The following is a 121,218-nucleotide window of genomic DNA, read 5'->3' on the forward strand; positions in this document are numbered from 1 at the left end:
TGTGCTGAAACACCTGTCCCATCAATTACCTAGTTTAACACAGGTGGCTGCAATCATACATTAGGTGGGAAGTCAGGAGCAAGGGCCGTAGCTAGGGTAGTGCGGCCAGTGCCATCCCACAGGTCAGGGGGCGCTGTTTGGGCCTGTCATATTTCAGTTTATTATCATTCGTGCTTGTAGCTTCCTCTTATTTCATCCTCAGCATCTCCTGGCCTCTCCTATCTCTTCCCTGGCCCTTCTCCATGAAGCCATGGTCCTTTTTTGGGTGCATTATGTCCCTTTGAAAAATGAGGAGGGCATCAATGCTCTTTCTGGCACAGGGCACCACAAAGTCTAGTTACAGCTCTGCCAGGAGTAGTGTTTTGTACCTAATGGAACGGGTCATGTTGGAGGGTAGGTACATAGTATAGGGTTGCAGCTAGGTTACACCAAGACCTATTGTTTTTTACGTGAGTGGGACAGTAGGAACAATCAAAATCACAATGTTCAGATGGATTGGCCAAAACATAACTAATTTGTTACGGGCAAGAAAAAACTTGTTCACTTGTTGACCCTAATAAAGAGCACCTGACCTTCCTCCTTTGCACATCAAGCTTGGACATATAAAAATCTTTTGTAAAGTAATGGACAAAACGCAAACTAGATTCAAATACTCGAGAAATAATTACTCCGGTTCAGTGTTGCCGAGATTAAAGAAGGTATTTTTGTAGCAGATGGAGATGGGTCTGAGTGCTGGGAGCCGGTCTAAATTCCCACACTCCCTACTCTCCCCTCACTACACTATGCTTCAGTGTCCATTAATACTCTTACCTGTGTTCTCTTGCTGCTGCTGACTGAGCTCCAATCTCTATTAGCTCTCTTTCTGTGCAACTTACTGCCCGTGGTGTGGGCCCACCCCCAGCTATGCAAGCAGTGTCTGACTATACAGAAGCGAGGCTGAGCTGTTCTCTGCAGTCCCAGGGAGTTCCACAAAAAGCTGGTGTTAACTATAAAAATGATTACAATAAGCAAAGAAGATGTTTATAAGTTCTAAATATCTTTGTATTATTCTAATCATTTTTATAGCAAATCTCAGGCGTATGATAGGGGAGGCTCTGTCTCCCCTGCCTACCCCATACTTGCCAAGCCAACTCTCCTTGATTGACAGGGAGACTCCCTGGAATAGTAGCAATCTCCCTGACTCCCTGGCGAGTCTAGCAATCTCCCTGATTGCACCTTTCCTCCATTATGAAGTTGTTATATAAAAAAAACATATATACTGACTCAAGCTGCGTGTCAGTCTTGTTTCTTTGATACAAGTTCCCTGAGTGCCGTCCAGCCTGCCTTATATATTGATACTGTCATTGAGGAAAGGCACGGGACAAATACGTGTAGCTGCATGAGTGCCGAGCACTTCAGACTCATTATATATATATATATAATTATATTACACACACACACACACACCTCCATAGGCCGGCACTCACTTATACTCCAAAATAAAGGTGGTAACTTGCCTTGGTGCCCTCCCCGAGTGCCTGTCGACTCCCCGATATATCAGACAATGAAGTGGAAATGGTGGCACTCAAAGGACTCAGAATGACTGGAGTAACCAGTCAGTCTTTGTACATTTATTCTGAGTCCTTTAAGTGCCGCCATTTCCACTTCATTGTCTATATATACATATACATACATACATACATACATATACATACATATCAAATCTTTGGTAAAATCATTCAAATCGTTCATCTGACAAATCTGACCGTGTGTATGCTCCATTCCACAGTGCCTTACAAAGTACATAAACAAATAGGTTGACCAGTGACTTACAGTACAATACAATACAGGACATAGATAATATACATTGCTACATTCGCAACCATAACACCCAGACAAGCAACAGAGCAAAGCAACCAAGTGTTAGGTGCCCTAGTGGGGAGTAAGAAGTAGATGAAAGTAGAGAATGGAGAAGCACAAAAGGGTAGAGGGCCCTGCTTGTAAGAGCTTACATTCTAAAGGGGAGGGGCAGACAAACAGGTGTGACACAAATGGGGTAAGCTAACTGCTTTGGGACTCATTTACATTTGGGTGTAAATCCAATTTATGACACTACACCCAGATGTAGCAGTACACGCCCACTTTACCGCCGCGCTCATAGGTGTTGCTTTCACAATCTCCCTGAAACGCTCTTTCAAAAGTAGGCAAGTATGGCCTACCCTGACCCTGTTTTGTAGGCCCTCAGGCCAGAGAATTTTTAAGAAATGGGGATTTGAATGAAGCTGAGAAAGCTACGCAGCAGTTTCAAAAGTGTCTGCACAAACTTTTGAGGAAAACTATCCTGAAATTGTGGGGGACCTTATGTCTTACAAAGGAGTGGGTTGCAATATGTCACAATAATTACCTACTCTCCTGGAAGTTGCAGGAGGTTCCCGAATGTTCCGGGAGTCCCCCGCACCCCCAGAAGAGTATCCGGATCTCCTGCATCCCAACCACTTCCTAGTCAAGTGGGGTGGATAGGGAGATAATTGCCGGAAATATTGGCACCGTGTGGAGGGGGCGGGGCTAAGTGGCGCTAAGCATGTAAACATGTATGTTTATACAGGAGAGCTGCATGAGCAGGCAGACAGGACAGGGAGTGGAGTTAGAATAAGTAAAACAAAGAAACTGCGCTAGTTTAAATGTACATAAAAGGATGTACTGTAATTACGGGTTGCTGCTATGGGAATAAAGGTGCCCACACATATACCGATGTGCTCACGATACGATTTTATGGCAAATTTCCTCATGAACTTTCACGGAAGCTCCCTTGCCGTCATGATCACGATTTTGGAAAAAAGACACCCAATCTGTCTTATGATCTCACGATCTATCGGATCGTACGTATCGTGAGATTTGCCATAACAAATCGTGAGTTGAAAAAAAAACAAAAAACAGACTCTTGACTATTGGAGGGAAATTTAAATAGCCATAACAATGGGAGGGGCTAGCTAGGGAGTATAAAAAGCAGGCACCCTTTAAACTCTGTGTACATTCTGCTCTGCTACTAGATGAGGCTAGGTGTATTCCTGCTGAATCCTGTACATTGCTACTGTGCTCTTTGTATTTGGCTTGCCTTATACAAAGTTTATTCTACCTGCAAGTGTGTGCTACCTACCTGCATTCTATCCTGTTCCTGAATTCTGTACTGATGCGTCCCTATCAGTATAGAGTGTTGGTCGCTGAAGCCGGGGTCCGGGAGATTAGGAAGAGGGCCCAGCGAAGAAGGACGAGAGCATGCTGGACCAAGGAGTGGCTGCTACAAAGGGATACCCGCTCTCACATGTCCCTGCTGATGGAGATCAAGGAGAACAACCCGGACGACTATCGGAACTACCTGAGCATGGATGACGCCAGCTTCCAAGAATTGCTGCATCTGGTGACCCCCCACATCAAGAGACAGGACACAAGGTGGCGGAGGGCAATCCCTGCTGAAGACAGACTGGTGGCTACCCTAAGGTACCTGGCTACAGGAAGGTCACTCGAAGACCTGAAGTTTGGGACACTCATCTCACCTCAGTCCTTGGGCGTCATCATTCCGGAGACCTGCAAAGCCATCGCAAAAGTGCTACAGTACCATTATTGCAAGGTAAGTTAAAAAAAAAAAGTAAAGAAAATTTAAATTTTTTATTTTTTCTAAAACAAAGAAAAAAATATCCTTCATTTAGTACAATGTGCACTGACCTGCAGGCAACTGAAAGTGTGCACTAAACTGTGTGCAAAATACTTTGGTTATAACAACTTTACAAAAGAACATTATCACCAAATTTTATGAATCCCAATAGGTAGCCGGCTGTATGTGATAGGGTGGGTCAGACGCCAGTTTGAACAGGCCAAAACACATATGGCACAAGTACACATTGTGGCCCCGGCTTCCAGCAATGTGTACTTGTGCCATGTGCGTAGTGACCTTGTCCAAATGGCGTCATCACCACCCTATCTCATGCAGCAAGCACCGATTGGAATTCATAAAATTTGGTGACATTAAAATACGTGTATCAATTCGTTAAAAACCGTATCTGAAGTGCAAACACCTAGTACCGGTATACAAAACATATGAAATGACCACATGACAACATACAGTATATCATGTTAACATAAAAAATGCCACATTGGTGGTACAACATATAAAATCCAGAACGTATGGATAACCCCACTTGTAATAATGTCTTTCAGGGGATAATGTCCTTATGTATAAATATCAAAATATCTGGTGGTGATACGCGTTTTGCTCACCCTAGTAAAAGTGTCTTAATGATTTGCTCCCAATGGTAGTTATTAGAGGAAAGGGACACAGGGCCTGATTCAGAGGCGCTCACAAAAAGCGAGTGCTCGCTCTGAATCAGGGCGGGTGCTGTTTTTTTAGGAGCAGCCTCCAGGCCACTCGCATAGCTCTGGGTAACCACCCACAGCTATAGCGAGCGGCCATGATGATGGTCGCGATGATCAAGACCATCGCGACCATCGGGCTTGCGACGAGACCCTTGTGGTAGGGTCTCATTCATCGCAAGCCCCAGAGAGCTTTCGGCTCTAACAGAGCCGGAAGCCCTCCACTGACATCACTCGTGATGTCAGTGGGGCCGCCCCCAAATGGCAAGCATTCCCTTGGGAACGCCTCCGTTTGGGCAGCCACCCCCCCCGGCCCGCCCACCAAACGGGGTGAGCTGTCACTTAACATCGACAGCTCGCCCCCTTTGATGTGAGACCCGGAGCGACGGATTGCCCGTCGCTAGCCGGTTCTCGCGCATGCGCATGACGGAGCCGGCTCCGTTGTGTGCATGCGCTGTGGGCCACCATCGACCCGGTTGTGAGCGCTCAGCGCTTGCGACCGGATGTGAATTAGGCCCACTGTGTGGTCAGGTGCTCAATATCATGTCTCTGACGGCTGGTCAGCCTTAGTTCCCTTGATTTCCATGTTCCATCTGGATACTAATGTACAGGCGCTGCGGTAACGCAGGTGTATTCAGTAAGCCGGGTATGCATGTTTCGCTATGGTGGTATGTGGAAGAGTCTGCCGGCAGACTTACCCATGTATCCGCATAAAAGTTAATATGGCGGTAGAATCGATACGTTCCACTTGCTTCAACGTTTCACCTGATCACAGGCTTCGTCAGGAATGTAGAGCTGATCGTCCCTTCCCTCCTGTAACGTCCAAATATAGCGGTCAGCAGCTATGAGTCCTTGCAGCGTCATTTCTGCCCTTATGGTGCTGGTGTGGGGATTTATCCACCCTGAAAGAATGTAGGAACATTACATACACAAATTATGGTAATGATGAAAGAATCAAGTGGTAGAAATGGTACTAATAATACTTGGGGATATTGAGAGTTAAGAGTGTACAAAAAGTATGAGGAACCTATAACTCATTCATGTATTTGGCTTGTGTATTGAGATTAAAACAACCATGTGGTGTTCCATGTGTAAGTATTTGTGTATCTAAAAATAGGGATATCCGATGTCATAATAGAAGGATGTGGTTTAGTAAGTCAGTTGACCCAGGTTTACTCAAAAGTCGGGAATATAATGTCTATGGGACTGGTGCGGAAGTGCTAGGTGTGGAGGGGTAACCGTGGCTAAATTACTTGTTTATTAATGTATAATGGCTTGACCCACATAAGGTTTAGAATTTGGTTGGGAATAGTAAAGGAGTATCACAATTATATAAGACCATATTTAGATATATAAATATCTAAAAAGGTACAGACATTATTTAAAAAGGTACAGACATAGTTTAAAAAATAGATACTATTAAAAGGAACTAGTGTATGTAGGTGTGATCCACCTGGTCGTATAAGACATCATATCATAGGAAAAAGATGGTCTCGAAGTGTCAGGTTTTTATGCTGTTACACATTATCCAATGAACTGATGCCAATGTTACTATCAATCATCAAGGAAGGGGGTTACTTCTAAATCGATATTTAGTCCTTTCGGTTGACTTGTTCCTAGTGTGTAGATCATCTCTGTTTCTTTTCTTGCAAGAGCTTTTTCCATGTTGTTTTCTCTCCAATTTGTTGCGACTTTCTTTAGACCTATAAATTGGAGGTCTGAGGGATCGCTGTTATGGTTCTTGTAGAAGTGGACTGGAATGCTGTGGTTGTCTCTTTCATTTTTGTATATTGCATAACTGCTCTTGGATTCTCATGTGTAACTTTCTTTTGGTCATCCCTATATACTGCAGTCCACAAGGGCAAGTCAAAAGGTAAATGACACCTTTTGTATTGCAAGTAATGCATTCTTTTATTTTCTATTTTCTTTTATTGGAAAAAATATATTATGTATTTCACAGGTTTCTGGGATCTCTTCTTCTTTGTTTTCTTACATGCTGCACACATTTCACATCTGTAGAAACCCTTTACTTCTGGGTTGAGCCAAGTTCTTTCAATTTCTTTGTTTTTATTTTGGTAGTGGCTTTTGACTAGGGTTGATCTTATGGTTGGTGCTTTAATGTACACTACACTAGGGCGGTTATGTAGAATGTCTTTCAGGTAGTCATCTGCTTGCAGGATTTGCCAATGCTTCTGCAGGCTTTTCTCCAGCAGTTTGCGCTGGGCTGAGAACGTTGAGACAAAAAGGAGTTATTTTTGCTTTCTTAAAGGATATTTTTTGTAAGTTAGAAGATCTTTATGGTTCATGGACTCTGCTTTTTTTGCATGCTTTTTCTAAATCTTCCTTTTGGTAATTTTTTTCCATGAAATGAGTTGCCAGGTTTTTGGATTGTTCTATTTAGTCTTTATTTTTGGAACAGTTTCTTCTTATCATCTGAACTGTCCTCCTGGGATGTTTGATAACCAATTGTGATGATGATTGCTCTTCGCGTCCAGATGACCGTTACAGTCGGTGGGTTTTGTGAAGGATTTTGTTTCCAGTTTATTTTCTTCTGTGTCAATTGTTAGGTCCAGAAAATTGATACTTGTCTTGCTAATTTCGTTAGTGAATTCCAGATTTAGGGCCTGATTCAGACCCGCTCGCAAGCGCATAGCGCTCACAAGCGGGTCGATGGCCAGGCAGTGCACCTGTGCGGCATGCACACTGCGCGTACGCGAGCCCCGCAGTGAGTGAGAAATTCACTTGCTCTGGGGCTCACTACAAATGGGGCGGATGTCGATGTTGATCAACAGCTCACCCCGTTTTGTAGGCGGGGAGGGGGGGGGGGTGGCTGGACAAACAGAGGTGTTCCTGAAGGAATGCCTGCCATTTGTGGGCGGCCCTACTGACATCATGAGTGATGTCAGTAGTGAGCTTCCTGCTCTATTTGAGCAGGAAGCTCACTGGGGCTTCCAGCAGATGAGACCCTACCACCTTGCCACTCACAAAAGCTGTGGATCCCCCCCAAAAAACACCCATCAGACCTGTGAGTTGCCTTCGGCAGTGAGCGGGTCTGAATCAGGGCCTTGGTGTATTGTCATTTAGAGTATCTATGAAAGCCTTCAGTTCTTCATTTGTGCCTTTCCAGATGATGATGATGTCATCTATATACCTCGCCCATAGATTTAAGTTGTGTTTGTATTTCCCATTCTCCCATATGTTCTCTCGTTCCCATTGTGACAAAAACAGGTTGGCATAGAATGGCGCAAATTTGGTGCCCATGACTGTACCTTTTTCTTGCAAGTAGATTCCATCATTAAATTAAAAATAGTTATGTTTCAGGATAAAATCAATTGCCTCCATAATGTAGTCTATTTGTAATGTCTGTAGGTCTGAATCTGGAAGGGAGTGGGTGTGCTTGGGCAGATGCACAGACACTGCCCCCACACGGGGGAGCACTGAGTGGCTGAGATCTCCATCACCACGCTGCAGCCATCCCAGAGCATGGATACAATCAGCAGGGAAAAACACAGGGGTGTTCCCATATTTATATATATATATATATATATATATATATATTAGGGCCGGAATCAGTATGTAATGCTGGTGGCTGTTTATCTGCTGGATCAAATACCGACAGTGGGAGCCCGACGGGTTGGAATCCTGACATGAGGTAGGTAGTCTAACCCTAACCTCACCCCCCCTAACCCTAACCCTCCTTTAGGGGTGCCTAACCCTAACCTCCACCTTAGTGCCTAACCAGAACCTCACCCCATAAGTGCCTAAACCTAACCTCCCCCTAGTGGTGCCTAACCCTAACCCACTCTTTACATACCCTAACCCTCCAGGGGGGGTTCCTATCCCTAAGTCCCCCCGGGGGTCCCTAATGCTTACCCTCCCCCCCGAAGCTGCATGCTAAGACAACCGGCTTACCTTCATTTGGTAAGACGGGTGTCGGGATTTAGTAGTGGGGCTAATGATAGGTGTCGGGCGTCAGCGGCGGCGGTGGAGCGGACGACAGCGGTGGAGCGGGTAGCGGCGGCATCTGTGCGGGCTACTGTGGTGGTGGTAATGGTGCAGTCTGCGGGATCTGGCAGCAGAGGATGGCGGGACCTGACAGCGGGACCTGGCAGTGTCAGCAGCGGGTGTCGGCAGCAGGCCTGGATCCGAGAGTATCCAGTCCCTGCCACCCATTCTGCCGAGTATGGCAGTGGTGCCCATTTCAAAAATGGTGCCTAGCCACCATTTCTGAAATTCAAAGATGGCCACTGCATGCCTTGCGGCGTCAAGATGCCAAATGCCCTGGCAGGATGGCGCCTGCCAGTGAAGATGCCAATGCCCTGGTGGGTTGGCGCCTGACAGGCAAAGACACCGGAAGTTCTAGTGGACGGCAGCTATGAAAAAGCTGACAGGCTGCCGCCCATTAGGTGAAGATGTCGAAGCCCTGAGCAGGTTGGAGCCCACCAGGCAGAGACGCAAAAGCCCTGGCGGGTTGGCACCCGCCAGGCAAAGATGCCAGAAGTTCTAGTGGGTGAAGGCCATGCAAAAGATACCATGGCGGGTTGGTGCCCACCAGGCGAAGATTCCGAAGCCCTGACGGGTTGGCGTCTGCCAGGCAAAGATGCCAGAAATCCAAGTGGGCGGCGGCTATGCAAAAGAGTTGACACAGGCTGCCGCCCACTAGGCAAAGACACCGAAGCCCTGGCGGGTTGGTGGCCAGCAGGCGAAGACGCCAAAGTCCTGGGGTGGTGGCGGCCATGAAAAAGAGCTTAAAGGCCATCGCCCCCCAGGTGAAGGTGCAGATGAAATAAAAAATCAGTGTCTTTTTATTTTAATATTTCTTTTACAGGTGTACTACTAGGTACCAGTGGGCCCAAAATGCCCTGCTTGCTGGTACTTGTGGTTTTCCAAGTACCAGCATGCGGGGGAGGCTTGCTTAGACATATAGTTCACCTACAAAAGAAAATATTCTTTAAAATGCACCACATTTCACAATCAACCCGGCACTGACCACCCAGGGGTGCCGTGGATATCCCCGGGCTATCACCCTAAGCCTTGGGTGCCCTGCAGAGGGAGGCCCCTTTTTTGGGGGGGTTGCCAGCTCCCCAGAAATCCCCGGCCTGGGCTGACTAGCGGCCAGGGGTGATGCTTCAGCTGGGGGCCTGGTGAAAGGGCTTCCCTGGCTGTGGCATCACCTCCCCACTAGAAAGGGTCCTGTGCTAGTTCTGGTAAATGTGGGGGGACTCTACGCATATTTCCCCCTGTATTTCCAGAACCTGGACTGGCTCAGAGCCCAGTGCTGGTTGCGCTGAATATGGGGGACCCCTATGTCATTTGTCCCCCATATTTTGGCAACAAGGACTGGTTCTGAAAGGCCTGGTGCTGGTTGCGCTGAATACGGGGGACCCCTATGCCATTTGTCCCTCATATTTTGGCAGCCAGGACTGGTTCTGAAAGGCCTGGTGCTGGTTGTGCTTATTACAGGGATCCCTAAGTCATTTGTCCCCTGTATTTAGCACAACCAATACTGGGTCTTCAAAGCCCGGTGCTGGTTGCTTTTTTGGGGGCAGGACAAACCTTTTTTTTCTTCATATTTACAGGTACTCCATTGGATAATCTACTGAAGAGGACATATTGGCTATATGGATATATAGGTGAGTATGTAAGATAGTGTGTGCATGTGTGAGTACACGTTTATGTGTGTGCATATATGTTTTAATAAAATTTTACTTTTTTAATATTGCTTTTGCTGTGGAACTACAGGTACCCGCATGCTGATACTTGTGGTTCTCCAAGTACCAGCGTGCGGGGGAGGCTTGATGGGAACTGTAGCTCCACAGCAAAAGACAATGGCCCTCATTCAGACCCAGTCGCAAGCGCTGAGCGCTCGCAATCGGGTCGATGTTTAGGTCCTGCGCACGGGCTATCAGTCTGGGCCTGGGGAGCCCTGGAGAGGCTCCCCAGGGATCCCTGGCGTGGGCTGACTAGTGGTCAGGTGTGATGCTTCAGCTGGGGGGCCCAGTTAAAGGGCTCCCCTGACTGTGGCATCACCCCCCCCTGCTAGAAAGGGTCTGGTGCTGGTTCTGGTAAATACAGGGGTCACTACGCATTTTTCCCCCCTGTATTTATAGAACCAGGACCAGCTCAGAGCCCAGTGCTGGTTGCGCTGTGTCGTTTGTGTCGGTCTGGTTCTGAAAAGCCTGGTGCTGGTTGTGCTTAATACAGGGAACCCCCTACGTCGTTTTTCCCCTGTATTTAGCAGAACCAGTACTGGGTCTCCAAAGCCCGGCTCTGGTTGTCCTTTGGGGGAGTGATGCCACGCCATTTTTTTTTTTACACAGGGTTTTTTTTTTAAACACAAAAGCATAGACAGTCTCACTGATCCCATCCGTGCTTCTGTTTATTTATACACAGATGCAGGTATCACAGATCTTTCAGATCCGAGCCTGCATCTGTCTGTTGCTACTTCCCCCGGGTCCTTCTGCCTGCACCAACGCCGCCCACAGGTTCTGGACACAGCTAACGCCTGCTGCCCCCCCGGGTTCCAGCCGTAACTTACGGCTGCTTCCTTCCCCCGAGCCCACCACCGCTACCACCCGCACTGACCTGCCATCTTGGTGCACCCAAATGAAGCTACAGTAAGTACACCTGATGGACGCTCCTATTGAGGCTGGGCATCAAGTTGAAACTTCCGATCAGTATAATGGTGAATTTGTGAGGTAATAGTTTAAAAACTGTAACTTTCTCAATTACCTATACCCCAAAAGCACCTACCGTTGAACAATAGCTACCTAATAAAACAAACCCCAAGTCTAAATTCGCCCCCTACCCTGAGTTATGCTTTCCCAAAAATCCCCCATAGAGAACAGCAGAAAAGTTGTCCTAATTGAATGTCAGAAAAAACTGACAGTTAGAAATTTAGATTTCTCTCAAGTCCTAATTTTTTATGTATTTGCCCTAAAATTTGGCATGCAGCACCGAGCAATAGTTCTACCAGCCCATGCCAAATTTCAGCTTCGTACCTCCAATAGCTTTTGAGGTGTAGCTCCCTCAACACTATGGAGCTCATTCAGACCCGCTCGCTAGATGTGTTCGCTCGCACCCAGCGTATGCAAATCTGGCACACACCCAGCAAGGCAGGCGATCGCATAAGCACACCCACTATGTCTTGGTGTGCGATCACTTTGTGTATGCAGACGCCCACCAGCCTGTCTTAAGACGCCCACATGCACACGTCATCTCCAGGAGGTACATGAAACCATTGGTACATCGAGCATCATTGGATGAGGTCGCAGCGCTTGTGGTAGACCATACCCTTCCGCAAGCACTGCGAGTACTTCAGTGTGAAATACAACCAGATGACGTGTACAATAATGCTGCTTGTTAATTATGCATGCCTCTTAAACATTGAGGCTCTCATTCAGAGGCGGTCGGAGGATGCAAGCGGTCACTCAGAAACTGTGCGGTCGCTTGCATCCTGACCGGCCGCCTCTGTTTCGGTCATTAGGCTGTGGGTTTACACCCACAGCTCTAATGACCGCTAGGGTGATGGTCGCGATGGTCATAGACCATCGCGACCATCGGGGCTTACGACGAGACCCTAGGGTAGGGTCTCACTTGTCGTAAGCCCCGGAGAGCTTCTGGCTCTGTCAGAGCCGGAAGCTCTCCACTGACATCACTAGTGATGTCAGTGGGGCCTCCCCCAAACGGCAGGCGTTCCCATGGGAACGCCTCCGTTGGGGCTGCCACCCCCCCGGCCCGCCTTCCAAACGAGGCGAGCTGTCAATCAACATCGACAGCTCACCCCCTTTGGAAAGAGACCCGCTACGACCGGCGCTGTCGGTCGTAGCGGGTCTCACGCATGCGCACGATGGAGCCGGCTCCCTCGTGCGCATGCGCACTGGACAAACATCGAGGCGGCTGTGCGGTCGTAGACAGTACGGCCGCCTCTGAATAAAGCCCTGAGACACTCAGGCACGCCTGCATTTGCACCGCCACTCCCCCGTTTCTAGTGGGCAGCCTGTCACCACTCACAAACTGCTTCTCCTGTCACTCACTCTGCTGGGCTGTCTATGCACAGCGAGCGAAAGCTTCCCTATCTCTCGCACTGGTTTGCACACGCACAATGCGATGCGTACGCATGCGCAGAAAGCGACAATCGGCCAGCTACGGGTGAGCACTTCCTAGCAAGCGTGTCTGAATCAGCTCCTATGCCCCCCCTCTGGATTTCTCTTTGTTAAATTTACATTTTTTGTCGAGGGGACCCCTATGTTATTTGTCCCCTGTATTTTGGCAACCAGGACTGGCTCTGATTAGACTGGTGCTGGTTGTGCTTTATACAGGGAACCCCTACATCGTTTATCCCCTGTGTTTAGCACAACCAGTACTGGGGCGCCAAAGCCTGATGCTGGTTGTGCTGTGGGGGCATGTAATTTTTTTATTAGATTACACTTTCATTTTTAAAACAGTGCAGATCTCACTGATACGTCCATGCATCTGTGTCATATTGATTTGATTTTCTCAGGTGCATGCCCAGCACCAGTGAGTCCCTCTGTTGCCCACTGATGCTTCTGTGCACGGCTCTGTTGATGCCACTGCTCCGCACCCTGCTGCTGCCACTGCCCCACACACCTGCAGCCTGCCCTCACAGCCGTCTCTCCCTCTGCACCCTTAAAACACCTCCTGTGTGCTGTCTGCTCCTCCACCTGAGTTAGTGTACCTATTTGTTGTCCCTGCAGGTGGCCTGGGTTGTCCCTCCAAACCCTAATAGTTAATACATTTTAAAAAAGCAATGAAATTCCATAGATAAAAAACCTTACGGTTTCACATGTCCCATTAAGGCTGCTTAGATATGATCTGAAATATCACAAAACCTGTTGAATTTGTGCCACTCAAACTAAAAAAAGCAATGAAATTACGATCATTAAGGCTGACGCCTTATTGGACGTGTTCCTTGCGCAATACAGATATGGTATGCCATCCAATCCTGTGGTTAACTGCAAATTCAGCACTCTCACAGAGTGCGATAACTGTCACTCACAAAATGGTGGAGCTGCTAATTCACAGACTTGTGTGCTCATTGGAATACACACATGCAGTCTATGCAACTGAGGTCTGAGCAGTTATGTGGCACACATATCCCACTGAGTGCCCACAATCTTCCCATTTATTCACCACAACAATCCCACTGGGCTCCAACATCCTTTTCACTCCATACATCCATTTAATTCAGAATACACATTCAGCTCCCTAATTGCTAAAACTCTCATACTCTGTCTATGCATGTACACCATCTGTGCATGCATAGACAGAGCCTAAATGGGACATGTGAAACTGTAAGGTTTTTTGTCTATGGAATATAAATATATATTATATATTTGCCTACTTTTGAAAATCACTTTGAGGGAGATTGCAGATAGCTGTAGAATGTGCCGTGCCATTTTGGGGGCGAGGTCTGCTCCACCCAAAAGGCCTAGCTAGCTACACCTATGGGCATATATATTCCTAGAAACCGACACCCTATCCCCTACTGACAATATATTTTTGCCCTGCCACATTGACATTAATAGATCCCCACACACACAGATTTACATGAATAGATTCCCCCCCCCCACACACACACATTCACATTAACAGATTCCCACTAGAGATGTGCGCCGACCCCCGTGTTTTGGTTTTGGATCTGTATCTCCTCTTTTCTATTGGATCTGGATTGGTTTTGCCAAAACCGCCTTTGCGTGTTTTGGTTTTTGGATCTGTATTTTTTTTTTTAAAATGATAAAAAACAGCTAAAATCACTGTTTTTGTTCCTACAGTATTATTAACCTCAATAACATTTATTTCAAGTCGTTTCCAATCAATTTTGACCACCTCACAATATTGATTTTTTTAATCTAGTTATCGGCCAAAAGGTTGCATTCAGCTAGCTGGCTGACTAAGCTAATCGACACAGTGGGCGGCACTAACATGTGGCAGTTCAGCTTCCAAGTTCCAACACGGATACAGTGTGTTATACAGTGTGGGTTGGATACACCCATAGTGCACTTACTGTGACAGCAGTTTCGGCAGTGCGGGGTGCTGCCGGTGGCCTCAATGCGAGAGTGCCAGTAGTGTCCTCAATGCGGAATGTCAATGCATAGGTGCTTGTAAAGGGTGGGTTTACACTGAACCACAGAGAAAAAAAGAGATTCCCTCCAGCACACTGCAGCAATATCAACAAAAATACTTGAATCCTACATGATAATAGAAATTCAGAAGTATTAGTTACATACATTTGCAAATATATGAATAAGCACCAGGCCAGCGTCAAGGCTCCTCTATACTGGCGCCCCTAACATTAAGGGGTTCACGTCCGAGGCGCAAGGTACCCCAAAAAATTCCAGCCATGGACCATCCCCAGGGCATCACACGGAAAGGGGAAAGAAGGTGATAGTGAAGTGTAAAGTATAGATTTGTAAAGATAATTAACAAGTGTTAATAAAATAAGGAAGAATTAAAATTACATAAATAATAAACAAACAAATAGAGAGTTGATAAAAAAAATATCTATGTGAATTAAGTGGTGATGCCCTGAAAAAGACCCAGCCAGAGCAACTCCGGGGGCCCCACACCCAAATGCTCACCCCAAAATAATTATTGCTACCTAATAGTATCACCCACTCTGGGTCATATAATTACAAATTAATGTACTGTATAATAACAGCACATGTATAAGCTGAGAGCAGACTCACCTAGGAGGTACCCCAGAAACCTCCACATGGCACTATATGGACCAGCACATCCTCCCAATGCTGGCTCCCTTCCTGCCTCTCAAAACTGCAAACAAAAAGTATGATGGTCGCTCACATCAGCTTAATGACATTGCACAGGTGCTTGTAAAGGGCAGGGTTTACACTGAACCACAGAGAAAAAAAAGATTTCCTCCAGCACACTGCAATAATATCAACACAAATACTTGAATCCTACATGATAATAGAAATTCAGAGGTATTAGTTACATACATTTGCAAATATATGACTGTATAATTTATTTGCGCTAATTGTAATTTAGATCACAGTGTGTAACTGTCTGTTTTTATTGTGAATAATAACTTTTGTGCTTTGGAACCACAATCAAAGTCTGAAAGAAATTATTTCTTGTGCGACTAATAACGCTACATAGCCACAATATTTGGAGTGTATTGTTAGGTAGGAATCGATAGTCGGGGGCTCACAGTGTAAAATCACGCTACCAGTCACAAGGTAACATGCGGTCAGCGATCTCTCAGCAAAAGGGTGGAGGCGCCATAAGCAGGAAAGAATGCATTGTGCCTTCGAATACCTGCTACCACTTTGTTGCTGAGAGCCCGCTACCCATTATTGTGTGAGTTCAAGGAGCGCTAATTAGAATCCAGAGACAAGGGAGGAAAAGGTTTGTTTTCCTTCGTTGATACAATTCCATGTTAAAAGGGGAAGTCGCACAATAGCGTAAGGCAAAGCCGTTGAGATTGCATTGTGATATTGATAGAGTTATAGCATTGTTGTAAATATCTTAGTCGGTGTTGCCAAAATCTGGGAGAACGTTTATTTTTCTGAGCAGGAAAGGAGTGTGTAACAGTGAATGTGTGTTGGTAGGGGTAACATGTTCCCTAGTTAAGGGTGCTGTAGGACCCTTAAGTGCTAGACACCTGATGTCGGCCTAGTGGCTCGGTAGTAGATACCGCAGTCTATACACATAAGCAGGTGTAGTTGTCTTGTTGTAGGTATCGGCTCTCAGTGTGATTGCAGCATTCAGTGATCAGTTAGGGTTATTGGGCATTGTAATTGAACCGCACAGTTGTGGCAAATTGTGATTGTGAACTGAGCAGAGGGTGGATGAAATCACTGAAAAGGGTAGGTGTTATTGGAATACCTACATGCTAGCAGTGAAAAGTAGTCGAAAAGGGATTAGGTGCGTGGAAGCAGCCTGGTTATTCTTCCATAGGTGTGTGGGCGCATCCTGTTAATATCGTACATAGGTAAGTGAAAGAAGCCTTGACATTCTTTCACCGATCTAAATCTCTATTGAAAAGTTTAGCATTATTTTCCCAAAGATAGGAGCCAAACAAACGGTAGAGATGTTAGATGATGATGTGCTGCTGTTGGAAGCGCCGCTTGGGTCGGCACTAGGGGTGAGCGGGTTCGGATTTCTGAAATCCGAACCCCCCCGAGCCCCCCCGATCCGAATCAGGCTCGACTTTTCCCGCCTGACTCGGATCTGAAATCGAGGCAAAACGTCATCATCCCGCCTTCCGAGTCTCGCGGGTTTTGGATCCTATATAAGGTACCCGCGTCGGTGCCATTTTCTCACTCGGCTGTGGACAGTGAAGAGGGAGGGTGGGAGTTAGGGCTGTGTAGTGTAGTGCTGCTGTTGTCCACTACTTCAAAGTCCATAGGGGCTGGCTGTGTTGTGCTGTGCTGCTGTTGTTAATAGGGGCTGTGTCCACTACTTCAAAGTCCATAGGGGCTGGCTGGACTGTGTTGTGCAGTCAGTTCTCCATAGGGGCTGTGTCCACTCCAAAGTCCTGTGCAGTGTCCCAGTCCTAAAGGGGTGCTGTAGTGTTGTCCAGGGGGTGCTCTGTCCATCAGGGGTGCTCCCCCCAAGTGCTAAAAAAATAATATATTTTCGGTGTTTGTGAATTGTGTGCGCAGTAGCCGCACGTGCATCAACAAAGTAGTGCCAAGCGTGCGCCTGTGTCATAAGTAAAGGGCCGGCTGGCTTGACCGTTAAAGGGTGCTGTAACCCCCGAAAGTACACTCCAATCCAAACCAAAAAAAAATTATTTTCTGTGTTTGTGAATTGTGTGCGCAGTAGCCGCACGTGCATCAACAAAGTAGTGCCAAGCGTGCGCCTGTGTCATAAGTAAAGGGCCGGCTGGCTTGACCGTTAAGGGTGCTGTAACCCCCGAAAGTACACTCCAGTCCAAACCAAAAAAAAAATTATTTTCTGTGTTTGTGAATTGTGTGCGCAGTAGCCGCACGTGCATCAACAAAGTAGTGCCAAGCGTGCGCCTGTGTCATAAGTAAAGGGCCGGCTGGCTTGACCGTTAAAGGGTGCTGTAACCCCCAAAGTACACTCCAGTCCAAACCAAAAAAAAAATTATTTTCTGTGTTTGTGAATTGTGTGCGCAGTAGCCGCACGTGCATCAACAAAGTAGTGCCAAGCGTGCGCCTGTGTCATAAGTAAAGGGCCGGCTGGCTTGACCGTTAAAGGGTGCTGTAACCCCCGAAAGTACACTCTAATCCAAACCAAAAAAAAATTATTTTCTGTGTTTGTGAATTGTGTGCGCAGTAGCCGCACGTGCATCAACAAAGTAGTGCCAAGCGTGCGCCTGTGTCATAAGTAAAGGGCCGGCTGGCTTGACCCTTAAGGGTGCTGTAACCCCCGAAAGTACACTCCAGTCCAAACCAAAAAAAAAATTATTTTCTGTGTTTGTGAATTGTGTGCGCAGTAGCCGCACGTGCATCAACAAAGTAATGCCAAGCGTGCGCCTGTGTCATAAGTAAAGGGCCGGCTGGCTTGACCGTTAAAGGGTGCTGTAACCCCCAAAGTACACTCCAGTCCAAACCAAAAAAAAAATTATTTTCTGTGTTTGTGAATTGTGTGCGCAGTAGCCGCACGTGCATCAACAAAGTAATGCCAAGCGTGCGCCTGTGTCATAAGTAAAGGGCCGGCTGGCTTGACCGTTAAAGGGTGCTGTAACCCCCGAAAGTACACTCCAGTCCAAACCAAAAAAAAAATTATTTTCTGTGTTTAGCCGCACGTATATATCAAATCGATATAACATAAATGGAGGACCAAACTTTCTCCGATAAAAATAAAATAGAGAAAGATCAAGAACCACTTCCTCCTAGTGCTGAAGCTGCTGCCACTAGTCATGACATAGACGATAACATGCCATCAACGTCGTCTGCCAAGGCCGATGCCCAATGTCATAGTAGAGGGCACATACAATCCCAAATGGAAAAGTTCAGGAAAATGACCTTGAAAAAGACATTTAAATCAGCTGAAGAGAAACGTAAACTTGCCAATATGCCATTTACGACACGGAGTGGCAAGGAACGGCTAAGGTCGATCCCTAGTATGTTCATGACTAGTGGTTCAGCTTCACATGACGATGGAAGCCCTTCTCCCACTAAAAAAATCAAAAGAGTTAAGCTGGCAAAAGCACAGCGAAGAACTGTGCTTTCTAAGAAGATATCACAAATCCCCAAGGAGAGCCCAAGTGTGGTGGCTGTTGCAATGCCTGACTTTCCCAGCACTGGACGGGAAGAGGTGGCTCTTTCCACCATTTGCACGCCCTCTGCAAGTGCTGAAAGGAGTACCCACAGTCCACTTGCTGATATGCAAATTGAAGATGTCACTGTTGAAGTACAACAGGATGAGGATACTGGTGTAGCTGGCGCTGAGGAGGAAGTTGGCGAGGAGGATTCTGATGGTGATGTGGTTTGTTTAAATCAGGCTCCGGGGGAGACAGTTGTTGTCCGTGGGATGAAAAAGCCCATCACGGTCATGCCTGGGCAGAAGACCAAACATTCCACCTCTTTGGTCTGGTAATATTTCTATCCAAATCCGGACAACAACTGTCTTGCCATATGTACCATATGTAAAGGTGAAATAAGTAGGGGTAGGGACATCAACCACCTAGGAACATCCTCCCTTATACGGCACCTGCAGCGCGTTCATAAAAAGTTACTGTCAAGTTCAGAAACTTTGGCTAAGACCGTAAGCAGTCCAGGGACACCTAAATCCCGTTGTCCTGTTGTATCCAAGCGCCTGCAAACCACACCGTCAACTCCCTCCTCGTCAATTTCCTCCTTAGTCAAGATCGGAAGTAGTCCTGCAGGCCATGTCACTGGCATGACTGACTCTCCTATCCGGGATTCCTCTGGAGGATCCTGCATTGCTACGCCTACTGCTGCCGCTGCTGCTGGGAGTCGTTCATCATCCCAGAGAGGAAGTAGGAACACCACTACTTTTACTAAACAATTGACCCTCCAACAGTCCTTAGCGAGGAGGATGAAGTACGAAAGCAGTCATCCTGAAGCAAAACGTATAACTGAGGCCTTGACTGCTATGTTGGTGTTAGACGTGCGTCCAGTATCCGCCATTAGTGCAGTGGGATTTAGACAATTGATGGAGGTAGTGTGTCCCCGGTTCCAAATCCCGTCTAGATTCCACTTCACTAGGCAGGCGATACCGAGACTGTACAGAAACGTCAGAAAAAGTGTCCTCAGTGTCCTGAAAAATGCCGTTGTACACAATGTCCACTTAACCACGGACATGTGGACAAGTGGACCAGGCCAGACTAAGGACTATATGACTGTGACAGCCCACTGGGTAGATGTATCACCTTACGCAGCAACAGCAGCAGCGTCACCAGTAGCAGCATCTCAGAAACGCCAGCTCGTTACAAGGCAGGCTACGCTGTGTATCACCGGTTTCAGTAAGAGGCACACCGCCGACAACCTCTTAGAGAAACTGAGGGAAATCATCGCCCAGTGGCTTACCCCACTTAGACTCTCCTGGGGATTTGTGATATCTGACAACGCCACCAATATTGTGCGGGCATTACATCTGGGCAAATTCCAGCACGTCCCATGTTTTGCTCACACAATAAACTTGGTGGTGCAGAATTTTCTGAAAAGCGACAGGGGCGTGCAGGAGACGCTTTGGGTGGCCCGAAAAATTTCTGGCCACTTTCGCCATTCAGCGACTGCGTGCCGAAGACTGGAGCGCCAGCAAACACTCATGAACCTGCCCCGCCATCACCTGAAGCAAGAGGTTGTGACGCGGTGGAACTCAACCCTCTATATGCTTCAGAGGATGGAGGAGCAGCAAAAGGCCATACAAGCCTATACATCCACCTATGACATAGGCAAAGGAGGGGGTATGCACCTGACTCAAGCGCAGTGGAGAATGATTTCCGTGTTGTGCAAGGTTCTCCAGCCCTTCGAACTTGCCACACATGAAGTCAGTTCAGACACAGCCAGCTTGAGTCAGGTCATTCCCCTCATCAGGCTTTTGCAGAAGCAGCTGGAGAAAGTGAAGGAGGAGCTAAGACGGAGCGATTCCGCTCGGCATGTGGGACTTGTGGATGAAGCCCTTCATTCGCTTTGCCAGGATTCCAGGGTGGTCAATCTGTTGAAATCAGACCACTACATTTTGGCCACCGTGCTTGATCCTAGGTTTAAAGCCTATGTGGTGTCTCTCTTTCCGGCCGACACAAGCCTGCAGAGGTGCAAAGACCTGCTGGTGAACACACTGTCAGCTGAAGCGGAACGTGACACGTCAACGGCTCCTTCTTCATTTTCTCCCGCAACTGGGGCTGCCAGGAAAAAACTTAGGTATCCTAAGCAACCCGCTGGCGGTGATGCAGGGCAGGCAGGACCAAGTTTGGACATCTGGTCCGGACTGAAGGACCTGGCAACAATTTCTGACATGTCTACTGTCACTGCATATGATACTGTCACCATTGACAGAATGGTGGAGGATTACATCGGTGACAGCATCCAAGTAGGCATGTCAGACAGTCCATACCTGTACTGGCAGGAAAAAGAGGCAATTTGGAGGCCCCTGTACAAGCTGGCTCTATTTTACCTGAGTTGCCCCCCCTCCAGTGTGTACTCCGAAAGAGTGTTTAGTGCAGCCGGGAACCTTGTCAGCGAAAGGCGTAGGAGGTTGCTTCCACAGAATGTGGAGATGATGTTCATCAAAATGAATTATCAGCTCTTCCAGGGAGACCAGCCTCCAGAAGGTACAGAGGGACCTGTGGTGGTGGATTCAAGTGGGGACGAGTTAATACTTTGTGAGGATGAGGATGTACACACTGAAGAGGGTGAGGAATCGGTGGATGAGGAGGATGAGGATGACATCTTGCCTCCGTAGAGCCAGTTTGTGCAGGGACACATTAATTGCCAGCTTGTTTTGTGGGGGCCCAAACGAACCAATCATTTCAGCCACAGTTGTGTGGCAGACCCTGGCGCTGAAATGATTGATTTGTTAAAGTGTGCATGTCCTGTTTATACAACATAAGGGTGGGTGGGAGGGCCCAAGGACAATTCCATCTTGCATTTCTTTTTTTTCTTTGCATTATGTACAGTTTGGGGCCTAGTTTTTCTAACTGCCATCCTGTCTGCCACTGCAGTGTCACTCCTAGATGGGTCACGTGTTTGTGCCGCCCACTCGTGTCGCTTAGCATAGTCATCCAGCTACCTCGGTGCAACCTTTTGGACATAAAAACACTATTGTGAGGTGTGAGGTGTTCAGAATAGACTGGAAATGAGTGGAAATTAAGGTTATTGAGGTTAATAATAGCATAGGAGCAGAGAAACCAACAAATTCTGTGATTTTAGCAGTTTTTATGCTTTTTTAAAAAAAAAATACAGATCCAAAACACAAAACCCAGAACCCAAAACACGGAAGGGTGGTTTTGGCAAAACCAATCCAGATCCAAAACACGAAGAAAGATCCAGATCCAAAACCAAAACACGAAAAGTGGCCGGTGCACACCCCTAGTCGGCACGGCATATTATGCATACTAGGTACGGTGCTTATGCAACTAGGTACTGTGATGTATGGTTTAAAATGACGAGGAAGAGTGTGAAACTGTTTCCCAGAATTGGCAGCATTGATAAGGAGGTATTGAACAATGTCCGAGATAGCATCTGTATGGTGCGCTCTCGAATGAAAAAGATAAAGTATAACGATTGTTTAAAACTATGGCAGCATGAAGGAGATACATGGCTCAGGGGTGTGCATGCGACGCAAACCAGCATCACGTGCACGATGCAGGGGAGTGCGCACGCAGCGCTAAACAGCAGTGCGTGCCAGTCGCGAAATAGCGCGCATGCACAGCAAGGTAGCGGTAGGTACTGTCAGTAGTTCACGCGCACCACCACCACCCTATGCGGATGGGGGTGGAGGTACAGTCGATGTAAAAACTCATAAAAATGCTGGCTCCGTCGTGTGTGTGCGCAAGACCTGGATAGCGACGGGCAAACCGTCGCTCCGGGTCTCGTACCAAAGGGGGCATGCTGTCAATGTTGAGTGACAGCACGCCCCCTTTGGTGGGCATGCCAGGGGCGTGGCTGCCCAGACGGAGGCGTTCCCATGGCTGGCCCAGCTGACATCACAAGTGATGACAGTGGGAGTGCTTTTGGCTCTGTCAGAGCCAAAAGCACTCTTGGGCTTGCGGCAACGAGACCCTACCACAAGGGTCTCGTCGCAAGCCCGATGGTCGCGATGGTCTTGACCATAGTGACCATCTTCCTGGCCACTCACTATAGCTGTGGGTGGTCACCCACAGCTATGTTAGCGACCAGGAGGCCGCTCTAAAAAAAGAGAAGGGCGGCCCTGATTCAGAGCGAGCGCTCTGTCAGAGCATCTGGCTCTGAATCAGGGCCTAAATCCCCAGCCAGGTAACAAGGTCAAAGGTAGCAGTGTGTCTGGTATCCATCCCATCTGGACAATAACTGTTCCCAATGGGAATCCGGATGCGAATGGTGTAGTGCCCACAAGGGAGGTAGCAATGCATTGTCCTTGGACAAGAGCGGAGCTAAATTCCATAATGAATGACTTCCCTGACCCTAAAAAAGAATTAGCAAAATGCCAAAGATTTTTGAAAATTTGGGTAATGCTCACAAGCCAACCAATAAAGATTGGCGAGTGGTGTTAAGGGCGTGTCTTCCACACAATACCAACGTGAAAAAGTTTATCACGGATTGCGTATTGGAGGGAGATGGTCCTTTAACAGACGAGGGTAACCAAGGTAACATTACCCGCATAATAACTCAATTGGGTGTATATTTTTTTGCAGTAGTAGTTAACTGGGGTAAAATTTTCACCATAAAACAAAAAGAGAATGAATCTGCAGAGGAGTACTGTACCTGAGCTCTGCAGGCTATCACCCAGTACACTGGGATAGAAGATATTAAAGATAGCACTCACCATAGGGAAATGGTCATCACGGTACTTATGGATGGTCTTAAAGACAATCTAAAGACCCGGGTCCAGACCTCTCTACCTGGCTGGAGAGGAGTTACCGTAGACACACTCAGGGTGTCTGCTATTGAGCATGATAAAAACATCCTCAAGAAGAGAGAGACCCAGAGCGAGAAGCTAATGGCTGTTAGTATTCAAGCTCTAGAAGGAATGAATGTAACATCACAGCCACTAGACACACATGCACCTGCACAGCTACACGCCCTCACCAATCCTGCATGGCCACAAACACAGCCCTACCCCACTTATCACACACAGCCACAAAACCCATACTATCCACAGCCACCATATTACCCTCAAAATCCTTATCCACACCCACAATCTTTCTCTACGGCTCAACCCACACAGCAACCTTTCCACCCACACCACTCACGAAGGTGCTTTAACTGCAACCAAGTGGGACATGTAAGTAGGAACTGTAAGGTGAAGAAGATAGGACCCCCTATCCAGGGAGTACCTGGATATCCACATAAGGGATATACACAGAGTGCAGGAAATTTCCAACAGTCACTAGCTCCAATTGTGGCCTTAAATGCTGTATTGGAGAATAAGAGTCAACGCTAGGGGTCAGGTCATACCTGTAGTCTACATATAGTCAGGTTAACGGGAAGTACTAGGGAAGAACCGGTGATGATGGTTGATGTTGCTGGTACCAAACATCCTTTTCTTGTAGACACAGGGGCGACCAGATCAGTGATGAAATCTCCAGCTAATTTTCAGGTGACCAGCGAGACAGTACCAGCAATGGGTGTAACGGGTACATTTGGTTATCCTGTGGATTTCGTTATCCTTTAACCAAATCCACAGAGGTTACTATCGGGCCATTGCATACCAGGCATTCTTTTCTCCTGGCAGCAGCGGATCATACTAACCTACTGGGAAGGGATTTGCTATGTAAGATGGGATGAGTCATAAATTGTACCCCCGATGGTATATTCTTAGATATCCCAGAGAGAGTGGCACATGAGGTGAGGGATATGTTGGACACTCCCCAAAGGTTAATGTATCACTCTACCGGTTCAGGTAAAAATCCATCTCAGGCAGATCAAATGTTATCCCAAATACCAGATTCACTTTGGACCAAGGATAGACAGGACACTGGATTAATGGCAAATGTAGCTCCCGTAATGGTAAATCTAAAAAGTGGTAGGCAAGCTCCAAAAATTCCCCAGTACCCATTAAAACAGGAGATAGAGATAGGGGTTAATCCCATAATTGAGCGATTATTACAACAGGGAATTTTAGTACGTACAGCAAGTGTAGCCAACAGTCCCATCTTTCCTGTGAAAAAGAGTGGTGGGAGGGGTTATAGGCTTGTACAAGACCTTAGAGGGGTTAATAAGGTAGTAGAGAGCCAATTTCCCGTAGTGCCAAATCCAGCTGTCATTCTTATGCAGATCCCACCAAAGGCGATGCATTTCACAGTCATTGACCTCTGCTCTGCTTTCTTCTCTGTACCTCTTCATCCTGACTGTCAGTACCTATTCGCTTTTACATACAGGGGTGTACAATACACATGGACACGATTGCCCCAGGGCTTCATAGACGGCCTCAGCATCTTCTCCCAGGCCTTACACGACTGTTTACAATCTTTTCAACCTGCCAATGGATCTGTTCTAATACAATATGTGGACGATTTATTGTTATGTTCTGATTCGTTTATGTCATGTTTAAATGATAAACTTTTGTTGCTCCATCTCTCGCAAACAGGACACAAGGTTGCTAAGGACAAACTACAGCCATGCCAGTCCAGGGTTAAATACTTGGGACATTGCCTATTCCAGGGGTTACAACATCTGACAAATGACAGAATCCAAGCTATACAAACCATGACACTGCTGCAGAACCAACAGCAAATTCGTACCTTCTTGGGAATGTGTGGATACTGCAGAATGTGGTCCCAGGTTTTTCTAGTCTCTTCCTCAAAGCCCGATTGTGTCATACACACAGAGGAATCAGAGCAGGCTTTCCTTAATCTTAAGGATAGTCTGACAAGAGCACCTGCATTGGGAATATCTGATTATGAAAAACCTTTTGAATTGTATTGTACGAAAGCTAATGGTTGTGCAGCAGGTGTCCTCACACAAAAACATGGTGATGCTGTAGGCCCGTAGCATACTACAGTGCACAATTGGACACTGTGGCAAGATCACTCCCAACGTGTTTAAGAAGTGTAGCAGCAACGGCTCTATTGGTCAGTAAGAGTGAGGATGTGGTATTAGGCCATGATATGATTGTCTATACTCCCCTTCTGTATCTGCTTTACTAAACTCTGCCCAAACAAGATATGTCTCCTCAGCTAGGTTCACAAAATGGGAACTAGCCGTAATAGAACCTGCAAACATCACCATCAAACGGTGCAGTACGTTAAATCCAGCAACGTATTTACCATATGTGCAACAGGATGCACAAAGGGTGGAGAGAGGTGAGTCACTGGCAGAAGGTGAGTTCTGCAGGTATATTGATTCACATGATTGTATGGAATATCGGAATCAGACCTTTACTGCAAGACCTGACATACGGGATACACCTTTAGAAAATGTAGATGTGACATTTTACATGGATGGGAGTTGTCATAGACAAACTGACACTGGAGAGTTATGTACAGGTTATGCTGTGGTAAATGATGAAGAAATAATAGAGGCCGAACCTTTAGGTCCACCTCATTCGGCCCAAGTGGCGGAGCTGGTAGCATAGAGGAGAGCGTGTGAGTTAGCAGAAGGTAAATCTGCTAATATCTACACTGACTCTAGGTATGCCTTCGGAGTGGTACATGATTTTGGTGCTCTATGGCATCTGAGAAATTTTATGACAGCAGCAGGCACACCAATTGCACATTCCAGACATATAAAAGGACTACTGACAGCAATCCAATTGCCTAAGACAGTGGCGGTAATTAAGTGTAAAGCCCATACATTTGAGGATGATCCAGTGTCACTGGGCAACAACAGGGCAGACGAAGCTGCCAAATGGGCAGAAGGGTTAAAAGTAAATGTGCCAATTAACCAAATGATATTTCAAATAATTGATATGCTGAAATTGAGATGCAAAATTTGTGTTCCATCCAGGAAAAGGCAGTCTGAAAGTCCAAGGGATGTGGGCAAGAGTCCTCTGGACTCTGGAGAGATGGACAAGGTAAGCCAGTGGCGGCTCCCAAGGCGTACTACCCAAGCCTGGCTGAGGCAGCGCACGGTCTGACTCATGTGCAAATTGGTGAGAGCATACTGGTGTGCACCGGGTTTTTCTTCTCAAGCAGAAAAGAGAGCAATGTCCTGTCTGACCTGCTTGAGGAAAAACATTGGGAAAACGATCCCTACCGAACCATCCCACATTCCTCCGACCGACGGACCTTTTCAGGTAATACAAATTGATTTAATCCAATTACCACCCTGCAGGAATCTCAAGTATGTATTAGTGTGCACTGATGTATTTTCTAATTGGGTTGAGGCATACCCAGCTGCCACTAATGCTGCTGCGTTTACTGCCAAGAAAATTGTTCAGGAGTTTGTATGCAGATACGGTATCCCTAGAATTATTTTAAGTAATAGGGGTACTCATTACACAGGTGATGTCTTCCAAAACATGTGTAAGTTGATGGGTATTAATACTAGACTTCACACCCCCTACCGACCGCAAGCCAGTGCCAAGGTGGAGAGGATGAACGGTACTATTAAGAATAAATTAAGTAAAATCATGGTGGAAACTGGACTGGGTTGTTCACAGTATCAGGACAACTCCTAGACCCCCTCTCAATCTGTCCCCTTTTGAAATACTCTTTGGTAGACAACCTCATTTGATTATAAGTCCGCATGAAGATTTGAAAAGTAACAACGAGGTTATTATAAGGTATCTTATAACAATGAGTAAACAGTTAAAACAGCAACAGCAGAAACTGAAATTGTTGTCACATGATATGCCTGAAACAAACTGTCATGATGTTGAACCTGGAGAATTTGTTATGATCAGAAATTTCTTGCGTTCAGGTTGTTTGACAGATCGGTGGGAAGGTCCGTATCAGGTGTTGCTGATGAGTACAACTTCATTGAAGGTGGCGGAGAGATACCTGGGTCATTTCCACTCACTGTAAGAGGGTCAACCAACCGGTGGAGAGACAAGACGGAATTGAGGCAGATAACGTAGACCTGTCAATTGCAAGCCTGTTTCGGGAGGTTTAAAGGATACAGTTGAGATACCTGAGCTAAAGAAATTTGTAGATCCTTGTTTTCAGCAATGGATTGGTCTGCTGTGGTTATCTTTATGTTTACTATTCCCAATGTTCTCCCCAATGATGTATATTTTATATGTGGAAGGAAAGCGTATAAGTGGCTCTCTCCGAGTTCCGAAGGTTTGTGTTATCTGGGAAGAGTAGTTCCAGAGGTTATGACCCTTACACATGGTGAAATGCTTGGTATTCATAAAAACACACCATCACCATATCTTCACACACAGTACAATCATAGAGACAAAAGAAATATGATACCTGGTGATGTACATAAAGCCACACAGTTAATTAGTGAAACAACTGGCTTTCAAGTTTTGGAAGCATTGGATCCCACCAGGATTGGTCAGGGTACACTAAATTAATAGATAATATCACCGAGATGTATGATGACACATTTAGATATACAGGTAGGGAGTTGCAATCTTACAAGAAAGAACTCGTGCAGCATAGACTAGTGTTAAATTATTTAACAGCTGTCACTGGAGGGTATTGCGTAACTTTGGCCACCCAATTTGGTGTAAAGTGTTGGACATACATTACAAATAACACTAGTGACCCCAAGGATGTGATAGGCTGGAAGATGGACGAAATTCTACAGCTGAAATGGGAATTCCGGAAGAACCATAATGCTTCAGTGGCTGAAGTAGAGGAGAAGGTAGAGGAATGGGATTCATGCTTGAACCCAGTGAAACGGTTCCCCGGTCTAGGAGAGTGGGTCCAGGAAATGGTTGCTAGTATAGTTAAATTCCTGATCCTCATATTGGTTGTCATCATAGTAATTGGCTTATGTGTCAGGTGTGTTCCTACTGTGTGGAAATATGGAAAATGTAGAAATAAGGTAAACCGAAAGAATGAAATTTTGATGGTGATCAGAAGTAACTATATGAATACTGAGGTAAATGTAGGACTGCATTACAACATTGAACTAGAAGGTACCATCAGATGATGTATAAGATTTAGACATGCATGAAATGTATTATGAAATGTTAGTTTAAAACATCTTAAATAATGTAAGTCCCTATTCCCCTTCAAGACTTCCTTTATAGGATTGGTGCATCCCCACATCTTTCCCATGATCTCCCAAGATCCGCGGTGTGCATATAAGGGTAGTTTTATGTCCCTCCTAGAGACACATTATTGATGGTTTAAGAACCACCTTGTGCCATCCCATAATATAACATTAAATAATATGTCATAGTGTAAAGCTAAACTAAATTTTTAAAATCAGAGTGTGATAGCATGTTGTTTGCTATCAAAGGGTGAACTGTCGAAGCTGGATAATTGGCTGAGACAGAATCTGTTTAAAATTAAATCTGCACGACGCCATTTTGCGAATGGCAACAAGACGCCATTTTGCGACTGGCCGCCCAGTGCCATTTTAGCGAATCTCACACATTATAAGCACATACGGCGATGCTATTATTTAGCGTTGTGCGATTCCCATGCAATAGAAAGATGTTAAAAGTCCTCATTATATAAATACAGTTACTAAAACATATAATATGATCAACCCTGCAAAACACGTACCACGGTGTACTCCACAAACACGTAGTCGCACAACGCTAACTAGCGTCTTTTCTTAATACCCCAATACTTACACACTGCACACTTACATAAAAAGGTTCCCTAGCATTAAGGTTAATATTTAAGGTTTCATTCATTATCAGTAATGTTGTGAAATACATGTTATTTGATATCTAAGGTTTAGTGCATGATAAGCAGACCGTGTTTGGTGTCATTCTAAACCACTGTGTCTTTGCAGATTTCTGGTTCCATCGGTGAAGAAATCCCAACATGTGTCTGCAAATTATGGATCATAGAGAGTTAGGCATTAAAATGTATCCTTTAATGTAGCCAGTTTTAGATTTGTTATGCAGCGGGAAAATGGACCCAAAGAGCTGTTGGAGGCTGGATTGTGTCCATACGAACTGATCTATGAACTATACTGTAACAGAAGAACCAGGAAGAAGAACCAATGGAATCATGCCAACCTGATCTATTGTATTGCCTATCTCTGTAGGGGTATATATGCAGGCTCTCTGAAACTAGAGCTCAGTCATCTTGCTTTGCTGTTGACGGAGGTTTCATCTTTGATACCGGGATCTGAATCCAGAGCACGTGCGTATGTAACGTCTGTACCTTGTGACTGTATAATTTGTTTGTGCTAATTGTAATTTAGATCACAGCATGCACCTATCTGTTTTTATTGTGAATAATAACTTTTGTGCTTTGGAACTACAATCAAAGTCTGAAAGCAATTATTTCTTGTGCGACTCATAACGCTACATAGCGACAATTTTTAGGGTGTATAGATAGGTAGGAATCGATAAATACAAGATTATCGCCTTTTGAACGACTATGTGTGTATACTGTCGGACGTAAAGGCAACATTTCTGTCCTGCTTTCACCCCAACTCCACCCCATCCAGGACCCCCAAACTAGCTTGGGAGTCTGGTCTATAAGAATCTATTGATGACGAGGGATGGACAACCATTAGATCTAGAACTGCAAAAGCTTCCAATAAGGTCACCATTCGGGAAACTTACTTTAAGGTGTACATGATACCATCCAAGCTCCATGCCAAATTCCCATCGATGTCCAGCTTCTGCTGGAGACTGTGGGGCCGTGGGAATATTCATTCATATGTGATGGACATGCCCCATCATTAGTACATACTAGGACCATGTGTGAAACCTGATTTCCTGCATTACTGTCAGTTCCGTGTGCTGATTCAGTGGTGCTCCTGAATGCCACTGTCCCAGAAAACATCAAGACAAACTGATAATCCATGTATTAAATAGCAACTAAGTAACTAATTGCTAAATACTGGAAGAGCCAGGCAGCTCCATCATTAGCAGCTCTTCAAGCACACATTACTTTCAAGGCTTCAAGTTATATGTAATGCGTTATGAGCTTACCAAATAATACAGTGGCTTCGATCAACATAATTTGGTCTCCGTGGTATCAATCTCAATCCCTACCAACTCCCGGTCTCTGCTAAACTAAACTATTCTGATCTCATTGTAATGGCATCCCTCTGGTTATTTTTATTTTAATTTGTCCATTGCTATACCCCGCTATAGTGGTTTCCCTCACCCTCCCCTCATTCTCCATAGTTATTAGCCCCTATTTGTATAAATCTTTTCTTATGTTTGTTGTTTTACAGATGGCACCATTTTGTTTTGGCACAGTTTTTGGCTTTACTACTCTTCTTAGTACCTTTTGTTTAATGTACATACATGTTGTAATTATGTGTATTGGTACTGCCTTTATCTGTATTGGATTTTCTTGCTCTCTATACTGTACATCTTCAATCAAATTAAAAAAACATTTCTTTCAAAATACACAAGTCAATTATTTAAGTTACACTACTGGTTCATTAATATGGGTCATGTGACCCACAACTGCAAATGTAAAACAATAGTACTGACCCATCTTAAAAGGGTTAATAAGAACGCACAGAAAATAAAGCATATGTTTTCCTATTTATTGAAAATAAGGTGAGGAAAATACCTACAATTCTAATTTTATTTATGTTAAGCATTATTCATGAGAATATGGAAGCGGACTCTGCTACAAACACCATATTGACTATGTAAAGCTCAAGAAGATTCCTCATCATTAATAGAAGAAAAATAATAAAATGTATACAGGTTTTACACCAATCAACCTCTGTCTATTTTACTCCTTTGTTTTAGTAATTTACATGACTCAAGCTGAAACAGAAGAACAGTTGAAATTGTTAGAATAGCTGTCAGAGATCTTTTCAGGAGGCTGCTATCTCATATTGTATGCACAAGCTATTCTAGAAAGCTTTCACTAGACTCATCACTCCATAACAGCTTAAAATACATCTGGAATAATTTATCCAAAGTTTGAGTAAACAGTACAGAACATCCCACCACAAAACACATCTGCAATCTAACCATTTAAAATGAGAAAAATACACTGAAGTGCCAAAAGTCATGGGATAGCAGTATGTAAAGGTAATGGTAGGTGGTGTAACCGTACTATGACATCTTGGAAATGCCCAGACCTGCATCAGTTGTAATCTACCATCTCGTGAGTCAGTTTGAACACCGAATAGCTGCTTATGGCAAGGCAACTAAAGTAATCAGGGTTCGAACATGGCATGATAGTGGGTGCGCGATGGATGTGACATTCCGTTTCCGAAGTTGTGGGGACATTAAAGATTCCTCGATCTATGGTGTCACATGTGTACTGGGAATACCTCATGGAAGGCATTACCAGCCACCATAGACAGTGAGTAATCGTGACCAGCGACGTCTGGCCAGTATTGTCCGTGACAGGCAAGCGACACTGGCTCAGATCACATCCACACGCTGCCCCAACCAAATAACCCCCCCCTCTTCCCGCAGCTAAAAGCTAAGGGCGCCCCTGACTTACCTCATTCAGGCTGGCGTCCTTCTGGATTCCGTTGTTGCAATTAAGATAGGCGTAGGTATTTCGATGCCCATCTTAAATCCCATGTCGGACTTTCAGCGTTGGGATTCAGACTGCCGGCATGCCGTCCGCCGGTCTGATAACTACATTCAGTCACAAGAAATGGACAGAAACCGTAATGAAAGCAAATTGTTATTTATGCACTTAGATTTGAATTTCAGCGATAGCAAACAGATTACAGTCCAGGGAGCCCTGTTGTCATCAGACACCTGTGTCAATAGTCAGCTGAAGCTAGATACCATGACTCTGCCTTTGTTCCAGATGAGGCTACTGTGTATCTATGTTAACCAACGTTTATACACCCAATGGGCGGTTGTTCCCTGGTTATTTATACAAAATATGGCTACAAAGAATAATACACAAACTCCTTATCTTGCTGCACAACCACAAACACCGGAACACAAAAGCTGTTTATGCACAATAACTTTCTGAGTATGTCAACGAGTGATCAGTGAATGCTCAGCAATTACATATTAGCATAGTCAGCAAAATTAGTAGATGAAATGTTATGCGACCCTTACAGTTGTTTCTGGTCAAGGACTTCTCAGCAAAACAGTTCCTTACCAAGGACATGCAGAAATTACTCTATTAACCCGATCCCGACAACCACCCACATGCACATTGTGCCCACTATTACCTATATACAAAGTTCTATACATACACTGCATTACACAAATACATATTTATGGCGATTTGGGGAAATCTGGAACACATTTTATTGTTTGAGGTTGGGGGGGGCATGTACAGTCACTGAACAACTTGTAGACTCTATGGGCCTGATTCAGCAAGAATCGCAACTGCTATTATGCACACAATCGGCCAATTGTTGCGATCTGCTCATGTGTATGCATTGCAGTGTGCGTGCACGAACTGGCCACTGCAATCGGAACTGTGAAACATAGGCATGCCAATGCGTTTGAATGCCATTGCAGGGGCGTACATAAATTATCCACTGCGATGGCATACGCAGCTTGAGCTCTCACTGCGTGCGACAAGGTTAGCAATTTCTGGGTAAGGTCTGACCTTGTGCAATTGTGCGTGAGGCTCTGACGTTACTTGATGGTACCGATGGTTTCGCAGTCTTGCAAAGTATTATGGATGTGTGTAAGGGGAAGTGGGCGTCCTTATGTTGGGCTGCAACGGCAGAGCGATTGCAGACATTAGCATATTTTCACAGCGGGACTGCATGCGTAATCTCAGTTGCGATCGCAATAGCGAGCCGTAATGAATTGGGCCAAATGTTCTCCCCTTTATAACCTTTTCTGAGCACCAGAAAGGATAATCACACCAAAGCAGCAATAGGACACATAGCTGCCAAGCAGCCATCGTTGGGTAACGGTGTGAGATTACCTAATGCTGGATACCATCTGAAAATTGTGAGCATTACATGACACTTCTCTTATACCTGTTAAAAACAGAGGGCCTGATTCAGAGCCGGACGCTCTGACCAGAGCGCTTGCTCTGAATCAGGGCCCTCCTACATGAAAATGGAGCGGCCTCTTGGACGCTCACATAGCTGTGGGTGACCACTCAATCAACATCGACAGCACGCCCCCTTTGGTGCGAGACCCGGAGCGACAGCTATCCCGTCGCTAGCCGGGTCTCGCGCATGCGCACGACGGAGCTCCCTCCGTCGTGCGCATGCGCAGTAGGGCACCATCGACCCGCTTGCGAGCGTCCTGCGCTCGCGAGCGGGTCTGAATGACCCCCAGTGTACACTATATCTCACCTGGGGCAGATGTACTAAGCCTTGGAGAGAGATAGAGTACCAACCAATTAGCTCCTAACTGTCATTTTTCAAAGACAGTCTGTAACGTGACAGTTAGGAGTTGAGTGGCTGGTACTTTCTCTCTCTCCAAGGCTTAGTACATCTTCCTTATCGCTTTTCGGTACACTGTCTGTGCAACCAATCAAGTCACATACATTAGAAGATTGGAGAAGCCCTGGAACCACTTTTCTTCCTCACATTTCACTCCTGTCAGGACCACATTGGTCAGTTTGGTAGTCTGCCAAACCTTTGGTGTACCCTCTCTGGCACAGCCTACACCATCTCCTACAATACTTATCTTGTTTAGCCTCGTCAAACTAATCCCTGACCCAACCATTTTATCCTGGAAGCTCCGCCCATTTATTTACAATCAGCCTAAAAGGCTCAGCCGGGCAGTGCGGCTGCCTGCAGGGCTGTAACTTGGGTAAGACGGCTGGCCCACCAGTGATCACCCCCTCTCATCTGCAATGTATAATAGTAGCGGTGTGCCCGGCTCCTTCTCAGCCGGGCGCACCGCTACTAATACACGACAGTGGGCAGCGCGGGAAGGAAGCAATGAGTCGACAGTGACGCACGCCGCAGTGTACTGTGCACTCCAGCAGCAGCATGGGGAAGGGTTCCTCCTCCTCCAGAGAGTCGTGTCAAGGCTGTCATACCTATTGTTCTGCTGCTCGGAGATCTGCTGCTACTCTATTTTGGGGAAAAAATGCCATGGAGGTTAGCCAGCTGCCCCTGCGAAGGGTTAGGATGATACCACCATCCAAGCCTGGGAGCTCCTGGGGTGCAGAAGGGGCACAGATTAAGCATCATGGGCAGTCAAAGAGACTGCAGTGTCAGGGTGGCACTGAGGTACGTAGCACTGACATGCTAATATTGTGTGCTGCCTATGGGGATTTACCAAATGTTTGTCATTTTATGCCAAATGTAATAGCAAAACCTTTTCTTGTGTTACTGAGATGAGTAGTAGTAACCTGTGTGTTGTATAGTGTAGCAGTTATCCTTGACCCATAATCAGTAACTTTACTGATCTAACTATAGTTTGCTTCAGTCTATGTACAAGGGTTTAGGTCATGTTATAGGTATGTCATTTTATCATGTATTCCACAAAATGGCATTAATGGCAATGCAATGCTATGGATAGGTGATAGTGTGTGTCTGCTTTGGGCAGGGCTACAGTGCCTGTAACATGGATGTCAGCATCTTTCCAATGACACTGTATTGTGAAGCTCCGTACACACGGAGCAACTTAACGATCAGACGATCATTGTCTGATCGTCCTGCAACCCTCCAACTACTATAACGACCCGCGATCAACGATTGCAGGTCCCTATAGTTAACAGGCTAACATGGTCGATATCGACCATGTTGGCCTGCATGCACAGGCGATGGTCAATATCTATATCAACCATTCGTGCCCGCGCATCAACCATCGTTTGGTCATTTGAGGGGACCAGAAACAGGACGATATGAACCATAACGATATCGTTCATATCGTCCTGTTTAATCGTACCGTGTGTATGCAGCATTAGGGTTCTGTGAGATATAACTGAGTCTGCTGTTGCATATTGCTTCTTTCATGTGTCTGCATTGCATGTTAATCACATGACAAGTGCCTGTCACATGGGGTTCTGTATCAGACAATCTACCATGTGTTTTCCTATGAAAGATAATGCAATAATCTAGATCAGTGGTTCTCAAACTCGGTCCTCGGGACCCCACACAGTTCACATTTTGCAGGTCACCCAGCAGGTGCACAGGTGCAATCATTACTCACTGACACATTTTAAAAGGTCCACAGGTGGAGCTAATTATTTCACTTGATTCACTGTGGAGACATGGAAAACATGTACTGTTTGGGGTCCTGAGGACAGAGTTTGAGGACCCGTGGTCTAGATCATGGGAGTGTTTTACTAGTAAAGTGCTGTGTATGTACACTGTAACACACTGAGTGATGTGACAAAGCACAGATAGTGTCAGGGCCGTAACTAGGGTGGTGTGACATGTGCCATGGCTGAGGGCATCGCAGGGCAGGGAGCGCTGTTTAATTTAGATTGGGGCTGTCAAATTTCTGTTTATTATCATTCTCACTTGTAGCTTCCTCTTCTTTTATCCCCAGCATCTCCAGGCCTCTATTATCTCTTCCCTGGCCCTTCCCCATGAGGCCATGGCCCTTTTTAGTGTGCACATTTTATGTCCCTATTTAAAATAGGGGGGGAGGGGGACAATGCCCTTACTGGCAAAGGGCACCAAAAAGTCCAGTTACGGCTCTGGCTGCTCTGGAAGGGGGGTGTTGGTGCACATGTGAGTCAGTATTATTCTTAAACTGCCCCCACCCCCTAAAAGTAAAGTCTAGTTCCGCCACTGAACAGACCGGCCGCACCCTTCGCAGCACTACTCGACCCTGAATTTGCTAAACTTTGCTCGCTGCCCTATGGGGCTGCAAGCAAAATTTGGCGAATCAGGGCTGCGGTAAAGTGCGGCCACTGCTGCGATGACTCGCATCGGCGAGATCATCGCGGCTAATAGGATTGACCCCATAGACGTAAGCCTGTATCTGTTTATAACAAGTAGTGAAAAGATACAGTATTTCAACATTTTTAAGCTAAAATAAAGAGAACAAGTAAAGTTTTGCATGAATAAATAAACATTTTCATTCAAAGATTTTATTAATTTTAGTTTTCCGAATAAAAAAAAAAACATCCATTCAAAACCACATTCATTTGGAAAAATATATCCACTAAAATCAGTGCGTTTTATTAAATAAATTGCTTTGATAACACAAATATTTGAGCATACGATTGCAGGGTCCCACAGGCTCTTCACTTACAGCACAGTGTAGAATTGCTGAAGGAATTTTTTAAAACATTCACAACAGCATTTTGGACGTGCCCAAAGCATTCAATAAAGTGGCTCCGTTATTAAAGTGCATTATGTCTGAGCAAACCCAGTCACACAGGGGGTTTATGTGCTCATTAGAAGATGAGATTACAAACTGCTGCACTTTTTCTGATTCAGTAATAATGCTATAAAATTAGGCATCAGCGCTATAGGATCTGGAAGGACACCTCTGTGAGAGATCCCTTGTCAGTGTTTGAAGATCTATCAGCTTAAATTTACATTTAATACTATATCCTATCAATGATAGTCATTTGTCCTAGAAACACATACTTTGCTTTATTACCCATTTCAGTTTTCTAAGTACAGTAAACTTAATTTACTACCTGCAGAAGTTATTGTGCGCATAACAAATATAAGGCTCACTGCATACCTTCATTTTGGAGTTTAGAACAGTTTTTATGAAAATACTCCCTGTGACCCTCTGCAAATGAATATTGTGGATAGAGTGAAAGAGGTCACTAGATTACATACCAAATTACATATGTTTAGGCTAGGTACCACCACCACCACCACCTTGTACTTGTAAAGGAAGTGTAGAAATGATGTCCTTTTTTGGGGAGAAAAAATTCCAATGGTTCATTAAGCACAGAAAACTCTAAGGTACTAAGCCTTGGAGAGATAAAGTGGATGGAGATAAAGTACCAACCAATCAGCTCCTCACTATCACTTTACAGGCTGTGTTTGAAAAAAAGAGGAGTTATGGTAAAAACTTACCTTTGTTAACTCTCTTTCTTCGAAGTCCATAGGGTCCACAGGGAGACAATGGAGTGTAGGTGGTACCTTGGAGGACCAGACACCAACAGCAAAGCTTTTCATCCCTGGATGCTCCAGTCCTTCCCCCTATACCCCACCCACAGCCTGAGGGCAACTCAGTTTTGTCAATAAGCCAAAAGCAGGAGAAGAGAGAGGGAAAACTGGTACACTGACGAATCACACTCTCACACAGAGAAGGAAACCAGTGACCAAGAGAAGAAACCCATAGTAGCCAAGTGCTTCAGGGCGGGCCTATGGACCTCGAAGAAAGAGTTAACAAGGCTAAGTTTTACCACAACTCTCCTTTTCTTCTTCAGGGTCCACAGGGGAGACAATGGGGATGTCCCAAAGCTGTTGTTCAAAGGCTGGAACGCTCCAGAGCTGATAGGAGAACCCTACACCAGAAGAAAGCATCCTGAGAGGCAAATGTATAAAAGGCATAAAATCTAAGAAAGGTGTGGACAGACGACCAGGTGGCCGCCCGGCTGAGGAAATCTGCTTCCCAATTGAGCCACAAGAATAATAAAACAACACCGCATGATACAGTGCAGTGAACACCCTGCAGTATGTGTATTATGGCACAGTGTAGTGTGCAACCGCGCTATATAGTATGTGATAGCCCTCACAAATATATAGGAGATGTGAGGTACAATGAACCCCCAATACCTTAGTATGTCAGGTTATATTAGAATAAAGGGAAAGGTATAAGCTGACAGTATAGAAAGTAGAGATCAGCGCTAGCACAAGTCACATACAAACGCAGAGAAAAACATTATATATCTGCAATTGGCACTACAAATCCACTACACAGAACGCAGTGGCTGGCAGGATATAGCGCTGTATAACCTGGCCCATGGGAGAGGTATATAAGGAGATTGGCCCATGGGAGAGGTATATAAGGAGATTGGACCCAGCACTCCCGGAGACCTGTGAAGCAGAAAATGGCTGCCGTGCATCTCTGAGAAGGGGGGGGGGGGGGACGGAGAGGGTGAGGGAGGAGCAGGGAGGGAGGAGGGCTAGACCGTAGTGGAATGGTGCATTGAGCTGGGAGAGGGACTGCAGGGAGAGCGCCTTCTCCCCGTGCAGACATTAACCACCGGGCCCACTGGCATGTAAATATGCCTCTGTGCCCCGGTGCGTGGTCGCACCAGTGTCCACATTAGCGCCACAGGTCCGTCTTTTGAGACCGGAGGCTAGACTGCGTAAAGACACGGGCCCCCATAAGCGGGGGTCTGCCTTACCTGTCCCCTGGATTCCGGGCTGCAGTCTGGGATCCGGGGGAGCCTGCTAGCTAGTCCCCCTCAAAGCCCTCCCGGGAGTACCTAAGTGGGGCTTGGTGTCATGGTGCCGCGGAGGGGTGATGGAGCAGCAGCACAGACGTCCAAGGGAAGCAGCCCCACTGTTAAAAATGGTGACCAGTGGCGGATTTTGCCTAGGGTCTGCGAGGCTGCACCCCCCCAGCAAAATCCACCACCTCAGTGTAGTCAGTGCAGTCCGTGACTGCACTGGCTACACTGTGACTTGCAGTGGCTTCCTATTGGAAGCACTACAGCCAGTCACATATACAACAGGCAGTCCCAGGGGGAGGTGTCTCCTCTCCCTCGGACTGCCAGTCCGGACTGCTATTAGCAGAGAGCGGCTTCCAGGAGGAAGCCGCTACCCTGCCTTTCTGCCAGCCCTAATCGGCTCCTTGGGGCTGCAGGCATTGCAGCCCTTTGGAAGCCGATGGTGACATGCGCATGTGCCGGTCCCGGCGCCTAACAGATTGATTGCGCAGGCTAAGGGACCCAGCCAGGAAGAGGCAGGAGCCAGTGAGTGATGCTGTCGTTTTCAGCGGCAACAGCCCCCCTCATCAAAGAGGGTAGGAGCCGCCACTGATGGTGACCCAGCTCCTGCCGGACACCAATGAAACGGAGTTGCCCTCAGGCTGTGGGCGGGGTATAGGGGGAAGGACTGGAGCATCCTGGGATTGAAAAGCTTTGCTGTTGGTGTCCGGTCCTCCAAGGTCCCAACTACACCCCATTGTCTCCCTGTGGAGTCCTATGGACCCTGAAAGAGAAATGTCAGTTAGGAGATGATTGGTTTAATCTTTATCTGATTTAGGAATGCTTTATCTCCAATCTTTCATTATCAATTCAAGTGGAATTCGTTGTATCCCTGGGGTATTTCTAGATCCGAGAAGACTATACAACAAACGTGGGTACACACCTGACCGATATATCTGCAGATGATGGTTGTTCATACACACTGAACGACCATCATCTGCATGCTGCAGCAGCTCGGGCCGGCTGAGGGCGTGGCCTAATCGCGGGAGGTGTGGTCACACCCCCTTCGGGAAAAAAAAAACCATCTGCAGAGGGGGGCGCTGTGTGTCCCGCAGCCGGCAAACAGCCAAAGGGGGGCGCGATCAGCGTGATCGCTCCCCCCTTTGGCATAGGAGACTGCTGGTTGTGCAGTGAGCGGGTGCTGGGCTGCTGTGGATGAGGAGCTGTGCCGGACCCGGGTAAGTATTACCCGCTCGCGGCTCCCCTCTCTGCACCCGTGTAAGGGCGATCGGCTGAACGCCCGCACACACTTGACGATGGACAGATATGTCTGCAGACATATCTGTTCATTGGCTGTGCAGCACAGCCAATGCAATATGTCTGAACAACGTTGTTCACAGACATATTGTCTGTACACACTGGCCGACGGAAGCACGATATATTGGCCGATCAATTGATCGGCCAATATATCGGCCAGTGTGTACCCAGCATAATTTTTATTTCTCATCAGTGGTGGATGGAAATTCCCCCTAGCTGCTTAGTAATGCACATTATCAGATAAATCTTTTTTGCTTCCTGTGCTGTTGACAAAGCCTTGGATACAAGTTATCTTCCAGGCAGGTTTGTTTCTATTTATTTATTGTCCAAAGTCACAACAATAGGTACACTAAAATCTATGAAAACAATTTGATTACAGCAGATTTGTTGTTGAATCTCAGGTCAACAAAGACATTAGGGCCCATTTATCCTTGTATATTTGCAGCTTAATCCCCATAAACACTAATTTTCGGGGGTTAACCGCAAATATTAAGTTTCCCCCAGATGTATCACAGAGGGACCGCAGCAGATATCTCCGATATCTGCTGCGATCCATCCATTCCCGCTTATAGCCATATCCCCCATAGGTTTCTATGGGGGATGCGATGCTGCCATATTTACCAATTTCCATAATGCAAAGCATTCCAGAGATTGGCTCCCGCAGCTAATGTCATCTAAAGATGATGGTAGCCTATGGGATAAACATTGCGGATTCAGCCGGTAGAGTTCCCCTGGAAATGGGGCCTATGCATGTACTGTCCGTACACGCATGCACTGTAGCCCCTTCAGCACTCAGAGTACATCGCAGGGATGGGCTCTTTTTGGAGCTCCTGTCCCTGCGGGTGCTCTAGAATACATCCAGACAATGTCATCGCATTCTGCAAAGCGATCATGGGTGCTAATATTGTGCCTAGATCGCATTTAATGATAAATGGGACCAATGGTGCTGTGCTCTAGATAATCATGCCCCACAATACTACTGCTTGCTTTTGCAGTACCAGGCGTCATACACCTATCCCACACTCAGCAAGGAACACTTTCTACTTTTTATCCCATAGTCAATTACACAAAAAAGTATTTTTAAGTTAAGTTTACAACTGTCTTTTTGGTAAATGCTTTGCAAATCCAAGTGATAAGTATTTGTATTATTATTATCAGTCATGTTATGCAGTATCCTAAAGGATCATTCAGACAGAGGTCTCATTATTGCAGCGCATAAATCACATTTGCACTGTTTTAATTGTAGAATATTTTAGTAGTCACACTGGCAATAACAGTATGCTTGTTAGGAGGGAATCGGTATGAATTACTGCCGGATGCAAGTCCGGCGGTTCAAATCCCGACAGCGGCTGGCCGACATGGCTGAAAATCCCGATTGTCCCAAGGTATTTACTAACCTAACCTCCCCCCCCTAACCCTCCTTAGGGGTGCCTAACCCTAACCTTCCCCCCAGTGCCTAACCCTAACCCCCCCTCTAAGTGCCTAAACCTAACCCGCCCTTCCTCGCCGCCTAAAATTAAGTCCCCCGGGGGGGGAATGCCTAACTCTCCCTTCCCCTAGCCTAACCCTGAACCCAAAACCTCCCCCCCCCCCCCCGCAGCTATCCGCGCCCGGCATCCCTTCGATCGCGATGCCGGGCACTTGTCTCCCAGCGTCGGTAAAATGACAGGCGTCTAGATTTAGACGCCTGTCATTTAACCCTCGCGGGGATAAAGCAGTTGGAAAGCCGGCTGTCGGGATTACGTCCTCCGGCTTCCCGACTGCATAACGTTAGGAGCCATTTTACCTCAACTAGATGTTTTTAGTCGAGAGTTACGTAATTGTGAGGATTACATCTGCTCAAAAAACATTCAAGACATCCTTAATCTGTGTTTGGAAGATGTAAAGTATGAACAGCTAACGTTCAGTGCTAGACTACTGACAGCACCTTTGTTTCTTCTCCACTATAGCTCATGAGTGGCAAGATGAGCTACAGGAACTTTATCAGAATCTGCATTTTGGATCAGCTGGTAGTAAAACTGTACAACATGTTCTAAGCTGTCAACTGAAATCCGCTCATTCAGTCCATGAATCCTGAAAAATGACAAACAGCACATGGTCATACGAAACTACTTAACTACAATTACTAAGACATAGCACTTACATATTAAATAAAATAAATCATAAAATAACACAAATTTCTCCTTACAGAGGTCGTGCTGCTAAGTGACATGAATATCAAAAATCACCTACAGTGCATCCGGAAAGTATTCACAACGCTTCACTTTTCCACATTTTATGTTACGTTACAGCCTTATTCCAAAATGGAATAAATTCATTTTTGTCCTCAAAATGCTACACACAATTACCCCATAATGACAACGTGTAAAAAGTTTTTGAGATTTTTGCAAATTTAATAATAAAAAAAAAAAAAACATTAAGAAATCACATGCACATAAGTATTCACAGCCTTTGCCATGAAGCTCAAAATTGAGCTCAGGTGCATCCTGTTTCCACTGATCATCCTTTTATTTTGCAATTAAATTTTCAAAAATAAAAAAAAAAAAAACTTTTTACACGTTGTCATTATGGGGTATTGTGTGTAGAATTTTTGAGGACAAAAATTTATTTATTCCATTTTGGAATAAGGCTGTAACATAACAAAATGTGGAAAAAGTGAAGCGTTGTGAATACTTTCCGGATGCACTATAAGTATAGTGCTATGTTTTATGCATGGAACATCTTTGGTCTGACATATCCAAATATACATTGTTGTGCACATCCTTACATGGGCGTGCGAACGTTACTCATTATCTCTACTGCATCACTCTGCCGCTTACACAGCGGGTGCTGCAACAATATTCCTAAACAGGTTTATGGAGGGGGGTGGGAATGCGGGTGACAGGTCTCGGATAGTGATGGCTTACTGGGGAGGGAGCAATAGCTTGTAATAGTTTTTAAAAAATACACTCAAATAAGCCTTAATTGACAACTTGAAAGAAGTACTGTATTCTCAGTTGATAGGGAGGGTCAGTACCCACACAGTTCCCCCGCCACAAGCCAGCACATCACATCGTGGCCAGTGTGGTAAATCCCTTGTGACTGGTTAGGATTCACTTCAATAAATTTTAAGATTAAAAAACCTATACAGTACACAGGAAAATGCTAGAAACATATGCAGCCCTGCACCATGTTAATACATCAAGCATGTGTGCGAGTGGTTATTAAAATGAATCACTCTAATGACAGATACACCCAACACTACCAAAACAGACTAGAGCGTGATTGCTCTACTACAGTAGTGACGAAGCAGCAGCCGATCAGATATGTATTAATGACAATAGTACTATACAAAAGTCACCATTTCACCCAGATGACGTCCAATTTCTGGTGTTTGGTGGCATAAACAGAGCATGCCACTGTCCCTATGAACTACACTGTATAAATCCAAGAAGCAGTAGATTGCAAAATCAAAACCTGCTCATTCAGATTTGTTAATTTGTTAAAATAGGGCAGACAGACAATCAGGATAACACATTGAAAGAAGCAGACGTTTCTGGGTTCAAAACCCCTTCTTCAAGTGCAGTTCACTTAATAAGCATGTTTTTATAATCCACTGGCATGTGGCCTTACTACTTTTTGGATTTACACTGCCAAAACCGCCCCTCCTGTAGGAATGTTACCACTGATCATCAATATGTGTCCCTGCACATTTTCTAATACGTTCCATAGAACAATTATTAATAGGGTGGCATTTTAAAAGTTTTTTTAAATATATGTCTTGATTTTAATATCAAATATATTCTGTGCATAAGCTGTAACATCAATTATTAGTGAACATATTGGGGGAAATGTAATAGCCTGCGACTTGCAGGTATCGGCTAGATCCTGGTGAGTCTGTCTGATGTTTCAAAGTTTTGTTTTTTAAAATTAAAATAATTGCCACTTTAAAACATTGGACAGATTCGCAGAAATATCACCAATGCCGGCAAGTCGTCATCTTTCTGCAGAGTAATCCGGACCAAGCTGAATGGTCAGCAGTTATATTGAATAGCTAACCATACATTTGTGGGGACAGGGCACACCCTGTATTAGCTCTTCTGGATTCCAAAGCTGTATTAGCTCTTCTGGATTCCGGAGCGGCAGAGAACTTTGTCACTACTGACTTTGTCCAGAAACATCAAATCCCCATAGAAGCGTTGCCTCGAGTCATCACTTTAACCGCCAACGATGGTAGTCGCATTACTAGTGGAACCATCACCCATCGTACAACACCACTTAAACTTACCATTGGGGTGCTCCATTCCGAACAACTATCCTTCCTAGTGATTCCCAAAGCCTCTCATTCTTTAGTCCTCGGATTACCCTGGCTACAGAGACATTCACCACAAATCGATTGGACCACCATGCAAATATCCTCCTGGGGTTCCAATTGCTTCAAAGGCTGCCTTCAGCGGGTAATACCTGTCCGATCTTCCGTCGTACGGGATTCTACAGACCTGCCCAAAGCCTACGATGGGTTTCAGGACGTCTTTAGCAAACAGAGCGCAGATCTGTTACCTCCCCATCGTGATTGGGACTGTCCCATAGATCTGATTCCCGGGAAGAATCCTCCTAGAGGCCGAACCTACCCTCTATCTCTCCCTGAGACTCAGGCCATGTCGGAGTACATTAAGGAAAACGTAAGTAAAGGCTTCATTCGACCTTCCACGTCTCCAGCCGGGGCTGGATTTTTCTTCGGAAAAAAGAAAGATGGTGGCTTATGCCCGTGTATTGACTACCGGGGTCTTAATGAAATAACTATTAAGAATCGCTACCCTCTTCCTCTCATAATAGAGTTATTTGATAGAGTCAAGGGAACCACAGTTTTTACCAAACTCGACCTAAGAGGAGCCTATAATTTAATTTGTGTCCGTCCAGGCGATGAATGGAAAACGGCCTTCAACACCAGGGATGGGCACTACGAATATCTCGTCATGCCCTTCGGCCTCTGTAATGCTCCGGCCGTCTTCCAGTTTTTCGTCAATGAAATCTTCCGGGATCTTTTGTACAAGTGTGTGGTCGTTTACTTGGACGACATTTAGATTTTTTCTCAAGACCTCCAAACTCATCGAGACCAGGTGAAACAAGTCCTTCTGAGGTTGCGGTCCAATCAACTTTTTTGCAAATTAGAGAAGTGTCTGTTTGAGGTCTCAAGTGTACCATTCCTGGGGTACATCATCTCCGGAACAGGCCTTCAAATGGATTCTTCAAAACTACAAGCCATTCTTGATTGGTCTCTTCCTTCTTCCTTAAAATCCATACAAAGATTCCTAGGATTTGCCAACAATTATCGCAAGTTTGTAAAAGGTTTCTCGACTCTGGTAGCTCCGATTACAGCCCTCACCCGCAAGGGAGCAGATCCAACTAAATGGCCCGTCGAAGCTACCTCTGCATTTCAACTTCTTAAGCAAGCCTTCATCTCCGCTCCCATCTTAAAGCAACCAGACTCCACCCGGCCATTTATCCTGGAGGTGGACGCATCCTCCGAAGGTGTCGGTGCAGTGCTCTCCCAGCGATTTGAAGATAAAAAACTTCATCCTTGTGGGTTTCTTTTCCCGGAAGTTTTTGCCTGCAGAAAAGAACTACACCATCGGAGATCAAGAGTTACTCGCCATGAAACTAGCCCTCGAAGAATGGCGATATCTTCTAGAAGGAGCTCATTACCCCATTACCATTTTTACAGACCATAAGAACCTGCTTTATCTTAAATCTGCAAATTGCTTGAACCCTCGTCAAGCCCGGTGGGCAATGTTTTTCTCCAGATTTAACTTCAAAGTCTCCTATTGTCCAGGTTCACAAAACCTCAAAGCCGACGCACTCTCACGTTCCATGACGAGCGACCCTGATCAACCCAATCTTGAATTCAGCTTTCTTCGCCTCTACCAAATTATCTACTATACCCCCGGTTGGGAAGACTTTTGTCGCTCCGGAACTCCGCAAGAGGTTACTGCATTGGGCCCATGCTTCCCGGTTCTCTGGTCACTTGGGTATGGATAAAACCCTAGAATTCATCCAGCGGTCCTATTGGTGGCCTTCGATGAAAAAGGAAAGGGTCAATCAAGACCTGGAACAGTTCCTGCGCTCTTTTGTCTCATCCTCCCAAGATGACTGGATTGAACTTCTTCCTTGGGCCGAATTTGCTCACAATAATCATTATCACACGTCCACCAGCTCAACTCCTTTTTTTACAGTTTTTGGTCATCATCCTTGAGTGCCAGATTTCCCTCTTCTTCCAACATTAGATGTGCCTGCGGCCAAGATGTCCCTTCAACGGTTCTCCAACATCTGGGAAAAGGTTCGTTCCTCTGTGACTAAAACGTCAGCCCGGTACAAGAGATTTGCTGACCGAAGATCAGCGGTTCCAAATTTCCAGCCTCGGGATATGGTCTGGCTCTCTACCCGAAACCTAAGACTCCGAGTACCCTCAATGAAATTTGCCCCGCGATTCATTGGTCCATTCCCAATCATCAAAGTCTTGAATCCTGTGGCTTACAAGCTAAAGCTTCCTCCATTTCTTCGCATTCCAAGTTCTTTAAATATTTCTCTTTTAAAACCACTGGTCTTAAACTGATTTCAGAAGGTCCTTCCTAAAGCTTCTAGTGTTCAAACACAGCAGGGAGAGGAGTTCGAAGTTGACAGAATCTTAGATTCCCGTTGTCGATACAACAGTCTTCAATACCTCATCGACTGGAAGAATTATGGTTCGGAGGAACGAATCTGGATAAATGCCTCTGATGTCCATGCACCCCGTCTGGTCAAAGCGTTCCATATGAAATTTCCTCATAAACCAAGGAAGTGTCCGATGGCCACTCTTGAAGAAGGGGGTACTGTCACACGCCGGCCTGGAGACCCCAGAATCAGACCCCGCCGCTTACCTGTGCGGGCACTGACCCGCGCTGTCTTCTGGCTCCCGCGCTGTACGCTCCTTCCTCATCTCTCAGGGCAGTCTCCGCTGTTGTCCTCTGGAGGGTCCCGCTGCTGTGCTGCTCTCACGCCAGCTCCTGCTGATCGCTGGTCCCCACTGACTACCTCCAAGAAGCGCTGTCCCCTAGTCCATGGGCGCGGCCATCTTGGATTGCCCATGTGACTCCACTACCACCAATGAGGAGTCTTCTCCTTCTCTCTCAGCCTGTCAGCTCCCAGTGTCCACTATAAAAGGATCCCCAATGCTCACACAAGTTGCAAGTGCAACTAGTTTCTTAGTTTAACTAAGTGAGCCTTCCCACTGCGCTCCAGCCGCTCCACATAGCTACCCAGCGTCTACCCACGGCTATCCAGCCACTCCACGTAGCTTCCCAGCTACCAGCATCTACCCAAGTCTATCCATGCCGCTCCACATAGCTACCCAGCTACCAGCATCTACCCACAGCTATCCAGCCGCTCCAAGTAGCCACCCAGCTACCAGTGTCTACCCACGGCTATCCAGCCGCTCCACGTAGCTTCCCAGCTACCAACGTCTACCCACGGTTATCCAGCCGCTCCACGTAGCCACTCAGCTACCAACGTCTACCCATGGCTATCCAGCCGCTCCCAGTAGCCACCCAGCTACCAGTGTCTACCCACGGCTATCCCGCCGCTCCACGTAGCTTCCCAGCTACCAACGTTTACCCACGGTTATCCAGCCGCTCCACGTAGCCACTCAGCTACCAACGTCTACCCACGGCTATCCAGCCACTCCACGTAGCTTCCCAGCTACCAGCATCTACCCAAGGCTATCCATGCCGCTCCACATAGCTACCCAGCTACCAGCATCTACCCACGGCTATCCAGCCGCTCCAAGTAGCCACCCAGCTACCAGTGTCTACCCACGGCTATCCAGCCGCTCCACGTAGCTTCCCAGCTACCAACGTCTACCCACGGTTATCCAGCCGCTCCACGTAGCCACTCAGCTACCAACGTCTACCCATGGCTATCCAGCCGCTCCAAGTAGCCACCCAGCTACCAGTGTCTACCCACGGCTATCCCGCCGCTCCACGTAGCTTCCCAGCTACCAACGTCTACCCACGGTTATCCAGCCGCTCCACGTAGCCACTCAGCTACCAACGTCTACCCACGGCTATCCAGCCACTCCACGTAGCTTCCCAGCTACCAGCATCTACCCAAGGCTATCCATGCCGCTCCACATAGCTACCCAGCTACCAGCATCTACCCACGGCTATCCAGCCGCTCCAAGTAGCCACCCAGCTACCAGTGTCTACCCACGGCTATCCAGCCGCTCCACGTAGCTTCCCAGCTACCAACGTCTACCCACGGTTATCCAGCCGCTCCACGTAGCCACTCAGCTACCAACGTCTACCCACGGCTATCCAGCCGCTCCACGTAGCCACTCAGCTACCGTCTACCCACGGCTATCCAGCCGCTCCACGTAGCCACCCAGCTACCAACGTCTACCCACGGCACTCCAGCCGCTCCACGTAGCCACTCAGCTACCAACGTCTACACACGGCTATCCAGCCGCTCCACGTAGCCACCCAGCTACCAACGTCTACCCACGGCTATCCAGCCGCTCCACATAGCCACCCAGCTACCAACGTCTACCCACGGCTATCCAGCCGCTCCACGTAGCCACTCAGCTACCAACGTCTACCCACGGCTACCCAGCCGCTCCACGTAGCTTCCTAGCTACCACGCTACTTCCGCATTCCTCAAGCTCCTGTCAGTTCGCTGCACCCTCTCATGCGGAGAAACTTCATTAAGCCAAGTCTCCTCCAGCAAGCATCTGCACCAAGTAATACAGATTCAAGGCCCAGTCCGGGAACACAGCTCCTAAATCCCACGTTTGTGACAATGTATAGGCAGGATTGCAAGATATTACGGATGTGCGAAAGTGGTAGTGGGCGTCTCTATGCTGGCTTTGGGGGTCTCTATAATAGCTTTGCGATTGCAGTCACTACCATATTTTCGCAACAGACCTGCATGCGTAATCGCAGTTGCGATCGCAATAGCGATCCGTAATGAATGAGGTCCATAGACATCATTAAGTCTATACTCTACTCCCCATCCCTTGCAATCACTGTCTCAGGAGAAAAAAAGAATGTCTTAATTACAATACTGCGATAAATTGTACACCTTATTGCTGATGCAGAGGTGGACGTAAGTCAGTATGTGAGCGTATCCTGTGTGTTTTTGCAGTGGTCATGTCCTAGAACTACACCTCACATGGTGACTGAAGACACATAGCTGGCCGTTCTCACATTCAGACACAGAGTGTTCTTGGAACTGTGAGCCATGCAGAGCTTTCCATGTGTGTGAATACACCAGTTTTCAGACTCGCCTTTTGTGCCAAGGATAGGGCTGGTACAACTGTGCACTGATAATGATGATGGGAAAGAAACCAAGCATATGGATAGGGGTGGTCCCAACCAATGAGATACGTACAACTCTGTATACAGGCTAATAATATGCATTTATTTCCATGCACGTAATGCAAGAGCAATTACGGCTAACTTATGTTCAACTCTGCATCACCCCGCTTGTCTCTAAAATGATTTATTGCAGCGTATGTGTATATTGTCTTTATTAATATTATTTTCTTCCTAAAATCAGAACAATGTGTTCCTGATGATATGGCCTGAGGTACAGTATTACAGTGGTCATGGTTGCCATGATGAACTGTACTGTAATTTACCCTCAAATATGGGTATATGATTTGCTGGCTGACACACATGGGTGCATCATTCCCCCTATGATAAGGCTACATATACTTTTCAAATATGACCATAAAATATGCTATTATTTGTTAGTATAATGGGGAGGAGTCCAAGTTGGGTGGCAGAGAAGGCTACTGGCTTCAGTGGGGTGGCAGAGCTGTGACTCCAGGACCGATTTTTACCCTGGTTTCCAGAACAGATGGGTGCCGTGAGGTGTGCCAGCACTTGTTAGCCCAGGATTGGAAGCGGGCGTATGTGTATTTTTTTTTTTATGTCCCCACTAAACGTGACTGTTTCAATGACATCTAGTGGCAAAATAAAGGCACTGCATGTTAAAAAAGTATAGTTGATACTTTGGCAACATGAATGAGTTGGGAGCAAAGCATAAAGGTGCCCATCCACTAGACGATTAAGTTGAGCGATTGAACGATAACGATCATTCAATCGTTCATAAATAGTTAGCAAAAATGTCTAAAACGACCAGCAATGCGCGTGCCCGCTGGTCGTTTAGACATCTATCATCGTGCAAACATGCTGGTCAACCTGACGATAACGTCAGGTTGAGCATGTTTGCAGATGATTGATTAGCCTGCATTGAACGACTGCACGTTCAGTGCAGGCTTTACACAGACTGACAAACGACTGCACGATTACAATGTCGTAATCGTGCAGTAGTTTTCAAGTCTGATAGTGGATGGGCACCTTAACAAGCAAGTAACTTTACACCTTGTTAAATCCAAGTTGCACAGCAGGTGGTGCAGATTTAAAATATGCAGAGATTTAAATTTGAGAGGGGCTTGTTCAAACTCAAATCTAAATGCAGTGCAAAAGTAACACTGTCCAGAATATGTGGGATACATGCCAAAGCCTGCCAGTATTTGCCCTGCATGCAAAACAACATATTTACACCTCTCACATTGTAACATGGTTTGTTCCAAGTGCAAAGAAGCTTGCTTTTATTTTGCTTTGCATCCAACTCAGAATCAGCCCTATAAAGCTTCATGATGTGTTAAATTGACAATGGATGCATCACAATGTCATTACTTCAACACTTGATACATCTATACGCGTTACAATTAACTGGTCGACAATCAAAATGTCGACAAGCTACAGTATACTGTATGTAGACTCCAGAACTTAAACACCATTATGTCGACTGCTGTAAAATGCTACATAAAGCATTTTACGAGCAGCAGCAATACATCTGTGAACATTATCGTAAATAATCATGTTTACAGTTGTACTGTCGCTGCTCGTACAATGCTTTAAGGAGCATTTTACAGCAATTGACATAATGATGCCTAAGGTCCAAGGTGTATATTTAGCATGTCGACATTTTGATTGATGAGAAGCTAACTACATCCCATCTCTACTTGATCAACAACACTATGGTAGATGGAAATTTCTGCCTGTCTTCTCCCACCTGCTCAAATCTTCAGATGTCAGCTTGAAAGGACTGAAACGATAGATGCTGTCAGTTAAATTGACAAAATGACGACTGTCCGTATTTCCAATGCAGACACCTAAAAAAGAAACACAAGGTGAAAGTTATAGCTACTCTGTTATGCATTACAAATGCTCAGATTGCCTCCTACCTACAAGCTCATGAAAATAAGCAAATTAAATTCTTACCTTACTGTGTTTCTTTAAAGAACTTAATGGCTGCCTTAACTAAAGTGTTACATTCTCTTCCACAAAAGAAAAAGTTCACAAGTTAGAAGGTATATCACTGGTCTCCCTAACTTTCTTGTCTTAAGTGACTTTGCAAGTTTGTTATAAAAATATATACATGTACAAGGGAGTGATATATTGAGCTGCCATGGGGTTCTTTAAAGAAATAAAATTAGCAGGTAATAACACAATTTGCTCATTTCCTTTTCAGACTCCATGGCAGCCTTGACTAATGAGAGAAATGGGAAGCACTTAAGTTTGGAAACAAATCTGCATTCAACACCATTTATTGCTCCATAACTTGCTTGAGCATAGGCGAGTTCAAGAGAGTATTTGGCGAATGTGTGTAAGGAAGAACAAACTGCAGTCCTCTGTACATGCCTGTAGTCAATGAGCCAGAAGTTAACACGGCACTAATTGAATGTGCCCTCAATACTGCTCAGACCAGTGGCGAATTTCCCACTTGGCACGTGCCTAAGGGTGACATCTGCTGAGGACATCATGGCAGGCCACCCCCCCCCACACAGATAAATCAGTTTTTAAATGCTGCCTGGGCTGCTGCAGTGATTAGCAGGGTGCAGGCATGTAGAGACACCACCGTGGCAATATATAATTTAATTGCGGCCAGGCGAGCGTGACATTATTAAGTCACACTGCGCCGAACTGTGGGCTGAAAGGCAGAGGTGCCCTGGTGTGAAGAGGAGCAGCAGCCAGAGAAGCTACACAACATGGTAAGTGACTGGGGCTGGACCCGGGGGATGCAGGGTCCGGAGCTGGATAGACACTGGGGGCTGGAAAGACAGAAGGTGGTTTGAGATGGAGATACACTGGGGTGCTGGAGAGACACAGTAGGGTGGAGCTGTAGAGACAGACAGGGTCACTGAGAGGGGAAAGGGAGTGGGTGCTAAGTATCCAGGCCCAGCCTTGTTGGAGGGGCCCTTTATGGGTATCACCACTGCTGATGGGGAGGCATGAAAACTATGTTTAAATGTTTAGCCACCCCAGCTTTGGCCATACCCCCCCTCCCTCATTACCCAGTGGCAGCTCTCTGTGGCCTTGGACACAGGGGGGCTGGAGTAGCAGAGACACGGGAGAATGAGGCTGAAGAGACACAAAGGGGGAATGAAGCTGAAGAGAACTGGGGGATAATACTGTAGCTGAAGATTATCCACAACTCGCAGGATAAGAAGGAAAAGGGTTGTGAGACAGTAATCTTCATTAAAGCACCAATTCTAAAGAAACAGTAGTGAAATTAGCAAACCCAGTTTAATAATTAAAACTTATTGATCAGGGAAATTCACATTTTGAAATGCATTAAAAGTTCTGCTACTATGTATTATCTGGTAAGATGCTGACATTGGTTATATTTCTACGCAATCAGGTGTCTTCCGGACCATGTGATCTATTATGTAAATAGAAAATACCGACTGAAGGCACCATCTGCCCTGGGAGGAACAATTTCTTCAGAGGTTCCCCATTGCAAAGAAACTACATATAGGTAAGGAAGATTCTCAAGTGACTGGCTGTACCTGCTGGGAAGCCGGGGGGAGGGGCTAAAAACACGTGTGTATCGGGTCTCATGATTTCGGTTACTGACCCTGCCTACATCCAGGGCCGGATTAAGATCTGTGGGGCTCCTGGGCAACAAATGTGTTGGGGCCCCCATATTTTTGGGAGATATAACTCCGTTCAAAAGTGCATACTAGAAGAACCAACATTTGAATAATGCACCTTGACAAAGGGGCTCTGAGACTCCGAAACATTGGTTCTTCTGGTATGCACTTTTGAAATATATTCAGAGTTATATCCCCCAAAATCCCGGAGTGCCGCTGATTCTTTCGTCCTTCTGTATTGATTTTCCACTGGGGGAACCCGGGTACCATTATCTACCACAGCGAGGGAGAGCGCTGGATTGTTCCTAAAACATTTTATAATCTATTATATATATATATATGATTATCCTTTATTTATATGGCATCACAAGGGTTCCGCAGCGCCTAACAAGTACAAAAACATTACATAAATAGTTGAACAGAACAAGAAAACAATGACATACTGTATAAGGCATTGCAGGACAAGTACATGGTATATAAACATTGCTGCAACAGTAGCAGGATGGCAAAAGTCAAGGGTTAGGTGCGGTTATAAGGAGTGTGTATATATATATATATATATATATATAAAAAAACAACACACACACATACAACGGGCTGCCTGTCTGATGTGTGTGTATATATATATATATATATATTACACACACATAAATATTGCTTACTTCAGAGGCAGCAGCAGAAAGGGGCGGGGTCAAATCCCAAGAGGGGGCGGGGCTTAATCGCGGGCCGCGACAGGCGGCTCAGATAAAAGAATAACAAAAAAAGTTTATCTTGGGGAATGTGCAGGCTGACTGGGGACAGGAGGAGGGGGCCCCTATGTGTGGGGCCCCGAGACGACCGCCCCTGTCGCCCTCCCTATAATCCGGCCCTGCAATCAGAGCAGCTGCTGATTTTTTTTTTTTTTTCATGTAGCAGCACCAGTGAGGAGATGCAAGAGGCAATTAATGTGTGAGAGGTTTGGGGCTATCTGTTGAGTTCCGTAGGCTTCACCTTGTGGTCATCATGAAGAGGGCAGAGCCAGGGAAGGCTGTGTTTATGCAGAGCTGCTCTTCTCAGCTGCTGGGCGGCTCTGCAGCTATGCTTAACCCCCGCCCCCACTGCATCAGAGCAGCTACTAATCTTTTTTTATAGCAATAGCAGCACCAGCGGGGAGATGGGGGCAAACAATAATGTTGTGTGTAGGGGCAGCCTGACCCTTAAATCCACCACTGTCTTTCGTCTCATATGCCTGAGCATTTACATCTCTTATCCACCTTGGGAAGGTATTTTTGTAGGAGCGTGAGTGCTTCATGGATCATCTGGAATAATGAAGACATTAACTATTTTCTAAATTTGTTTATTTTTCAGGACATATGGAAATTGTGTGTACTGAATCTAGAGACTTTGTAGCCTTCCTCTTGTGGGTTTGTAGGCTGAGAACACAAAGCTGGCAAGACAATTTCCCGATTCAGATGGAATTTATTAATGACTGCAGCAAGGAACTTACCTTGACCTCAGCATCCCTCTTTATACATAGATGTTTAAATATGGCTCTTTGCGCCATAACAGCTGGATTTATTGTATTCTTCTTGCAGATGCTATACCATAAATGCTTCAAGAGGAGGGCTCAAAAGCTTCAGCACCTCTAGCACCACAGTATCTCAACCTGGTGCTAGAGGTGCTGAAGACACTGTACAACAAATTAATACTTTTAATTTGTTTCCTTTGTAAAAATAGTCATACATTACTACTTTGAGGCCAAGAAAAACTAAAATGATTTCAGAATGTTTTTACTAGCTCTATTTTTTAATCTACACTACTTGCACTATACTGTATGTACATTAGTAATATAGTCATAGTGAAAAGCTATTTTTAAATAATCTAATACAGGTTGAGTCTCCGATATCAAAAATGCTTGGGACCAGGGGTATTTTGGATAGCGGAATATTCTGTATTTTGGAATATTTGCATATCATAATGACATATCTTGGGACTGGGACCAGAATATACACACAGAATGCATTTGTGTGTTAAATACACCTTATACACACAGCCTGCAGGTAGCTTTATACAATATTTTCAATAATTTTGTGGCTCAAACAAAGTTTGTGTACATACATGAAATTCATTTATGTTTCATATACACCTTATACACAGAGCCTGAAAGTAATTTTATACAATATTTTTAATAATTTGTGCCTTAGACAAAGTTTGTGTACATTGAACCATCAAAAATCAAAGGTTTTATTATCTTAGTCATGCCCAAAAAATTCCATATTTCGGAATATTTGGATATGGGAGACTCAACCTGTATTTTCTTGATAGAAAAGAAATAATAATATGAGATATGGTAAGAACTTACCCTTGTTATCTCTATTTCTACGAAGTCCATTGGGTTCCACAGGATACCTTGGGGGTATAGGTGTGACGTCAGTCATCGGGCACCATAGAGTTAAGCTTTTCAGCCTCCCAGGATGCACTAGGTCCCCCTCCTATACCCCGCCCCCGAGCCAAGGCACCTCAGTTAGTTACCAAGCCATAGGCAGGAGGAGGAGAAGGAAGAGAGAGAAAAAAGATCTGGACACACACACAAGAATCACATTCTCACCAGAGGGAGACGGAAAAACCGGTGACCAGAGCAAAGCCCATCTGCAGCACAGGTGCGACGGGGCGGGAGTCCAGTGGAACCCTATGGACTTCGTAGAAATAGAGATAACAAGGGTAAGTTCTTACCATATCTCATATTTTCTACTTCAGGGTCCATAGGGTATCCACAGGATACCTTGGGGATGTCCCAAAGCAGTATCCTTTAAGGGAGGGGACGCTCCTGTGCAGAAAGGAGAATCCGCCGCCGAAGGAAGCATCCTGAGAGGCGAAGGTGACAAACCTGTAATACCTCACGAAGGTATGGACAGAGGACCACGTAGCAGCCTTGCAGATCTGAACTGCAGAGGCACCACGTCGAGCTGCCCACGAAGGACCCACAGACCTAGTGGAATGAGCCTTCAGAGCAGGAGGAACCGGTAGGCCTTCATGAAGATAAGCTTCAGAAATAGCCATACGGATCCAGGCTGCCAAACTTTGCTTTGAGGCAGGCCAACCCTTTTTACGGAAGCCATAGAGGACAAACAAAGCGTCTGACTTCCTAAACGAAGAAGTGCGGTCAACATAAGTCCTTAAGGCCCGCACAACATCCAAAAGAGGCCTCACCCACGGAAAGACCTGGTGAGTTAAAGGCCGGAACAACGATTTCCTCGTTAACATGAAACTGGGAAACAACTTTGGGAAGAAACTCGGGCCGAGTGCGGAGCACTGCCCTGTTCCCATGAAAAACCAAGAAAGGGGTCTACAAGAAAGAGCCCCTAACTCAGAAACACGTCTGGCCGAAGCAATAGCCAGAAGAAAAACAGTCTTAGCTGTTAACCATTTAAGATCCACTGAGCCCAGTGGTTCAAACGGCGGTCCTTGGAGAGCCCTCAGGACCACAGCCAAATCCCAAGGCGCCACAGGTGGAACAAAGGGCGGCTGAATGCGGAGAACACCTTGCATAAAAGGTGCGCACATCCGGGATTGTAGCAATCCTACGGTGAAACCAGACAGACAGGGCCGAAACCTGTACCTTCAAAGAAGCAAGGCGAAGCCCATGATCTAGTCCCGCTTGTAGGAAGGTGAGAATCCGAGACAGACGAAACTCCCGCGGTGCATAACCTCTCGGTCGACACCACTGGAAGAACGTATGCCACACGCGATGGTATATCCTCGCGGAAGACGGTTTCCGAGCTCGCAACATGGTACGCACCACAGAGCTGGAAAACCCCCGGGACCTCAGCATGGCCGTCTCAACAGCCACGCCGTCAAAGACAGCCGAGTCAGGTCCGGGTGAAGACAAGGACCCTGAGACAAAAGGTCCGGATCGTAGCGGCAACCGCAGAGGACTGTCCACGGACAGACCCTGAAGGTCTGAGAACCAGTGCCGTCTGGGCCACGCGGGAGCTATCAACAGGAGCGTCCCTCCTTCCTGTTTGAATTTCCGGATTACCCGTGGAAGAAGGGAGACCGGAGGGAACAGGTATGCGAACCGGAACGTCCACCGGACGGACAGAGCATCCACCAGAGACGCCCCTTCGTCTCTTGTGCGAGACCCGTAAACCGGCAACTTGTTGTTGTGCCGTGACGCCATGAGGTCGATCTCTGGAAGACCCCATCTGTCCACCAGCAGTTGAAAAACGTCCGGGTGCAGGGACCATTCCCCCGGATGAACGCCCTGGCGACTTAGAAAGTCCGCCTCCCAATTTAGCACTCCCGGGATGAAGACCGCTGATATGGCCGGAAGATTGCGCTCCGCCCATACCAGGATCCGAGAGACCTCTACGAGAGCCGCCCGACTTCCTCCTTGCCTGTTTATGTAGGCCACGGTGGTAGCGTTGTCCGACTGGACCTGTACCGGACGACCCTGGAGAACCCGATGTGCCTGCTGGAGAGCATTGAAGACCGCACGGAGTTCCAAGATATTGATTGGAAGCTCCGCTTCTGTCGGCGTCCACCTGCCCTGGAACAAGTGTGGACCCGAAACTGCTCCCCAGCCCCGAAGACTGGCGTCCGTTGTCAACAGGACCCAATTTGGAACCCAGAACGGACGTCCGCCGCTGAGATGGGTCGTCTGTAACCACCAGGCAAGAGACAGGCGAAATTCCGGGGTGAGCACAATCGTCTGGGACTTCAGAGACTGAGGCAGCCCGTTCCACTTGGACAGAATCAGGTGCTGCAGGAGGTCTGGAGTGAAACTGGGCATATTCCACCATGTCGAACACCGACACCATGGAGCCCAGTAACCTCATCGCCGAGTGTAGAGACACCCGGCGGCTGAGCAGACAACTGCGCACCCTCGACTGTAAAGCAGAGATCTTTTCCTCCGTCACGAAGATCCTCTGCTGTTCCGAGTCCAATAAGGCTCCGAGGTGCAGAATCCTCCGAGACGGGATTAGAGAGGACTTCTGCCAGTTGATTATACAGCCGTGCCGTTGCAGTAGCGCAATGGTCAGGTCCAAGTGGCGTAGAAGGAGCTCTGGAGATCCTGTCACTAATAAAAGGTCGTCCAAGTACGGCAACATGCGGACTTCCTGCAGCCGCAGAGAAGCCGCCATGACCGCCATCACCTTGGTGAAAACACGTGGTGCTGTCGCCAGGCCAAAAGGTAACGCCCGAAACTGGAAGTGGTCGCTGCGGATTGCAAACCTGAGGAACTGTTGATGGCGCAAAAGAATAGGGACATGCAGGTAAGCGTCCTGTATGTCCAATGACACCATGTAGTCCCCAGGTTCCAGCGCCAGAATGATGGACCGTAGGGTCTCCATCCGAAACTTCGGAACCCGCAAAAGACCTGTTGAGAGCTTTGAGGTTGAGAATCGGACGATATGACCCATTGGGTTTCTGTACCAAAAAAAGATTTGAATAGAAACCCTGGCCCCTCTGGGAGAATGGAACAGGCACTATAACTCCAGCCTGGAGCATAGTGTGCAATACCTTCCGCAGCTCCGTAGCCTTGTTCCGGTCTGATGGTAGACCCGTGGTGAAGAATCGAGCCGGAAGGAGAGGGCATAACCGTGGGAGACCACCTCGAGAACCCAAGTGTCTGTCGTAGTGACCGACCAACACTGGGCGAACTGCAGCAGGCGGCCTCCCACTTTGGGATTCCCCAAAGGGAGGCCCGGACCGTCAGGCCGCAGGCTTGTCATCTGGCTTAGGGGCCGGACGTCTGGTACTCCATGCCTGCTTCCGGGGCTTGGCCGATTTCTTAGGGCCAGCCTGTCGAGGAAACGACTGTGGTTTGGGCCTGCCCTGGGCCCTAGATGACCGAAAGGACGATGGTCCAGAACCAGAAGGAGCAGCGGCCGACGGGAGACAAGCCGATTTGGCTGCCGCCAGCGTGGCCACAATCTTATCCAGATCCGGACCGAAGAGAACTTCTCCAGTAAATGGCAACGCCTCCAGACCCTTTTTGGAATCTGCGTCCGCCTTCCAGGATCGCAGCCACAAGGTGCCACAATTCTAGACACCAGAGTACTAATGTCTAAGGCCGCCTCGTTGATATAAGTGGTCGAATCACGGAGATTACCTATCAACTCCGCCTGTTCGGCCGGACAGTCGGAATCAAAAGATGCCTCTAATGAATCCGCCCAGTGCTCCATCGCTCTGGCAACCCAGCAAATGGCCATAGCCGGCCGTGCTGCCCACCCCCGCCAGGGAATAAGCGGACTTTAGGCAGATCTCCACCTTGCGGTCCGTAGCATCCTTAAGGGAGGACATGGATGGCATCGGCAATGTGGCACTACGGACAAGACGGGTCACGTGAGAATCCACCTGTGGAGGGGATTCCCACTTTGCAAAATAATTATCCGCGAACGGATAAGCCACCGCCAGGCGCCTCTGCGGCTGGCATCTTTTGCCAGGCTGTTTCCACGCCTCCTCTAAATGGTCCACTAACTGACCCGAAAGAGGAAAAACTGTGGCATCGCCCTTCACATCCTTGAAAAAGGCATACTTAGATTTAGCCGCTGGGGGAACTTCGTCCTCAATCACCAAGGCTGTGCGGACCGCCCGAATAAGTCCAGGAATATATACTTTGGACTTAGCATCAGCGTCCTTAGTATGGAGAGGTTCCTGATCATAAGGATCCAGAATCTCCCCATCATCCGACGTCCCCTCGTCATCCTCATAAGGAGCTGACAGAGACGCCACCGGCCGTTTATGTGGCCGCATCACAGACTCCCCTTGTAACACATCCGACAAGTGCTGTACAGAACTCGTCAGGGAGTTAACCCACGCTGGCTCCTGAGAAACCGGGAGCGGGGAAATAGGGAGACTGTGGGGTACCACCAATTGTCGTGGGAAACCCTGCATGGGTGACGACACCACTGACTGCTGGGAAAAACCCATCGGTGTAAACGCGGGCTGCGGAGCTAACTGGCCCACTAAGGCTGTAAGCGCCTGAGCGAAACAAGCCCAGGGCGGCTCCTGTACCGGTGCTGTAACCGTAAGAGGCCGCGCCATGGACAAACACTGCCGGCAGAGGCTCTCCGCGCTACCCTCCCCCTCCGCTAACGGTACTTTACACGTAGTACACTGTAGCCAGAGGGGAAAATCACTTTCAGACATGATGGCACCACGTATGTGACCCCTCTCACCAATTATATATTAAATAGGCGAGAGACCACCCTGCAGCACCGCACCGCAAGGGCTTAGCAGAAAGAACAGGGACAGTAATAAAGCTGACAGTTAGAAGAAAAGTTACAGGCAGCAGCGCTAGCACAGTCACATACAATGCAAAGAAATATAAATTCCTGCACTAACAGCGCTGATCACTCAACTACACAGACACAGGGCCTGGTAGGACACAGCGCAGCATACACAGACCTGACCCAAATCGGAGGAGAGGTATGCAGGGGGACCCAGACCACGATGCTTCCGTCCAGGCTTCCAGCAGCGTTCACCATGCGCTTCAGTGAAGATGGCCGCCGTGGAGCAGAGAGGAGGCTGGCCTGGGGGAGGAGCGCTGCCACAGGACCAGTCGGCAGCGTGCAGGGAGGGCTGTGTGCAGCGGGGGAGGCGCCGGCTGTGAGACAGGGAAGGCGCGCTCCACCTGGCATGCATTTAACCCCTGGGACGCCGCAGCGCTACCGCTCTGCTGCGGTCCACAGTCCCAGGGGGTAGTGGAAGCGCAGGTTGGTCGCCTGGCTCCACGCTGCAGCCAGTCCCCAGGGAGCCCCCTGCCTGGGGACTTAGGACCATGTGACCAGCGGGGACCCACCGCGGGACCCCGCTGCTTACCTTTGTCCCCCTTGAATCCGGCCATGGTCCGGAACATCTGGGGTCACCGCTAGCTGTGACCCCAGATGCTCACCAGCATCCCCGGATCGGTACCGGCGTTCTGGTACCGGTGGGGGTGTAGGGAAGACAGCATGGACGTCAGGACTGACTGTCCATGCTGTACATCCAGATGTGCAGCCACAGCTGCATTGAAGAAAGCTTCAGGGGCTATTCTAGCCCCCACTCCGACAGGTGCACCCGACTCCGGCCGGGCACCAAACTAAACTGAGGTGCCTTGGCTCGGGGGCGGGGTATAGGAGGGGGACCTAGTGCATCCTGGGAGGCTGAAAAGCTTAACTCTATGGTGCCCGATGACTGACGTCACACCTATACCCCCAAGGTATCCTGTGGATACCCTATGGACCCTGAAGTAGAAAGATGTTTTAATTCAATCAATCACAAATAAGAGCACAAAACGAAACAAACATACAGCATACAAAAGTACTATCTAATGTAGTGGCCTATTCATGGGGGTGCTTTCTCTTTGCTTGTCGCTTGTACTCTTCTTCTGGGGCATCTCTTGTCACTGTCCAACAGTAGTGATTCACCTACCCTGATATCTTTGTTCTATTGCTGAAATGTCTTGGTGGAATCGCTCACTATGCTTGTCACTCAGTGCACCACAGTTATCTTGTGTGGGTAATCCCGTGAATCGCATATATTTGAATAGGGGAGGGGACAAATAACCAATTCATTTAATTGGGTCATTAGGCCCCGCCCCCTCTGCGCGGAACGCAGATTGCTGATAAGATTCTCTCCATTCTGCCCACTTCACTTGGAATCTACTACATCGTCATAAATGGGCTATATCTTCGAATCTTTAAATGTCATATTCATTCTTTGCATGCTGAAATCAATTAGAAGTAATTATTTTCACATCGGAAACATTTTCATTGTTGTGCAGTGAGATCAGGCATGGATGAATTATTTTAGCTGCTTGGAAAAAAAAAATGTCCTAATTAATTTATCAGAAAATGATTTAATTTCCATAAAGATACACTTAAGAGGGACTTCCGGTTGACGGACCTCAGCAATGGCCGCTTTTATTTGAGCTCCTCCGTCCCGTCCGCTCGATATATAGGACACAGCTGTTGAACCGCGGGAAAAAAAATCATTACCCTCGCGGGTGGAAAGCCACAGGATAAGCCCGGACAAGGGACCACTGCCGGTCGGCTCCCTGTAGACAAATACCGCCGAAAGATAGAGAACGCTGGTTCTTCCAGCACACGTGGCGGCCATTACTAGGTGACGTGGCTGCATAGCACGGGGGTTCAAGAGCACAGTAAACCACACGCTGCCTCACTCAGTTACTGTGGCACCCAGCGAAGACCCTCACAGCTACAAGTAACTTGTTCTCCTCCAACACACGCAGCGAACATTACCCAGCCGGCACGACTGTAGCCACTCACCAGATGGCACACAGACGGTAGCAGAGGATTTATCCCCATACTACTGAAAACGCGGGGAAAACAAGGTACAGCAGGGTAGACTTTGGGGTCCCAAACGCATTTCCTAAAACCCTTTGCTGCTGCAAAAAAACATTGTGCTTCATCTCGCATAATAAAAATCCTATACTGCTGAATCTGACTGAGGTGTGTAGATTTGGAGAACGACCCCTGCACAGATACTTCCTCCCTGTGATTAGAAAACGCTCAGGATTGCTAACAGGGAACTGTTGGTGAGAATATCCACTTAATATTCACTTTGACAAATTCCATTGTTCATAACCACATTGGGACGCACTCAGACTTATACTTGGCTGTCTGCATGGAAAAATACATGGATAAAAACAGCAATGTGGCTTGAGATTCGCCCTATTATACCCGGCTAAACTGCGCATTCTACACAACAGCAAAACCTTCTCTTAACTCCCCGAAGGCCGCATCTAATTTTCTTAGCTCGGCTTTACAGGCATCTTCTCCTGCAACTACAAGTGGCGAAAGATCACCACGCAACAATCAGTTATCGACTCTTGAGATGCATATATCCTTTATTACAGCTTAAATGTTGGGATTTGCATTGTACTAGGGTTTGAATTTGAAATTAACAATATATTGTTTATGCTTTCTTCAGTTGGGCTACCTGCCTATGTTTTGTAGGTATAGGAATTTATGCAAATGAAGACATGTCACCTGTACATTTTTTTTGATCAATTATGCTATATTTGTTGATAGTGGGACCATACTGGTTCCTAATTTGGGTTCTTGAAATGACACACATTGACACCATTAGATACATTAGGTATTTGCGAACCTATTTATGGTGTATGGTTGTTACTCTGAAACTGAGTCGTTCATTGTTCCAGTTTTGCTCATGACATGATGGCTGGGACATGCCATGGCATGACAAAACATTCATCTCTATACAGTTTTGGGTCAAAACAGGGAATGGCTATATGTCACAACCAATAGATACAACTTTAGACTCAGTCAGGATGAAACATTCAGTTAAATTTGTGTCTTGGAATGTGGAGGGACTAAACACTACGATAAAAAGGAAGAAAATAGTGCAACAGTTACAAACATTTAAACCAGACATTGAGTTACTTCAAGAGTCACATAGGAAAAACACAGATAATAATGTAATCCGAGGTAATTGGATTAAGAATTTCACTGCGGCATCATACTCCACAAAAACGAGAGGTGTAATCGTTTTGTTTAGTAAATCTATACAGTATGAGATCATTGACACTCATAGATACACAAGGGCGTTACATAGAGTGCCTTGCAAAAGTGTTCACCCCCCTTGGCTTTTTACCTTTTTTTTTGTTACATTGCAACCTGTAATTTATTTATTTTTTTAATGTGAATTTTATGTGATGGATCTGCACAAAATAGTCTAATTAGGTGAAGTGAAATGAGAAAAAAAAATAAAAAAAATATATTAATATATATAAAAGAATCTTTATAAATAAAATTCTGAAAATTGGCATGTGCATATGTGATCACCCCCTTTGCTATGAAGCCCCTCAAAAGTTCTGGTGTAACCAATTACCTTCAGAAGTCACATAATTAGTGAAATGAAGTCCACCTGTGTGAAATCTAAGTGTCACATAATCTATAAGTATAAACACACCTTTTCTGATGGCCCCAGAGACTGCAACACCACTAAGCAAGAGGCATCACACCATGAAGACCAATGAGCTCTCCATACAAGTCAGGGACAAAGTTGTTGAGAAGTACAATTCTAGGTTGGGTTATTTAAAAAAAAATCCAAATCTTTGATAATCCCCTGGAGCACCATCAAATCCATCATCATCAAATGGAAAGAGCATGGTACCACATGGTGTCAAGAGAGGGCCACCCACCAAAACTCACAGACCAGGCAAGGAGGGCATTAATCAGAGAGGCAGCACATATACCAAAGGTAACCCCGAAGGACCTGCAGAGTTCCAAAGCAGAGACTGTTGTATCTGTGCATGTGACCACAATAAGCCGTACACTCCATAGAACTGGGCTTTATTGAAGAGTGGCCAGAAAAAAGCCATTACTGATAAAAATAAGACGACAAGATTTGAGTTTGCCAAAAGGCATGTGGATGACTCCCCAAATATATGGAGGAAGGTGCTCTGGTCAGATGAGACTAAAATTTTACTTTTCGGCCACCAAGGAAAACGCTATGTTTGGCTGCAAACTCAACACATCCCATCACCCCAAGAACACCTTCCCCACAGTCATGCTGTGGGGATGTTTTTCAGCAGCAGGGACTGGGAAACTGATTCGAGTCGAGGGAAAGATGGATGGTGCTAAATACAGGGATATTCTGGAGCAAAACCTGTTTCAGTCTGCCTGTGATTTGATACTGGGACGGAGGTTCACCTTCCAGCAGGACAATGACCCGAAGCATACTGCTAAAGCAACACTGGAGTGGTTTAAGGGGAAACATTTAAATGTGTTGGAATGGCCTAGTCAAAGCCCAGATCTCAATCCAATTGAGAATCTGTGGTCAGACTTGAAGATTGCTGTTCACAAGTGGAAACCATTCAACATGAAGGAGCTAGAGCAGTTTTGCCTTGAGGAATGGGCAAAAACCCCAGGGGCAAGATGTGGCAAGCTCATAGAGACTTATCCAAAGCGACTTGCAGCCGTAATTGCCACAAAAGGTGGCTCGACAAAGTACTGACTTTAGGGGGATGAATAGTTAAGCACGCTGAAAATTTCTGTTGTCTTATGTTGTCCTAAACGTCGTTTGATTCACAATATAAAAAACAACACAACTTCACAGTTGTAGGCATGTTCTGTGAATGAAATGATGCACTTTCAAACAATCCACTTTAATTCCAGGTTGTGTGGCAACAAAACATGAAAAATGCAAAGGGGGTGAATACTATTGCAAGGCACTGTATTTATGAAATTACACATTGATGGAGAAAACAAAAATCACATTTGCCAACATTTATGGTCCAAACAGCTCACAAATTCTTTTTTTTTCAGAAATGTTCACTATTTTACAGGGCTGGATGGAAGGTCCGTTAATCCTCAGAGGCAATTTCAATACAGTGTTGCAATTTCAATACAGTGTTGTCCTCATCCCTGGACAGGTCTGGAGGTTCGGGTGGTTCAGAGGGGAGCACACCGTTTTCTTTGTTATATATAGAGTCACTACAGTTAACAGACCCTTGGAGATATCAGCACCCAACTGCCAGGGAATATACCTTTTATTCCCATCCTCATGACACACTCTCCAGAATAGACTTTTGGTTATTATCCGTTTGCTTACCCCATAGAGTGATAGACTCTGGCACATACAACATTATGATTTCAGACCAGTCCCCTATTTAGTTCGTTCTTAAATTAAAACACACCATTCTCCAGCTCTTACAATTGGAGATTCCCCGCATATCTTAATAATTCAGAAGATTTAAAAAAATTGTTAGAACATAATTTGCAAAATTATGCACAGATAACTCACAACATATTCCAGACATTAACCTATTCTGGAATGCCTCGAAGCCTGTGATGAGAGGCCATATTATTGGCTATGTAACTCATCGCCGTAGAACTCTTTCAAAAATTAAGGGAACTTAGTCAGACACCATCAGCGACATACTCTTATTTCATACAATGCCCCACGGAAGATAACAAAAATAAATATAAAAGAGGCTGGGGGGAGTGGCCTGGACAGCTGGATGTAGGAGCTAACTTCCCTGCCCTCCCACTGATAATCCTGCCAATCATCCTGAAGAAGTGTTGCCCTAAACTTAATTTTGCCCAGTCTGGTGGCTAAAGGTCCTCTGCCCCTCCTGGACCTGGAATCGGGATTCTCCTCTAGCATTCTGAGGTACTGCAGGCATCTGGAACTGCCTTGCTTCTTCTCCTGTGTCCTGCATCCTCCGGCGTTTCTCTACAGCAGCTTTTGTAAACTGGGTTGCTTGGCTGCGTGTGCCTTCACTGAGGGGATGTTTCTTACCCTTACATGCTGCAGTGTGCAGTGGCCTGGCTCCTGTGTCTGCCTCCCTCTTCACACTAGGCTCCGGTGATTGTCCCCAGCAGTGCACATTGATGGCGGCCATCTTGGATTCGGCTCTGCATAGCTTGAAGCTGTTTGGTGGCTGGTGAGAGACTTTGTGTCCTGTATTTAATTTCCATCGCCAAATATCTTGTCTCCCTGCTGCTTGGGCTCTCTAGAGAGGTGCCTATGGTTCCAGTGGACGGATTTATTATACTCAGTTACTCCTTGGAGCTGGTTGTCTGGGACTTGTAGTTCTTCCTCTAACCACAGTCTTCAATCGTGATCCTGCTTTTCTGATTGCCTATATTGCTTCATAACTGAATTGCTGGGTGGCCTCCTATTATCTCCTGATCCCTTGCTGTGGGTAAATTTTTCCTAAACATGGTTACCTCTATGCAACAAATCCTTCAGGCTGTTAATGCCTCTACTCAAAGGCTTCTTAAAGTGTTTGATAATATTCAGGCAGATCTTCCTTTTCAGACTTGTGCTCCTGAGAAGTGCCGTGAAGAGAATGAGCAAGTTATACAGCAGATTCCTGCATCCGCAGCTCTCACAGCTTCTGTGACTGATTGCTACCAGTCTTTACCCTTTCCGTTGGATATACCTAAACCTGAGCTTAATTGCACTGCCATTCCTGGGTGTTCCCATGGCGTTATTGTGCCCCTGCAGATTTGGTCTTTATCCTTTTTATGTGTGCCAAGATTTAGAGATTTGCTGTTACAGTATGCTGGATGTGCTCCTGTCTGTTCACGACGAAGCTGGAATGGGACTTTCACTCTAACGCCATTGTTTCAGGGGATTGAGACCTGGCCAGATTAGGGTCTTGAAACATGTTAGTTACTCTGTATAGTTACTGCTAATTGTTTACTGCTTATCCTGTACTGTATGTTATATTCACTTCATACTATTTGTTATATTGTTATTTGCAGGCCTATAATATTGTCATTATTCTACGGATTGTACTCCATTTTCAGACGTTGCGGGAGAGCTGGGGTTAGTCTAACATAGTTTAGGGTCATTTAGTCTATAACCCTTGTCATTTATTTTGTGTTATTATCCTTTATATGGGTATTGGGGGGGCTAGGCACTTAGATAGTTAAGTTTAGTTAGAGGGGGTTGGGGGTTAGGGGCTCCAAGTATACCTAGGTTGGGGTTGGGTTATACAGGGTGGGGGATTATGGGGGTTTGCTTTGGGGTGTGCATTTTTTTGTTGTTGTTTTTGTGTGTGGGGGGGCTTATATTTTAATTTTGCTTAGATTTTCTATGTTGGCTGATACAATTTATTTATTTTATTTTTTTGTTATTTTATATTTCACTTTATCCTGTTTTGTGATATTTTCTGCGGGTTATATAATGTCGAGATATTTTGTCTGCTGCTCATTCTTGGGCATCAGTTATATACGAGCTGTTTTCACTTAGCTCTATATTGCGCGGCCCCAAATGGCGCCTTTGGGGACGCGTTATAATATTCGTAGGGTTGTCTACATATATTAAACAATTAAGGCCAGCCTTGACCATTACTTTAGATCAAGATATGGGGCTCATGGTTGGTGACTTTTCCAGCATGTAGATATTTGGCAGCAGAGATTAGCAAGTTTTGCTTTGTCATACTTTACTTGCATGAACAAATTATTGAATAAGGTTTTCAACACTGACCATAATCTGTTTTAATTTCAAGAATATGCTTCCTTGAGCTGTTGGCTTTTATTTGCAATTCCAGACAATCATCTATTCAAATATTTATTTATTTATCTAACATCTATCTGGCCTTTGCGTGGTACTATTTTCTGCTGTCCTCTAAATTATATGATGGACTAGAAACTATGTATTTCATGTGCCTGGTATGTCTGCAACACTGGCAAATGCTGTGTATGATAATCTCATGAGTTGCAAGTTTCCAATTTCTGGTGTCTACAAAGCGCTTTTGTCATGCTAAAGCACATTTTTGCCAACTGCTTTACTACAGGAATGGATTATTGCTTTTTTAGTCACAAATAGCCTACGCAGTGGTATTCCAGTATGAGTACTCCTGTTCAGCGCCTTATCACTTGGCCCTTGCTGAGCATTTCCCATAGGCAGCGTGAAATTGTTATGGACAGTCTATTGAAAAGATATTGTTCTGGTTTTTTTTTTGCTATACATATGATTTCTATTTTATCTATTTTTTATTTTTTTGTTATTGTTTAATTTTTATATTGCATTAAGTTACATTTTATATCTGCCGATTTTATTATTATATTGTACTTTTTTATTTTGTTTGGATGTATTTCAAAATTTCAATAAAAAAATACTCAATTAAAAAAAAAAATATATAAAAAAAAAAAAGATGCCAAGATACTTTATGACAAAGCCTGTACAGAGCAAGCTTTACTAGATGTTACATTTCAAAAACAAAAAAAGGTATTTTAAGTGGGGTAATAGGTCTGGCAAATTATTAGCTTCCATGCTTAAACAGCGCACAACCCCTAAACATATCACTAAAATTAAATCTGCCACCTCAGAGGTTCTTATGGACCCCAACAAAATAGCGGAGGAATTCCTCCAATACTACCAACAACTTTATGAAATCCCTACTACCGGTGAAAACCTAGGGATTGAGGGTCTCATTCAGACCCGCTCGCGAGCGCAGGACGCTCGCTAGCGGGTCGATGGTACCCAAATGCGCACGACGGAGACCAAGCCGTCGTTATGGGTCTCGCACTAAAGGGGGCGTGCTGTCGATGGTGACTGACAGCACGCCCCCTTTGGTGGTTGCCAGACGGAGGCGTTCCCATGGGAACGCCTACCGTCTGGGTCCGGCCCCACTGACATCACTAGTGATGTCAGTGGGAGTGATTTTGGCTCTGACAGAGCCAAAATCACTCCAGGGCTTGCGGCAGCGAGACCCTACCGCAGGGTCTCGTCGCAAGCCCGATGGTCGCGATGGTCTTGACCATCGCGACCATCATCATGGACGCTCGCATAAGCTGTGGGTGGTAACCCACAGCTATGCGAGCGTCCAAGAGGCCGCTCCATTTTCAGGTAGGAGGGCCCTGATTCAGAGCGAGCGCTCTGGTCAGAGCGTCCGGCTCTGAATCAGGCCCTTAATTCCCATGTCAGGCAGGACTACCTAAACTTAATGAGGAGGAAACACTCTAGTTTAGGTGACCAATAGCCGAGGAGGAAATTAAATATATTATTAAATCCTTACCGGGAGGAAAACCTCCAGGCCCTGATTGACTGAGTGCAGAACAAGATGCTGCAACCTCAAATCACCACCTATCTTAAAGATATGTTCAATTCTATTTTGAACGGTAACATGGCCCCACCACAATTTAATGTGGCTCGTATTATAGTTCTCCCTAAGCCTAATCCAGTCCCTACCTTGACTTCGCCTTACCGTCTCATCTCTTTGTTAAATCAAGACTTGAAAATATTTTCCAAACTAATAGCACAGAGATTACAAACTATCCTTTCTAGAATTATATATCCATCCCAAACGGGCCTTATAAAGGGGAGACACTCCGTACACAACATAAGAACCCTTATAGCGGCAATGACACATACCCATCAGGCCACAGAATCATCCAACATCATTGTCAGCTGCGATACCGATAAGGCATTTGACAAGGTTTACTGGTCTCACCTGATCCGAATTTTTCAGATACAGCATTTTGGCCCACACTTTATTTACATTTTTGAGACGTTGTACAGCTCCCCATCTGCCTTCTTGACGATAAATAATCTGAATACTAGACATTTTTCCTTACACAGAGGGACACGTCAAGGCTGCCCGTTAAACTCCCTTGCTGTTTAATTTAGCGATTGACCCATTAATAAGACACTTTATGCACCAGAAGGGATGGAAAGGGATAACTATAGCTAACCAAGAACTCAGTCTCAGCCTTTGCCGATGACCTGCTCTTGTACTTCCAGAATCCCAGACAGGCAATTCCACTACTTCAAAATACACTTAGTATATTTGAGTCCATAGCGGGATTTCGGGTTAATGCAGTCAAAAACGGAGGCATTAGCTTTGTACCCGGAAGCACGCAGAAACTGGGGTGACAACTTCCTCTTTAAGTGGGCTTCCTCGCAGATACGCTACTTAGGCATCAACATACCGCACACCCCTCTCAACTATACGCTAACCATGGTGGGGTTCTTGCTCAAATGATGAGAATTTAAGATATGGTCTCACCTACCCTTATCTTACATTGGGCGCTGTCATGTTATTAAAATGTTGAGTTTTCCTCGCATTTTATACATTAATCAGATGTTGTCTTTGCTAATCAAGAAAAATCTCAGACTCTAGAACAAATAGATACAGAAATTTATCTGGGCAGAAAAGAGACCTAGAATCTCTTTAAACTTCAACAAACTAATGATTTAGGTTGGGTGAACTTAATACCTACTCTTTAGCGGCCAATTACCGGTTCGCTATGGACTGGATAGGTGGTCACAGTCACTTTAGTAATTATAGGGGGCGATTCATTTCAATGTCAATTGAATAGCGCCGGGAGCGAGCTCCATTCAATTCAGTGGCACTTTGGTCGGATTTCTCTTCGCATCCCCAGTTGGGTGCGAAAAGAAAACATTAGCATGCCCAAACTGCGCAGTATATTGAATAGCTTTGGGAGTCCCTCCCGTCGCTATTTAATAGCGCATTGAATTCCCCCCATAGTGTTGAGCAAGTGTTTAGCCCTAGGACACATCTGGTAGCATTATTACACATGCACCCGACTTCTCTCCCGGCAGACATTAAAGAGAATATACTCTTGTCCATAAACTCGCTCAACATTAAAGCTATCTTGGTCCCACACTTACTTTCTTCCATTGTCAGACAATCCCCTCTTCCCTGGCGGTTGGAAATCCCCCCACACAAAGACTTGGTCCCTCCATGGCCTGAAACATTTAGAACACTTGATAGATACTGATACTCAGCAGCTATAATGACATGGTCAGCTTCAACAACGATTTCCTAATCTACTTATTCCTATATTTCCTTACTTGAAAGTGTCTAGCTACTTACAGAGAACAGTAAGATTGTTAAAAGAGACGGATAGGCAATTTATGTTTGATGATGTGCTCCGCCTCAGACTCAAGGATCCCTTTTCTTCCTCTTGTATATATTCACATATAAGACCCATATTGGACTTATCTAAAATCACAGGAGGACTTGCTAAATGGAGGAATAACTTTCCTGATTTGGATTTATCCTTCTTAGCCCAAGCCACCAGACGACTAAATAAAGACTTGATTTCCATTTCTTATGCAAAGGGCGTACTATACCACTCAACTACAATACTTATCAGGGAAATCTACAAATGCTCTCAGCTTTAAATGCAAATCACCAGACGTAGATATTTACCACTGTTTATGGTCATGCTCATATGTTCAACAATTTTGGGAACAGGTATATTTATATATTAAAAACATGTTACACAGATTTTTTTGATGACTCCAGAGTGGGCCTTCTAGAGCAGATACGAATCTTCCTCAATACACACTTTGAGCAAATCAGAGAAACTTCTCTTAACAAAAATAGCAGCTACAGCCAAAAAAGTAGAGACATGGCAATAACTTATACTCCTTATCTATTTTTCTACAAGGTCCATAGGGTCTACAGGAAACCTTGGGGTATAGGTGATGACGAAGACATCCGGGCACCATGCAGTAAAATTATTTCTCCCAGGATGCAACGGGACCTCCCTCTATACCCCACCCCCGGGCTGGAGGCTCTTCAGTTACGTAACAAGCCAAAGGTGTATAAAAGAGAAGAAAGTCTGGAACACACTAGAATCACATTCTCACACCGAAGGAGACGGAAAACCGGTGACCACAGCGAAGCTCATCTGAAGCACGGGCGTGTCAGGGCGGACGCTCTGTGGACCCTATGGACCTCGTAGGAAAAGAGATAACAAGGGCAAGTTCTTACCATTTCTCTACTTTTCTACTTCAGGGTAAATAGAAGGTCCACAGGAAACCTTCGGGATTCCCAAAGCAGTACCCTCAAGGGTGGGGACGCTCCTGTGCAGAAAGGAGAATCCGCCGGTCACACTGGCAGGGCTCACGTGGGTAGCACTTAAGAGTCGTAGCTTGTAATCCATTCAAGGCAGTAGCTGGTGGTTAACGGTTGAAAGTGCTGGAACAACAAGTTTCTTCCCTATTTGGGATCTCTTCAGAGGGGTGTCAGGGTGCCCCTCTGAAGAAATCCCAAATAGGGAAGAAACGCGTTAGGGCTACAGAGAGCAATCCACACAGTATCCACACCGGGCTGCACGCAGATTACCGTGTATGCTCTGCTACTTGTTGTTCCAGCACTTTCAACCGCTAACCACCAGCTACTGCCTTGAATGGTTTACAAGCTACGGCTGTAAGTGCTACCCACGTGAGCCCTGCTAGTGTGACCGGAATCCCACAGCCAGTACCTGTGTGCTGTGCGTCCACCTCACAGCAGGACGGAGGCGGAGATCAGAAGTCCCATCAATTAAACTGGACTTCTCCAACTGGTGCAGTCACATACCCTGTGGAGAAAGGGAGACGGAGACCAGGAGTCCCGCAAGTTACACAAGTCTCTAAAACTGGGGCACACGGAGTGCTTAACTCGGGCGGCTCCCTTCGTATAAAAGACGGAGGTAAAAACCACTAACTATTTTTTTCATATTAAAAATCAGCTGATACAGATCTGTTTGCTCAGCATTTTACATCTTCATACAGCTTGGCATTAAACATCAGCAGTGAGCATAATAAACAGCTTATTTCCAATTATAAAAGCTGGAACATTGTTACAATTTCTGATTATTTCAATTATCACTGACTATTGGAGCTGGCAGTGAGCTCAGGGCCTGATTCAGACCCGCTCGCGAGCGCAATGCCCTCGCAAGCGGGTCGATGGTGGCCCAGTGCGCATGCGCATGACGGAGCCGGCTCTGTCGTGCGCATGCGCGAGACCCGGATAGCGACGGGGAAACCATCGCTCCGGATCTCGTACCAAAGGGGGCGTGCTGTTGATGTTGAGTGACAGCACGCCCCCTTTGGTGGGCGGGCCGGGGGCGTGGCTGCCCAGACGGAGGCACTCTAGGGCTTGCGGCAACGAGACCCTACCACAAGGGTCTCGTCGCAAGCACGACGGTCGCGATGGTCTTGACCATCGCGACCATCATCATGGCCACTCGCTATAGCTGTGGGTGGTCACCCACAGCTATGCGAGCGGCCAGGAGGCCGCTCTAAAAAACTAGAGGGCCGGCCCTGATTCAGAGCGAGCGCTCTGTCAGAGCATCCGGCTCTGAATCAGGCCCTCAGTGTGCATATAATTATGCGGAGGGATTTTCCTTTGATGTTACAAATCCCCTCTTATTAATACTGTTGTGGTCATCTCAAAATTTATTTTATTGTACATTAAATTTTTTCCTGATGTATTATATATTGAATATGCGTAGAATTGTATAAAGGTTGTGTTTCCTTTTTTATGTGAACTGTATTTACATATATTTTAGCATTATAATTGTGAGCATTTAATTGATAATAAATTGCTGTTCTATTTAATTTTATTATACATATGGGCTTTAATTATTTTCGTTTAGGTTATATGTTCCCTTCTCTAGCGCTGTCTATGTTTTCAATTTACCAATCAAGACTTTACCGTCATAAGGCAAACATTCCAACCCTTTCTTGGATTCTGCATCAGCTCTCCAAGAACGGAGCCACAGAGAACGGAGGGCCACAATGGTCACCGAAGAAACCCTTGCATTCAGTAGGCCAATATCCAAAGCTGCCTCATTTATATAGGTAGCCGAATCTCGGAGATTTCTGATCAGATTCAGCTGTTCTCTGGTAGCATTAGAGACTAAGGATGTTTCAAGGCTATTAGCCCAACATTCCATGGTCCGAGCCACCCAGCAAATGGCCATAGCTGGTCTGCACGCAGCCCCCGAAAGGGAATAAACAGATTTAAGGCATATTTCTACCATCCTATCTGTAACATCCTTCAGGGATGACATGGAAGGCACAGGAAGCGTTGCGCTCCTTACCAAGCGCGTGACATGGGAATCCACCACCGGTGGAGTCTCCCATTTGGAAAAAAAATTCTCAGCAAAAGGGTAAGCAGAGACTAGACGCTTCTGCAGTTGATACCGTTTTCCAGGCATTTTCCAAGCTACCTCCAAGTGATTCACCATTTGGTCAGACAATGGGAATGTAGCCTCAGTCACCTTTTCTTCCATGAAATATGCATGCCTAGATTTAGGCAAAGGAGGCTCATCCTCATTGATCAGGGCTGCTTTGCCCTGGCCCAAAATAGCAGAATAGGTACAGGGATAGCAACAAAAGAATTATTGTTTTTAGCAAAGAAAACAGACACACAGTGCTAGTATGGCACTTCCTTAAATCAACTACAGAGACTTAGCGTCTAGTAGGACAAAAGTGCTACATACACTGACCATCAACCAGAGGAGAGGTATGTAGGGGGACCCATACGCCGCACTGCCTGTGGAGATCAGCGACACACAGCCAGGAGAATGACCGTTGAAGAACTCATGGGGAAGCGGAGCCAGAAACAAGAAGCTGTCACAGATCAAGCCAGACCACAGTGGAAAGGAGTGTTCAGCAGTGGGGAGGAGCCGGCTGTTAGACAGGGAAGGCTGCCTCCCCTGGCCAGCGTTTAACCCCTGGGACGCTGGAGTGTTTCAAAACTCCAGTCCCAAGTGGCTTAGTGTGGATGCAGGACTCACTTGCTGTCATCCCCAAGGTGTCCCCCAACCCTGGAGGAAAAAGACTGCGTCTCGGCACGCACCACCGCAATGTGCGTCACTTACCTGCACTCCGTAGCGTCCAGCCGCAGTCTAGGAATCCTCTGGGGTCCCTGCTAGCCAAGATCCCTGAGGCCCGCCGAGAGGCTCAGATCAGTACCGGTGTCTCAGCAACAGCAGGGTGATGATGCGGCCGTGCGAACTTCCACTGGACTGTTCACGCTGACCGCACTTAGAAAATTTTTTTAATTTTCAGGGCTGCAATACAGTGACCAGACTCAAACGAAACTGAAGGGGCTCCGTCCCGGGGGCGGAGTGTAGGAGGGAGGCCCCGTTACATCCTGGGAGAAAATTTTTTACTGCATGATGCCCGGATGTCTTCGTCATCACCTATACCTCAAGGTTTCCTGTGGACCTTCTATGGACCCTGAAGTAGAAAAACTATTTTAATCATGTTGGATAGAACCTAATGTACCCTCATTTAACCTGATGTTGCCAAGAATACTCCACTTATTTAACATGGACTGGTCTTCCACATCTATAGACAAAGAAAATCTATCAGGGAAGTTTTTCTCAATATGGCTCCCATTCATACATACACTAACACCGGAACTGAAAGTAACTCTTAAACCAAGTTTTCAATGGACGACTTGGTACAATTTAGCAGTTGTAGAAGGAGGACAGGCACCTTTCTAATACAAGGAAAATTAAAAAATATCAATGGTACATACAGCTCTCTATGTATTTTTCTTACTGGTTTACAGACATATGTTTATATATATGTGTTGATGGTTGGTTACAATTGTCAAATAAGACACTCTTACTCCAGTTGATAGGTGGAGTTTAATTATCATACAACGGAATACCACAGTGTCTTATATTTCTTAAGCACAAAAACTATGCAACAACCTTACATCGTACAAAAAGAATTATGTAATAGTAAATAAAGGCACCTTTTTGCAGGCATTCTTAAGGGAAATCTAAGATTTGAGAAACATTGGTAGAGGCCCCAATATTTCTTTATTCACACCAAGAGTTGAAATCCCACAGCCAAATAAACATTTTCAGGGATTGGTGAATCTTCTTTACTGCCTGGTAAAATCTCTTGATCAAATCGTTAAGTATAATGTAATGTGCAAAAATACACTTAAAGCTGACACATGAACTTTTAGCATGCTAAGTGTTAAATCTTTGTCGACCTTCATGATGAGAATCTACAAACTAAGAGATCATGGCTGTAGGAGCTTTAATTATTCTTGATTCAAACTACTCAGGGAATGCTCGCATGATATTGTAATAATATAATAATAGTCAGAGGGGAGTTTTCTTTCTATCTTGTAAAAAGTGTAGTCACATTGTGTGATAAACCCTTTTTTTTAACCTTTCACTGCTGAGGGTAGCCATCAGAAATTGTGTGGCCGGGACTGACAAAATAAGCAACCCCCCTTCCCGTTTCTCCAGCCCCACAGTGTCTCTCCAGCCAGCACCCCATCTGCCTCCCCAGCCAGCCCCAGGGTGTGCCTCCAACCCCAGCGTGTCTCTCTGCAGGCCCTGAATGTATCTTTCAAGCTCCAGCCTCCATGTGTCTTTGCAGCCCCAGCGTGCCTCTCTAGCCCCAGTGCTTCTCTCCAGCCCCAGAGTGTCTCCCCAGCCTGCGACTCTCCAGCCCCAGCGTGCGACTCTCCAGCCCCAGAGTCACTGACTTACCTTATTCTGTCTTCAAGCTGGCAGCTGCTCCAGTTCAACTCGCAGCTCTTCTCAGCAGTGCGGTGCACCATGACATCATGCTGCACCACAATAAAGAAAACAAACTTTATTGCATTGTACATGCCCCTGTACCTGGCGATTCAGAAGCCTGGCACAGGGGCATGTACAGTGCAATAAAGTATGTTGGTGATGTTGGCCTGGCAAGCCACTGAGGGGAGCCAGTGGGAACTGTCCCGAGCTCCCGGTGGCTCAATCCATCCCTGGGCTGTAGGAGCCAGGGGCGGGCACCGCTCTCTGTCTGGGGCTGAGACTCCAGTCCTGGCAGTCCCCCCCTGATGGCGGCCCTGCAGACGCCATGTGTCGACATTATTGCTTGTCATATTACATGAATATCACAGATTTTTTTTATGTGTTAGCCATATTAATGATACAAAGTCTTCTGAAAAAACAAGATATTTTTTCAGAAAATGCCACTAGTCTCTTTGCCAATTGTAACACATCAAATGAAATTTTACCAAAGTGGAAATGCCTAGAAATAACCTGCACTTTGTTTCATCTCAATCCGTCAAGTTAAAGCCGAGCAATAACAGAAACAAAATTAATTGACATCATGAATGCATGAAGTAGGTGTGGCACTCTGCGTGCACATGCTGATAAGGGGTGGGGGGACAGGTGCTTGAATAGGACAGGCTACACAGCAGTCTGTGCACAGGGCATACAGTAACATTGGTGTGAATGGTGGGTGAAGGCGCTGCCACCAGTCTATGTAGCAGACAAATATAATATTTGTCTGCCTTGATAAAATAGTCAAATGGGCTCAAATGCTGATATATCATCAAGTGTGTGTGTGTGTATGTGGTCGGGAATTTAGATTGTAAGCTCCACTGGGGCAGGGACCGATATGAATGGACACATATTCTCTGTAAAGCACTGTCGAATATTTGTGCTCTATATAAATAACTGGTAATAATAATTAAAAAAAGATAGATGGATATATATCACATGCACACACTGTATAAAGATACTTCTTGATTGATTCACAAACCCTGGAGATAGCGGATAATCTGCCACTAGGAAAATGTCCCCCCTCCTAACCCTAACCCTCCCTTAGAGGTGCCTAACTTTGGTATGCAGTCGGGATGCAGACGGTCAGCATCCCGACTGTCTAATCCCGACAAGGGTCTAATGACAGGCGTTGTAATCCCGGCGCCTATCACTTTACCTTTGCCGGGAGCCTGACGCCCGGCATCCAGATCGAAGGTAAGCCGGGCATAGACAGATGCGCGTGGGGGAGAGGGATAGGGGCTCCCCGGGGGGGGGGGGGGGGGGACGACTTGGGGTTAGGCAACCGCGGCGGAGGTTAGGGTTAGGTACCCACCCCGGGAGACTTAGGTTTAGGCTATGGGGAAGGGGGGTTAGGCACCCCTAAGGGAGGGTTAGGGGGTGTAGGTTAGCGATACTTACCTAAACTAGAAGTGGGGCTCCCGCTATCGGGATTTGAACCATGCGGCCGGCGATAAATCTTACCGATTCCTTAACCCTAACCTCTCTCCAGGGGTACTAAACCCCCCCTCTCCGCAACATACACCTAACCCTAGGGTGCCTAACCCTAACCTCTCCCCAGGGGTGCCTGACCCTATCCCCCCTTCCCCTAGGCTAATCCTAACCCACTCGGGGGGGGTGCCTAACTCTAAATCCGCCCGGGAGTACCTAAACTTAACCCCCCCCCCCCCCCCGTGGCTAACAGGTCCTGACGCTCGACTTACCCACGTTCGGTTTGCCGGGCATCAGGATCTCGGCATGGGGCTGATGATGGGTGTCGGTATTTAGATCCCTATCATTAGTCCTCTGCCGGGCCTTCATGGTCAAGAAGCCGGCGGTCGGCATTCCGACCGCCGGCTTCCTGACTACATACCATAAAATTATATTATATATATATATATCTCAAGTCTGCCTGTGATACATGTGCATTAATTAACCCCCATTATCCACACCAACTGCAGTGCAGAGGTGGGGTGGACTAAGCATTATCTGATACTTTGGAGTCCTTTATACTATATTCATCTGTTTTTAGATTATACAATTTTTTATTAGTTTTGTGAATATTGCTGTAGTTATATTTTTGTTGTATTATATATATTATTTGTATTTAATAAATGTGATTTGTTTATTTTTATAATTCTTGATATTCAATGTTTACTGCTCTCCTTGGGTGTCTTAACTAGCTGAATACACCCTAATTTTGTTATTTTAAAATTTCATTTATCCATGACAATAGTGAGCTGTATTAGGATGCCATTAATCTAATAAATTAAAATTATTTGATTATTGACTAACAATTTTTTGTTGGGTTATCCCTTCTTTGCCAATTGCAGCCCATATTTCATGTTTGGGTAATAGGATGCTTGACCACTTATAGCTTAAGTGCTGACACTACCTTTAACAGTCCTATATTGCTTGGTTCCCATTTATAGAGAGTAGGGGACTAGTTTTGCATAGCAGAAGTGTCGCAATGAAGTTTTGATCTATAAAGTACCCTTCTCAGTGCTGGAAGTACTCTCCTGTTTCCAATTCTATTCCCTTTGGGTTAAGTTGGGAAACACACTAGTTCTCCTTAGGTCGCGGATATTGGGCTCCCATTGGCACCACCCCTACATTTAGTTTTACATATACTGAAATTAGTAGTAACAGAAAATCCCTTATGTGTATTGCTGGTCACTGAATGAATTACAAAGAAAATAATACCTGGAGCCACTGGAGCTCCCGAAAAGACTGAATGAATGGTCCGCTGCAGAATTTGGTACCCGAAGTTTGAGTCATCATAGGGGCTGATAGGTAATGGATCAAATGAGTTGAGAACAGTGAGCTCCACTCTTTCATCAGCTATGGTGTTCCTTACAATATCCAGAGCCTGCAAATAAGCAGATATGTTATACATTCTCAACATTTTTCTTGCAATCTTTCTTCATTTTTTGTGTCTCATTGATGGGAATTCAATTCCAAGGAAGGCACTGCGACTGCTCACATATCGCTCATTTACAGTAGTGCCAACTTCACATGTTATCCCTTGCATCTCTATGGGGGGTAAGGGAAAAACTGTGATACAGGCGGGTGCGATGTGCCTTTGCGGAATAGCGCATGGCGTACAACTGAATTCCCCTCATTATATTCTCAGCTCCACAGTTCAATGCATTTCTAGCATTATATACTAAGGAATGTTTACATTTTGAGATTGCAGTATTTCATTGGTTAAGCCTCAAGTTTATTTTCTAATGTATAGAATAGGTTATATTTGGCAGATTTGTAATAATAATGTGCAAATTGGATCAAACATGTATTTCATATTAAAGCATCATTTTCAGGTAGTGTGATAAACTCACCTGCCAGAGCACCATTCACTGTCGCCCTGAAGGCTTCTCTGTTTTACCTGGTGCTCCATGGTTTGTCTCATGGACAAGCTGAAATCTAGGAATGTGTGACACTGTGGGGGTGGAATCTGAGCAGGAGAACCAATCAGAATCCACACTCATGGAATTGCTACTTCTGATTGGTCTCCCCTCTTATAAACCCACTTTCATAGTCATTATATAGTGATGAATGAAACAGTGCGTCTGTTAGGATGTAATGCAGAGTTAATGATTAAGGTAATACAAAGACCACATTCCAAAAGTTAAGTAAGGAATACAATGATTTAAAAAAATGCAGAAGACAAAAGTGGGATTATATAAAACCAAATCAAACATTGTATTTTCTTGGATATACGGTATACAATTAGTTTTTATCCTACCTGATATTGGTATTGACTTTCATTCTATTTATTATAGTTCAATTTCATTGTGCAACACAGTTAAAGTCAATGCCAGTGTTACAATACAGAAGTGGTTTTCACACTCCGTCCTCAAAACCCCAAACAGTTCATGTTTTCAGGTCACCTGTGGATCATTAAAATGTGACAGTTGGTAACACACCTGTGCCCCTGCTGGGTGGTCTGGGAAATGTGAGATTTGGACATACACCTGTGCATCTGCTGGGTGGTCTGGAAAATGTGAACTGTTAGGGGTCCTGAGGACCAAGTTTGGGAACCACTGCAATACAGAACTCACATATGTAAAAAAACAACTTGGACATAAGATTGTATCCTATACTATATGTGGATTAGTTATCACACTATTCAAAGCACCAGTTTCACATCACTATTCTGCTACTGTCAATATTTACATAATAGGATGGATAGATATGAGCATGAAGGAGGTGTGTGAGGTACTGAAATTATTAATGCTACCAACATATTCCAATACAATGATGGGAACATGTTTTTCTAAACCAACCCACCTCATCTCCTATACATGTGTGTAAAATTTGTACAGAATGAATACAAAAAGATTCTGTAGCAAACACACTGAAAGACAGAAACAACGATATTTCCACACAGTAATCATACGGGAAGAGTGGATGGCACAGTATAGTACGTTTATCTTTATGTCCCCTCCTACTTACGAGACTTTCTGAGAAAGGAGAGTATTCTCTATTTTGAGCAGTGAATTGCCCAACCAGCTACCTTCTGCGTAGAGTAAAGGCGGCAGTACATATAAACTATAAAAACCTATTGAGAAGGTAAAAACATAATAAATCTTATAGGCGTGATGAAATACTTGGACTGTGCACTCTATGTGCTCAATTTAGCACCTGTTCTAGTTGCCAGCTGCATATTTAATTTAGTACTACTATGATACTAAATGAAATAAGCTGTGAGCAACTATCAGTGATACACATATGCCCAGCTATATTGTTTCCAATGGCGCGGCGAATCGCGCCACGCATAGTGCGAGACGCATATGCAAGGGGATATGCGCACTGCGTGCGCGACTCCATAGGAATGCACTGTGCGATCGCAGTGCGCACCATAGTGTAGCATATGCAGTCGCTCGGAATCGCATGGTGCAATGCGTGCGCACGTTTGTGGCTCGATAAGCCACAATGTTACATGGGCGCATCTGTACTAACTAATATGTCGTAGGTATATAACATATCTTTCCTGTCTGGTGTTAACCAGTGCTGACTTGACAGCAGCCTAATACTGCCGATACAAGTTGCTGACTAATGTGCATGCGATGTCCATCTTCATGTGCGCATTGTGCTTCAGGGTCATTCCATGTCAAATCACCCAGAAAAAATGTATTAGGACACCCACCGACTCAGATTTTCATGAAACTTTGCACACTTGATACTACCACATAGCAACAAACCCATGTACAATTTTTCTTCTCTAGCCCTCAGTTTTTGAGATATAAGGGGACAAAGTATAAAAAAAATTGCTCGAAAATGCCACTCCTGATGCTCCGTTTTTATGTGATGTGTATATGGAAAAACATTCCCAAGAAATCTGCACATATGTGTGTGTGTGTGTGTGTGTGTGTATGTGTATGTGTATGTGTGTGTGTATGTGTGTGTGTATGTATGTATGTATATATATACATATATATATATATATATATATATACACACACACAAATTAAAATACTCCCTTGGTGGGCAAAATTATTCCTAATGGTAATTTTTTGTTTTTAAAGAGAGATTTTTAATTAAACTTTAAGATACTCATACAGACAATCAAAATCCTATTATTTTTCTTTCATATGCTTTTACTTTTAAAGTATACTTTAAGGTTCAATTATTTTAAAAAAGGGACATAACTCATCAGCCTCAGGTTGATAATGCGTATTGAACCCTCCTTTTTTTTTGGCACCAAAAAAATAATTAAGTGTGAAGTAAAGGAATGTATAATGACTGTCAGGCAAGGTTGTTGAAACATTTTTTTTTCTGGAATCTCCATATTCTGATTGACAAAGGGACAAAATTTCAAAGTGATATGTGGATTAGGCACTTAGATAGGGATGTTTTTCCATATACACCTCACATAAAAACGGAGCATCAGGAGTGGCATTTCGGAGCAATTTTTTGAAACTTTGACCCCCTATATCTCAAAAACTAGGGTTAGAGAAGAAAAAATTTACATGTGTTTGTAGATATGTGGTAGTATTAACTGTACAAAGTTTAATGAAAATCTGAGTCGGTGGGCATCATGGCCTGGGTGAACGGACATCGAATGACCCCATTATACATGATAAAAATGGTGGTTATAAACAGCAGTAAGCTGAGCTATCACTGTTTGCTAAATACTTAACAGAGGTCATGCTAAAGGGAATACGACTTGTTCTTAGATGGAGCCCTATAAAAAAAATAAGTAAATAAAAAAATTATAGTTTTGAGGGTGAGGGTATAATCCTGTTTTGTGCTGAGCTAGAACTGCCCATTCCTATCAGCCCACTGTTTTTGCTGACTTAGGTGAAGGCAGCCAATCTGAAAGACCAAAGGATATTCATAGGGGTGCAAGGCAATGTGATGGGTATAGAAGAATGGATACTATTATAGAGACAAACACAAAGCATTTATGAACACAATTCCAGCTTTACTTCATAATTCCACTTTACATGAAGCATGTGTTTGTATATGTATATCTGTATATTAAGCAAAATAAGTAGAAGTGTATTGCGCATTGGACCAGTAATATATGTTTGGGGTATGGCTGCGCTTTTAAAAGGGTGTCTGTCCTTTAAGGTTTTACAAAAAAAATATACAAGATGCAGATAAATGCGCACTATACCCCTCATGTCCTAACAAACGTTGGTAAATGCAAATAAAGAAATGTAAGTATAGAATCCCCAATGTATATAGGAAATCCTATTTACTTGAGTTAAAACACACATATACAATCAAAAAATGAAGTCATGGCAATATAGCATGGAGTAATGTGTACTCCACAGATGTTTAAATGTGTAGTGTCAATATAGCAGATACTGACCTACACATACAATGTAAATGAGCAGAACATGGGTAACATATATTGAGAGATGTATCTCTAACACTGAAGGTGGAAATCCCAAATAAAAAATAGATGGGAAGGGTGTTAGAGAATATATCTTAAGTAGCGAGAGTCTGGAGAAAAAGGTGGCCAGGTAGATGGAAATGGTTCAGTGATGAGGGGGGTGGGGAGTATGCTACTGTGGCGTCCCGCACTGCAAAAGTCAGTTCAACAAACGTGTGTATATGATGACAGGATGCCCGGGGTGATGTTCTGGGGTAAGTAGTACGGATGTTACCTGGAATGTAGTAGGAGGCGTGGAACACAGACACCCGGTCCAATCCGCGGGCTATTCGGGATACTTCTCTAGCCCAAATAGCCACAAATTCTACTTCTAGTCAGTACATATCGTCATAATGTTATCAAGAACATTATGAGCCTTATGTATGATTGGATATATTTATCTTTATGCATAAAATATGAATTTTCGTATTGCACATTCACACAAAAGTCTGACACTTAAGGTGCATATCCACTACACGACTAAAGAATGACTGAACAAGAACGACATCATTCTACTGTGCAGTGGATATTGTGCCCACACTGAACGATATGTTGTTCAGCGCAGGCACCCTCCCTCATCCCCGAACATGTACAACCTAACGATATCGGCAGGTTGGGCAGTATGTTCAGGCGGTGACAGATGCCGACCAGCGGGAGCGCGCATCGCTGGTCATTGCCGGCATATTCCCTGCACGATTAATGAACGTTATCGTTCAATTGTCCATTTAGATCGTGTAGTGGATATGCGCCTTTAGATCCCTAGGCAAATTGGGTCACATGATGCAGTTATGTAGCCTTACTCTTAGCGAGGTGGAACAGGGAAGTGAGTGGGCCTGCAAATGTAGGCCAATTACAGTAAGGGAATGTCACACACACATGCGATCTAAGCAGGGTGTTTTTAGAGAGGAGGGGGCCCGTATGCAGCCTCTGTTTTGGCCCCCTCCTCTCTCTCAGCTAAGTAGATTCTGGCTTCATACCAGAATCTACTGCGCATGCGTAAGTCTCCAGGAAAATGGCGCCTGTGCCTTTTTCAGGGGACATCTTTTCTGCACATTTGTTTTAAGTCCACAGCAGGAAAGAGATTTCCATTTAATTTTTAAAGGGGAATAACCTGAGGATTGTATTTATTCTTAAATTAGTAATTGTATTTGGTATTTCCATCTGCATCTAATTGTATTTCACACTGCAACTATGTATAGGACACTTCATTAATGTAAATAGTTTGTGTAAATTGGTATTGTAACTTTAGTATTTATTATACCACTGGCAACAACTTCACTTGATGTAGACCAGATGAACCCATTTTATCCCAGCATAAACCTGGTGCATACAGATGTGTCCTCATACACCTAGCCTCAATACGACATGCGGCGTGAGACGCCTAGCACAGGTGAGCCGTGCCGAAAGGTGTAGTGTCTTTTTCAGGTCTTTTTTACTTGAAAATTTGTATTAGTAGAAATTGGATGCAACAAACCACTACATGAGACTGCACTGATTAATATGATATGCAACACTTGAATATCTGTGTGCGACAGAGTCTGAATCTCTAGATGAAGCACAACGGAACTTGGCGTAAAAAAACCCCACGTACGCTGCTTTGTAGCATGCTGTATATAGATACAGACTTAGTCACACACAGATATACAAGTGTCGAATATCAAATTAATCAGTGCAGTCTTGTTCAGTGGTTCGGTCACATCACATTGCGACTAAGGGGCGGATTCAATTAGCTGTGAAAAGCAGAGTTCGGCAAAAAGCGCAATGTTTTTGTCTCATTCGCGTGTTTTTCGGCAAAGTTTTCGCCTGCTTACACAATGCGTGCACCCGCTTTCCGCCCTATTCAATTATAAAACAGGCAAAAATGCATATGGGCGAATGCAGCAAATAGCGGAACTGGCGAAAGAGTCAGTTTTTTTGGGGGAAAACAGTCTGTACCCCCAATAAAGCCGAACTCACTGGGGGAATCAATATAGAAGTGTATTATTAGCCATAATAAAAGTAAATAGGGATCTAATTTTGAGTCAAAGGGCTGTTGTATGCATATTTGCATAAGTGTAGAAAAATTATATTAAGCAATGTCTTTTATGAAAAATAATTGATGTAGTTAAATTGGGGTACATGTAAATGGATACTAGCATACTTTGGGGTTTGTAAAGTGCAGAATAAAAAAACGTTACAAATACACCTGCTGTAGCCACCTGCCATCCTAAAAACACCAGTCCCATCCATACAGCTCCCCAAAATACCTATCCCAGTACTTTATACCTATTTTCAAACACTTTTTGCATTTTCACCCCAAAAATTACATGTCTTTTTTTGGGGTGAATTAAGATTATAATTTTTTTGCCTAATTAATCATTAGGATGGGGGGGGGGGGGGGGGGTCCAAAGGGTTCTGAACCAAGTCCCCTTATTTTCACCCCAAAATATTAATTTTGCACTTATTTTCTCCTGCCTTTGGGTGGAGAAACCTTTTCACCTGTTTTTGCCTATGGAGTTTTCGCATAGGCGAAAACGTCCTGGAATTGAATAGGGTGATACCTTGGAACCAGGCGAAAACCGTGCATCAGCATTTTCGGTCTGCATTTTTGAAGCAAACATGTGTCCAACTCTATAACAATGACATAGTTTAACGCTCACCAAGTATACTACTAATATACTACCTGTATGTTTTTAATTATGGCACAATGGTTCAGTTTAAAAGTGAACAATTGATAATATAAATTATTACATAAAGTTTAATATATTCAATATTAGGAATTGATATATATGGAAAACAGGTGAATAATAAAGATAAAAAATGGATTTGCGATCGTTTCCGCAATTGTTTAAATATTTTCACTAATTAGCAATGGGATAATGGAGAAGATAACACAATGATCTTCTCCACTAATTCCCATCTCGCTGAATATTGCACTGTAGGGATCAGCCAAGCTATTCAGCAAAGCAAAAAGTGTTATATTACTCCATAAATCTTTACTTTATGTAACGCCATCTCAGAATGGAGTTATATGAAGCAATTCCTTAACTATCCCGAAAACTGCATGGACAGAGGGAAATGTTCCCATAAGTCCCTGCTGGATCTTGAAACTCCGCCCCAGTCTCTGTCGCTGCTTTGCGGTAAATGCCGAGTGCAAGTCCAACTCCAGGCTATACTGTCTAAATTGATTGAAATGTGTACATAGGCTTTATATTGGTCTGTATACCTTAATATTTATGTGCTTTTATATTTATAATTTCTATATCCATTTTCAATATAAAAGCACATAAATATAAATGTATACAGACCAATATAAAGTCTGTGTACACATTTCATTAAATTTATAGTTTTGACAGGCTGGAGTTTTACTGAGCATGTGCAGAAGACGACACAGAAGGTTTTAATTTTGGAATCCTGAAAACAATACCTTCTACATTGCAAGGACAGCGTGTTAACGCAACGGCTATCCCTGTGTACAGTGTGCTGAATAGCTTACATAAAATGAAAAAATTGATTTAAAAAATGACAATCTTGCCCGATAATATTAGGGGGAAAACTGTCACTCCCGCTGAATAGATCCCTTTGTGGCTAAAGTCCCTGCTGTGAGGTAAGTGTGTAGGATTCCGCTGTTCAGCTATAGTTGAGACTGCAGCTTTGCAGCGGCCCCTACCAGAAATCAGCTGCAGAGGTCAGGCCGCCGACAGGAGTTGCCGCACAGCTCCCATGGTATGAGGGGGCACAGCCATAAGGGAGATCAATCGGCACAACCCCGGGGCAGGCTGACAGACACCGTGCACCACAGCGTGACATCGGGGCTTACCTCTTCCAGCAGCAGCCATAAGTGGAGCGTGTCTCCTGGTTTCAGCCCGCCCCAGTGGCCTTTTTCAACTCTACATCAGCCCCTCAGTCTAGGGGTGATTCAATTACATGTGAGTCAATGACAATGTCACACCATTAGTTGATAGGCTAGGAAAACTAGGTCATACAGATGCATACAAAAATAAGCAATGTTTTATGTAAAATAAAACTCGGCAATGCATGCAGCTGCACACTGCAGGCAAGTGAATCTCGCTCTAAGGTGCCCATTTATCATTAATCACATCTACAATGCGATCCGGGCGTTATATTAGCACCCATGATCGCATTGCAGAATGCGATTACTAATAGAGCACCCGCAGGAACAGGTGCTCTGAAAAGAGTCCATCCCTGAGATGTGCTCAGAGTGCTGCCGGGCTACTGCGCTGTCCCACTGACCGCACATGCACAGCGCCCATTTCCGGGGAGGATTCTGGGGGGGGGGGGGGTTTGACACGACACTCTGCCGGCTGAATCCGCGATGTGTAGCCCATAGGCTACAATGGCAGCTGCTGGGGACCAATCTATGGAAATTGGTATATAAATTGGTAAATATGGCAGCATCGCGTCCCCCATAGAAAGCTATGGGGGATACGGTGGCCGGCAGGTATGGAGGGTTCGCATTAAGGGGGTCATTCAGACCCGCTCGCGAGCGCAGGACGCTCGCAAGCGGGTCGATGCTCCCCCACTGCGCATGCGCACGACGGAGGGAGCTCCGTCGTGCGCATGCGCGAGACCCGGCGAGCGACGGGCTCTCCATCGCTCCGGGTCTCGCACCAAAGGGGGGGTGCTGTCGATGTTGATTGACAGCACACCCCCTTTGGTGGGCGTGCCTGCCAGACGGAGGCGTTCCCATGGGAACGCCTACCGTCTGAACCCGGCCCCACTGACATCACTAGTGATGTCAGTGGGAGTGATTTTGGCTCTGATAGAGCCAAAATCACTTCAGGGCTTGCGGCAGCGAGACCCTACCGCAGGGTCTCCGGCGCAAGCCCGATGGTCGCGAATCGCGACCATCATCATGGACGCTCGCATATGCTGTGGGTGGTCACCCACAGCTATGCGAGCGGCCAGGAGGCCGCTCCATTTTCATGGAGGAGGGCACTGATTCAGAGCGAGCGCTCTGGTCAGAGCGTTCGGCTCTGAATCAGGCCATAAGTATCGGAGATATCTGCTGAGGTCCTGCTGCGATACATGTGGGGCAAACGTAATAATTGCGTTTTTTTCGGGGATTAAGCCGCAAATATATAATGATAAATGAGCACCCAAGTCTAATAAATGACTTCCCAGGTCATGCTCTCCATGAATAAGGAATTCAACAGCTTGTCATTAATACATACAAGCAGAAATATGCTAGAAATTGTGAAAAATAACTGTGTAAATTGCAAATATTATTGCAGATATTATGCACAGACATATGCAATTTGAGTTGCTCAAAATGCCCAGCTCATATTTGATGTACAGTAGGTCCTTACCTCATTAACGGTTTGTGCTGGATGAAGTCGGAAATTTACAGTAGCTCTTGCCATAGGTGGAATCACATTTGACTGAGAAAACAAACAAAAGATAGGATTGTTAAGCTGCAGGACTGCATCTGTGAAAATAAAAATATTCAATATAAATCTAACTAATGCTAGGTAGACACTGTGCAATAATTGGACCGATCAGTCAATTACCAGCTGGTTGGTCCATTTATTGCACATGGAGCCGATTGTTATTCAGAAACCTGTCAGAATGGCTCCTGTGCAGCAAATACAGTGTTTACAGTCTGACACCACCTCAATGATGTTTAGTGAAATTTGTCATTCATATAGTAATGATAATTGTGTACTCTGTATACAGGAAATCTGATGTTCTCTGGATCAGCGGTCAGATGAAAAAAGGAATTGTGAAACTGTTCTGCTAAGCTTGGTAGATACATAAAGGTGAATTAGTTGTGGTATCCAAAAAATAAAAAATTAAACCAAGTCACTGGCATACAATTATGTCGTAAAGCCTGTTTATGTGCATTGTGTGAGAATGAGTATATAAAAATTAATCTTCTGTATTACAGTACAACCCTGTTTCCAGAGATTATGTTTCTTTATCAATTCAGGCATGGAGTAGATCAATTCATATCACGCATTTGTGTTCGCACAGGCATTATACTGCTTATAAAGACATTATAAGGTTTATTTTAATGTCTTTTACTAAATCTCTTGGGGAACTAATGCAGGCAACTTTCAGTAATATAACAAAGATCAGCATCTATTGATCCTTTAGAGCAGGGGTGGGGAACCATTTTTCTGCAGAGGGCCATTTTGTTATATATAAAACATTATTTGCGGGTCAGGTGCAGGCCACGCCCCCTCCGTGTGATGTCACACTGAGCGGGCTACAATCGCCTGTGATTACAGCAATGCCCAGAGCACCCTGAGGATGCTCCACTGTAAGTGCGACCATCTGAAAGGTCCTGAGGATGCCCCAGGCGGCACTGGTACATAGACTCTGGGTGCAGGGTGCCATTCTAGGCACCCTGCTAGCCAGATGAGTCTAGCAGAAAAAAGCTCTGAGGGCCAGAGCAAATGATTCTGGGGGCCTTATATGGCCCCCGGGCCTGAGGTTCCCCATCCATCCCTGCTTTAGAGCATGGGACAAAGGATGCAGTCCCTTTTTAAAAGGAACTGGTACTCAGAAGAAACTAAAATAAATATGGGATGGGGGGGGGGGAACAGAAGATGTTCAGTGTTACAGACCGCATAAAAGAACAGTAATAGCAATACAAATGATCAGTGCATAACAGCATTCATACATAATCTTCATTTAATAAATATCGGTATCTGATAAATATCAAAAAGAGACCAATTGGCTTACAAAACAAAACAAAATCAATATACACTTAAATTTACATATAAATAATCCAACACAAGTAATTTTACCTCTCAGGTTAAAAATCAGGGGCATATCTACAGATTGGCCTGGATGGCAATCGCCAGGGGCGCCGGCAGAGGGGGCCACCCAGCGGTGGCATCCATGGCCAGGTGGTAGATACGCGCCGGGTCTTCACCTCACGGCGCATGCAGGCGCGCACTTCAGGAAGCTGCACGGCCCGGGGAGGGCTGGCAGCAGCAGTCTCATCCTCGTTGCGATCGCGCAGATGGGCTGTGCAGCTTCCTGAAGTGCGCGCCTGCATGCGCCGTGAGGTGAAGACCCGGCGCGTATCTACCACCTGGCCATGGATGCCACCGCTGGGTGGCCCCCTCTGCTGGCGCCCCTGGCGATTGCCATCCAGGCCAATCTGTAGATATGCCCGGCGCGCATGACCAGTGCTGAAGATCGGACAGATGAGCTGCGGCCCGCGAGAGCACTGCAGCAACAAGGTAAGAAGTGGGGATTGGGGGCACGGTAGGGGAACCTGCCGGGGCTGGCTGGGAAGTGGGTACTTAGAAGGGGGACTGGCTTGGGAGTGGGGAACATAAAAGGCTGGGTCTGGCTGGTGAGTGGGGGCACTGAAGGGGCCTGCAAGGGCTGGCTGGGGAGTGGGGTCTTAGGAGGAGGGCTGGCTGTTTTTTTTCCCTGTGGAAGCCAATGTGTGCTTTTTAACATTAAAATTAGTAAAAGAGCTGGGGGGGCGTTTTTCCTGGGGTGCTCTAACCGTTAGATACACCCCTGTTAAAAATACATAAATAGTTGCAAAATATATGTATACTCAGGGGTATATAACTTTGAAATGTACTTTAGAGAGTAGGCATCACTCCCACACAGTGCCTTATGTATAATGGAATACAGAATACCTATTAGGAATTTATTATCCTTAATGCTACATCCTTAAATGCTGCTCTGTGGTACTGGCAAAGTAAATATGCTGATCATGATTGCAGCTGCCATTAATCCACCTATAATTATGTATAGCCCTCCCATTCTGAAGTGTTTCCTATTCCCTGCAGGATTTTGTTATACCCATAAAACACATTCATGTAGCCATTTCTACAGGACAACTGTTGAATTTGCTTTTGCTTCTTGGATCACTTCGATGTTCAAGTTTATGGTTATACTTGTTTATGTAAGATGTATACTTTTCAATAAATATTCAACAAAAAAATGTTTACTCAAGATAAGTCAAGCTATAGCACAAGTTGTTACAACCAGTGCAGTTCAAGTTATTATACAGTATACAGTATATTATAAATACATAGAATGTAAAACATAAATGAAACAGATAACTTGCGCATGGCAACAGCCCAATAATCACAATGTGGGTTTTCCAGTGGGTGTTGCATGTAAAAACCCAACTGAAATGGACTATTGAATTGAAGTACCAGCTCCAATAGTGGAATTGAGGTCATACTTTTAGCATGGTGATGTGGCCTCTATGAGTGAGAGATTGAGGGACTGTTTGCTGACCCCTGAACAGTCCAGCCTGAAGTGAAGGTCTGCCCACCATGGCGCTCTTCAGACAGGGCCTGATTCAGAGCCGCTCGCTAGATGCGATCGCTCGCACGATGTGTATGCAAACTGCGTAGGCAGTGCTATCAGTATTTCTTAGAGAGCGATCACATAGTGTATGCAGGCACCCAGCAGCCTGTTTTAAGACCCCCACTCGTGCACCTTATGTCCAGGAAGTGTATGCATCCATCGATACATCGGATGCTATCGCAGCGCTTGAGGGTGACCATACCCTGTCGCAAGCACTGCGAGCACTTCAGTGTAAAAACAAGCCAGGTGACGTGTACTATGATGCTGTCTTATAATTATGCACACCTCTAAAACGCCATTGAGATGCTCAGGCATGCCTGCGTTTGCACCTCCACTCCCCCCATTTTTAATGGCCAGCCCGTTACCACCTACAAATGGCTTCCCCTGTCACTCACTCTGCTGGGCTATGTACAGCGAGCGAATGCATTGTGAACTTGCGCAAAAGGTATACACATGCGCACTGCGATGTATACGAATGCGCACAATGCATAGCATCGACAGCAGCGAGAGTATGCATCTTAGCGAGCGGGTCTGAATCAGGCCCACAGTCCTTTGGACACAGGCTGTTCCTTGAGGAATTCCAGAGGTAAGTAGGCTGAGGGAATAAAAAAATGTGTGTGTGTGTGTATATATATATATTTATTATGTGATATGGTAAGAACTTACCTTTGTTATCTCTATTTCTACGAAGTCCATAGGGATCCACAGGATACCTTGGGGTATAGGTGATGACGTCAGGCATCGGGCACCATAGAGTTACGTTTTCAGCCTCCCAGGATGCACTAGGGTCCCCCTCCTATACCCCGCCCCCGAGCCAAGGCATCTCAGTTACGTACCAAGCCATAGGCCGGAGGAGGAGAAGGAAGAGAGGGAAAAAAGATCTGGACACACACAAGAATCACATTCTCACCAGAGGGAGACGGAAAAACTGGTGACCAGAGCAAAGCCCATCTGCAGCACAGGTGCGACAGGGCGGGAGTCCTGTGGAACCCTATGGACTTCGTAGAAATAGAGATAACAAAGGTAAGTTCTTACCATATCTCATATTTTCTACTTCAGGGTCCATAGGGTATCCACAGGATACCTTGGGGATGTCCCAAAGCAGTATCCTTCAAGGGTGGGGACACTCCTGTGCTGAAAGGAGAATATGCCGCCCGAAGGAAGCATCCTGAGAGGCAAAGGTGTCAAACGCGTAATACCTCACAAATGTATGGACCGAGGACCACGTGCAGCCTTGCAGATCTCGACTGCAGAGGCACCACGTCGAGCTGCCCATGAAGGACCCACAGACCTAGTGGAATGAGCCCTCACAGAGGATGGAACCGGCAGGCCTTCATGAAGATAAGCTTCTGAAATGGCCATACGGATCCAAGCTGCCAAAGTTTGCTTTGAAGCAGGCCAACCCTTTTTACGGAAGCCATAGAGGACAAAGAAGGCGTCCGATTTTTAGCTGTCAGCCATTTAAGATCCACTGAGCCCAGTGGTTCAAACGGCGGTCCCAGGAGAGCCCTCAGGGCCACAGCTAAATCCCAAGGCGCCACCGGTGGAACAAATGGCAGCTGAATTCGAAGAACACCTTGCATAAAGGTGCGCACATCAGGGATTGTAGCAATCCTACGATGGAACCAGACAGACAGGGCAGACACCTGCACCTTCAAAGAAGCAAGGCGAAGCCCATGGTCTAGTCCCGCCTGTAGGAAGGCTAGCACTCTAGACAGACGGAACCCCCAAGGTGCATAACCTCTCGGTCGACACCATTGGAAGAACGTATGCCACACACGATGGTATATTCTTGCAGAAGACTGTTTCCGAGCTCTCAGCATAGTGCGTACTACAGAGCTGGAAAACCCCCTGGACTTTAACATAGCCGTCTCAACAGCCACGCCGTCAAAGACAGCCGAGTCAGGTTCGGGTGAAGGCAAGGACCCTGTGACAGTAGGTCCGGTCGTAGCGGCAACCGCAGAGGGATGTCCACGGACAGACCCTGAAGGTCTGAGAACCAGTGCCGTCTGGGCCACGCGGGAGCTATCAACAGGAGCGTCCCTCCTTCCTGTTTGAATTTCCGGATTACCCGTGGAAGAAGGGAAAATGGAGGAAAGATAGGCAAACCGTAACGTCCACTGGACGGACAGAGCATCCACCAGAGACGCCTTTTCGTCTCTTGTGCGAGACCCGTACACCGGCAACTTGTTGTTGTGCCGTGACGCCATGAGGTCGATCTTTGGAAGACCCCACCTGTCCACCAGAAGTTGAAAGACGTCCTGGTGCAGAGACCATTCCCCCGGATGAACGTCCTGGCGACTGAGAAAGTCGGCCTCCCAGTTGAGGACTCCCGGGATGAATAACGCTGATATGGCCGGGAGATTGCGCTCCGCCCAGATCAGGATGCGGGACACCTCTACGAGTGCCGCCCGACTTCAGGTTCCTCCTTGCCGATTTATGTAGGCCATGGTGGTGGCGTTGTCCGACTGGACCTGCACGGGATGACCGTGGAGAACCCGATGGGCCTGCTGGAGAGCATTGAAAACGGCGCAGAGTTCCAAGATGTTTATCGGAAGCTCCTTTTCCACCTGAGTCCATCTGCCCTGGAACAAGTGTGGACCCGAGACCGCTCCCCAGCCCCGAAGACTGGCATCCGTCGTCAATAGGACCCAGTTTGCCACCCAAAATGGACGACCCTTGTTGAGATGGGTCGTCTGCAACCACCAGGCAAGGGACAGGCGAACCTCTGGAGTGAGCACCATCGTCTGGGACTTGAGACTCTGAGGCAGTCCATTCCATTTGGACAGGATCAATTGCTGCAGAGGTCTGGAGTGAAACTGGGCATATTCCACCATGTCGAATACGGACACCATGGATCCCAGTAACCTCATTGCCGAGTGAAGAGACACGGCGAATCTGCAGACAACTGCGCACCCTCAACTGCAAGGCAGAGATCTTTTCCCCCGTCACAAAGATCCTCTGCTGACTGGAGTCCAACAAGGCTCCGAGGTGCAGAATCCTCTGAGACGGGATCAGGGTGGACTTTTGCCAGTTTATCAACCAGCCGTGCCGTTGCAGTACTGCAATCGTCAGATCCAAATGGTGTAGAAGGAGCTCCGGAGATCCTGCCACCAACAGAAGGTCGTCTAGGTACGGCAACATAAGGACTCCCTGCAGCCGCAGGGAAGCCGCCATGACCGCCATAACCTTGGTGAACACACATGGTGCTGTCGCCAGGCCAAAAGGTAACGCACGGAACTGGAAGTGATTGTTGCGGATTGCAAACCTGAGGAACTGTTGATGGTGCGAAAGAATAGGGACATGCAGGTAAGCGTCCTGTATGTCCAACACCATGTAATCCCCAGCTTCCAGCGCCAGAATGATGGACCGTAGGGTCTCCATCCGAAACCTCGGCACCCGCAAGGACTTGTTGAGTGCTTTTAGGTTGAGGATCGGACGGTACGACCCATTGGGTTTCTGCACCAAAAACAGATTGGAATAGAAACCCAGGCCCCTCTGGGAGAAAGGAACAGGCACTCCAGCCTGGAGCATAGTGAGCAAAACCTTCCGCAGTTCCGAGGCTTTGTTCCGGTCTGATGGAAGACCCGTGGTGAAGAATCGGGAAACCCTTTTTGGAATCAGCGTCCGCCTTCCAAGATCGCAACCATAAGGTGCGACGAACCGCCACAGCTGCCGAAGAACCCAGAGAAGTCAGGGTACTGATATCTAAAGCCGCTTCGTTAATGTAAGTGGCCGAATGCCGGAGATTGCCTATCAACTCGGTGTGTTCAGCCGAACAGTCGGAATCGAAAGACGCCTCCAAACTATCAGCCCAGCGCTCCACAGCTCTGGCTGCCCAACAAATGGCCATAGCCGGCCTGGCTGCCCCCCCCCCCGCGAGGGAATAAACGGACTTCAGGCAGATTTCCACCTTACGGTCTGTGGCATCCTTTAAGGAGGACATGGAGGGTATGGGCAACGTGGCACTTCGGACCAGGCGTGTCACATGAGAATCCACCTGTGGTGGGGATTCCCACTTAGCAAAATAATTGTCCGCAAACGCATAAGCCACTGCTAAACGTTTTTGAGGCTGATACCGTCTGCCAGGATGTTTCCACGCTTCCTCTAAGTGGTCCACCAATTGACCCGAAAGAGGAAACACTGAGGCGTCACCCTTAACATCTTTGAAAAAGGCATATTCGGATTTTGATACCGGAGGTTCATCATCCTCAATAACTAAAGCTGTGCGGACTGCACGAATAAGGCCAGGTATATAAACCTTAGACTTAGCGTCCGACTCTTTAGTACGGAGAGGTTCTTGGTCCGACAGATCCAGAATCTCCCCATCATCGGTCGTCCCCTCGTCATCCTCATAAGGAGTGGACAGAGACGCCACCGGACGCTTGTGAGGCCGCAACACAGACTCCCCTTGTAACACGTCTGACAAATGCTGCACAGAACTTGTCAGAGAATTAACCCACGCAGGCTCCTGAGAAACCTGAGGAGGGGAAATAGGGAGACTGTGGGGTACCATCAGTTGTCTTGGGAACCCCTGCATGGGTGACGACACCACTGACTGCTGGGACACTCTGATTTGAGGGAACGCAGGTGGCGGAGCTAACTAGCCCACTAGGGTTGTAAGCGCTTTAGCGAAACAAGCCCAGGGCGGTTCCTGTACCGGAGCCATGACAGTAATTGGCTGCGTCAATAAATAACACTGCCGACATAGCCCCTCCGCGCTACCCTCCCCCTCCGCTATAGGTACCTTACATGTAGTACACATAAGCTGGAGAGGAAAATCATTTTCAGACATGATGGCAAGTATGTGTCCCCTCTCACTGATACGCGTTAGTATAGTGAGAGAACCGCCCTGCAATCACCGCATCACAAGGGCTTTAGCAGAAGAAGAGCAGGGACAGTGAAAAGGCTGACACTAGAAAGTGAAAGTACAGGCAGCAGACGCTAGCAGAAGTCACATACAATGCAAAGAAATCAATCCCTGCACTATCAGCGCTGATCCTCAACTACGCAGACACAGGGCCTGGTAGGACTCAGCGCTGCATACACAGACCTGTTCCAATGGAGGAGAGGTATGCCGGGGGACCCAGACCACGATGCCACCGATCAGCAGCTTCCAGCAGCGTTCACCATGCCTCCATAAAGATGGCCATCGAGGAGCAGAGAGGAGGCCGGCCTGGGGGAGGAGCGCTGCCACAGGGCCAATCGGCAGGTGCAGAGAGGGCTGTGTGCAGCGGGGGAGGCGCCGGCTGTGTACAGGGAAGGCGCGCTCCCCTGGCATGCAATTAACCCCTGGGACGCCGCAGCGCTACCGCTCAGCTGCGGTCCGCTGTCCCAGGGGGGTAGTGGAAGCGCAGGTCCGAAACCCTTGTATTACACATATACGTGTCTGTATAAATATATGTATTTATAATCAGTGTGTATATAATGTATATATAAAATATATGTGTGTATTCTATCTATCCAAGCTGCTTTTTACATAAAATTATGCAGAAACTACAGTTTCTGCATAATTTTATGCATTATTCCTATGTACTAAAAGCACAATGCAGGAGATTTCAACGAAATCTCCGGCAAAGTGCTAATTAGCGCTGCAGATCGCAGTCCCCATTATTATCAATGGGACCATGATTTGACCCCTATGTACTAATCTCCAAAAAGCAATGCTTTTCGGAGTTTAGCCCTGCTAGTTTACACCACTGTAAGCCTATGAGGTCTCCAGGGGAAGGAGAGAGATCTTTCAATCTCTCCCCCGCATCCCCCGGCCAGTCCAGGATGCTGATGCTGTGCGCATGCGCAGTGTCAGCTTCCTCTGAAGTGAAAGACTTCTCCTAAATGCTGGGGATATAACTCGCGGAGACAGCGGTTACCGCAACCGCTGTCCCTGTGAGTTCCCTGTAGGACATAGCCGGGATATTTTTATTGAAAATTAAAATATCCCCGGCGAGTTGGAACGATGATAATCGCAGCAATGCTGTGTTTATTAATACATACACCCCTATATCTCTCTATGGGCCTGATACACAGGTGAACAGTAATGTAGTAGTGTGAATTTATGCTAATGCTGCAGCCAATGGGCTGCCTTCTTAGACGCCCACCAGCTGCGGCTCTAAACTTCCGATCACACATCGGCCTCACCATTGCACATTAGAGCAGCCATATGGTTGCTCAGAATATCTAACGGTATATGGCCCAGGAATGCCTATAGGACAGTGTTGGCTAACCTTGACACTCCAGCTGTTGTGGAACTATATATCCCAGCATGCCCTGCCACAGTTTTAGCATGCCCTAATAGCAAAACTGTAGCAGTGCATGCTGGGTTATGTAGTTCCATAACAGTTGGAGTGTCAAGGTTAGCCAACACTGCTATAGGAGTTGCATGGATCGCCATGCAATTCTGATCTGCGTCCCCCGGTTTTACCTTTTTAAATGCGTCCACCTCTGAATCAGGCTATCCATCCTGTGCCCTGCCTGCGGCACCCACAAATATTGCGCAAAAGTAGTTTTTTTTATGATTTGTCCATGGCAGTTGTGATTCTAAGACACTTTCTCCTGAGGGGCTAAAAGCGTGTATTGGGGAGGGAGGGAGGGAGAGACGGTAGGCAATAGTTTTGCCTACGGTGCCGAGAAACCTTGCACCGGCCCTGTATGTCAATATGTAGAAAGGGCCGAGCATCAGATTCTGAATAAACAAGTCTCAATGGGTAGATATCTTGAATTGAAAATGTTTAAATTCTGGAAGGCGCACAATAGTATATACATTGAAGTGCCAAAAGTCATGGGATAGCAGTATTTAAAGGTAATGGTAGGTGGTGCCACCATGCTGTGACGTCTTGGACCTGCATCAGTTGTAATCTGACATCTCGTGAGTCAGTTTGAACACCTGTTAGGCTGCTTTTGGCAAGGCAACATGAATTCAAAAGGAGCATGATAGTGGGTGCCCAATGGATGGGACATTTCAGTTCTGAAGTTGTGCGGACATTCAACATTTCTCAATCTACAGTGCCACATGTGTACAAGGAATACTTTATGGAAAGCATTACCACTCACATTGGACAGCGTAGTGGCCGACCATGGGTGCTTTATGAACGTGACAAGCGGCATCTGGCCAGAATTGTCCGTGGTAACAGACAAGCTACAGCAGGTCTGTGCAGTGTTCTTTAGCTTCCATAGGATATGGGATCAGAAAACCCACCAGAGTGCCCCTGTTTACACTACGACACAGGACGCAGCACCTCATCTGGGCTCGTGATGTCATTAAAATGGACCCTGGAGGACTGGCAACATGTAGTGTGGTTTGATGAGTCACGGTTCTAGTTTTTTTAAGCTGATGGTAGCGTTTGGGTTTGGCACAGACCCCATGAGGTCATAGGCCCCAGTTGTCAAGAAGGCAGGCTGGCTGCGGTTCCATAATGGTGTAGGGTGTGTTCACTCAGAATGGGTTGGACCACTGGTCCATCTGAACATGTAATTGATAGATAACTGCTATGTTGCATTGCTTGATGACCATTTGTAGCCCTTCATGGACTTCAAGTACCCCCACAATGATGGAATATCCAGGACGACAATGCACAATAAACATCGGTTCCAAGTTGTCCAGAATTGGTTCGTGTCACATTCTGGACAGTTCTGTCGAATGCTGTGGATACCACGTTCATCCGACATGAAGCCAATGGAGCATTTATGGGATGTGGTGGAGAGGGGAGCTGTTGGAAGCTATTCAGACAGCATGGGTCAACATCTCTCCAGAGGTCTCCTGTCCAGTTGTGAAATCAATGCCACGTTGAGTTGCTGCACTTCGCTGGGCTAGAGGGTGTTCTAGACAATTCTAGGCACCTATCCCATGGCTTCTGGCACTTCAGTGTAAATAACAGAGTCTTCTAATAAATAAAATAGATTTTTGTGTCTAAAAGAAATCAGTTTGGTAAGGGATATATTTAATGTCGGTCTATGAAATGTGGCTGGTGTAAAGTGGTGTACCACGGACACCCTACTCTGATGATCTAGACCCAGTATCTGCGTCCACGCTAATAGGTACAGGTTTCGGCTTACCCTGAATATTTCCATTGCGCCCCATGCATCAGTGGCTGTGTTGAGATTTGTAGTGCAATTTGTAACTTGTCTACTGTATTGCACTTTACTGTTTTACACTGCGCCGCAGACCACTTGAGGTGCCCTATGAATAAAGTTTAAAAAAAAACAAAAAACTGAATCTCAACTGTTGTATGGGAAAACAAATTTACAAATATAGCAAATCCATTTATTTCAAAAGGTGTTTTCAAATGTAGCTCACAACTTGCAATAAATGAATCACTTTAATGAACAGGCCACTGGCATGAACTGAAATAATACAACACAAAGCTGGTTTAATGGCTTATTGGACAAAGGGCCTGATTAATTTTGGATCACAAATGCAATTGCAATAGCGACTATGCACGCAGTCACACTGCGATAGTATGCTAATCCATGGTGATCGGTATGCTGCCGCAGCATAACATAAGGACAAATAGTCCTTATGAAGTATAATCGGCGGCAGATGGAGACCGCATACATGCAACGGTGTTCAAACTCAGTGGCACGCCTGAGTTTCGCCAACCACCCCCCGTCACCAGCCACAAACGGCACTTCCTGGCACCTTATCACTTTTCACTCTGTCTCCTTACACTGCTTAGTAAATAGACCCCTTAGTCTTATTACCTTTATTCCAGAATTGAATATGGTTAGTGCAGTGGTTGTACGCACTAAGGCATTGCTTGATGGAGTCCGTTCCAGTACTCTGAATATAAAGACAAATTAACTTTTACTAGTGTTAGAAATAAAATAACTAAACAACATTTGTAAAAGCAACTTTCAATGTATTATCTATGGGATTGTTATTTTCTCACCTTCTTATGACTGGAGAGAAGAGCCACAGGTTTGCCAACATAACATTGAGCGGGAACACAAACTGTAACACAAAATGACACAGTCACATTGTGTAGCTTCTCAACAGGCAAATGCACATTATCTATGTGGAATGAATTTTAGACTTCGTCATGGTTTTATGAATTATAGCAGTAAAAGAATCATGCTTATTGCCAAAATATCTTGGTACTTTACACATGGCCCAGATGTGTATAAACCCTGGTAAGAGTTTACGGTTTTTGAATGGAAAAGAGGTTTAGTTCTCACCTCTCCTGCAAGTTGTTCAAACATGGAAGCCTCAGGACCTTCACCAAACATATTGGGCATTGGATTGTTCTCCAACCTTTACCGTTTTGAAAATAAGAGAATAACTGTAGTGTTAAAATAAAACTATATTTAATAGAGAGAAGAATAAATAAAACTATAATTTAATAGCATATGATGACTTTATGTACATAGAGCCCTTATAGTCAAACTATTACTGTATGCTATCAGAGCTATCCTTAACCAACTGATCAGTAAATATATCTCTATTTGTTGCAATATATGCCGCAACACACTTTTGACCACGCCAGAGCCCCTAGAGATTTCCACATGTTGCCGTTTCCCAGGGCTCTGCTGGCCCTGAATGACGGAACCAGAAAAAATGCTGTGGAGGTGGTATGCGAGCAAGACCTATCACATACCGCAATCTTGTGATATTGGCTCCTGATTGCGCTTTCCACCAAGCTCCCGTTTTTCAGACAGAGCAGCGACAGAAATGGAGGAAGCCTGGGTAAAACAGCTGCATAAAGCAGCCCCTGGGATTCTGACCTCGGGCAGAGGAGGGGCCACCTTAGGAAAAAATCCTCGTTGCCTGGCCTGTAATGCAGCTTTAAGAGGAATTTAAAATACACTTTGAGGATTTAAAAAAAAAAAAAAAAATGTGTGTTAAGAACCACAGAGCGGGATGTACTATCCTCTATTATGCAGTTTCGGGACTTTGCTTTCCGAAGCTTGTTGCATATGAGATATGCGGGCAAAGATTTCCGCAGCTTAGAGTCGGTGGGCAACACCATCTTAAGATGGCATTGCCCAATAGAGGCCTGCGGGCTTCTTTTCACATTCAGCACTGAGAGGGATCTCTTCCGGTGCCCCCTGAGGTTTGCAAGGCGTTCTGCGAATGTGCAGAGGGACTTCTGGGTCATAAACCTGGACGTCCCTTTATCACAAAGGACAGCTCTTATCAAGAGAGATTTCCTTGGCGATTTTCTTCATGCATACCGGCATGCATGAGTGGCGGGGGTGCATCTCATGCAAAATTCGATGTCCCGCCCACAGAATTTTATTCTGAACTCCATATATCAGTTGTTTACATCTTCTGATGGGAAGAGCTGGGTGAAAGAGCTCATTTAATTTTGCAGGTCAAAGATATGGTGGGATGGCCACAACTAATTGACTGGCCATCTTTTATATAGACACCTGGCAATATAACTCACTTTGCATTTGGCAGCTCTATTGTGCAGTCCGTGACAAGGAGTGATGGAAGGATACCGCTACACTGAAGAAAACATTGAGGGCAACTGGACATGCAGTTAGCATTAAAAATATTATGGGGATGCAATAAATATCTAATATTGAAGGAGTACTAATAACATTTATTAATAAAACATAGGGCCTGATTCAGCAAGGAACGCAGTTGCAAAGATGCATGCAATCGGTTGATTGTTGCGTTCTGCGCATGCATCGCAGTGCATGCACGTGCGCGAACTAGCAATTGCAAACAGAATTGCGATTGCAGAGGCTACGCAGACCCAGAGCAGAGTGATTGACAGCAAGTGCAGTTTGTCGGAGACGGGGAGTGGTCGGCCGAGCGCAGGCTTGTCGGTGCATTTCAACGCTGTTGCAGAGGTGGCCATAAGCAGTCAAAACACCAATAACGTACGTGGATATTAGCAATTTCTGAGTAAGGTCAGAGCTTGTGCAAGTGTGCCTATGGGTCCGATATTACCGATGGTTTCGCAATGTTGCCCTAGTATACGGATGCGAGTGAGGGGAAGTGGGTGTCCTTATGTCTGGTTGCGTTCGCAATGTGAATGCACACATTTAAATAGCACCGCTGATATTAGCAACTTCGGTGCGTAGGTATAAGCAGAATTGCGTTCCGTAATGATTTAGGCAATAAAATGTATAAAATTGATAAAAGGAGGCACAATATGATGTATACAAATGTAGGGGGCACAGTATTAATTCTACATACAGTACGTACAGTGCACATTAAGTTACATATTTCTACATATGTAGGGTACACAATATTATACACATATATTACATAATACTATAAAAATGTTATATACAGGGCCAACACATTTTATCTTCAAGTATAAGGCAGTGGTGGGGTTTTTTTTTTTGTAACACAGCTTGAGAAGGCAAGATAGCTCTGCCAATATGTCACAAGCATCTTTTTTTATTTTTCCAGATCATCGTTTGATAAATTTTTATTAAAAAGAAAATCAAAGATTGGGATAGTGGCATTGTAATACTACATTTTTGCCTTTAATAAATCTGGTTGTTTAAAAATACATCATAAAAAATGGGCTTTAGTAAATTCCCCCAATGTCTGTATCATTAAGCTCATCACCTGGAGACAGCTGCTGCGAGGATACCTATGCTGCTCTCAGCAGGAGGCATGGATGAATGACCAGGTTGTTGGTTTACAGTCAGGTTTAAAGTAATGGCTCCTTTCTCAGTGGTACCAATCCTACAGAAAATGGAAACTATGTTTAATAATTTTAAAGCACAAGGGCTTATCTTTAGAGATACTGAGAATTATCATGACATTGTCTATAAAACACAGCAGGGCTCGACAAATTTTTGTAAAATCTAGGAGTCATCTTAAAAGTTTAAGAGCCAGACTATCGTCCATTACCAAAATATATGAAAGCTTGTATAGACCACCACACATGCCCTTTCAATGCCACTCAACCTCCCCCACATGCCATCAAATCACCACACATGCTTCTTTAATGGTCATCAGATTCCGCAACATACCAGCTCCTGTAATAGTGCCCCCAGTAGTAAGCCCCCTGTAATAGTGCCCCAGTAGTAAGCCCCCAGTAGTAAGCCCCTTGTAATAGTGCCCCCAGTAGTAAGCTCCCTGTAATAGTGCTCCCAGTAGTAAGCCCCCTGTAATAGTGGCCCCAGTACTAAGCCCCCTGTAATAGTGGCCCCAGTACTAAGCCCCTTGTAATAGTGCCCCCAGTAGTAAGCCCCCTGTAATAGTGGCCCCAGTAGTAAGCCCCCTGTAATAGTGGCCCCAGTAGTAAGCCCCCTGTAATAGTGGCCCCAGTAGTAAGCCCCTTGTAATAGTGCCCCCAGTAGTAAGCCCCCTGTAATAGTGCCCCCAGTAGTAAGCCCCCTGTAATAGTGGCCCCAGTAGTAAGCCCCCTGTAATAGTGGCCCCAGTAGTAAGCCCCTTGTAATAGTGCTCCCAGTACTAAGCCCCCTGTAATAGTGGCCCCAGTAGTAAGCCCCTTGTAATAGTGCCCCCAGTAGTAAGCCCCCTGTAATAGTGGCCCCAGTAGTAAGCCCCTTGTAATAGTGCCCCCAGTAGTAAGCCCCCTGTAATAGTGCCCCCAGTAGTAAGCCCCCTGTAATAGTGGCCCCAGTAGTAAGCCCCCTGTAATAGTGGCCCCAGTAGTAAGCCCCTTGTAATAGTGCCCCCAGTAGTAAGCCCCCTGTAATAGTGGCCCCAGTACTAAGCCCCCTGTAATAGTGGCCCCAGTACTAAGCCCCCTGTAATAGTGGCTCCAGTAGTAAGCCCCCTGTAATAGTGCCCCCAGTAGTAAGCCCCCTGTAATAGTGGCCCCAGTAGTAAGCCCCTTGTAATAGTGCCCCCAGTACTAAGCCCCCTGTAATAGTGGCCCCAGTACTAAGCCCCCTGTAATAGTGGCCCCAGTAGTAAGCCCCCTGTAATAGTGGCCCCAGTAGTAAGCCCCTTGTAATAGTGCCCCCAGTAGTAAGCCCCCTGTAATAGTGGCCCCAGTACTAAGCCCCCTGTAATAGTGGCCCCAGTACTAAGCCCCCTGTAATAGTGGCCCCAGTACTAAGCCCCCTGTAATAGTGGCCCCAGTACTAAGCCCCCTGTAATAGTGGCCCCAGTAGTAAGCTCCCTGTAATAGTGGCCCCAGTAGTAAGCTCCCTGTAATAGTGGCCCCAGTACTAAGCCCCCTGTAATAGTGGCCCCAGTACTAAGCCCCCTGTAATAGTGGCCCCAGTAGTAAGCTCCCTGTAATAGTGGCCCCAGTACTACGCCCCCTGTAATAGTGTAATAGTGGCCCCAGTACTAAGCCCCCTCTAAGGGTGCCACACACAAACCCCCCCCCCCAGAATACTTACCTTAAGCCACGATCCTGCGTCCGCTGCTCTTCGGAACTATGGGAGAGACGTCATGATGTCTCTTCCATAGTGCCCGTAGGGGGAGCCGGACGCTGGAGCTCCTCGTTACTATGGGACTTGGAAAACTCGGTCGCCAGGACTAAAAGCTTAGTCGCCATGGCGAACGGGATTTGTCGAGCCCTGGAACATAGGATTATAAAATGTAAAACCCAAGTAGTCAGTCAGCTACATACGTGCCAACATTTCAGATAGAGTGGGTGGTCTGATATTTCAACACATGAATCCACCAATGTCTGGGCTATTTACAAGTGTATATGGAAAAGGACCCTACTATACCTAGAACACACATTGCCAGTGCAATCTCCAAGTAGCATCCATGTAGAATTAAACCATTATACAAAAACTCTAAATACCAATAGAACAATGTTTTGTTTCTTCTTTACTTACAACTAAAGTTGCTACACGCTTTCCTGGTATGTCATTTCACTTGTAACCTACCTAGGGACAAGATGTAATTTTGATTTCTGTACTCTGTAGGCATGTTAGAAATCTCAATAGTATAAGATGTTAATATAGAATTATCAAACAAATGTGGTCGCCAAAAAAATAAAAATAATCAAACATATATTAGGTCAGTTTATTATATAAAAACACATTTTATTAATAGTTATGAAAAATAATTAATTGTAAATGAACATCAGGGGCATTCAACATTTGGCCCTTCATCAGGCTCAAGGGACGGACTGACAGTACTGTCGCCAGAGTGCTGTAGCCTGGAAGAGCGCAGCTGTAGTCGGCTCGGCCCTTCAGTCCCCACATCATTCCGCCTCCCCTCCTGGTCCGTGTAGCTGCTGCCTTTTCTCTCCTGCATCTGTCCATTTGGTCTGTCCTGCCTTCCGTACTGGTTCGTGCAGCTACTGCCTCTCCTCTGCTCCATCCCACCCCCTGTCCGTGCTGCCTCTCTCTGTACAATACGACCTCCCCAAGCTGCTGCCATCTTCCTGCTACACACTGCCTCCCAATGCTCTGTACTGCCCTCTCCGACATATTCCGCTTCTTCCCCTGCTGCCTGCAACTGCTGCTTCTTTTCTGGTCTGTGGCCAGTTACTGACCTCCCCGGGGTTTCCTTGTGGGAATGCCAGAGGGAGGCAGTCATGTAGATCATACAGACTACTATGAAGGTTTGTACATGTGAGATTTGCAATTTTTCCCTGACCCACCAATTAATCCCCCCATGTTTTTGTATCTGGTCAGTATCCTATGCCCAATTTCTCCTTTGTTTTACTTTCTCTGGTGTTTCTATCTACGCTCCCTCTCTATGGTGTGCCTGTTGCCCACTTTCCCCTGTGATATTTTTTTCAGACTCTCTCTCTACTGCGTCTAGTGCAGGCATGGCCAATGTGTGGCTCTCCAGCTGTTGTGAAACTATGTCTCAGCATATCTTCTTATAGTTTCAGAACAGCTGGCGAGCAAGGGGCGGATCTATAATGGGTGCAGGGTGTGCGGGGCACACAGACCCCTGGGTCCAGGGGGGCCCCGCACCCATAGTATTACTTACCTCTCCTAAGTCCCACGTCGTAGCGGGGGTCCGGCACTGTAAAAACGACTGGAAAATGGCCGCCGCGACCATTTTCCCGTCGTTTGCACATGTGCAGTACAGGGAGAATGGCCGTCGCGGCAATTTTCCCTGTGACCTGCGCATACTCTATAGACTCTGGGCGCACTCTAGTGCCCAGAGTCTATAACTCCGGCGCTGGCTGCGCACAGCTCAGTGCGCTGCCGGACAGAGAGGAGGGGGCCCGTGTCGGAGACTGCACACGGGCCCCCTCCTCTCTAGAAACGCCCCTGTAGCGAGCCACAGGTTGGCCAGGCTTAATCTAGTGCATCGTATGTTGCCACTTTACCCTCTATCTTAATTTTTCTAGTGTTTCTCTCTCTCTCTGATGCAGTGCAAATATGTAGTTTAGTGTTATTTTACAGTATAGTGTAGTTTACAGAATTGTCAGTAATGAAGTGTAGGGTACAAAGGCGTTCGTGATGTGCATCTCGCCACCTCAAACTTAATATATCCAAGACAGAATTAATCATAATTCCACCGGCCAATTGTGGTTACCAACCTGATCTCTCCATCACTGTTGACAACTCGACAATCAACCCCACCCCACAAGCTCGCTGCTTAGGTGCCATCCTTGACTCTAAACTGTCCTTTGTTCCCCACATTCAATCTGTCTCAAATGTTACATACATCTAAAAAACATAGCTAAAATTCGACCTTATTTCACACAAGACACTGCAAAAACTCTAATCCATGCACTTATTATTTCCCGCATTGACTATATTGACAATAGTCTCTTTAAAAGGCTCTCACCACTACAATCCATAATGAATGCAGCTGCGAGGCTGATCTTCATCACCAAACGTTCATTGTCTGCTGATCCACTCTGTCAGTCCCTCCATTGGTTACCGGTTTTCTACTGTATTCAATATAAAATACTTATACTCACACATAAAGCTATTAAACCACACCAACATACATCTCTTCACTTATCTCAAAATATCTTCCAACCCGACATCTCCGCTCTGCACAAGATCTGCGTCTCTTATCAACACGCATTACTTGTTCCCATTCACGGTTACAGGACTTTTTTCGGGCTGCACTTACCCTGTGGAATGCCCTCCCACGCACAATAAGTCTTTCCGTTAAGTCTCCAAACATTCAAGCGTTCCCTGAAAACTCACCTCTTCAGACAAGCTTATCAGATTCCAGAACCGCCCACATAACCTTAAATATCCAATTACATCCCTTCTTACAGTCTACACATAACCTCACATATTTTGTCTTTCTTCAATTTACATCATCCTGACCCTAGGCCAACTTTCCTGTGTGACTGGATCAATCAGCTAACCAATACCCTCTGCAATCTGGCTGGACCATTATGCAATATGTAGCACCCATCCTTCTGTATCAACACCTATTTCCCTATAGAGTGTAAGCTTGCGAGCAGGGCCCTCTTACCTTTATGTCTGTCTGTTACTACCCCGTTTGGTTCAATTAATGTTATTTCCAATTGTAAAGTGCAACGAAATATGCTGCGCTATATAAAAAATTGTTAATAATAATAATAATGATGTAGTGTAGGGTTAACAGAGTTCATAGTGTAGGGAATAGAGGGGTCAGTGATGTAGTGTAGGGTATACAGGGTTCAGTCATGTAGTGTAGAGTGAAGATGGGTCAGTAATGTAGTGTAAGGTATAGAGGGGTCAGTAATGTAGTGTAAGGTAAAGAGGGGTCAGTAATGTAGTGTAAGTCATAGAGTGGTCAGTAATGTAGTGTAAGGCATAGAGGGGTCAGTAATATAGTGTAAGGTATAGAGGGGTCAGTAATATAGTGTAAGGTATAGAGGGGTCAGTAAGATAGTGTAAGGTATAGAGGGGTCAGTAATGTAGTGTAAGGTATAGAGGGGTCAGTATGTAGTGTAAGGTATTGACGGGTCAGTAATGTAGTGTAAGGTATTGACGGGTCAGTAATGTAGTGTAAGGTATTGACGGGTCAGTAATGTAGCGTAGGGCAGAGGTTCCCAAACGCAGTCCTCAAGGCACCCCAACAGTTCAGGTTTTAGAGATATCCATGGTTAAGCACAGGTGGTTATATCAAATTGACTTTGGTACTAATTAAATCACCTGTGCTCAACCTTGGATATCTCTAAAACCTGACCTGTTGGGGAGCCTTGAGAACCGTGATTGGGAACCTCTGGTGTAGGGTATAGAGGGGTCAGTGATGTAGTGTAGGGTATAGAGGGTCTAGTCATGTAGTGTAGGGTATAGAGGGGTCAGTGATGTAGTGTAAGGTATAGAGGGATCAGTAATGTAGTGTAGAGTATAGAGGGGTCAGTAATGTAGTGTAGAGTATAGAGGGGTCAGTAATGTAGTGTAATGTATAGAGGGGTCAATAATGTAGTGTAGGGTATAGAGGGGGTCAGTAACGTAATGTAAGGTACAGAGGGGTCAGAAAAATGATTACCAAGTACTTAGTATAGTATTATTGAATTAAGACGCAAAATGCAGGAATAAGTATGAAATCTTAGTAAATGAATAAAAAAAAAAAAAAAAAAGGCCGCAAATCGTTATGCTTTAACTGATATTTTAATTTTTCATATGGAGATGGGGGCGCCAAAGGAAATTTTTACCATAGACTCCACTTTGTCTAGAACTGGCCCTGCCCTCCAGCTGCAGTGAAACTACACATCCCAACATGCCCTGTCACAGTTATGGCGTTCCATAATAACAAAATTGTGGCAGGGCATGCTGGATGTATATATCTGCAGGAGCCGGACGGTCGCATATTGAATATCCTTGATGCACAATGTCATAGCTCAATTTCTATAAATGAATACATTAATAGACAAAAATTGCCTTTAGTAAAACCCCCTTTAGGATCAAATAAATAACAGGCCAAATTAGAAGATGGAAAGTTGTGCATGTGCGGTACATTTTAATATATAAAAACAAAATGTCCTGACTCATCAATGCCCAGCCCAAACTCCTGGACCTAGTAACATGAAATTTGGCGAGTATTCCTTCCATGACCTAAGCACCACTAAGCAGGGATTTTCCAAATTTGACGGCTAAGACGCTTAAAAGGGGTAAAATGTTTCCTTTTGACAGAGATGATTAGGTGACAAAGCAACATGGCCCAAGTGCTGCAGGACTGTATACTCATTGTCTGGGGCGAGTGGCGGCTCCAGAGGTGGGGCTGCAGCGCAGTCCAATATTCAAATAGGGGAACCACACCAACTGCCAGTGATGTTTGGCAGCATTTTCGGGTGACAGTTGGTGTGGCTCCCCATTTAAATATTGGTGCACTGCAGCCCCACCCCTGGAGCAGACACTGTGAGGACTTAACATTTTGACTAGGTTTTTTTCTTTTTTTTGAAAATTCGCTTGATTTGTATTTGGTTATTGAAAGCTTTCCCTAATTTGGAATGTAATACGGTACTTCACTTGATTTGCGATTTGGATTTCGACCATGGCAATTGATGTTTTGAATGTTAAAAAGGGGAGATGGTGCCTCACACAACTGTCCCCATCACAGGAGACTGAGCCTGCATGTTCCTGTCCTTCTCCTATCTCATGTACAGCAATTAGCTAATGGCTAGGGTGGTGCGTGAGCCACGTGGTGGACAACTGGGAGGACTTGTCCCCCTCGCTGTCGTAAGACATGATGGACAACTACACCAGCTCCGCTGAGTATCTCCTTAACATGTCCCAACCCTTTACTTATGGTGGATTATGCGAACTGGAGGTAACTGGGCAGCTGTTCATGTTCGTCTTCAAGGTCTACCGCAATGGTGAGCTCTATGATAGTTTAGGTGCCCTGTAAAGAGGCTAGGCTTTACACAGAACTTCTCTTAGGGCCATTGTGATGCGTACCTGCCATGTGAACCTCAAGAGGTGTCCACTGCACTGCCCATCCCTCAGCCTGACTCTGCCTCACACCTCTCACAGGCATCACCTCTTCCTGTCCCCTGCCAAACATTGGGCCAGATACACAGATGCTAAAAGGAGGAAGCAACTTCAAAATGCAGCAAAGAAATATGCGCACAGTAATCCTGTAGTGCACCATGCAACTTTACCTCAGAGGCATAAAATTAACTAAGCATATAAGTTAAGTTAAAATAGGGTTAAGGAAATGGAAATGGTAAATATTTAAGGTCTACCCGGGTGAAACTGTGCACATCCGCTAGTCTTTTAATGTTTGTGGATGAGAACAGGACTGATAAGTAGGCATCCTCAGATGTTTTTATCTCAAACTGCAAACAAATTAGCTTGGTAGATTTCTAACACACTAAAATCCCCATAGCAGGCTAGGGTAAAAAGGTAAACACATTATAATCTCCCCATGTCAAAGTTGCACCTCAACACCCTAGTATGTCTTCTGAGATCCAATGTCACCACTTTGTGCAGATTTCATCCAAATCCACCCAGTGAAAGGCCCAGAACAGGCTCCCCGGGTCAAAGTTCTGCCCAGCGTACACCAACGGGAGGTCTGACTGGGACCTCAACACCCTAGTATGTCTTCTGAGATCCAATGTTACCACTCTGGATTTGGATGACCTCACATAATATGGATAAAAACCACATTCAGTGGAAGGCTCAGAACATGCTCCCTGGGTCAAAGTTCTGCTTAGCGCACTCTGCCATGAGGTCTGACTGGGACCCAAACCACTCAATTAGGCAACCCAGACCAATTGCCACCACTCTGAAGTTTTCATCCAAATCCATCCAGTGGAAGGCCCAAAACAGGCTCCCCGGGTCAAAGTTCTGCCCAGCGTACACCAATGGGAGGTCCGACCAGAACTATAAACCCCCTGAAACCTGGCCAGGATCAAACTGGACCACCTCGCGTTGGATTCATCCAAATCGGTGCAGGGGTGTTCGATTGCATAACCAGACAAACAGACCAATGAAATTTATATACAAAATTAATAAAAATTTAAATTTTAACAGATGAGCAGACAGATAGATAAACAAACAATTTCAATAAGTATTGACAATATCTAGGGGAAGGTATAGGATATGGAGGTGAGGGACAAGGAAATAAAAGGTATAAAAGGGGAAAAGGAAGCAAGGATATGCCTTTAGCCTCTGTTTAAAAATAACATTATAAAAGTGATGTATATGAAAGAAATATACCACAATTCTTGTAAAACAATCCGTTAAACTATGCAAATTACTTATCTATGTAAATAATTAATGCCAAAGTCCAATAGATTGCTAAAACAAGAGATATGGTAAGAACTTACCTTTGTTATCTCTGTTTCTACGAAGTCCATAGGGTCCACAGGGTTGACCTTGGGGTATAGCTGGATCTGGATCCACGGGCACCACGCAGTTAAAGCTTTGCTGGTCCCAGGATGCACTTGGGTCCGTCCTCCTCTATACCCCGCCCCCGGCCACAGGCACCTCAGTTGGTAAGCAGCTAAGGCCGGAGGAGGAGACTAAACAGAGAGAAGGAAGACTGGAACACACAAGAAACCATACTCACAGAAATGGGAGACGGAAAACCGGTGACTAGCCACACAGCCCATTTGAAGCCAGGTGCGTCAGGGCGGGCGCCCTGTGGACCCTATGGACTTCGTAGAAACAGAGATAACAAAGGTAAGTTCTTACCATATCTCTTGTTTTCTACTTCAGGGTCCATAGGGGGTCCACAGGTTTGACCTTGGGGATGTCCCAAAGCAGTTCAACTAAGGGCGGGGACGCTCCTGTGCTGAAAGGAGTACCCGGCGCCCAAAGGATGCATCCTGAGAGGCGAAGGTGTCAAAAGCATAGAACCTCAAAAACGTTTGAATGGAAGACCAAGTGGCCGCCTTACACAGCTTAACAGCGGAGGCGCCACGTCTAGCAGCCCAAGAGGGACCCACAGAACGAGTGGAATGAGCCTGAACAGAGGCTGGCACAGGTAAACCCTCCTGTGCATAAGCCTCACAAATAACGGAACGAAGCCAACGGTCTAACGTTTGCTTGTTGGCCGGCCAACCCCTCTTGTGAAAACCGAAGAGGCAAACAAAGAATCCGACTTCCTAACCGAAGCAGACCGATCCACATAGATTCTAAGTGCCCGGACTACATCTAAGGAAGCCTCACCAGCTGAAAGATCAGGTGACTGAAAAGCTGGCTCAACAAGTTCCTGATTAATGTGGAACTTTGAGACCACTTTGGGCAAAAACTCAGGACGAGTGCGGAGCACCGCTCTGTCCTGATGAAAAATCAGAAAAGGGGGGCGACAGGAAAGCTCCCCCAACTCTGACACCCTCCTGACAGAAGCAATTGCTAGGAGGAAAAACGGTCTTGAATGTCAGCCACTTAAGGTTCACCACCTCAAGAGACTCAAAAGGAGGACCGTGCAAGACCCGTAGCACCACCGCCAAGTCCCAAGGAGCCACAGGTGGCACGAAGGGAGGCTGGATCCGGAGAACACCCTGGAAAAAGGTGTGAACATCCGGTAGTGTAGCAATTCGTCGCTGAAACCACACGGACAAAGCAGACACATGAACCTTCAGAGAGGCCAGGCGTAAGCAGAGGTCCAAACCTGATTCAAGGAACTCCAAGATTCTGGAAACCTGGAACACCTGAGGATCATAGTTTCTGGATTCACACCACTGAAAGTGCGCCACACCCTGTGGTAAATCCGTGCGGAGACAGGCTTGCGTGCCCTAAGCATGGTACCAATGACCGAACCGGAGAAACCCCTAGACCTCAAGACGGCTGTCTCAAGAGCCACGCCGTCAAAGACAGCCGACCCAGATCCGGGTAAAGACAGGGCCCTTGAGACAACAGGTCCCGACGCTGAGGAAGAAGGTACGGAGCATCGATGGAGAGACACCTCAGATCGGAGTACCAAGGACGTCTGGGCCACGCCGGAGCTACCAGCACGAGCATGCCGCCGTCCTGCTTGAATTTCCGCAGAACCCGAGGAAGTAAGGATATCGGAGGAAACAGATACTCCAGGTGAAACGTCCATTTCACCGACAGCGCGTCTACCAGACTGGCGCCTGCGTCTCTTGTCCTTGACCCGTAAACGGGCAACTTGTGATTGTGACGGGAGGCCATCAAGTCCAGCTCCGGCAGCCCCCACCTGTCCACGAGTAGCTGAAACACCTCTGGGTGAAGCGACCATTCCCCGGGATGCACGTCGTGACGGCTGAGGAAGTCCGCCTCCCAATTGAGGACTCCGGGAATGAAGACTGCCGAGATCGCTGGAATGTGACACTCCGCCCAAGCAAGGATGCGAGACACCTCCAACATCGCTGCCGACCTTGGTGGTTGATATACGCCACCGTGGTGGCGTTGTCGGACTGCACCTGAACCGCCCTTCCGTGAAGAGCGGGACCGGACGACTGCAGGGCCCGATAATCTGCCCGCAATTCCAGAATGTTGATGGGAAGAAGAGCTTCTTTCGCAGACCAACGACCCTGAAGTGACAACGAGCCGGTCACTGCCTCCCAACCCCGGAGACTGGCATCTGTCGTAAACAGAACCCAGTCCGGCATCCAAAAGAGGCGACCCTGGACGAGATGAGCTGACTGAAGCCACCACGCCAGAGCCCGGCGCACTTCCGGGGACAAAACCAGCATCTGGGATCGGATCCGGTGAGGTAACCCGTTCCACTCCGATAGAATCTGCCCCTGCAGGGGCCTGGAATGGAACTGGGCAAATTCCACCATGTCGAATGCCGACACCATGGACCCCAGGACTCTCATTGCTGAATGGACCGACACTTTGCCACTGCTCAGGCAACTGTGTATCCTCAGTCGTAGGGAGGACACCGTTTCCGGAGTCAAGAAAATCCTTTGTTGACCAGAATCCAGAAGTGCTCCCAGATGGACCATCCGTTGTGATGGGATCAGAGAGGACTTCTTCCAATTTATCAACCACCCGTGTGCTTGAAAACAAGCAATGGTCAGGTGGAGATGTCGAAGAAGCACCTCTGGGGAGCTTGCCAGCAGAAGAAGATCGTCCAGGTACGGCAACAGCTGTATACCCTGACCACGAAGGTGGGCAGCCATAACTGCCATCACCTTGGTGAACACCCACGTAGCCGTGGCTATGGGCACATGGAGATAGGTGTCCTGGATATCGAGGGAGACCATGTAATCCCTGGGTTCCACCACCAGAATGATGGAACGTAACGTTTCCATCCTGAACCTGGGAACTCTGAGGTATTTGTTCAGAGACTTCCAACTCAGGATAGGGCGATGAGAACCATTGGGTTTCTGCACCAGAAACAGAGTAGAATAGTACCCCGTCCCGCGCTGAGGCTGCAGAACGGGAACAATGACCCCTGCTTGTAGCAAGGATTCTATAGCTACCTGAATCTGGACCGCTTTGGTCTTGTCCAGAGAAGGACTCATACAGAAAAACTGGCGGGGCGGCCTGAACCGAAAAGACAGGTCGTACCCCTGAGAGACTACTTCTCGAACCCAGGCATCCGTGGTGGTATTGTGCCAACACTGGGCGAATAGGAGAAGTCGGCCTCCCACTCTGGGGTCCCCCAGAGAGAGGCCCGTCCCATCAGGCAGCAGGTTTATCCTCCTGCTTGGAAGAAGGGCGCCAAGCACTCCATGCCTGCTTCTTGGGCTTGGGTGCAGCCTTGGTCGCCGAATGTCTCGGGAAGGACTGACCCTTGGCCTTACCTGAACCCGAAAGGACCGAAAGGCGGAGCTCCGAACCTTAGCCGGCACTGAACCCGAAGGAAGGAAGGCCGACTTGGATTTAGCCAAGGTATCCACTATTTTGTCCAAGTCCGGACCAAATAGCAACTCACCATTAAAAGGCAATGCCTCCAGACTCCTTTTAGAGTCCGCATCTGCTCGCCAAGACCTCAGCCACAAGGACCGACGAGCAGATACAGCTGCAGCCGACACCCTAGAGGTCAGCAGACTAGCATCCAACAAAGCTTCCCCTACATAGGAAACGGCATCCCTCATTTGACCAATTAACGCTCTCTGGATCTCCGGAGCATCCTCTGGAAAAGTATCGTCCAAAGCGTTAGCCCAGCTCTCAATGGCCTTAGCCACCCATGAAATGGTCATGAACGGGCACACCACAGCCCCTGAAAGGGAGTAAATGGATTTCAAACATACCTCGACCTTCCTGTCTGTGGGATCCTTCAAAGAGGAAATAGACGGTAATGGGAGCGTAGCGCTCTTAATCAAGCGAGTGACGTGGGAATCCACAGCCGGTGGAGTTTCCCACTTCCTGCAATGCGCTTCAGGAAAAGGATAATTCGATGCCAACCTCTTTAGTGGTTGTGATCTCTTACTGGGCAACTGCCAGGCCCCCGTCATATGATCCGTCAACTGGTCAGACAAGGGAAAGACACTCGACGTAACCTTAGCTTTTTTAAAGTTAGGGTACTTAGATTTAGGGACTGGTGCATCATCCTCTATATGAAGGATAGCGAGCACCGCCCTAACCAATGCCGGCACATTAATGGAAGATTTAGTCTTCATCTCCTGGGCCGCGGCGTCAGAGTCAGTGTCTTCATGAACTTCTCCATCATCCGAAGACACATCCGAGTCCGACAGCTGCACTGTTAGAGAACTCACAACCTGACGCTTGGGCGCCTTAGGGGGCAAATCACTCTGCAACACAAAAACAGAGGATGAGGCCGCCAGACTCTGCACAGAGCTGGAGAGTACATCCACCCAAGGTGGAGGCGCAGCATGAGGATAACCCTGAAAAGGCACCATCGACTGCTGAGTCACAGGGGGGGACTGGACATACACAGGCACCCCCGCATAAGGACCCACGGTTTGAGACCCGGGGGAGACTGCAATAAATGCGGAATACCCGGGGAATGGGGGATGTTAGGCTGGGGCAACGCCCTAACAGGCACCGCAGCCGGCACCGCTAAACGGTCCACAATAGATGCCAACACCTGGGAAAACATCGCCCAAGGAGGATCCTGTGAAATAGGGGGCACAGAGGGGCCAGGCACCAGCTGGCACCGCCCGCACAGACCATCCTGAGATAGATCCCCCCTATCAACTCCAGCAGCACAGCGTCTGTAGGAAAACAGCACAGGAGCTCCGGAGTGCTCAGTCTCCTCATCAGACATGATACAGAAATGCTCAATGAAAACGTATCACCAGAGGGAATATGGTGAAAACACCTCCGCACTCACAGCATGCAACACAAACAGCCCACAATATGGAAGTGTGCAGCACACAACTGTATGTGACCGACCTCGCAAATACTTGATTTATACAAGCGAGGTCCACAGAAAAAAGCCCTTCCCCCACACACCTGTCGGGCCGTATGGAAAAGGAAAGGGATAGGTACAAGCTGACAGTAAGAAATAAGTCACAGACAGTAGCACTAGCAAAAGTCACATACAATGCAGTAAGGATTTGACTCACCGCACCTTCCGCTACAATCAACCTCCCAGATTCAGTGTCTGGGAGGGCTATAGCGCTGCGTACACTGTCCCTTTGCAGAGGAGAGGTACCCAGGGGGACCGGTCCATGCACCGCCTGGGAGTCTGCGTTACAGCCTTGAAGATGGCCGCCGGAGAGCTCTGAGGAGGACGCCAGCACACGTGAGAGAAGGCGCGCTGAGCTGAGGGGAGGAGCCGCTAAACCAGGGAAGGCTGCCTCCCCTGGCTAGTAATTAACCCCAGGGACGCTGGTTCCCCTCCAGCCATTATTCCCTGGTGGTCCAGCGGACGCGCGGGGTATGCCTGCAGAGGGGGGAGCCCGCCTCCGCTACTAGCGCCGCCGGTCTGTCCCCAGAGACCGGCGGCTAGAGACTGCATTTCCCCCGCGTGCAGCGCTGACAGCGCTACACGCGGCTTACCTGAATCCCCGTGAGCCCGGCAGCAGTCAGTGGGAGGTCCCGGAGCCACGCTAGTACTGACTCCGGGGTCCCGCTGCGATCCCCAGATCAGTACTGGCGTCGCAGCGCCAGCGGGGTTGTTGGAGCGGCAGCGTGGACGTCCAGCTGGACAGTCTGATGCTGCCGCTCTGAAGAGTAAAAAATTAAATAAAATAAAATCTTCTATCTTCAAAAATAAAGCTTAGAGGCTGCTAAAAACAGCCCCACTGCAACAGGGTGACCTGACTCCGGCCGGGCACCAACTAAAACTGAGGTGCCTGTGGGCGGGGGCGGGGTATAGAGGAGGACGGACCCAAGTGCATCCTGGGACCAGCAAAGCTTTAACTGCGTGGTGCCCGTGGATCCAGATCCAGCTATACCCCAAGGTCAACCCTGTGGACCCCCTATGGACCCTGAAGTAGAAAGAGTAAACTTCAATTGCATGACAAACTTATGAAAGGAGGCTAAATTGAGATCCTGAAGAGAATATTTACTATACCATATTTACTGTACCAATGCTATTTTGCTGAAAATCCCTTAAACATAGCTGTTTTCACCGCAAAAGGCAAATATCCTCTAGATGTAACATGGATGAACTGCAGCAAATATCTACTACAGCGGCCGGCGGTTGAAATCCCGACAGCGGCAGCCCGACAGGGGTGAAAATCCAGATCGTCGGAAGGTAAGTATTAACTAACCTATTCTACCCCCTAACCCTCCCTTAGGGGTGCCTAACCCTAATCTTCCCTTCAAGTGCCTAAATCTACCACCCCCCTTCCCCATCGCCTAAACCTAACCTTCCCGGGGGGTGCCTAACCCTAAGTCCCCCCCGGGAACCCTAAACCTAAAGCGGCTGTCCGCGTCCGGCTTACCTTCGATCGGTAAGCCGGGTGTCGGGCTCCCGGCGTAGGGAAAATGACAGGCGTCGGGATTTCGCCGTCTGTCATTTAACCCTTGCCGGGATTATACAGCCGGAGGTCGGGATTCCGTCCATCGGCTTCCCGACTGTTTCCCATCTGCCGCATTCCTTCATTTCCGACCACAAAACCCTAGATCACAAAAGCACATAGGATCATTATAAGTTGGCATTTCTTCATATTCTACCAATATATTTCCTTATGTTTTACCCATACAGGAAAAGGAGTACTCCCTATATTTTCTATCCTTTTCTACTATGGACGTAACGCTCAGATTACCTTTCTTCCCTTTTTCTGTATTTGTCATCCTTGCCTGTAAAAGGGAACTTTGCATCTTCTATGGAAATAGCTAGTCATAAAACACATTATCTATAGGCAAACTATGCTGTTTTCTACAACTACATTGAGCCTGTATCTATCACTTTCTAAGGGTGTTAGAAGTTATTTATATGTTGAAATGAAATCAAACAATAGAAAACGTTGTATCCTCACACCCTTAAACAGCAGCTTAGTCCTATCACAAAGGGTACCAAATCCTTATATCACACAATAATAAAAATGGAGATAGGGGACAACAGCGCTTGTGGACTAAGGGCCTGATTCAGAGCTGGACGCAATTAGCGCTCGCTCGTCCAGAAAATAGGGGTGGCTATTCAAATGAAGCGTTCGCTGTTTACGGTCTGTTCACGCCTCTAGGTCTGAACGAGCGAACAAAATTTGCGGTCGTTTTTTGGGAAACTACGCCCCCTGGCCGCTCGCATCCTACGTCATGTCCGCTATTTATTAGATTAATCGAGTACATCGAACAGGGTATGAGCTGCTCGCTATTCTTGTGGTTGGTTTTTGCTACCACAATTTTGCGAGCAGTTCTGGCTAAGAAATAACCCAGTGACGTGGTCAATGACGCTGCTGTTTTAATTATGCACACCCATAAAACGCCCGTTTTGACCTTTAAGCACGCCTGCGATCGGATCTCCACTCCCCGTTTTCAAGCACCTTCCCCCATTACCACCCACATATGTCTCATCCTGTCACTCAAATTATCAGGCATTCGCTATTTTGCGAGCACATGAATTTCGGCCGCATTGACTGGTTCGCGCATGCGTATAACGATCCGTACGCATGCGCAGTTGGGCAAACATCGCTCGGAGCGAACGAGTGGCCGCTTCCGAGCGGCTCTGAATCAGGCCCTAAGTTATTTCTTGATACTCTCCTAGGTACCAATCCTTTTTCATCCTTCTGTCACTTAGTGATGTCACCGCTTCAATAACATGGATGTCACTCACCAGATTATACAGTAAAACGTTCACATAAAAGCTATCTTTAGCTTCAATAATCTTCCTCCCCCATGAACCACGCTCACCTTCAATCACCTTGGGACGTTCACATAAGGGGTTCTTTCTCCGTAAAAAATGTATTCCATACACGGTTCACATAAGAAAAATAATCTACACTCGGATTTAGTAAAACAGTAAAAAATTATACAAGGGTTTAAATCCGGAGGAAGGACAAGTGTCTGAAACTCGTTGATGTGAGGAGGTATACACTGCTGGTCTGAGAGTTACATCTGGTTGGTTGTCATTTTTTCCATCTGGTTTAATCCCATTTCGCCCGGGGTATAGGAGTATTGCCGCCATCTTGGACCAGTGATTTATATATCCATTTAAACCCTTATATCATATTTTACTGTTTTACTAAATCCGAGTGTGGATTATTTTTCTTATGTGAACTGTGTATGGAATACATTTTTACGGAGAAAACTGGGATCCATGTGTGCTTCTGAGTGGCCATAAAAGAAATCATTATGTGAACTTCCCAGGGTGTTTGAAGGTGAGCATGGTTCATGGGGAGGAAGATAGGTAGGAGGAAGAAAAAGCTATAGTACTGGATTATTGGCTAAAGATACCTTTATGTGAACGTTTTACTGTAAAATCTGGTGAGTGACATCCATGTTATTGAAGCGGTGACATCACTAAGTGACAGAAGGATGAAAAAGGATTGATACGTAGGAGTATATCAAAAAAATAACTTAGGGGACAACAGCGCTTGTGGACTATCTACATTTTTATTATTGTGCGATATAAATAACTTCTGCCTGTATTATAGGATGTATTCTACTGTTCTCTCCTGGCTGCTTATATGGTGAAGTGTCCAAGCTCTGGAAGCTTGGCCCCAGCACCTTACGACATCTTTAGATGCCATCAGCTATTGTAGACTTGGGCTACATTGTGCAAAAGGTACCAGGAAAGGGATCCGTAGGGTCCTTATCATTAGTGATCACTTTACTTTTACACTTTGCAGGGACTGTCTCCTCATAAGCCCCTGTTCCTAGATGTGATTTTTAGTAAATGATCTATCATTTCTTATTGTGCGATAAAAAACCCGGTAATTGATAAATATGGCCTTATGTCTACAAGACTGATTGGATGTGTGGAGAGAAAGATTGGGGTTCTGACCACGGACTAGATGTATCAATACTAAAAATGCAGTAAAACCTCAGGAAACATACATTTTCAGATCCTTATATGTATTAAAATAAAGTCTGATATGCTACGGACCTGCAGCACAGTAAGCCCCATAGAAAATTCTATGGGGCTGTTATGCGCCCATATGCATCAAGCTCCAGAAAGTGTAACAATAGATGACATTGAGTGTAGAAGAAGTAACATCTCTGTAAGTCAGACAGCTCTACATCGGAAGAGCTATCC

At 46.1% G+C, this 121,218-nt stretch overlaps 1 protein-coding gene across 1 annotated transcript; it reads right to left on the bottom strand.

The window, feature by feature from the left end:
- Positions 1 to 41,719: 41,719 nt before the first annotated feature.
- PM20D1 (peptidase M20 domain containing 1) lies at positions 41,720 to 105,756 on the bottom strand. The gene is made up of 9 exons (XM_088479575.1): positions 105,746 to 105,756; positions 103,459 to 103,578; positions 101,106 to 101,181; positions 100,820 to 100,881; positions 100,632 to 100,710; positions 88,955 to 89,026; positions 79,466 to 79,631; positions 51,128 to 51,227; positions 41,720 to 42,106 (listed from the first exon to the last, which is right to left on the bottom strand). Exons 1-9 carry the CDS (start codon positions 105,754 to 105,756, stop codon positions 41,977 to 41,979), a joined length of 816 nt encoding a protein of 271 aa, XP_088335701.1. The 3' UTR covers positions 41,720 to 41,976.
- Between the last annotated feature and the right edge of the window lie 15,462 nt (positions 105,757 to 121,218).

This window comes from Taudactylus pleione, unplaced genomic scaffold (assembly GCF_031769625.1).
Source record: "Taudactylus pleione unplaced genomic scaffold, aTauple2 ptg000242l, whole genome shotgun sequence".
Taxonomy (NCBI): Eukaryota; Metazoa; Chordata; class Amphibia; order Anura; family Myobatrachidae; genus Taudactylus; species Taudactylus pleione.

Excerpts from the sequence above, each read along its gene's own strand:
- PM20D1 (XM_088479575.1), bottom strand. Across the intron at positions 100,711-100,819 it reads TTCTCTCCAGTCATAAGAAG|AGTACTGGAACGGACTCCAT; the intron begins GTGAGAAAATAA and ends CTTTATATTCAG. Across the intron at positions 79,632-88,954 it reads CAGCACAAACCGTTAATGAG|GCTCTGGATATTGTAAGGAA; the intron begins GTAAGGACCTAC and ends GCTTATTTGCAG.